Genomic DNA, 127,832 nt, shown 5'->3' with positions numbered 1-127,832 from the left:
CTCTCTGCCCTGTCACTTTCTCCTCCTCATGGGAGGAGAAGGTGACTAGCCTGACTAGTGGGAATGGAGCAAGTCAACACTCGCTCAGCCTCGTTACCTCTTGGCCAGGCTGCCTGGTGCCGCGTATGTTCACGTGTATGAGCCACATGTTGCCCGAATCCGTGGGATGGACCTTTGAGCAGGGCCACTCTCACCACCCAGGGTGCCCTTTGCCAGCTTCTCCACCTGGGAAGGGGCTGGGGTAAATCGGGTCAGCCTGCACTGTGGGTCTGGACATCTTTAATTCAGGAAGAAAGGCCCGTCATGTCTCTAGTCCAAATCTACCCCTTACAAAGCAGATACTTGAACTCTCACTTGGCTCCTGGAGTCTGTGGTTAGATTAATTTTCCACATACTTCAGAATGAGAACATGTTTCACTAACTTTGGGAAGAAAGAGATTTCTCCAACAAGACTCCAGATTTGCACACCATAAAATGGGAAATAGATTCGACTGCATCAAAATTAAAGATTCTGTTCAAGATAATAAATGATACTAGATTGGGAGAACGCACTTGTAACATCTATAGTTTTCAAAGATGTAATATATAAATTATTTAAAGAACCCTTGCCACTCAGGAGGGAGAAGGAAATGGCAACCCACTCCAGTATTCTTGCCTGGAGAATTCCATGGACGGAGGAGCTTGGTGGGCTACAGTCCATGAGGTCGAAAAGAGTTGGACACGACTGAACGACTTCACTTTCACTTTCACTCACTTGCCACTCAGGAAGCAACATCGAAAAACAAAATAGAACGTTGGACGAAGGACATATATATTAGGCACGTGCCAAAAAAGAGTGACGCAGCCAGGCCTAATTGTTAATTAAGATAGGAAGCAAAGCAGAGACGTTTGGATGCTTTCAAATTTTAATTCAGTCTCCTCCTTATTCTCTACCCAACACGTTGTCGTTCAACCCACAGATTTATCATCTGTATGTCAGCCCTTTTCTTGCGATTTACTTCCCGTGCCCAAGCAAACCTGCACCCTTCCCCCAAACAGTTTTAGGGGGCCTTACCTGTACCTGTGTGTCCCCTTCAGAAGAGGAGGATGGTTACTTCAATACCCTCTTAGGGTAGCAAGGACCGGCAGTGATAACAATTAGTCAAAATCTCATTGGTCACCTGAGGCTTTAAACAAGCAGCCTCCTTTCTGTTCTTTGGCAGCTGCGATGAAGAGCAACCTGGTCCAGTTTTGAACCAAAATTTTCTCAAAGGATCTGAGCATGCATGATATATTCTGTTTGTTGCCAAGATGTGAAATTTATCTTTTGGAGGAAGTTGCATATAAATCTTGTTGTAATTTATTTAAGTAAAAAGATAACAGGAACAACTTGCTGAGCCCCCTGGTTTCCTGTGAGAAAGAAAAAAAATAATCAATTTTCAGAATGTTGGGGGCCTTTGAATCACTAAGGAGAATTTGGTTGCATCACTTAGAACACTCAGAGAAGGCAATGACACCCTACTCCAGTACTCTTGCCTGGAAAATCCCATGGGCGGAGGAGCCTGCTAGGCTGCAGTCCATGGGGTCGCTAGGAGTCGGACACGACTGAGTGACTTCACTTTCACTTTTCACTTTCATGCACCGGAGAAGGAAATGGCAACCCACTCCAGTGTTCTTGCCTGGAGAATCCCAGGGATGGGGGAGCCTGGTGGGCTGCTATCTATGGGGTCACACAGAGTCGGACACGATTGAAGCGACTTAGCAGCAGCAGCAGCAGCTTACAGCACTGTAAATAGGAAATTCGTGGTAAAGGAAATCTGAATGGCTAATAAGAACATTGAATGGAGCTCAGCTTTTCCAGTAATAAAAGAAAAGAAATTCAGAGAAAGATCTCACTTGACGTGCAACATATTTGACAAAATCGAGAATTTGACCAAATGAAAGGAAGGATATATAGAAATGGGTCACTCAAGCTCGGGTGCATTTATTGGTGAAATTCGTAGAGAAAGAGGCAGAAGTATGAGTGAAATAAGCAAGTGACTACTCTGCAATTAGGCAAGTCCTACCCCTTGTACATACCCCAGAGAAACTCCCATACAGGTAAACAAGGAGCCTTGAACAAGAGTGCCTGTCATGGGAAAGGATTCTAGACCAATGACGACTCTACCAGAATAACGTGCAGCTATCAGAAGGAACTGGCTAGAGTTACACAGAACATCATTGATGGATCTCAAAGATTAATGCTGAGTAAAACAAAAGAGGATGGATCAAAAGGAGATCGACAGCAAAAAAAATCCTTCATGTACATTTTTAAAACCTACAAACAATACTGCATACTTTCCATAGATGTCATATATAGACAGAACAAAACAGAAAGTGGATTTTCAGGGACCTACTAGAAATACATAAGGAGAAGCTACCTTTGGGAGGATTTCTACTTGAAATAGCAGATGAGGGGGAAAAGAAACAACAGAGGTGCCGTGAGTGGTTTGCTTTTCAATCGACTGAGAAGGATAAACAAAATTCTGTCCGCTGGGGTTAGGAACCAGCTATACCACTCCATCATCTGACAGAACACTAAACCCACAGCAGGGACGGGTGTTCAATTAATTTAACAATCTTTAATGTGTTTGTTTTATACTTTAGATCCTGGACTTTCTAAGATAAAAGATCTTTCAGAATGGTGCTGAGAGATCAGGGTGATCTCCTACTACCTTATGAGGTCATGGAATAGAAGATCAATCAATTTCTAAGAGGTAGAAGGAAACAGAGTTCATTGCATCAAAATCTTTGACTTTGCCAAGAAGGGATCTGAAGTCCTAAGAGGCCCAGTGACCCTCCAAGGTCAGAAAAGGAGCCTGCTGCCTGAGACCAGAAGGGGACCCCAGCCTTCTCCCCTCTTGTCCTTTGCTTTTTACACTAGGTAGCCTGACATTAGCATTGCTGCCTCCAGGTGTGCTGTGACTTCAGCTTGCCCAGAATGCCCATAGCTGACTTGGCACATTTTGGAAGGAGTGATCTAGCACTTTTACACTGCACATTGCAACTGGCTTGTGGCAGAGAAAAAACCAACAGATCCTATAACACAGTCCCACTGAAAACTCACATTCAGTCACCCTCCAAAATCTCCAGTTCTACCTCCGAGAAAGAAGTCTGTCAATGCTGCCTTGGAAACATCCGATGTTGCAGAGTAGTAACCAGCTTTAAATCACCCCTGATGTGGCCTTGTCGTTGGACTTCATATGTAATACTGGTGGCTTAGCAGGTTACAGGTCTGTAACCCCTTTACCAAGAAGATGATTCTTTCCCAGCTTAAATGGACTCCTCTGTTTCTCAGCAATCTCCATGAGATTCTCCAGCCTTTCTCCTTTGAGATCTCTCTTCTGGGCCTAATTCTCCAAAGCGAAACCTCCATTGAGTTAATATCTATTTGACCTTCTGAGTCCATTTGAGGTTCATTTTTCAAGCTATTTGTTTTCTCTTTTAAAAGTCCCGCCCCTCCTGGTTGCCGCTTTCCGCGGAAAGTGCCTGTGATGCCCTGAGCCGGCAGCAGAGGGCGCCCAGGGCTAAACAATCTTGGCACCAACCGTCCAACTGGGGCTGAGCGAGTTGAAAGCGTTCAGCAGCGGCTCTGACCGCGAAGATCCTCCCCTGGCGGCCTGGACCTGGGCCAGCTAAGTGTGGTCGGAGGTGGCCTGTGCACTCCAAAACTGTCACGGGAGAGATTTTCATGGAGTTTTCCATGGAGAGGGCTGAAAGCTTCTCTTCCCTGGCTGGGAATGAGCTCGACCTCTTCCCAAGTTCGCACAGGGTCCTTTCCCAGATTCGGCTTTCCTGTCTGCCTTGGGGATAGGGGGAGGGAAGTGCTTTCTATTCTGCTCGCTACGCAGTCCCTCCTAGGAACGCCCTCAACTAATGCCATATCTGGGGACCCAATCTCTCTACTGGAGGAAGGCATTTATAGATTAATTGTCTGGAGCCCTGAGATCGTTTAGGGGACGGATCCTCCAAGGTCTGACTCCCAGTCTTTTGAATTATATCAGTCGTGGCAAATTAACATTCACAGAGGGTTTACTTGATTTTTTGTTGTTTTTTTTTTGGAAGCAGCCAAAAGACATTCAGACCCAAATCTATTAAATAAGGGATGAAATAAACTTGGAGGTATGAAAGTACAGAGCCTGGTGTATAAGGAGCTCTGGGTAGATGAGGGTGACCTGTGACTCTGGATTCACTGGTAGTTATTGTAGTTGTTGTCATTTAGTGAGTTTTTTAAAGTAATTTTTATTTGAGTATAGTTGCTTTACCCTATTGTGTCAATTTCTGCTGTAGAGCAAAGTAGGAATACATTTCAGTTCAGTTCAGTTCAGTCACTCAGTCGTGTCCGGCTCTTTGCAGCACACCAGGCCTCCCTGTCCATCACCAACTCCTGGAGTTCACTCAAACACATGTCCATCGAGTCGGTGATGCCATCCAGCCATCTCATCCTCTGTCGTCCCCTTCTCCTCCTGCCCTCAATCCCTCCCAGCACCAGGGTCTTTTCCAATGAGTTAACTCTTCGCGTGAGGTGGCCAAAGTATTGGAGTTTCAGCTTTAGCATCATTCCTTCCAATGAACACCCAGGACTGATCTCCTTTAGGACGGACTGGTTGGATCTCCTTGCAGTCCAAGGGACTCTCAAGAGTCTTCTCCAACACCACAGTTCAAAAGCATCAATTCTTTGGTGCTCAGCTTTCTTCACAGTCCAACTCTCACATCCATACATGACCATTGGAAAAACCATAGCCTTGACTAGACGGACCTTTGTTGGCAAAGTAATGTCTCTGCTTTTGAATATGCTATCTAGGTTGGTCATAACTTTCCTTCCAAGGAGTAAGCATCTTTTAATTTCATGGCTGCAGTCACCATCTGCAGTGATTTTGGAGCCCCAAAAATAAAGTCTGACACTGTTTCCCCATCTATTTGCCATGAAGTGATGGGACCAGATGCCATGATCTTAGTTTTCTGAATGTTGAGCTTTAAGCCAACTTTTCACTCTCCTCTTTCACTTTCATCAAGAGGCTTTTTTGTTCCTCTTCACTTTCTGCCATAAGGGTGGAGTCATCTGCATACTGAGGTTATTGCATACTGCATACTGCAACCTCTTCACTTTCTGCCATAAGGGTGGAGTCATCTGCATACTGAGGTTATTGCATACTGCATACTGCAAGCTGAGGTTATTGCTATTTCTCCCAGCAATTTTGACTCCAGCTCGTGCTTCTTCCAGCCCAGCGTTTCTCATGATGTACTCTGCATATAAGTTAAATAAGCAGGGTGACAATATACAGCCTTGACATACTCCTTTTCCTATTTGGAACCAGTCTGTTGTTCCATGTCCAGTTCTAACTCTTGCTTCCTGACCTGCATATAGTTTCTCAAGAGGCAGGTCAGGTGGTCTGGTATTCCCATCTCTTGAAGAATTTTCCACAGTTTATCGTGATCCACACAGTCAAAGGCTTTGGCATTTATCCCCTATCTTTTGACTTTCTGTTGATCTAAGAAAATAGTCACAACCTAAAAGGTTGAGAGTTATGTTTTATTCTGTGGGAATTTTTAGGAGTTCAAGTCAGGGCGATGGTATCTCAAGTAACTCTGAGAAAACTGCTCTGAGGAGATGAGGGGGTTGGGGGAACCAGGATATATAGAAGTTCTACAACAAAAGGCAGGTAGTGGGAACATCAAAAAGTTACTAATTAAAGGAAACCAGATATCTCAAGTTAAGGAATATAGCACTTTTCTATGTATGGGAAGATGTGAGTGTCTGGGCTCACTGAAATAATTCCTTACATGTTCATCTCAGCTATCTGGGGCTAGTATCCTGTGTGTTTTTTTTTTTTTTCACATCTTGAGCTTTTTTGGGGCTCACAATATGGAGTGGCTACAGCCTAATGGCTGTTAAATCACAGCCGTCTGTGATTTCTTCTCCTTCCTGAGTGCCCTTAGGGCTCATAGTGGAGGGCTGCAATCGCTAATGACTGTCACATCCTTGTTTACTGATATGGCAGGAAACACTCCATTTCTTACTTCCCACTTAGGTTACTGCAGAGCAGTAAGACGAGTTCCCTATGCTACCCAGTAGGTTTTATACACACACACACTGCCACGTATAAGACAGATAACTAATGAGCTTCCCTGGGGCTCAGATGGTAAAGAACCTGCTTGCAATGCGGGAAAACTGGGTTCAATCCCTGGATCAGGAAGAATCCCTGGAGAAGGGCATGGCAACTTGCTCCAGTACTCTTGCCCAGAGAATTCCATGGACAGAGGGGCCTGGTGGGCTGCAGTCCATGGGTTCACAAAGAGTTGGACATGACTGAGAGACTAACACTGTAGTATATATATGTCAATCCCAAGCTCCCAATTCATCCCTTCTCCTCTTCCCCTCTTGGAAACCAGTTTGGTTTCTACCTCTGTAACTCTATCTCTACTTTGCAAATACGTTTATGTGCGCCATTTTCCTAGATTCCTCATATAAGCGATATTATACAATATTTGTCTTTCTGTTTCTGACTTACTTTGCTCTGTATGACAATCTTTAGATCCATCCATGTTGCTGCAAATGGCATTATTTCATTCCTTTTTATGACTGAGTAATGTAATATTCCATTGTGTGTATGTACCACGTCTTCTTTCCCCATTCCTCTGTCAGTGGACATTTGGGTTGCTTCTGTGTCCTGGCTGCGTTAAGTTAGAGCTGCAATGAACATCGAGGTGCATTCATGAGTTTTTGATGTAGAACCATGAGACCATTTTTTTTTAGTGGCCTCTAAACCAGCTCTGAAGACAAATGTAAAAGATAGCAATCCAAACAAAATATCATTTCAGCAAAAATTTTTGACAATTTCAATGTGATTTGTTTGCCCAAGTTCCACATTTATTAAAAACACCCTTCCTTATTATTTTGTTTGCTTATTGTGTTTATTAGGGCACAGTTGGTAAAGAATCCACTTGCCAGTGCAGGAGATGCATGAGATGTGGGTTCAATCCCTGGGTCAAGAAGGTCCTCTGGAGAAGGAAATTGTAAACCATTCCAGTATTCTTGCCTGGAGAATTCCATGGACAGAGGAGCCTGGCAGTCTACAGTCCATGGGGTCATAAAGAGTCAGACATGACTGAGCCACTGAGCACGCACATTGTATTTATCAATCTCTTAATCTATGTAGACTTCTTGGCTATCAAATATAAAGGTAGTGCTGAAGATAAAGGATCAGAGGTCTTGGAGTTCAGTGGCATTTGCTTTGTATCATCCTTGAGAGTGGCTGAGGCCCTCATTCTGCCCGCCTGTGGGTCCTGGGGCAAGGCATGGGTCTACAGAGTCTGTTTCTTCATCTTTAAAAGGGAGCTAGCGAGCGCTCTCCTGCCTATTACTCTGAGGCCAGATTACAATCACAGATTTTTATGTGTTTTATGAACTCCAGAGTGCGGTAGGCATTTCATTTCTTAGTATCCTGTGGTTCTTATTCTGTTTTCTCAATTACAAGTTCTTGAAGGCAAAAACCATGCCTCAACTTCTTTGGTCATGTGCCATGAAGAGTAACTCAGAAGACAGTGGGGACATTATACCTTCTGTTAACAGTCTACCTAGGCTGGTTTTCTGGCTTGTGGCTACAATGATGGGGCTCCTGGGCTTGCTACAAGACTTCTATTTGCAGTGGGCTGCCATCTATTGAGAATGAAGTCAAAGATACCAATTCTACTAAACATGAATTGAACAGCAACCAGAAGTCTGCTCAAATCTGGTATGGATACACAGTTGAATCAGTCATGATCTCCACTCTCAAGGAGTTTATAAGTAAAGTTGATAGCACAAACAAATGGCCAATAATGCCAAGTACCATGTTAGATGTACTCAGAAGGAGGCACAAAATAATGAAAAATTGCAAATATGGAGTGACTAGGACAAGCTTCCTAGAGATGTGGCATTTGAGCTGGCCTTACAGGATGAATAACTTGGATAAGTGAATCTGATACAGTGGTCATGCCAGGCAGAGAAGACCATCTGAGCAAAGACATCACCAGCAGACTGTTAGAGAAAGATTATGCTGGCAGGAGGTGAGTGCAGGGGGACATGTAAGAAAGAGAAAGCTAGCAAGTTTTGCTTTGGGGCCTAGCCTTGGGGCACATTTGCTGTCCTGCTAAAAAGAATGGGTTCGTTTCAAATCTGAAATGAAATCACTACAGCTAATGTACTTGGTCAAAGGGCTCAAGATGGCCCATCTGGGTTGATTCCAAGGGGACTCCAAGGGGGAAGTGGCATGTGTTGCGAAGGCAATCACAAAAAGCAGTCAAGGTGGTGCATGTCTGGGTCCTGGTTTTGACGGGTGTTGTGGAGTTGCAAGGGCTTCCCAGGTGATGCTAGTGGTGAAAAACCTGCCTGCCAATCCATGAGATGTAAGATACACGGGTTCGATTCCTGGGTTGGGAAGATATCCTGGAGGAGGGCACAGCAACCCACTCCAGTATTCTTGCCTGGAGAATCTCATGGACGGAGGAGCCTGGCGGGCTACAGTCCTAGGCTCACAAAGAGTAGGACACGACTGAAGCGACTGAGCACACACGCACATCATATTGCAAAACCTCTGAAGATAGACAGGGAAAGGTTTTCTTTTCTTCCAGACAGCCCCCAAACTGCCCTGTGGCATTTTCATTCTTTCCCCATTGATGGTGCCCCAGGCAATGCTCAAAACACCTCATTTCAGACATTGAAACATCCGGTGGAATCTGAACTTCAACTTCACATTGAATTCAAGCCCCTTCCTGTAGCCTGACATGAACACAGAGATACGAGCTGGGAGGAAGATGGAGGAAGACAGGAAGATGGACTCCTGTCTTCAGAGAGCTGTGGTCAACAGCAAGGCATCAGTCTGTATGTTTAGAGGTATTCCTCAGGCCTTCAGGCACTCTCTCACTCCCATCAGTCTGGCTCTGTGTTTCTGCAACCTAGCCAGCATCCAGCTAGGAGCAAGGGACCAGGCTCCCCTTCTTGTAGGTACCCATGTCCAGTCTCACTGAGGGAATTCTTTTCTGTCTGTTTCATTAGGGTTGGATGTGCAGGTCCCTTCTCCCTCCTGGGCCCCCAGAAGTGGTGGGGTAAAGCCAAGGACCACCCCCGGGTACCCTTTATTCTCAAGAAATCTCCTCTTAAATTTAAATCTATGAATTTAAGCTCAAGAAGTATAAAGTAAAAGTCACAGAATCAGCTCATCTTTTTTTTCTTTTATTAAAGTACAGTTGCTGTATATATTACATGTGTAAAATACAGTGATTCCCAATTGTTAAAGGTTTTACTCCATTGATTGTTATTATAAAACATTGGCTATTTCCCCTGTGCTGTACAATAAATACTTGGAGCTTATTCCATACCCAATAGTTTGTACCTCTTAATCCCCTACCCCTATATTGCCCCTCTACCCAACTAGTTTGTCCTCTACATCCGTGTCTGCTTCTTTTTTTTTGCTATATTCACTAGTTTATTTTAGATTCCACATATAAGTGATATCACACAGTACTTTTCCTTCTCTGTTTGACTTAGCATACTTCACTTAGCATTATGCCCTCCAAATCCACTCATGTTGCTGAAAATGGCAAAATTTTGTTCTTTTTATGACAGATATACCACATCTTCTTTATCCATTCATCTGTTATGGACACTTAGGTTGCTTCCAGTCAGTCTGTTCAGTTGCTTAGTCGTGTCTGACTCTTTGTGACCCATGGACTGCAACACACCAGGCTTTCCTGTCCACCACCAACTCTTGGAGGTTGCTCGAGCTCATATCCATTGAATCAGTGATGCCATCCAACCATTTCATACTCTGTCATCTCCTCCTCCTTCCTTCAATTTTCCCAGCATCAGGGTCTTTTTAAGTGAGTTGGTTTTTCCCACCAGGTGGCCAAAGTATTGGAGTTTCAGCTTCAGCATCAGTCTGTCCAATGAACATTCAGGACTGATTTCCTTTAGGATGGACTGGTTGGATCTCCTTGCAGTCCAAGGGACTCTCAAGCGTCTTCTCCAACACCACAATTCAAAAGCATCAATTATTTGATGCTCAGCTTTCTTTATAGTCCAACTCACATCCATACATGACTACTAGAAAAACCATAACTTTGACTTGATGAACCTTTGTTTGCAAAGTAATGTCTCTGCTTTTTAATATGCTGTATAAGTTGGTCAACCCACTCCAGTACTCCTTTTTTAAATTTTATTTTATTTTTTAACTTTACAATATTGTATTGGTTTTGCCATATATCAACATGAATCCGCCACAGGTATACATGTGTTCCCCATCCTGAACCCTCCTCCCTCCTCCCTCCCTGTACCATCCCTCTGGGTCGTCCCAGTGCACCAGCCCCAAGCATCCAGCATTGTGCATCGAACCTGGACTGGCAACTCGTTTCATATATGATGTTATACATGTTTCAATGACATTCTCCCAAATCATCCCACCCTCTCCCTCTCCCACAGAATCCAAAAGACTGTTCTATACATAAGTGTCTCTTTTGCTGTCTCATATACAGGGTTATTGTTACCATCTTTCTAAATTCCATGTATATGCGTTAGTATACTGTATTGGTGTTTTTCTTTCTGGCTTACTTCACTCTGTATAATAGGCACCAGTTTCACCCACCTCATTAGAACTGATTCAAATGAATTCTTTTTAATGGATGAGTAATACTCTATTGTGTATATGTACCACAGCTTTCTTATCCAGTACTCTTGCCTGAAATATCCCAGGGACAGAGGAGCCTGGTGGGCTGCCGTCTATGGGGTCGCATAGAGTCCGACACGACTGAAGTGACTTAGCAGCAGCAGCAGCAAGTTGGTCATAGCTTTTCTTCCAAAGAGCAAGCGTCTTTTAATTTCAAGGCTGCAGTCACCATCTACAGTGATTTTGGAGCCCCCCAAAATAAAGTCTCTCACTATTTTGTTTCCCCATCTATTTGCCATGAAGTGATGGGACCAAATACTGAGTTTTAAGCCAACTTTTTCACTCTTCTCTTTCACTTTTATCAAGAGGCTCTTTAGTTCCTCTTTGCTTTCTGCCATAAGGGTGGTGTCATCTGCATATCTGAGGTTATTGATATTTCTCGCAGCAATCTTGAGTCCAGCTTGTGCTTCATCCAGCCTGGCACCTCACATAATGTATTCTGCATATAAGCTAAATAAGCAGGGTGACAATATACAGCCTTGATGTATTCCTTTCCCGATTTGGAAGCAGTCTGTTGTTTCATGTCCAGTTCTAACTGTTGCTTCTTGACCTGCATGCAGATTTCTCAGGAAGCAGGTAAGGTGGTCTTGTATTCCCATCTCTTTCAGAATTTTCCACAGTTTATTGTGATCTACATGGTCAAAGGCTTTGGCATAGTCAATAAAGCAGAAGTAGATTTTTTCTGGAACTCTCTTGCTTTTTTGATGATCCAATGGATGTTGGCAATTTGATCTCTGGTTCCTCTGTCTTTTCTAAATCCAGCCTGAACATCTAGAAGTTCATGGTTCATGTATTGCTGAAGCCTGGCTTGGAGAATTTTGAGTATTACTTGGCTAGCATGTGAGATGAGTACAATGGTGTGGTAGTTTGAACGTTCTTTGGTATTGCCTTTCTTAGGGATTGGAACAAAAGCTGACCTTTTCCAGTCCTGTGGCTTCTGCTGAGCTTTCCAAATTTGCTGACATACTGAGTGCAGTACTTTCACAGCATCATCTTTTAGGAACTGAAATAGCTCAACTGGAATTCCATCACCTCCACTAGACCTGCTCGTAGTGATGCTTCCTAAGGCCCCCTTGACTTCACATTCCAGGATGTCTGGCTCTAGGTGAGTGATCACATCATCGTGATTATCTGGGTCATGAAGATCTTTTTTGTATAGTTCTTCTGTGTATTCTTGCCACCTCTTCTTAATATCTTCTGCTTCTGTTAGGTCCCTACCATTTCTGTCCTTTATTGAGCCCATCTTTGTGTGAAATGTTCCCTTGGTATCTCTAATTTTCTTGAAGAGATCTGGTTGCTTCCATATCTTGCTAATTATAAATAATGCTGGTATAACACTGAGGTACATGTATCTCGAATTTTTGGGATTTTTGTTGGGGGAGTATATACCCAGGAGTGGAATTGCTGAATCATTTAGTAGCTCTATTTTTAGTTTTCTAAGGAACATCCATACTGTTTTCCACAGTGGCTGTTTACATTCCCACCAACAGTGTACACCAGCTCATCTATCTTAAGTCCTGTGTGAAAGAATTTGTAGTTGATCTTTAGACTATGAGGGAACTTCCTTGCCACACACTGGGACTTTAGCCAAATGTTTAACAGTAGGAAAATTCCATTCAATTTTTAATTCCATTAGTGATGCTTGAGGGCAAGGTCTCAATATCAGTGCTATTGACATTTTGGCCCTGACAGCTGTTTGTCACAGGGGCAGTCCTATGCATCAGAGACGTTTAGCAGCATCCCAGGCATCTACCCAATACATCTCTTCCAGTTGTGACGATCTCTTCAGACATTTAAACCTCCCATCCACTGGGGGTGGGGCTGGGGGAGAAGTGGCAAAATTGCCCCCTGGTGAGAACTACTGCCTCACAGACAAAAGGAAATCATTGATAGTTTTTGAGCAAGGAAGTAAGGTAAGATTATCATCAAAAATCACTTTGTTGGTGATTTATCATCAACAATCACTTGATTGGTGATGATAAGAACGGGAGTGGTCAAGGCCAAGATTGCTTGCTGTGCAGATGGTATCTTTTTAATAATCCCTAACCATGTACAAAGCAGTGTCATAACATGACCTCATTCATTTCCACGGCCACCTTCTGGAAGGTAGGGGACTATGTTTCACTGGTGAAGTGTAAAGACAGAGAAAGGGGCTGCCCTGGGGAGCCTTCAGGTTGAAGAATAATGGTGTGGGAAGTGGGGAGGGTCCTTTTCCACGGAGTCTAGGACTTTCTTTTCAGAGCAGGAATCCTGTAGAAAATATTGGGATCAATGATAATAGATACTGTAACTGAAATTAAGAGCTAACCATGTGCTGTGTGTCTCACAGATCCACTCACTTAAGTCTCTCAACAGGCCCCTGTGAGCAGGTGCTATTATTATTTCCAGTTTACAAAGTCAAAGACTAAAGTCTAAGAGGTCAGGTCATGTGTTCAAGGTCACTCAGTGATCAGAGATGGAATTTTAACCAAGGCTGCTGGGCTGACTCCAGAGCCCTTGTTTATAACCATGCGTTTGCATGCTAAGTTGCTTCAGTCGTGTCTGACTCTTTGTGACCCCATGGGCTGTAGCCAAGATCCTCTGTTCATGGGATTCTCCAGGCAAGAATACTGGACTGGGTTGCCATGCTCTCCTCCAGGGGATCTTCCCAATCCATGGATCAAACCTGCGTCTCTTATGCCTCCTGCATTGGCAGGCACGTTCTTTACCACTAGTGCCACCCAGGAAGCCCGTTTATAACCACGGCACCATCCTAAACTAGTTTCCAGCATGTGAGAGACCAGAGGCACTACAGTTTCCAAAGCTCTTCCACTTCATTGTCAGCACTGATAGGTAAGCGAGGCCTTAGTTCCATTTTACTGATGAAGATACAAACTAGAATACAAGTGTTAAGCCAAAACCAGAAATCAGAATGGTTTGATTCTTTATACAGTACGTTGGGTGATCCTGACCAGGATATGGAATGGAATATTATGGTAACTCTCAAAGCCAGAAAAGGTTTTAACTATTACAATCTCACACTTTAGAAGAAAATTAGTATTTATGCCCATCTTCTATGTTGGGTGCTGTGATAAAAGCTTTGTGCACATTATCTATATAATCTTGACAAGAATCCTAGGGCAAAGAGCTTAATTATCCCAATTTACAGATCAGGTCATTGAGGCTTGGTGAAATTGATGTCCATCACGAATGGCAAAGACTCAAACTCAAATATGACTTGTGCCAAGGCACACGCTCCTACGTTGGACTTTTTGTTTTATTTTATCTTTTACCTTACAAGGTAGGTATTATTATCTGATGTTTGCAAATTAGGGAAAGAAAGAAAAGCCAGAGAGGTGAGGTGACTTCCCCCAAACACAAGATCACCAGTTGGGGGATCTAAGAGCCAGTATCTGGTTGACTGTGTGCAGAACCCACACTCCTCACCCTGGAGACTTGGGTCCCAGCTCTATGAGAACTCTTGAGAACACAAAGCTGACTCCTCCAATATTCCTGTATGTGTGAGTCAGCCTAGGGAGTATGGGGCTGTAACTCTCAGGGAAAGTTACTCAACATTGTTGGGACGAACTGTTCTCCCCAAAAGCTGACTTCTCTTAACCGTGACATAAACTGAATGAGCGAAATTTCTCTCTTCAGAGTTGTGGACTCTAGAAGCTTCCCGGGCTGCTATGGATCAGAACCTTAAGGAAGTTTGAATATCTACTCAGCTGCTCATACTGGGGTGTGAGGGGAACGAGGTCAGAAGGGAAGTGGCCTTAGGGACCCCAAATGTCATGGGGTCAGCCTGAGAAGAGATGCCTGCCCAGCTTTAGCCAAATTCAGTGGGTTCTGTGACAACAATTCCAGGAGACACCATGTGATGGGCATTTAGATGCCCTGCTGAGCCTTCATCAGCCTGGATTGTGCTCCAAGCAAGATACAGGGTTCAATGAGGAAGGGTTCAAAGATTTGAATGGAACTTGGGTTACCACACCTGGGGCCTGGTGGGTTTCCATGGAAGCCCCACGTTACCCGTTAAGCAGCTGAAAGTGTCCAGTGAGTTATTCTGGTGGAGGAAAGAGGTCAGGGACCCCACCATTAAACTCTAGTCTCTTCCCACCCCAATCATTTCCGTCATGGTTTACAAATAAATATAGATTAAAAACAGCATAATTAAGATTTTTAATTCCATTGTTTAATGGAATTAAAGGCAACTAAGCACACACAGATATGGCAACCACTCCAGTACTCTTTCCTGGAAAAGTCCATGGACGGAGGAGCCTGGTAGGCTGCAGTCGTGAAGAGTCCATGGGGTTTCGAAGAGTTGGACACAACTGAGCGACTTCACTTTCGCTTTTCACTTTCATGCATTGGAGAAGGAAATGGCAACCCACTCCAGTGTTCTTGCCTGGAGAATCCCAGGGATGGTGGAACCTGGTGGGCTGCCATCTATGGGGTCACACAGAGTTGGATACAATTGAAGTGACTTAGCAGCAGCAGCAGCAGCAAGCACACACCGTTCAGTTCAGTTCAGTCGCTCAGTCGTGTCTGATTTTTTGCGACCCCATGAATCGCAGCACACCAGGCCTCCCTGTCCATCACCAACTCCGGGAGTTCACTCAGACTCACGTCCATCGAGTCACTGATGTCATCCAGCCATCTCATCCTCTGTCGTCCCCTTCTCCTCCTGCCCCCAATCCCTCCCAGCATCAGAGTCTTTTCCAATGAGTCAATCCTTCGCACGAGGTGGCCAAAGTACTGGAGTTTCAGCTTTAGCATCATTCCTTCCAAAGAAATCCCAGGGCTGATCTCTTTCAGAATAGAGTGATTGGATCTCCTTGTAGTCCAAGGGACTCTCAGGAGTCTTCTCCAACACCACAGTTTAAAAGCATCAATTCTTTGGCGCTCAGCCTTCTTCACAGTCCAACTCTCACATCCATACGTGACCACAGGAAAAACCATAGCCTTGACTAGACGGACCTTTGTTGGCAAAGTAATGTCTCTGCTTTTGAATATGCTATCTAGGTTGGTCATAACCTTCCTTCCAAGGAGTGAGCATCTTTTAATTTCATGGCTGCAGTCACCATCTGCAGTGATTTTGGAGCCCAAAAAAATAGTCTGACACTGTTTCCACTGTTTCCTCATCTATTTGCCATGAAGTGATGGGACCAGATGCCATGATCTTTGTTTTCTGAATGTTGAGCTTTAAGCCAACTCTTTCACTCTCCACTTTCACTTTAATCAAGAGGCTTTTTAGTTCCTCTTCACTTTCTGTCATGGGATCCCTAAGTTTTTTTTCCCAGGAATAAAGCAATTTTTATTTCTTCAAAATTGTATGCTCACTGACGGGATATATCTGGACTGGAGAGTTAGCCCTGGGTGTTTTTCTTTTTTTAAGAGGACAAGTTGCTGATGGGGAAGGAGGTATCTGCCGTCCACACAGCCCTTTCCACTTGTGTGGAACTCAGTTCAAAACACACTTTTGCTATGTGCCTGTGTGCATGTGTGCTAAGTCGCTTCAGTTGACTCTCTGTGACCCTAGAGACTGTAACCAGGCTCCTTTGTCCATGGGATTCTCCAGGCAAGAATGCTGGGGTGGGTTGCCATGCCCTCCTTCGGGGAAGCTTCCTGACCCAGGGATCGAAACTGCGCCTCCTGTGGCTCCTGCATCACAGGCAGATTCTTTGCCACTGAGCTACTGGGGAAGCCCCTATTCGTGCATACTGCATGCCAGAACCTGAGTCAGGTTCTGGTGGTATGAAGAAGGTAAGGAGGCATGCCATGGGCAGCTGTTCAGGTTGTACCATTCTATAACCCTAAGGGACACAGAATTGTGTATCTATTAAGTTCTGTTCCTGCAGATGCTGGAAGGTGACTTGAAGAAGACATGCTGGCTGTGATGTCAGTTAGACACAGTTTCTGCCCTCAATGAGATCACCATCCAGCAGACAGCAGGGCTGTAAGGCACTAGGAGATCACAGGATAGAAGCTGGAAGAGCCTCTCACTTTTTCCCTTTTAAGAACAGGCTACATATGTAGAGTTAGATAATGATGGAAAACAACTTTGGTGCACTCTGGTCTCCTTATGATTATTGCTGTGTGTGTGCGCTTAGCGTGTGTGTGCTCAGTCGTTCAGTCGTGTCTGACTCTACGACCCCATGGACCACAGCCCGTCAGGCTCCTCTGTCCATGGGGATTCTCTAGGCAAGAATACTGGAGTGGGTAGCCATGAGCAGGGATTGAACCCAGGTCCCCTGTATTGCAGGTGGATTCTTTACCATCTGAGCCACCAGGGAAGCCCGTTATTATTGCTAGTTAATGACAAAAATTCCATTCTTTTACCATTACCACCTCCCACGGACTCCCACGACCCAAGTATCTTCCCCCATCAAAAGAACATCTTCTCTGACCTAAATAGGAAAAGAATTTGAAGAATATATGTATGTATAACTGAATCACTTTGCTGTATACCTAAAACTAACATAACATTGTTAAAACAACTATGCTCCAATACAAAATATAAGTTGGAAATAAAAAAAAGAACATCTTCTCTTGTCCTTATGCTCCATTGCCCCCAGTCAGGACAAGGCTATTAGTACTCATTATTCTTAGGAGTGAAAAAGCAAAAATACAAAAAACCCAAGCTGACTCTGAAAGACAATGTTTCTTCCCAATCTCTCCAGAGGCTACCCCAGGGCAAAGCTGGTTGTGCCCAGCTTAGACTTAGGGCATCGAACTGTGAGATTTACGGTCTCAGGACCCCTGCCTCAACCCCTATTCATAACCTCCAATACCTTTCCTCCTGCATCTAAGATAACTTTCCTGCAGCATAATAATTCACCTTATGCTCCAAGCAGTGCCAACATCACATACGTTACTTTATTATGCATTCATTGGCTTTCCAAGGCAAGTGAAAAAATAATTTAAACCAATTATGTACAGAGGCTTGGTTAGTTTTCCCAGTAACTTCCAGAAAGATCCCCATCCCCTTAGATAGCAAAGAAGGGTTATGTTTAACATCTATACAAAACTCCACCTATAAAAGTCACATGTGTAGAAAGGTTTCTTTATTATAAGCATCACGTCTGGGGAATGCGCAGGGATCAGGGTGGGAGGCGGAGGAGCATGTGCAGGGTGGGGTCCGCACACACCTGCCCGGGCTAGTCCTGTGCAGGGGGGCTGCGGGCTGGTGGGGCTCAGGTGGTCTGCAGTGGGGTCTCCAACATCTCCATGAGGAAGGTGTCAATGGGTGTGTCCCCGATGAGCTTGAAGAAGAAAAGGTGCTCCAGGCACTTCAAGCCGATAGAACGCAGGGCTGGGAGGCGCAGCAGCAGCTTGGCAAACCTGCAGGGAAGCGAGGAGACCTTAAGAACTGGGGGTTAGCTGCTGGCATGAGGCCTCTTGTTTGGTCTTCTTGACCAATCTATGGTTAGAAGAAAGAGCCTGAGAGAGGAATCGAACACAGCCAGAGAATCTCTAATCTGGGGGAGCTTCAGAAACAGGCTTGAGGTCTCATTTAGCTTCTTTAGATGGAGGTTGGATCCTGTGACCTCTTGAGGAACTCTTGACTTCTGTGGTCACATCCCAGAATTGCCCTCAGCGCCCCCATTCATGCCGAGTGAGAGCTAGTCTACTTGCCATGACTCACGGCACCAATCCTAACCACGAGATGTTCCTTACGTTCTTTGTGTTCAGAGGTTCCTGGGAAGATCTGCCCAAACACTTAGAACACAGCACACAGATGTGCTGAATCCACAGGGGTTGTCACCATCGGGGAAGGTGCTCCAGGCATTCAAGCCATTGGAGCGTGGGGCTGGGAGGTGCAGCCACAGCTTGGTAAACCACGCATCAGGCACTGCAGTTGGCTCTGGGATCCAGGGTGAGCCCCTGCTCTCAGGACCAACAGTTCTGATCGCCTCACCAGACTATGCATTTCTTCACGACACACTTACCTTAAGCAATGTGACCTCAGTGTGCCTCAGTTACATTTTTGTTACCACTTTATAACCACTTTGTACATCAGCTTCTTAGTCTATTGCTTACCTTTGTTTTATTTTTTGCCTAAGAAATGTGGCTTTCTTTTTTAAATTAAAAAAATTTTTATTAAAATATAGTTGATGTACAATGTTGTGTTAGTTTCAGGTGTGTGCAGCAAAATTACACAGTTATGCATATGTATATATACATGTATATTCTTTAGCTTATTTTCTGTTATAGATTATTACAAGGTATTTAATATAGTTTCCTGTGCTACACAGTAGGTCCTTGTTGGCTATCTATTTTATATGCAGTAGTGCATATCTGTTAGTCCCAAACTCCTAATTTATCCCTCCTCCCCTTTCCCCTTTGACAACCATAAGTTTGTTTTCTACGTCTGTGTGTCTATTTCTCTTCTATAAGTTCATTGGTATCACTTTTTTAGATTCTACATATAAGCAGTATCATACGATATTTGCCATTCTCTGTCTGACTTACTTCACTTAGCATGATAATCTCCAGCCACCGTAGAGAACACCACAGAGGTTCCTTAAAACACTAAGGATAGAGTTACCATATGATCCAGCAATCCCACTCATGGGCATATATCCAGAGAAAACCATAATTCAAAGAGATACATGCACCCCAGTGTTCATAGCAGAACTATATACAATAGCCAAGACAACATAAATGTCCATCAGCGGAGGAATGGATAAAGAAGATGTGGTACCTATTTACAATGGGATATTACTCAGCCATAAAAAGAAGGAAATAATGCCATGTGCATCAGCATGGACGTGCTTACTAATTAGGAAGAGAGGCAGATAGGTAATAGTGGTCTCTGCCCCTTGTAGGCCCACAGTCTGTTAGGGGAGACAATACACACATGTACACCCACACACTTACTCACACATGCCTCCGTCACATGTGCACACACACACCCTCATCATTCTCACAGATGCGTACACACACACTCACTCACACTCTAACCCACCCTTGCACACAGAAGCTTGCACACACACATATTCTCCTCCATTCTCATCTGCATTCACACACTGTACAAACACTCAGGCACACAGACATGTGTAGACACACTCACACTTTTCTATAATTAAAGACCTTTAGTTGCAGGGCTCAACAAAGGGAGAGAGACTAGTGTGTGAAGAATTAGCCTCATTCCGACATGTCCCTCAATCAAGCCACATTTCCAACCTGCTTCTGTGGCTCTTCTTCATCTCTCAAAGTCCTTTTAGCCAATGAAGCTTATTTGTAATGTTATTGTAATGTTTATTTGTAATGTTATTGTAATGTTATTTATGATAATGACCAGAAATTAAATAACTTTACTCACAACTTTCAATAAAAATTACAGGAACCAAAATCATGTTAGCCACTACAGCTTTAAATCAGCAACTTCTGGTTGGGCTGGGTCTTCCCTGGCAGTCACAACATTATTTCATGAGAAATTTTCAAATTGGAATTTTGATACTCCTTGAAAATGCATATAGGTCTATATTTGTGCCAAAAGAAGTTTTAAAGAAATGTGGCAATATAAGAAAAATAAAGTAGCACCATCTTAAGAGGTAAGAATTACCTTTCTATATGGAAAAATTAAAGGTCTATATCAAGGCCAGCACACACCTTCAAAATGTTTGATTAGGAAGCTTCTGAGTGCATCTGAATGGTATCGCCACGCTGTGAAGAGGCCATCAGATAAAGAACAAGGAGGCTGAGCCCCTGGTTGTGGCTCCAAATGGAAGTTTTATGGAATTAAGCAAAGGAAAAGGCTTTACACTTCTTTATAAAGTGTAAAATTAGACTGAGATTATCTCTGAAAATGTATTTTTTGTTTACTCTAAAAAGGCCAAAGTTTCACAATATGTAAAATACTAAGCATTTTAGATGCAAACTATTATACCAGAATGGATAAGCAACCTACTGATTAGCACAGGTAACTATATTCAATATCTTCTGATAAACCATAATGAAAAAGAATATATATATATACAAACGTGTATAACTAAAATCACTGTGCTGTACGCAGAATTAACACAGCATTATCAATAAAACACATTTTTAAAAATGCTAACCATGCTGGAACACGGCTGTCTCTGCCTTCTGCCCCAGGTTTAGAGGCTGAAATCAAGCCTGGAGAAATAAGCACGCTCACTAATAGAGCCACCGGGTGGCAGTCGCATTTCTCTCTGACAAGTTTGGCAGCAAGGCCTTTGAGGGTCCCTGCTGTGTGAGAGAGAGAATGTTCCTGCAAGCTCTGCCCTTTCCTGAGTTTTGGTCTCTGCTTTCTGGCTAGAGCAAGCAGAACTCGGCCCTGCAAGGTGTACTTCTGAAAAGTCTCCACGGAGGGGCAGCCCTCCACCACCGAGAAAATGGCCGTGACAGGCCCTGCGTGCCAGGAACACCGTCTGCCATTTCACAAACCAGAGGTAAGCAGCCTTTGACACACTTCCTACCTGACTGAGCCAAGTAACATCCTGATGGACCTACTCGGTCTCTGGGTGGTCACTGTCTGTCCAGGCTGTACTGGACATACCAGAGGTACCCTCTGCACCCACTTCCTGAGCCCCCAGGCCCTGCTTCAGGCCAGGCAACAAGTGTTCTCACTCGTGCCTGGAGGCAACTCAAGCCCCTGGCAGTCCCTTTCCTGGGAAAACAGGCAAGTTCCAAAGTTTTCAAAGTGACATTCATCAGAAACAACAATATGTCAACCACAGGGCAATGACTAGACACATTAGGGTCCATCTATCCTCTGAAATATTACAAAATCATTGAAAGCCAGAATTTTGTGCTAAGGGAAGAAAGTAGTACACTGAAGCAAATGATTTCAGATCTGTAACTATACATTTCTAAGTATACATATATGCATAAACAAAGCTACTAGAACTATACCTCTCAAATTTACAATCAATATTATCCGCTTAATTTTTTAAATACATTCACTGTTAATAGAGTTAATGTATTTTTTAGATACATTCATTTTTAATAATAAAAATAAATACATTTAAAAATACATTTTAGATACATTCCTTATTCAAAAAAGCATGCTTGGCTTTTATAATAAGACAAAAAAAAAAGAGTTTTGTTTTTTAAAGAGGAAAAGGATGCGTATGAGCTGTCCTAGTTCTAATGCCTGGCTCACAACATGTGCACACACAGAAAACCATGTGTGATGCTGCCTCACAGCTGGGAGACCCCGTGAGTGGCACCAGCATTCTGGTGAGTTTTCAGTCAGCTCCTAAGGGCCGGAGGCTGAGCTGATGTTGGCAGCCAGGCCCTCCTTGCTGGGTAGAGTTTTTTCAATCTTACCCACTTCAGGTATAGAAGAGACTGCCAGGCACCCACCAAAATCCACTCTCCCCTTCTTCCTTGGCATCCAGCTGCGTACATTCTCCAGATGAGCCATGTGACCGAGTGTTAGCCAATGGAAGTGAGTGAAGGGAGATGGGCCCTTTCCAGGTCAAGGCGTTGCTCATAGAGTCTCATCCCTGTGCCCCTCCTCCTCTGCCCCTCAACCATCAGCATACAAACACAACGTGACCAGGGGACCATGGAGCCCCAAAAAGGAGGAAACCTGGGTTCCCGAGTGATGGCGTGGAAAACAGTCAGTGCTCTAGACTGATTATCCAGCCAGGACTGATTTGTGAGGAGGAAACACATTTGTGTTCAACTACAGACATTGGGAAACCTGTTGTCACAATGTACTCTCCCTAACACACGAGGCCTGCACATTTATTGTGCCAACAGGCTGGATCCCACTCACTCAGATGCATTCATTTCCTTTGACAAAAAAGCAGAGCTCAGCCTCTTCTAGAAAACTGATAGGGGCTTATGATCCAGGACAAATGGGCTAATGGAAATTAGATTTCATAGGGGAATAAAAGTCATCAGTGGGAACTGGGAACACATATAATTATTCCTAAAAACAAACTAATGCCTTTAAAGGAGTTTATTTAGGTTTTGTTTTCAGTTTTCTGTGAGATTTGTGGATCTTTTTCTCTCTTTTTAACTAGAGTTAGCAGAGTAAGGAAACTTTTATTCAGTTGTACTTGGGGGGAAATGTTTGGGAAAGGTATTCAACGACTCAGGAATACTGGCAGATGGTCTGAGATCTTCTGACCCATGTTCTCCTTTTCAGACAAGAAGTTCAGGCCCAGCACCTTGCCAGAGCCTACAGATGGCGCCCTCAGGGCCAGCGGTCACCCCTCTTGGCTGCCAAAGCCTGTACCTTCTACTGCAGTAGGGCTCCCATTGGGGCAAAGTGGAAAGCCGTGCAGTCACTTTGGAAAACACAGGCTCTTTGAAATCAAACATGCTTGTGTTCACATCTCACTACACCAGGCCCCAGCTCTGTGATCCCGGGCAAGTTCCTCATGCTTTCTGAGCCTTGAGACCTCTTTAGAAATTAGAGATAAGGACTTCCACAATTATTCACTCATTTGCACGTTCACTCAACATTTAAAGATGAGTATTACTTGCCAAGAATGGTGATAGGCTCCAGAGTGCTTAGAGTGATGCCAGAGTGGTGAATGGTGGATACACAAGAGAGACAAGACCTCCAGTTTCATGAAGCTAATGTTTGAGTAGCTTTGCGCTGGTTGTGAAAAAATCTAGACAGAGCCTGCTGACCATCACCATCCATCAACAGCTATGTTGTTAACAATCTTTCAGGACTCCCTCACCTGCCTGGTTGTTCTGGATACTTTTGCTTGGTGTAGGCCTCAAGGGTGGCATAGACCTTCTCTCGTAGAGTCTCTACCTCAGACGGGTTGGAGAGACCCTTGGCATCTGAAAAAGACAGCTGGTTAAACCTCTGGTTACACACCTCTGTGGAACACCCTGCTACAGAGGCTGTCCCCATTCATATAGGCCACCTCCAGTAGAGTTACTAGAGACACAGTGGATGAGGGGCACTGTGAAATACACAGAGCTGGTGCTTTGTGTCTACCAATCTACCCAATAAACTCTTGAAGCAAAGGTACCCACCGCTGACTCCAAGGAGGAGAGTTTCCTTCTATCTGGGCCATTGTACATATACAACCTTTACACATTTATTGACTAAGTGTGGGCTGAATGAAAAGACAGGGAACAAAAACCAGACATACCTATGTCCTGCTTCAACTAACTGATCACCTAATTCAAGAGATGAAGTGCATGCATCAGTTACTATGTAATTCTGAATACTCATCTTTCCTGACCCGTGGCAGCCTCTGGTGAAAGCTGAGTCTTGCTCCTCCTTGCAATGCTTTTCCTCCTTGAGCCCCCAGGACATCATTCTCCGGTTCTTCCCTGTCTCAACCACTGCTCCCTCGCAGGCACCTTTGCTGTTTCTTCCTTTCCTCCACAAATTCTAAATGCGGCCATGCCCCAGGACTCAGTCCTCAGCCCTCTGCTCTGCCTCTGCTTACTCCCTGGATGAATTCACGCCAGCCTCAGAGCTTTCCGTGCTAGGTATAGGCTGACAGCTCTCAAATGTACATCTCTGGTCCTGCCTCTCCTCTGAACTCCAGAATCACATGAATAATTGCTTCCTGGTCAGCCACTCTTGGACATCTACATCCATCTCAGAGTTTCACGTCCAAAGACCTGCTTCCTAGCCACCCACCCTTAGAACTTCCATTTCAGTCAATGAAAATTATTTTCCAGTTGTTCAGGAAACAAAAATATTTAATGCCTCTTTTCCATATCCTATGTACAATCCATCAGCAAAATCCCATAAGTTCTGCCAAAAAATATATGCAGAAACTAACTACTATTTTTTTTTTCATGGAAGTAGTTAACTTGAGGCAGTGACCCAGGGAAGAGGAGGGAGGAACTAAAAACAGAAAAAGCAGGGAAAGAAGAAAAGCCAACACAAGAGTACATGATCGGACTGATCATGGCCATGGGCAGCTGGGACTCATTCTCACAGGGACCCTCTAAGGAGGTATGTGGAATGTACTGCAGAATTGTCCACCTAGGGAAGGAAGATGGAAGCACTTATTTACTCACTAGTTTCTGTCACCCCTGGAGAACCTGACCACATTTTACCACTTCCTTTACTATCCTAGGCCTCTGTGATCTCCCACCTTCCCCGCTGACCCCCAACATGTACACTTCATGCCCGTTTGAAACACTTTTCAAGATGGCTCAAGGAGCAGAGGCCATGCAGAGGTGACTCTGTCCTCCCCACTGACAGGTCCCCTGGCCCTGCCTTCTCCCCTCTCTGTCTCAGCTGAGCTAGAGGGCCAAAGAACATCAGCGCACTGGGGGCTGACCAGGGAGGAGGGCTAAGCAAGACGCTGTCACCTGGGTTAAACAGCACGATGGCTCGCAGGCACCCCAGCTCTGACTTATCCATCTGCATGTCCTTCATTTTGGAGACCAGCTCAGTCAGAACTCTGTTCACAGGAAACAATGACAGGTAATGAGAAAATCATGAGCACCAGACCAAAGGCTGATAAAATGAATGCAATCAATATTTATTATGTACCCACCCCCCCCCCACATTTTCCAGTCAATGTGCCAGGTACTAGGGGCACAGAGATGAATCAGACACAGTCCCTGATCTCAAGGAGCTCACAGTTTAATCAAAGCAACAGACACAGAAACAGCACAGAGCAGCAACACCAAGCCAGTGACTGACATAATCAAAGTCCCAGGAGGAGGCAGGGAACTCAGAGAGGGGGCTGGAAAAGCAGCCTAGAGGTTTTGGAAATTGGTAGAAATGCAACAGGCAAAGCAGGGCGAGGGCACTGCTTTTCTGGTGTTCACTGACACAGTAGAAATCTCCAGGCACCATCAAGAGGACTAAGTCCACTGAAGACCACGTGTGGAACTATTGTGGGAAAAGGCAGGGAAGGAGTAGAGACGTCTTAGATCGACATGCATATGGCTCAGGAAGACCATTTAGGGGTTGGAAAGGGACCACAGGTCCCCAGCACTGGGTAGAGACTATCTTCAAGCTCACCCTTCCCTTTCCTAGTGCATCTCCATCCTGTCACCCCAAGTCATTCATCTCTACCCATTTCTCATTTCCTTAAGTCACCTGGCTTAATTTCCCTGAGGGCACAGAATCCCAGACTGAGGCCATTGCTCCCTAAGCAGGCTTGCCCCAGAGAGATGCAGAGTTCAGCAAAAACCCTAGCTCATCTTTCCTGGACTCCTAAAGTCAGATTCTAAGCCTTCATTCCTGTCCCAGCCCTCTAAGATAAGCAGTTCAAACTCCCCACCCCTAATCATTCAGTCATGTCCAACTCCAGAGACGGTAGCCCGCCAGGCTCCTGTGTCCATGGGATTCTCCAGGCAAGACTACTGGAGTGGGTTGCCATTTCCTTCTCCAGGGGATCTTCCTGAGCCAGGAATAGAACTCAGATCTCCTGCATTGCAGGCAGATTCTTTACCGACTGAGCCATGAAGGAAGCCCAGTCTTACTAGGTAATGTTAGTAACACCGTCTCTTCCTTGGAAACCCACGGGTTTTCATCTGCCAGTAACTCTGTTGGCCTCTGACCAGCTCTGTCTCCTCGAATCAACATTTCTTTTAATCACTTTCTCATTCCCCAGGTTTATGCTTTCATGTGCTTAATGGTCTCTGCTTCCAACCATATATGTACAGCTGCTTGAGCTATCCATTCTAAACACACAGATGCACACATACACACACACACACACACACACACATGCTGGAAGCAGAAGAGAAACACCTGTCAAAGATGGAGCCAACCCCAGCGCTGTGGGCACTGCTTCGGTGGACGTGTAATCCCGTGGCCAGAAGGATGCCATCCTGCACAGAAACCGAGCGATGGGAAAAGGAGGCGATCAGCAGCTCATTCCACCCTGCAAGGATAAAGAGGTGGCCTTGAGGGAAACCTGACCGCACTCTCGCTTCATGGACAGTCACCCAAGGCATGTATTATTATCCTTTGGAATAAAAGTAGAATCAGAAATCCAGTTCCAGACAATACTGCTAATTAGTGAAGAAACAAACGGTAAGACTGGGGTGTCCTGACTTGGGGCTATGCCCATCCCCCAGTTTCCCCCATGCTGCCTAGAATGGTAGCTTGAGAACAAGGACTCTTTATCCCCCAGTCCATCAACAGATATGGATCGAACACTTAATGGGTAATAGTCACTATGTTAGCTGCCGTGGTGGATAAAGCAAGCATACCTTGCAGTCTCTGCCCCCAGGACCTGACAACCCAGTTTTATTTCTTTGGCGTTGTCTAGTATCACCCAGCATGGCATGAAGCTTTCCATCGACACTCAGGGAACACTCATTATTTGATAGGAATGAAATGAGTGCGCTGGCTTCCAAGGCTCAGCCAATCTTCATGAAATTTCTCTGGTGGCTCCGTGACAAAGAGGAGCTTTGGCATATGTCAACTGCAGTGTCCCAGAAATGGGAGGTGAGAGAGATTACAGCACATAGAATATTAAAATAGGAAGGGACCCTGGAATCCATCTAGTACCAGTCTGAGCAAAAATCTTTGGCTTCCCTCAGTTCATCTGTGAAATGGGAATATCTCTATTTTCCAATTTCATAATAATAATGAGGCAGAGCTTCAGACTGTCTTCAGTAAAAACTATTTAACTCTCTTCGAAAATTAAATGCAAATTATAAAGGCTACGTACAATTTGCATGGAAAAATAGTTCTTTCCTGGTTACTATAAGGATTCTAGGAAGCAGTTTAAGAAACCCAATAGACAGAAAAGTCTCTGCTTCTTACTAACTTTCCTCTTTTTGAATTTTTATGTGTGTGTTTAAAAGTTATTTTTCTCTGATAATAAAATGCATGTAGAAACTAATACGAATTTCACTGTGTAAAAATTTTTTTAATATCAAAAAAGAAAAAGTCTTATTCCTCCATTAACAAACTGTTTTGTTTGGGAATGAAAAGTTTGGGAGAGGGCCATCTAAATTTAAGAGATTGTAAGTAATATAAAAAAGAACAATCTCACATAGTATTATCCTGTCTCAACAAGATGCACCAGCTTGGATGGGTTCAACTCCACCAGGTCACTTGTTTTAGGACCCCAGGGGCAAAATGGCAACCCAAGTGCTTGTCCCAAGAAGAAAGGATCTTTGGTATCACTTACCTGCCCGGAGCAGAATGACTTGGTCCTCCAAGGTGAGGTCAGAAAAGTGGGGAATACGCTTGGCCCATTCAACGAGAGTAAAAAGCTGCTTATCAGCAGCGTGGCATATATTGGTGACAGGGTCATTAGTCTAAAAAAGGAACAAAGTAATCTGAAGGAACAGATTCAAAGACTCAAACACGTCCCTTGCACATGTCTAGCCCCATCTAAGATATGGCAGCTGGATGGAGATCTAAGACCACCTACCGAATTCTCCGTGTTCATGTCACCATAGGATTCTGTCTTTGGTTCAACAGCAAGTTCAGCTTCCAGAATCCTCTCCACGGGCATATCTTCATGGCCACTGTTGGCACACTCTGCCTCACTTTCAGCCCGCTCCCGGCTTCTCTGCCTTTCTTCCTGCACAGCTGGCAGGGACAAGGAAGTGCAGGTGTTACCATGTGCCCAGGACAACAGTGGGAAATTTAGTTACCTCCCTAAGCCTCCATTTCCTCATCTATAAAATGGGCACCATCATGGCAGTGAATCAGGACATTGTCCTTTTAACAGATGAAACCAAGAAAGCAGAGTGTTTGCTTATGCCTGTGCAGAAGTGTGGATTTTTCAGTCCATATGTTTTCCAGTTCATAATGGTGACCTCTCTAAGAAGTATGCACTTTAAGCTTTAATTACCTCCAATTCTGCCCTTTCTTTAAATGAACCACCATCTCCTTGCATGCTGTATGCCATGTCCTTTCTCCACCGGCTACCTCTAATAAACTATGAGCACGCAATAGTTAAGTAACAAGCACATTACTCTAAAAACTCCCTCTGTCAGATCCTGTGCATCATCCTTGGCATTCACGTCCCATTAGGTCTGCCCCTAGTGCACCAGCCTGAACACAACATCACCTGATCTGACTTGTCAGGGAAGATCTTTAGGGAGCCACGCGGGCATTTAGTAAGCAGGAGGCTGGAGGAATGTCACCTAGATGACATTTCAGAATCAGTAGATGATTTAGGGGGTGAGGAAGGGTACACAGGCAGAGGGGGAGGCTGGAATTTTCTCAGATTGCCAAAACTTAGGGTTTTCATCTAGAACCTTCTGGGTCTGTGCATGAGAATGTCAGCCAGACCCCTTCCCCAATTCTGTCCTCTTCATTGGGAGGACAGTCTCTGTGAGGTTAGTTTCAATTCTCCCAAAAGCTTTAGTTTTCATCTTATTCCTAGTAGCAATAAACAGAATTCAATATTAGCACACATCTTTTTAAATCCCAAGAATCAAGAAAAGTATACTCTAAACAGTGGCTAAGCGGGACCTCAGTGATAACTACTGCATCAGAGACTTCTATGTCTCATCCCCCCTCCTTCCCTCCCCATCATGCACTTTCCCAGGCACCTCCTACTCTCTGAGGGCAGAGGGAGCTGCAGAGACTGCAGAATGAACTGGGACTGGATGCTGGACATTTAGTTTGTCACGCAAGGGATATTATCGATCTGTCAAAGTAGGTCAGAAAAGGGTCTGCCTCACAGACACAGCTGATACATGACAGTCTCAAATAGAGACGCACCAAGAAGCCTCAAGATGAGAATAATACTCAGGGGTTGAGAGGGAATGAGGGTAGGAAGGAAGGAGTAAAGGAAGAAAAGAGATTAAAGCAAGGGATTAAGAAAAAGAAGAAACAGGAGAGAAAGAGAACAAAGATGAGAAAATAGCAGAAGAGCAAAAAATCATGTACTTGGAGTCAAATCTTTTTCAGAATGGGCCTGACCATTTCCTAGCTAGTAGCATCAGACATGCTACTCAGCCTACAAAGCCTCAGCCTCGCTATATGTAAGGTGGGGCTTGTAGTACTTAACCTAGATTGTTTTCTGTAGATTAAATGAAGTAATAATTTAAAAGTTAAAAAAGTAGCGTTTTTCCTCCCCTTGGTTTCTTTTTACACTCTTGGACTCTGCTCTGGTCCTCTCTCCATCCCCTCTTTAGACCTCATCCTCTCTCTCCTTGTTTCTCTTTTCCCCTCATCCTTTCTTTCTGTCCCTTCTGTGAGCCCTCATTCACTGACAACATACAGAAACTCTCATATGTGTTTTTATATTCAGTTGGATTTGCTGGTTAAAGTTGAATGCTTCTTGTATTAATTTTTTAAGATAGGTTAATGGGCTTCTATTTGTCTTAATTTGAAAAGATGGGAAAGGAATATAAGTTCCTTTTGTGATCCTCAATTGATTTCTTCTATAGATTTGTAACACTCAAGGAAAATAACTTTCAAGCTTCACAGAAAATAACCTTGGCTTCAGGGAATTAGATCCTAATTCCAATTCTGTCATTAATTGAGTGATCCTTTTCTAGTCACTTCTTTTTGTGTGTGTGCCATGAATCTTCCTGTCGTCAGTAGGAGTCCAGTATGTCTGGTTGGAGGAAATTCTCTGTGGACAGACATTTTGAGCTACTGCTACTCCATACATCAGGCTACATTTAGAGGACAGAGGGATCTAAAACAGGATTATTCTTTAGTCCAACATATATCTATCGGGATGTACTAAAATAGCCAAAATTTATCAAGCTCTTTCTCTGTGTTAGAATTGTGCTCAACATTTTTCATAGATTATATGTCATTTAACCCTCTGAAGAGCTATCAACCACAGAGAAGTTAGGTGACCTGCTTAAGGTCACAGAGCTAGAAAATGATGAAGTCAGCACTGTAGGTAGACTGAGGCTGGCTGGCTGAGCCTACCTCTAACCCCTCTTTACTACCTCCAAGGCTGTAGGCTGGTTGGATTAATAAATCCACAGGGATATCAAATGCTGCCTAAATTGCCTCAAAATAATCCATTATCTTACTACCCAAACCACATTATATGACCCAAAATTGTGGAAACAGACTACCCCAGAACTCTGAGGATTGTTTGGTGGCCTGGATGCAGAGGGTCTTAATCCTATAGCAGCTCTACCATTAGCTTGCTATGTAAGCTTAGGCAAGACTCTAGACTCTCAGAACTTCTTCTTCTTTCAGAAAAGAAATGTGTTACAGCAGACAACAGCAAATGTCCATTTCAGCTTCACCCCAATATGTACCCTGATCCCAGACAGGTGAGTTCTGAGCCCACCCCAGTTTTATCTCTTTCTATCTGTCCAACTCTCTAGTAATATAAATTCCATAGTATCACTCAGTTATCTGCTCCAGAATTTCATTATTCTTGTCCACAAGAAGGCGTATGAACTGAGCCCTAAATTTTGCAAATAAAGACCAGAAATTATAGTGGCAAAGGGAAAGCTGTCCAGTCACTTTTTTAAAGTGACATTTCATATAGTGAGATAAGGAATTGATTCATTTCCTCACCTTCTCTTTGTCAGGGTAAATAGTATGAATTTCCCGAACAGCCCTTTTCCACTCCTAATTGTTAATGATTCAGCTTTTCATCACTCTTGTTTCACCACATTATTTTTTTTTAATTTTATTTTATTTTTAAACTTTACATAATTGTATTAGTTTTGCCAAATATCAAAATGAATCCACCACAGGTATACATGTGTTCCCCATCCTGAACCCTCCTCCCTCCTCCCTCCCCATACCATCCCTCTGGGTCGTCCCAGTGCACCAGCCCCAAGCATCCAGCATCATGCATCGAACCTGGACTGGCATCTCGTTTCATACATGATATTTTACATGTTTCAATGCCATTCTCCCAAATCTTCCTACCCTCTCCCTCTCCCACAGAGTCCATAAGACTGTTCTATACATCAGTGTCTCTTTTGCTGTCTATTACATAGGGTTATTGTTACCATCTTTCTAAATTCCATATATATGCGTTAGTATACTGTATTGGTGTTTTTCCTTCTGGCTTACTTCACTCTGTATAATAGGCTCCAGTTTCATCCACCTCATTAGAACTGATTCAAATGTATTCTTTTTAATGGCTGAGTAATACTCCATTGTGTATATGTACCATAGCTTTCTTATCCATTCATCTGCTGATGGACATCTAGGTTGCTTCCATGTCCTGGCTATTATAAACAGTGCTGCGATGAACATTGGGGTACACGTGTCTCTTTCCCTTCTGGTTGCCTCCCTTACATAGAAAACCCTAAAGACTCCACCAGAAAATTACTAGAACTAATCAATGACTATAGTAAAGTTGCAGGATATAAAATCAACACACAGAAATCCCTTGCATTCCTATACACTAACTATGAGAAAACAGAAAGAGAAATTAAGGAAACAATTCCACTCACCATTGCAACGGAAAGAATAAAATACTTAGGAATATATCTACCTAAAGAAACTAAAGACCCACATTATTTTTTTTTTAATTCAGGAACCAAAACTGGACCCAGCTTTCTAATAATGAATCAGAATACTAGGTTTAAAAGAATCTAGAGCCTATTATACGGAGTAAGTCAGAAAGAAAAGGACAAATACCATATATTAACACACATATATGGAATCTAGAAAGATGGTACCAACGATCCTATATGCAGGGCAGCAAAGGAGACACAGACACAAAGAACAGACTTTTGGACTCAGTGGGGGAAGAGCGTGGAATGTGTTGAGAGAATAGCATTGAAACCATGCGAAAAACAGATGATCAGTGCAAGTTTGATGCATGAAACAGGGCATCCAAAGTCAGTGCTCTGGGATAACATAGAGGGGTAGGGTGGAGGCGGTGGGGGGGAGGTGGGAGGAGGGTTCAGGATCGGGAGGACACGTGTATACATATGGCCAATTCATGCTGATGTATGGCAAAAACCATCAAAATATTGGAAAGTAATTATCCTCCAATTAAAATAAATAATTTTTGTAGAAAAATGACAGCCCAGGCTGTTATAATCTACACGTCCTTGTTTGACTTACTTTTTTTAAAAAAATGAATCACATTTCCCATCGTTTTCTCCGTGAACCACTCTGACCCTAATTGAGCCGGAAATATTTAGGTTGAGTTTTGAGAGACAGAATTAGACTGTGAAGCAATAGAATCGAATATAGGTGATTCTCAGTCAGTAGCAATCACACTCTACGCTTATGCGAGACACACCTTGGGGTCATTAATTTAACGTTTTGACTATCACAGTGGTGGGAGCTACAAAAAGTGAGTATCAATTCTATGCTGGTGAAGAGAAGACCGTCTCTACCATCTGATTTTTCACATCACATGTTCCAGTCTAGAAAACTGTTGACCCCTCTACAGCAAATATGACACAAACATAAAGTAGACACCCAGTTAATACATGATGAATGAATGAATGAGCAAATGAATCATATAGAAGCATCTGAATTACTAAAACATCTGACTCCAATATTTAGTTTAAACCACTCATTGATTCTCTCAACAAATATTACCTAAATATCTACTATGTGCTAGTCACTGGTGATACAGCAGTGGGGGGTAGGGAGGCAGGAAAAATACCCCTGCCTTTTTGGAGACAGGTAGTAGACAAAATTTAAATATGTGTTCGGTTCAGTTCAGTTCAATCGTGTCCAACTCTTTGCGACCCCATGAATCGCAGCACACCAGGCCCCCCTGTCCATCAAAAACTCCCGGAGTTCACTCAGACTCACGTCCATCAAGTCAGTGATGCCATCCAGCCATCTCATCGTCTGTCGTCCCCTTCTCCTTCTGCCCCCAATCCCTCCCAGCATCAGAGTCTTTTCCAATGAATCAACTCTTTGCATGAGGTGGCCAAAGTACTGGAGTTTCAGCTTTAGCATCATTCCTTCCAAAGAAATCCCAGGGCTGATCTCCTTTAGAATGGACTGGTTGGATCTCCTTGCAGTCCAAGGGACTCCCAGGAGTCTTCTCCAACACCACAGTGCAAAAGCATCAATTCTTTGGTGCTCGGCTTTCTTCACAGTCCAACTCTCACATCCATACATGACCACAGGAAAAACCATAGCCTTGACTAGACGGACCTTTGTTGGCAAAGTAATGTCTCTGCTTTTGAATATGCTATCTAGGTTGGTCATAACTTTTCTTCCAAGGAGTAAGCATCTTTTAATTTCATGGCTGCAGTCACCATCTGCAGTGATTTTTGAGCCCCAAAAAATAAAGTCTGACACTGTTTTCACTGTTTCCGCATCTATTTCCCATAAAGTGATGGGACCAGATGCCATGATCTTCGTTTTCTAAATGTTGAGCTTTAAGCCAACTTTTTCACTCTCCACTTTCACTTTCATCAAGAGGCTTTTTAGTTCCTTTTCATTTTCTGCCATAAGGGTGGTGTCATCTGCATATCTGAGGTTATTGATATTTCTCCCAGCAATCTTGATTCTAGCTTGTGCTTCTTCCAGTCCAGCGTTTCTCATGATGTACTCTGCATATAAGTTAAATAAGCAGGGTGACAATATACAGCCTTGACATAATCCTTTTCCTATTTGGAAACAGTCTGTTGTTCCATGTCCATTTCTAACTGTTGCTTCCTGACCTGCATATAGGTTTCTCAAGAGGCAGGTCAGGTGGTCTGGTATTCCCATCCCTTTCAGAATTTTCCACAGTTTATTGTGATCCACACAGTCAAAGGCTTTGGCATAGTCAATAAAGCAGAAATAGATGTTTTTTCTGGAACTCTCTTGCTTTTTCCATGATCCAGCGGATGTTGGCAATTTGATCTCTGGTTCCTCTGCCTTTTCTAAAACTAGCTTGAACATCTGGAAGTTCACAGTTCACGTATTGCTGAAGCCTGGCTTGGAGAATTTTGAGCATTATTTTACTAGTGTGTGAGATGAGTGCAATTGTGCTGTAGTTTGAGCATTCTTTGGCATTACCTTTCTTTGGGATTGGAATGAAAACGGACATTTTCCAGTCCTGTGGCCACTGCTGAATTTTCCAAATTTGCTGGCATATTGAGTGCAGCACTTTCACAGCATCATCTTTCAGGATTTGAACTAGCTCAACTGGAATTCCATCACCTCCACTAGCTTTGTTCATAGTGATGCTTTCTAAGGCCCACTTGACTTCATATTCCAGGATGTCTGGCTCTAGGTGAGTGATCACACCATTGTGATTATCTTGGTTGTGAAGATCTTTTTTGTACAGTTCTTCTGTGTATTCCTGTCAGATAGTAATAAATGCTGTAGGAAATAAACTGGGAAGTATTAGGGGTGGTTGATGTGATTTGAGTCATTGTAGTCAGGCAAAACTTTAAGAAGTTGACAAGTAAAGATATGAAGGAGAAGTGAGCCAAAAAGACACCTGGGAGAGGGCAGTCTGAGCAGACAGAATAGTAAGTGTAAAGCCCTGAGGCTGGAGCGGAAAGACAGGGGGTAGCCAGACCATGTACAGACTTGACGTCATAACCGGGATTCTGCCTTTTTTCTAAGTAAGAAGTGAAGGCACTAGAGCGTTTTGGCGAAAGAAAGGCTTCACCTGGTCCACTTGTTCAAAGACTCGCTCTGGTTGCTTTGATAAGGAGAGACTGAAGGAAGATGAAGATGGAAGCAGGCAAACTTCTTAGGAGGCTATTTGTATTATTACAAAACAAACAAACAAACAAAAAAAAACAGTGGCTTGGCAATAACAGTAAAAATGGTGAGACACGGAAAGGTTCTTAACATATTTTGAGAAAGAGACAAGATTTCCTCACCCATTGAATGTGGTGCATGAAAAAAAAAAAAGAGGTGTTCAATGGCTTTTGATCTGAGTAGCTGAAAAATGGCTATTTCCTAAAATGGGGAGAACCATATGATGAACAGGCTGAGAGGGCAGGTGTGGATCTGTCAATTTGAGATTCTTGACAGATATCAGAGTGAGATTCCCTCCTTCGTTCCATAGTGCCTTCTTGCCCTGGTAGGAGAAGAGATGTGAGATGAGCTCTGACCTGGAAGTAAGAAGTTCCAGTCTCTGTTTATCACCTGTCCTTGGGACCTTGGGAAACTCACTCCATCAATCCAAGTCTATTTCCTCAGCTACAGAATGGTTAGGTAAAGAAGCTGCCTTCAGTGCAGCAGACCCAGGTCCAATCCCTGTGTTGGGAAGATCCCCTGGAGAAGGGAATGGCTACCCACACCAGTATTCTTGCCTGGAGAATTTCATGGACAGAAGAGCCTGGTGGGCTACAGTCCATAGGGTCACCAAGAGTTGGATACAAGTCAGTGACTAACACTTTCACTTTCAGAATGGTTAGGGTTATTAAGTTATTCTTAAGGGCCACCTCCATCCCAAACATTGTAAGAGTGCCATTTTTTCCTTGCTGGTAGGATTCTTTCCTATAAGGGATCCAAACCCTTTTTTCACTGGATCTTTTAGCCAGCCTCCCCCCTCCCCATAGAAGAGAAGCTTTTTAAGAATAGAGAGTCACTTGGGAGAGACAAAAACATGCCTTGTTTCCATTTCTGAGAGGCTCTTGACTCTTGAATCTATTAAGATTTACCATTTACACCCTGTACCTCTTGAGTTCACTAGCTAATTAACTTGTTGATTTGATTTATTTGTGTTACTTAATGGAAAGACTTTTTGATCTTGTAAATAAACAGAAAGCATGTTCAGATTTTTTTCCCTACGACAACCCAGCTAACCTACCCTGTAAATTTGAAACATTTTAAAAGTACACAATGACGATCTCTCTGAATGAGAAGGCTGTCTGATTATTGGTAATGCCAATAATCCCCAAAGACTTTGGAATACACCAATCTCAGAGGATTTATAGCAGACCAAGGTTATAAAAGCCCAGAGAGATTAATCAAACCAGCAGGCTTCCCCAGGGTGAGGATTAGAGGGGACAGTCAGCTCTGCCCAGAAGGTCAGTCTGATGCTCCATGGTGGGCCAGCACCCTGAGACCTCAGCTCTAACACTGCCTGGATATTGGAAGAGGAAGAGAGTGGGTCCCATTTGGACCATCTTCTGAGGTCCAGGACAGGTGAGAATGGTGAAGGAAGATGTTCCTGCTCGCTTTGCTTAAGGATACACACTTACCAGGGCAGGAGGCATTCAATTGCAGCACTTGCGAAATCATGGCACCCAAAGTCATTCCCTCCTCTGCCTCAAACTTGTTCACATAGTCCAGCCTAGCAGGACTCTTTCCTATGTCCTGCACTTGCTTCCATTATGTATGTGCAAACTGCTCTCTCCCCTGAGTGGAGAGCAGGGTAGCAGGAAGCCTTACCTTCCCTCTTCATGCCCATGACCAGGCACTTCTGATAGCGGCAGTACTGACAGCGGTTGCGCTGGCGCTTGTCAATGAGGCAGTCTTTGTTATCCCGACAAGTGTAGATGAGGTCTTTCCTTATGGTTCTCTTGAAGAACCCTTTGCAGCCTTCACAACTGTACACACCGTAGTGCTTTCCTGGCCAAAGAGAAGGACATTCCATAAGTAGTTCTTGTGTTTATCTGGATCTTTCATTCAAAAGAATCTCTTGGCTCTCCCCAGAAAAACTAGCACATCACCTTGGCGATGGGAACAAAAACAAAGAAGAACTAGTGGAGAATGCAAGCTTGATGACAGGAACCAAACCAAGCCCAGAGTAAATGTGCCCTTTCTTGTGTCTACCCTCTAGAAGCAATTCTCTGGAATCACTAATTCCAGAGAATGTTATTTTAAAAGTCCGAACCTAAGACTTCGCTTCCATTTATTTAACAGGGAAATTCTTATTTTTAGTTAAGCAAAATGTTCTGCGTTCATTCAAGACATTAGTGTACATAAAAAAAATTAAAATATCTAGGATTGTTGTTTATTATCTAGCAGGGAAACAACCTCAGTTTCACTCGTATTTCTCCATAACTGAAGTCCAAGGACTTAAGAATCTCACTTTGAACTATTATCCTTTATCATAAACTACGTACAAGAAACTAACTTATAAATTTTTCAAATATTATTGCCTATCAGAGGAATAAACTGTTACACGATCTTTACGGCATAACATGACGTGTAGTCTTGAGATGTGATGTAAAGATCTGATGGAAGGTGGTTTTACTTGATCCAGGATAATCTGTTACCTCTTTCATTGCCCTTATTACCTGTTCCACACATCCAGTTTTCCGTGACCCCAGCCAAGGATGGCTAATTTGTGTCAGGAGAGCCACCTCACACAGGACCACACAGGCATCAAGAATCAGTCACCACTGACTTCCTGGATGGTCCGGTGGCCTACGACTCTACTCCGAAAGCAAGGGGCTCGGGTTCAATATCTGGTCAGGAAGCTAGATCGCACACGCTGCAACTAAAAAAGATACTGCATACCACAACTAAAAGGATCCCACGTGCCCAATTAAGGCCCCGCACAACCAAAGAAATAAATATTTTTAAAAAGGAGTCTTTCTAGGTAGACGTCTTCCCAATACTACACACCAGGCAGCTGTGCTCAATTGGTTGAAATTGTGAGACTTGAACAATATAATGAGACAATTATGCAAAACAAATTTATGTCTGATTCTTGAGTGTGACATGAGATGCAGTTTAGCTATGGAGCTGATATGACTTTCTAATCTGGTGAGCTGAAGTCCCTGAGAGCTAACCAATGTTAATATCTGGATCCCAGGAGCTTATATTTCAGAGGAAGCCACTTTAAGGTGCAATGGTGGCTGGAGATAGCCTGCTTGATGAAGCATACTGAACTCACAGAATAGCAAATAGTGCTCTCAGCTCTGAAGTATTTGTCATTAAGAAACATGGGACCAACTTATCATCTCCATGGTTCTCCCATATATGAATGAACTGCCCAACTTCAATTAAACCATAGCAGAAAAAAACTCTCTATCAGGGTGTGGCTGGAATTCTGTTGCTATGGCAATGGCCAAATCTGCACAATTTGGGAACAACTGTTTGAGAACAAGCAAACACTCGCCATGTAGCTAAGTTCCAGCCACTGGGAACTTTCAGTGGAGTGACATTTTGCAGTGACTTTAGTGGCAATAAAAAGCAGAGAAAATATTGTCAGCCATCATAGAAATCTTCCTCATCTTCTCTTTCATCAAATCAGAGATTCAATTATCATCAAAATTGTTGAGATGGGGAATAGAGGGGCAAGAATTTTGGAGAGGTAGGGAAAGAAGTCATGAAAGAAATAATTTGGGCAAAAGTGGAAGAAAATAAAGAGAATGAAATCAGGGAAAACAATAATTCCCACCCAGGGAAACATGTTAAAAGCCTAGAAGGTTGTAGAAGGAAATTTGCTAAAATATCAAAGGATTTCTCTTTGTTGGGAACATTATAGATAACTTTTTTAGTTTTCACTGATAACTTTCTAGTTCTCCCATATTTCGTACATTAAGATATTATTTTTAGAATTATAAAAATAATTTTTTTAAATTAGAGAGACTCTAGATTGAAATACTTGCTCATCACAACCATTTCTTTATCCCAGATACACATGCAACACAGTAACTCCAAAGAAGCTTCCTGAAAGGTTTCCTATAAATCTAACAGCCTAAAGTGAAATCATGCTTTAAATTCATCAGGACTGTGGTGACAGAAGTTTACAGTCTGGGACCCAGCTTGGATCATCCTAAAGGACTCCTTTTTTTCTTATTGGGTACAAAGGAGCCAAGTGGGAAGTAGAACAGGTGTCTTCTCTGGGATCCCCATTGCATGGGGCACTGGGGAGGGGTGTCTGCCTCTGTACATACCTGAGGATCTGTCCCCACAGATGGCACAGATGTGCTTAACCAGAGATCCCGGGCTGGTGGATGGGTAGTTCATGTTTCCAATGCCAGGAAGCCCTGGTAAGGGCTTGATGTCCTCTGAAATGCTGACACTGTTGACCACATTTAGCTTCATAAAAAAAAAATAATAAAGATACAATAAAACACAGAACCAGAGTAAACCCAAACCTCAAGGCAGAAACTAACAAGGCCTTCCTTGAAGAAAAAAAGTAGGTTCTATTTCAAGAAGTAGTTTCCAAGTACAGTGTCTAAAATTGCCTATGAAGGATGTGAATTTAAGGGAGAAAAAGAATAACATAGAGGAACTAAGTCATTTCTAAATGCCAAAACCTAAACTGAAAATCACAACACATCTACATCAGAGCTCTCAACTTTAACTCATTTTACTCATGTATTATTTGAGCTAGAAATCCGCACTGAACAGCACACTTAGGACAAGTCTGTGTATTTCTAAATTTTTTATTAACTACCTCTTGCCTATTCAGCAGTGCTCCAAGAGGAGATATGGCCCTCAGGCAAAAGACTGAGACTCTGAGAGAACCAAGCAAAATATGCAAATCCATTTGTTTAGTGAATCAACAGACATTCACAAGCACTCATTATGTCAGGCACCAAGCCAGGCTCTGTAGTCCAAAGGTAAACAAAACGCACACTTAAGATGTTTGCAGTAAAATGGAAGAGGAGATAATGTGTGGTGGTCATCTCAGTGAACCTACTTAAGACACTAAGCCAAATGCCCAAATCATTGAAGTAGCACTAAAAATTAGCTTGAAAGCCCCTGATCATACTTTTGAACTTATCTATAAGGAAAAAAATAACCTCCATGGAAATATAAAATCTTTAGCACCAAAGACCAGCACTTCCCAGTACCTGTCATTAACCCAGCGGTAGTGCGGTAGGAGAAAGATGGGCCTCCAGGCTGGAGAGCTGGTGTTTGTCAAGGGGGGTAGAAATCAAGCATTGTTCTCACCCAGGCTCCAAGGACAAAGTTCTGGCAACAGCTGAACTCTGCTAAAGTAGAGAGGTAAGGTGCTCACTCTCGAGATCAAGGAAGACTTCCTTGTCTGCACATGTGCAGGAAGGCTCCTTGGGGTCAAAAAGGGAGGGGCTCCATGGGCCCCATGCCATAAAAAATGTGAACATGCACCCAACAGCCCTCTGCAATGGGATCCATCGTAGCAAAAACTTGCGAACAAGGAGCGCGGGGGGGGGCGGAGCGGGGGGGTGAGCGCGGGGAGGGGGGCGGGGAGGGGGGCGGGGAGAGGGGCGGGGAGGGGGGCGGGGCGGGGGGGGTGAGCGCGGGGAGGGGGGCGGGGGGGGTGTCCTAGGAGCAGTCAGATATGAAGAAAGTAAGATAATTGGCCAGTGTAAACAAAGACAAGCTTCCCAGGCGGCGCTAGTGGTAAACAATCATCCTGCCAATGCAGGAGACAGGAGAGACATCGGTTCAATCCCTGGGACGGGAAGATCCCCTGGAGGAGGAAATGGCACCTCACTCCAGTATTCTTGCTAGAAGAATCACTTGAACAGAGGAGCCTAGCTAGCTACAGTCCAGGGGGTCGCAAAGAGTCAGACATGACCGAGCATCTGAGCACACGCACAAAGACCCAGAAGGACAGTCCTGCATAAGTGATTTAAATCACCTCTTTCCTGCTCTCCTCCTCATTCAGGACGCCCACACTCCTCTCCGGGTGTGTGTTTCTGCCTAGCTTCAGACTTCCTGTGCCTCCTCCTAGAGAGGACGCTCATACTCTTTCTTTCTGGGTGTGTATTTCTTCCTTACTTTTGTCTTAAATAAACTGTTTTTCTGTGTGCTCTCCCATACATGTTAGGCTGTGTCTCTAATAAACTTTGTAACTATTTTTACAGCTTTTGCCTCCATGAAACATTCTTGTTTTTCAACAGGGGAAAGAGCCAGGGCCACTTTGCTTCTAGCCTCTAGTCCCTGGTTGGCTAGGATTCCCGGTTTTCATCCAGGTGACCGGGTTCAATTCCTGGGCAGGGAGCTAAGATCTCTTTGCAGGATCGCTCCCTGCTGTCTCTCTGGGATCAGTAGGGAATTGGTAGAGCTGAATGGCTCAAAAAAGGAACATTGTGAGATGCCTTTCCTCACTGCTTAGCACAAGTTAACATTAGCTCCTCACCACCACCAGCTCCACTGGTGGTCTAATGGAGATGACCAAGAAGCCACTGCTACCTGTTTTCTATTCATCAAAGAAAAGTTAAATAAACATAAGTCCGTCATCCAGTCAGCCGCATTTCTGTACCATGGGTACAGGTCAACATTCCAGACACTGTGAAGGGAGATATAAAATCTAGATCTGTCTCTCACTCCTCAAAAATGGTCACAATCTCAGTGAGGAGTCAGAACACACACAAACACTAAGAAGACTTGTGAGTAAATGCAAACAAAGCTGATGCTGAGTGCGCATGTGCTCAGGGGCCCAGCGGCAGCACCCGGGGAATGCCTGGGGGCTTTAGGGAGGGCCCACTGACTTCTGCATGGTCTATATGAATTCTGAGTCACATTGCCCAACCGAAATGACTGCAACTCCCAAACTGAAACAAAGGTAGGATTGTCTTCTCTATTGAAGGCCTTTGAAACACAAGAAATGATCAATAAAACATAAAATATAACAGAGCCTGAGTTAGATTCCTTCAAAATTTACTATCTTTTCAATTCACTAAACAAATATTTATTGAGCAGGAGATGGGCAAAGGTTCTGGATTAAATGCTGTAAGGGATGTGAAAAAGAAAAGATAGCATTCAGGGCCTTGCTTTGAAATCAAAGTCACCAGGAATTTTTAAAAATTAATTTGTGTGAGAAATGAAAACACATATGCGATGAGAGAATTCTCCCTCCTCTTCCTTCTCCTCCCTCCTTTTTGTACAAGGCTACCAGTCCATTCTAAAGGAGATCAGCCCTGGGTGTTCTTTGGAAGGAATGATGCTAAGGCTGAAACTCCAGTACTTTGGCCACCTCATGCGAAGAGTTGACTCATTGGAAAAGACTCTGATGCTGGAAGGGATTGGGGGCAGGAGGAGAAGGGGACGACAGAGGATGAGATGGCTGGATGGCATCACCGACTCGATGGACGTGAGTTTGAGTGAACTCTGGGAGATGGTGATGGACAGGGAGGCCTGGCGTGCTGTGATTCATGGGGTTGCAAAGAGTCAGACACGACTGAGCGACTGAACTGAACTGAACTGAATTTATTTAGAATTTATGTTTAGCATTTTTTTCTCTTTTGGTATAATACCGTGGTTCTCATTGCTGAATGTACTCCTGGGAGCTTTGGAAAAAAATTTAATTCCAAAGTCCCACACCAAGAAATGGTCTGAGGGTCATTGGTGCTGGCATTTCTTTAAGTTGATCAGATAATGCTAATGGCAGTCCAGGGGTCTGAAACACTGATGTAGAGGAGAAAACTTGCTTTGAAATCACACGGCCCTGGGATTGACTCCCCGTCTACCCTTATTAGCTGCATGACTTCAAAGCAGTCCTGGATCCCAGGTCAACATTACTCCTTATTTATCTTCCTTAACCTTCTGTCTCCTTGTCTGTAAAATGAACATAGTAATACCTAATTTACAGAGTCACTGGGAGGATTAGATGAGATGATAATGTAAAATGCCTGTCACAATGCCTGGTACACAGTAGATGTTCCATAATTTGCAGCTCTTATCATCCCAATAAAATCCAGTTAATTCAGATTTTGAATGTTTATTATGAACCAACATTCTGCTATGTGCTAGGAATTCTGAGCATCTCACGGAAAGTTAGATCCATCCCACGAAAAAGAAATATTTTAGAGAACTCCCTAACTGACCTTTGTCTGCAAATCCTGAAATGAATAAGAAATATCATGGGAATAAGGAGGAAGACAGTATCACCTGGGGCTCAGCAGACCCTCACCCATCTTCCCTTCCCACTCCCATCTCCAGTAGGACCAGCTCCACCTTCTCCAGTCTGCAGTGATCACAGAACAGTAATTATTGTTCTTGCTACTCAGTGCTACCATCCAAGGAAAGTTTGCTCAGAGCCAATTAACTATTTTAATCCTCACAACAACCCTATGAGGTTTTCCTACTTTTCAGCTGAGGAAACTGAGCCATAAAGTGGTTCATTTATTCATTCATTCACAGGTCCTACTGGGATACAAAAGAGAAGATGCAGGCACTGCCTCAGGAAACTGGACATTGAGATAAAAAGCTGGTTGGGATAATTTAGGAAAGAAAGATCACAAGCGAGATTAGGGAAGATGTCTTGAAGGAAGGAGCATTTGATCTGGGACTTGACAATTTAAAAAAAAGAATGGTATTTGAATGAGCCAGTGGGTGAAAGGTTTTGACAACAAAGACCTGGAGAGAAACCCAACTATTTGTGTGGATGGGTGGGAAATAAGATTGAGAGGTGGGCTGTAACCAAGCTGAGGCTTGATTACTCAGGGAAAGTGAGTGGATTTAATCTGAGAGGCCATGAGGAGCCATGAGGTTTCCAGCAAAGGAAAAAAGCCCTTAAAGGATGAGGCAGCAGCACAAGGAAGAGAAGAGAGACAGCTGAGGCTATGGCAGCTGCCCACGCAGCAGGTTAGGCACCTTCCCTGATCTAACATGTTGGGGCTGGAACCCGGGCTTCTGGATCCCAGCTTATCATTCTTCCTTCCCCACCTTGTCTGTCTTGTGTGGCAGGAGCCCCCAGACCGCCCCTGCCCTGGATGTTTTCAGCCCCCACCTTATAGGCAATGAGCCCCCGGAGGAGTAGACTGGGTCACTGTCTCCTGGCAGCCCCTCTCCAAAACCCTTCCTCTTCCTGGGTTGGATGGTGGTGGGAGGTGGTGGTGGGGACAGATGGGTTGATACCCTCTCCTCTGTCTGTCTTTTTGCTGGCTTGGGGTTTGTGGGGGCTAACAGCATTGGTAGATGAGATTGAAGGCAGCCACCAGAGCTCAAACCCATTAGCTGCCTGGTCCCAGTCCCACAGCTCCAGCTGTCTTGTTCCATTAGAAGCAGCTCTGCTGAAGTGAGCACTTCAGAGCTGGAATTTACCAGGCGGCTGGCTGCTCCTGAGAAAAAGGAGAGAAACACACTTGGCTGACCTGTCTTCCATTTGCAGACTCTCAGCCAAGGACTGAATGCATCCTAGATGCCCTGGAGCCATCACCAAACATCAGGTCCCACATTTCTGAGCTGCTTTCAGCCCAAATTATTCCATTCAAGGCAGATATGTTGCCAGCCAGGCAGGATTCAGGCAGGCACTCCTCTTCCAGTGGGTGGAGTCCTTAGAGTGGCATATCTTTAGTGGAGTGAGGGTCTTCACTGTGAAAAGTACAGAGCCTGGACTTGCCACTTCATTGCTGTGTGATCTTGACAGGATGACTTCACTCAGAGACTCCACTAACTTATGCACAGACTAAAACAGTGGTTTTCAAGCTGAGAATATGTGTGGCAGGGGGTGGGGAGGTTGAGTAAGAAGTTTTCATATCTCCTACCTCGAGTTCACCAGACCTGTTTTTACTTAATGTGCAATGACTTCCAAACATGCTTTCACTTGAAGACTTTATGGCTTTTTAAAGATCATTAAACAAGATGGTATTCAAGATCTGTTCTAGCTCCAACATTTTTAAATCTTTATTTATATTTTTATTATTTTTTAATTTTTGGTCACGCCACACAGCTGTGAGATCTTATTTTCCCAATCAGGGATCAAACATGTGTTCCCTGCAGTGGGAGTGCAGAGTCTTAACCACTAGACCACTGGGGAAGTCTCACATTTGCAACTTTTATGATCAAAGTAATCTCTGTAAAAATGCAAACATCTGAAAGGGCAACAATTCAATTATCAGTCACTACCTGGGCAGGAATTGTCAGTGACAGAACCCAGATCAGGCAGCAGGGTTGGGACAGGCAAATCATGTGGGAGCCTTCCAAAGGCTTGCAGGTCCTGCTTCAGAGTCCAGTCAACAGACATCAAACTTACAAAAATACAGCATTATACACACACACACACACTGGAAAATGTAATCTAGATCATCTGTCAGAAAGCTGCATAAATATCTCCTCAATTATATACATGTTGTTTTGGGAAACAGTTCACTCCACTTAGATCCTCCCCAGGCCAGGGACTGAGTCTTATACATTTTTAAAATCTCCAGTTCTTAGTGTAATGAATGCTTGTTGAAATGAACTTCTCTGGAACCTTTCAACAACAAAGAACACACACTTGGACTAATGATCACGTAGGTATATAATATTCATCACCTTGGTGCCTGATATGCCACCTGGGTATAATAATAATAATAGTAAAAATAATAACACTTTATGGCCATAGAGCATCATAAGTACTTAAGAAGGGATTTCTTAAGTCCACATCTTGTTTGATACATACAAAAAATCTCTGTCGGATAATCAGGGCAAAGTGTGTTATCCCACAATAGAGAAAAAGAAACTGAGATAAATATAAGTTCAAAGTGATGTTTTTGCAAAAGGTTACATGGTCCTTGCCTCCGGAGTAATTAGTTCACTTCTCTTTACTTCTCAAGACTGAAAATCCAACAAAAGCAAAAAGAGAAGCTCAAACACCAGAAAGGCAGAGCGCAGAACAGGACACCCCGCCTGCTCTCACCCCGAGCACCTCATTTCTCCCCTCACCCCTAAATCACACTCACCCGAGACTCAGGTCACAGAACACACATGTTCCCACATGAACTCCACTCAGCCTCAGTCCTGGGCAAGAAAGGCAGGCTGCATAGGAACCGTCTGTCTGGGGCGTTCAGAGCCCGGCCCACGGTGGCTAATTCTGAAGGCACTGGGTGTCCCGTGTCACCTAGTTAATTGGGCAAAATGTCACTGCCCCGTGGCTCCAGAAACCAAGCCCCAAATGCCGCCCTGTGTCTGGGGCTGCTGAGCTCCCAGTGCTTGGCAAGCTTAATGCAGCTCTCTTAGCCAAACTTGGCTTTGGCCTCTGCACACAACCCAGTTGGCCAGGACCAGAGCTTCCAGCTGACCTTTCAACCCCAATCCCTCTGTACAGACATATGGTCCGGGAATAGCAGCCCTGCCACTCACACGGCTGTGGAGCTGAATTTATTGGCCAGATTTGGCTCACTGAGACTGGAGTGTGTCCAAAAGCAGGCTTGGAGGGCGGGTGGCTTGCCCCCTCCCCACCCACAAATCCTGTCACCGGTCATAACCTTACCCTGTTTTATATCTTCATGAATATAGTCATGGTCATTTGAAACTATCTGGTTCATTCATTTGGTTTTTGTCTGTCTTGCCTGCTGCAGTATAGTTGCCATGAAAGTAAAGACTTATTCAGTGCTTATCCCTAGAACCTAGGACAGTGTCAAATAGTGACACAGATTAGGTCCTGCTAAATAGTTATTTGAATAAATGTGAGAGTCCTTTGCAAAATTTTACTTCCAGAACTTCAATCTCCCTCTCTGTCTCTAATCTATTGACTTTGACCTGCCCTCCTGAAATCCATTCACATGAATGAAAATGAATAAATAAATCTCTTCAAGATCCCACGTTCTAAAGGGTAGAGGATCACCAGCTCTGCTGATGACAGTGGGAGAGAGTGGCATAAATCCACGTCCCTTCCCACTGCCGTCTAGTCTCCACTCCTCTGAGTGGTTGACACTCTCATGGAAAGTAAGACTGGAAGTTCTCAGGTCCCTTTTTTATGCTCCCTTCGATTCTGTCCCTACACCTACACAATGTTGCAATTTATCTGCGTGATGTGCCACATGCCCCACAGGACTCCTTGGGATCACTGATTATTCATCTTTTAATCCTTGGCAGCCAACAGGAAGATCCTGGGGTCACTGTTTAAGATAGAAGACACCATAGGTGTGAGTAAATGCAGCATCGTGGAGATTGAGTGGGGTGTGGAGACTTGGGGTCTAACCCTGGCTCCGCTGTGACTAGCTGTGTGAAGCTGGACACATCACCTGAGCCCACTGAGCCTATATCGGATGAGAAGCCTGGACAGAATTAGTGGTTCTCAGCTGGGCAGGGATGGGGCAGTTAGAATCCTCTGTGGGGCTTTTACAACTCACACAAAGGCCAAAATATGGGATGAGGGAGAAATGTGTATACTGAGAAAGATCCTACAGGTGAGGGCCATTAGTTTACAAATTAGGGTTAAAGGGACTGGCCAAATGGGACCCACAGAAGTACTCTCCTTGGCCATGAAATACTTCAAGTCTCTGAATTTGAATGGCTTCAAGTGGGGAGGGCAGCTCTCTACAACCCCCACCCATCTGATTCACCCCGCTGTGTTACCTGTCTGGCCCCTGGCTCCTATAATCCCTACACTACAGAACTGATAAGGTCTTCTCCAGTTTCTTTAATCCACACGTGAAAAACTTTCTGATGTCCTTACTGGCTATAAAATTCTATGACTCCACATGGCTTTGCTTTTAGACTCTGAGCACACACTCTCTGTCTAGGGAGAGTCTCTGCTCTTTGTAGCAGTAAGAAATGCTAAACCAATGGGGGCTTTGTCTCTTCTTCAAACTATAAATTCAAAAGAGACTATAAGACCTACTAATTCTACTGCTAGACGTGCTGGTAGTTGGGATGAGAAGGACCCTGACCCTAGTCGTGAGGTACCAGCACAGTGAGAGTGTGGTAGACAGGGTTATTATTCCTAATGCTTCACTCTTCCTAATTCTTCACAACCTTTGCAGCATGTCTTTGTAGTTCCTTACACTAAAACAGGCACAAATTATTCCCCTTTCCCACCAGTGTTGGAGTCAGTCATACAGTTTCCTTAGACCAATGGGATATCAATGGACATGATGTGAGCAGAGATGTCACTGTATTTTCCTGATTTGGTTTAGACTTTCGCACTCCTGAGGGATACCTCTAGAAAAGAAGGTAGCTGCTCCTGTAGTTGGGACATGAAGAGCTGACTTGCACCCAGGCTGCAGCCTAGACCAACTCCCCCACCATCTGAAACAGAACCTTCCTCAGTTCAGTTCAGTCACTCAGTCGTGTCCAACTCTTTATGACCCCATGGACTGCAACACGCCAGTCTTCCCTGTCCATCACCAACTCCCGGAGCTTATTCAAACTCATGTTCATTGAGTTGATGATGCCATCCAACCATCTCATCCTCTGTCATCCTCTTCTCCTCCTGCCTTCAATCTTTCCCAACATCAGGGTCTTTTCCAATGAGTCAGTTCTTCACAACAGGTGACCAAAGCATTGGAGCTTCAGCTTCAGCATCAGTCCTTCCAATGAATATTCAGGACTCATTTCCTTTAAGATTGACTGATTTGAACTCCTTTCAGTCCAAAGGACTCTCAAGAGTCTTCTCCAACACCACAGTTCAAAAGCATCAATTCTTTGGTGCTCAGTTTTCTTTATGGTCCAACTCTCACATCCATACATGACTACTGGAGAAACTATAGCTTTGACTAGTCAGACCTTTGTTGGCAAAGTAATGTCTCTGCTTTTTAATATGCTGTCTAGGTTGGTCATAGCTTTTTTTCCAAGGAGCAAGTGCCTTTTAATTTCATGGCTGCAGTCACCATCTGCAGTGATTTTGGAGCCCCAAAAATAAAGTCTGTCACTGTTTCCATTGTTTCCCCATCTATTTGCCATGAAGTGATGGGACCAGATGCCATGATCTTAGTTTTCTGATTGTTGAGTTTTAAGCAAACCTTTTCACTCTCCTCTTTCACTTTCTTTTTTTTTAATTTAAATTTATTTATTTTAATTGGAGGCTAATTACTTTACAATATTGTATTGGTTTTGCCACACATCAACATGAATCTGCCATGGGTGTACACGTGTTCCCCATCCTGAAGCCCCCTCCCACCTCCCTCCCTGTACCATCCCTCTGGGTCATCCCAGTGCACCAGCCCCAAGCATCCTGTATCCTGCATCAAACCTGGACTGGCGATTCGTTTCTTATATGATATTATATATATTTCAATGCCATTCTCCCAAATCATCCCACCCTTGCCCTCTCCCACAGAGTCCAAAAGACTGTTCTATACATCTGTGTCTCTTTTGCTGTCTCACATACAGGGTTATCATTACCATCTTTCTAAATTCCATATACATGCATTAGTATACTGTATTGGTGTTTTTCTTTCTGGCTTACTTCACTCTGTATAGTAGGCTCCAGTTTCATCCACCTCATTAGAACTGATTCAAATGTATTCTTTTTAATGGCTGAGTAATACTCCATTGTGTATATGTAGCACAGCTTTCTTATCCATTCATCTGCTGATGGACATCTAGGTTGCTTCCATGTTCTGGATATTATAAACAGTGCTGCGATGAACATTGGGGTACATGTGTCTCTTTCAATTCTGGTTTCCTCGGTGTGTATGCCCAGCAGTGGGATTGCTGGGTCATAAGGCAGTACTATTTCCAGTTTTTTAAGGAATCTCCACACTGTTCTCCATAGTGGCTGTACTAGTTTGCATTCCCACCAACAGTGTAGGAGGGTTCCCTTTTCTCCACACCCTCTCCAGCATTTATTGCTTGTAGACTTTTGGATCACAGCCATTCTGACTGGCGTGAAATGGTACCTCACAGTGGTTTTGATTTGCATTTCTCTGATAATGAGTGATGTTGAGCATCTTTTCATGTGTTTGTTAGCCCTCTGTATGTCTTCTTTGGAGAAATGTATATTTAGTTCTTTGGCCCATTTTTTGATTGGGTCGTTTATTTTTCTGGAATTGAGCTGTAGGAGTTGCTTGTATATTTTTGAGATTAGTTGTTTGTCAGTTGCTTCATTTGCTATTATTTTCTCCCATTATGAAGGCTGTCTTTTCACCTTGCTTATCATTTCCTTTGTTGTGCAGAATCTTCTAAGTTTAATTAGGTCCCATTTGTTTCTTTTTGTTTTTATTTCCAACATTCTGGGAGGTGGGTCATAGAGGATCCTGCTGTGACGTATGTCGGAGAGTGTTTTGCCTATGTTCTCCTCTAGGAGTTTTATAGTTTCTGGTCTTACATTTAGATCTTTAATCCATTTTGAACTTATTTTTGTGTATGGTGTTAGAAAGTGTTCTAGTTTCATTGTTTTACAAGTGGTTGACCAGTTTTCCCAGCACAACTTGTTAAAGAGATTGTTTTTAATCCATTGTATATTCTTGCCTACTTTGTCAAATATAAGTTGTCCATAGATGTGTGGATTTATCTCTAGGTTTTCTATTTTGTTCCATTGATCTGTATTTCTGTCTTTGTGCCAGTACCATACTGTCTTGATGACTGTGGCTTTGTAGTAGAGCCTAAAGTCAGGCAGGTTGATTCCTTCAGTTCCATTCTTCTTTTTCAAGATTGCTTTGGCTATTTGAGATTTTTTGTATTTCCATACAAATTGTGAAATTATTTGTTCTAGCTCTGTGAAAAATACCATTGGTAGCTTGATAGGGATTACATTGAATCTATAGATTGCTTTGGGTAATATACTCATTTTCACTATATTGATTCTTCCGATCCATGAACATGGCATATTTCTCCATCTATTAGTGTCCTCTTTGATTTCTTTCACCAGTGTTTTATAGTTTTCTATATATAGGTCTTTAGTTGCTTTAGGTAGATATATTCCTAAGTATTTTATTCTTTTCATTGCAATGGTGAAAGGAATTGTTTCCTTAATTTCTCTTTCAGTTTTCTCATTACTAGTGTATAGGAATGCAAGGGATTTCTGTGTGTTGATTTTATATCCTGCAACTTTACTATAATCATTGATTAGTTCTAGTAATTTTCTGGTGGAGTCTTTAGGGTTTTCTATGTAGAGGATCATGTCATCTGTAAACAGTGAGAGTTTTGCTTCTTCTTTTCCAATTTGGATTCCTTTTATTTCTTTTTCTGCTCTGATTGCTGTGGCCAAAACTTCCAAAACTATGTTGAATAGTAGTGGTGAAAGTGGGCACCCTTGTCTTGTTCCTGACTTTAGGGGAAATGCTTTCAATTTTTCACCATTGAGGATAATGTTTGCTGTGGATTTGTCATATATAGCTTTTATTATGTTGCGGTATGTTCCTTCTATTCCTGCTTTCTGGAGAGTGTTTATCATAAACGGATGTTGAATTTTGTCAAAGGTTTTCTCTGCATCTATTGAGATAATCATATGGCTTTTATTTTTCAATTTGTTAATGTGGTGTATTACATTGATTGATTTGTGGATATGGAAGAATCCTTGCATTCCTGGGATAAAACCCACTTGATCATGGTGTATGATCTTTTTAATGTGTTGTTGGATTCTGATTGCCAGAATTTTGTTAAGGACTTTTGCATTTATGTTCATCAGTGATATTGGCCTGTAGTTTTCTTTTTTTGTGGGATCTTTGTCAGGTTTTGGTATTAGGGTGATGGTGGCCTCATAGAATGAGTTTGGAAGTTTACCTTCCTCTGCAGTTTTCTGGAAGAGTTTAAGTAAGATCAGTGTTAGCTCTTCTCTAAATTTTTGGTAGAATTCAGCTGTGAAGCCGTCTGGACCTGGGCTTTTGTTTGCTGGAAGATTTCTGATTACAGTTTCAATTTCCGTGCTTGTGATGGGTCTGTTAAGATTTTCTATTTCTTCCTGGTTCAGTTTTGGAAAGTTTTACTTTTCTAAGAATTTGTCCATTTCTTCCACATTGTCCATTTTATTGGCATATAATTGCTGATAGTAGTCTCTTATGATCCTTTGTATTTCTGTGTTGTCTGTTGTGATCTCTCCATTTTCATTTCTAATTTTATTGATTTGATTTTTCTCCCTTTGTTTCTTGATGAGTCTGGCTAATGGTTTGTCAATTTTATTTATCCTTTCAAAGAATCAGCTTTTGGCTTTGTTGATTTTTGCTATGGTCTCTTTAGTTTCTTTTGCATTTATTTCTGCCCTAATTTTTAGTATTTCTTTCCTTCTACTAACCCTGGGATTCTTCATTTCTTCCTTTTCTAGTTGCTTTAGGTGTAGAGTTAGGTAACTTATTTGACTTTTTTCTTGTTTCTTTAGGTATGCCTGTATTGCTATGAACTTTCCCCTTAGCACTGCTTTTACAGTGTCCCACAGGTTTTTGGTTGTTGTGTTTTCATTTTCATTAGTTTTTATGCATATTTTGATTTCTTTTTTTATTTCTTCAGTGATTTGTTGGTTATTCAGCAGCGTGTTGTTCAGCCTCCATATGTTGGAATTTTTAATAGTTTTTCTCCTGTAACTGAGATCTTACTGAATTGTGGTCAGGAAAGATGCTTGGAATGATTTCAATTTTTTTGAATTTACCAAGGCTAGATTTATGGCCCAGGATGTGATCTATCCTGGAGAAGGTTCCGTGTGCGCTTGAGAAAAAGGTGAAATTCATTGTTTTGAGGTGAAATGTCCTATAGATATCAATTAGGTCTAACTGGTCTATTGTATCATTTAAAGTTTGTGTTTCCTTGTTAATTTTCTGTTTAGTTGATCTATCCATAGGTGTGAGTGGGGTATTAAAGTCTCCCACTATTATTGTGTTATTGTTAATTTCCCCTTTCATACTACTCCTACTAAGTCGCTTCAGTCGTGTCTGACTCTGTGCAACCCCACAGACGGCAGCCCACCAGGATCCACCGTCCCTGGGATTCTCCAGGCAAGAACACTGGAGTGGGTTGCCATTTCCTTCTCCAATGCATGAAAGTGAAAAGTGAAAGTGAAGTTGCTCAGTCATGTCTGACTCTTCACGACCCCAGGGACTGCAGCCTACCAGGCTCCTCTGTCCATGGAATTTTCCAGGCAAGAGTACTGGAGTGGGTTGCCATTGCCTTCTCCGTCCCCTTTCATACTTGCTAGCATTTGTCTTACATAATGTGGTGCTCCTATGTTGGGTGCATATATATTTATAATTATTATATCTTCTTCTTGGATTGATCCTTTGATCATTATGTAGTGTCCTTCTTTGTCTCTTTTCTCAATCTTTGTTTTAAAGTCTATTTTATCTGATATGAGTATTGCTACCCCTGCTTTCTTTTGGTCTCTATTTGCATGGAATATCTTTTTCCAGCCCTTCACTTTCAGTCTGTATGTGTCCTTTGTTTTGAGGTGGGTCTCTTATAGACAACATATATAGGGGTCTTGTTTTTGTATCCATTCAACCAGTCTTTGTCTTTTGGTTGGGGCATTCAACCCATTTACATTTAACGTAAGTATGATCCCGTTGCCATTTACTTTATTGTTTTGGGTTCGAGTTTATACACCCTTTTTGTGTCTCCTGTCTAGAGAATATCCTTTAGCATTAGTTGGAGAGCTGGTTTGGTGGTGCTGAATTCTCTCAGTTTTTGCTTGTCTGTAAAGCTTTTGATTTCTCCTTCATATTTGAATGAGATCCTTGCTGGGTACAGTGATCTGGGCTGTAGGTTATTTACTTTCATCACTTTAAGTATGTCTTGCCATTCCCTCCTGGCCTGAAGAGTTTCTATTGAAAGATCAGCTGTTATCCTTATGGGAATCCCCTTATGTGTTATTTGTTGTTTTTCCCTTGCTGCTTTTAATATTTGTGCTTTGTGTTTGATTTTTGTTAATTTGATTAATATGTGTCTTGGGGTGTTTTGCCTTGGGTTTATCCTGTTTGGGACTCTCTGTGTTTCTTGGACTTGAGTGATTATTTCCTTCCCCAATTTAGGGAACTTTTCCGCTATTATTTCCTCAAGTATTTTCTCATGGTCTTTCTTTTTGTCTTCTTCTTCTAGGACTCCTATGATTCGAATGTTGGGGTGTTTAATATTGTCCTGGAGGTCTCTGAGATTGTCCTCATTTCTTTTAATTCATTTTTTCCCTCTCTGATTCATTTATTTCTACCATTCTATCTTCTACTTCACTAATCCTACCTTCTGCCTCCGTTATTCTACTATTTGTTGCCTCCAGAGTGTTTTTGATCTCATTTATTGCATTATTCACTGTATATTGACTTTTTTTATTTCTTCTAGGTCCTTGTTAAACATTTCTTGCATCTTCTCAATCCTTGTCTCCAGGCTATTTATCTGTGATTCCATTTTGATTTCAAGATTTTGGATCAATTGAAACCATCATTTCACTATCATTATTCAGAATTCTTTATCAGGTAGATTCCCTGTCTCTTTCTTTTGTTTGATTTGGAGGGCATTTATCCTGTTCCTTTACCTGCTGGGTATTCCTCTGTCTCTTTATCTTGTTTATACTGCTGAGTTTGGAGTGGCCTTTCTGTATTCTGGCAATTTGTGGAGTTCTCTTTATTGTGGCGTTTCCTCACTGTGGGTGGGGTTGTATGAGTGGCTTGTCAAGGTTTCTTGGTTAGGGAAGCTTGTGTCGGTGTTCTGGTGGGTGGAGCTGGATTTCTTCTCTCTGGAGTGCAATGAAGTGTCCAGTAATGAGTTATGAGATGTCAGTGGTTTTGGAGTGACTTTGGACAGCCTGTATATTGAAGCTCAGGGCTGTGTTCCTGTGTTGCTGGAGAATTTTTGTGGCATGTCTTGCTCTGGCACTTGTTGGCCCTTGGGTGGTGCTTGGTTTCAGTGTAGGTATGGAGATGTTTGATGAGCTCCTGTCGATTAATGTTCCCTGGAGTCAGGAGTTCTCTGGTGTTCTCAGGATTTGGACTTAAGCCTCCTGCTTCTGTTTTCAGTCTTATTTTTACAGTAGTCTCAAGACTTCTCCTTCTATACAGCACCATTGATAAAACATCTAGGTTAAAGATGAAAAGTTTCTCCACAGAGAGGGACACTCAGAGAGGTTGACAGAGTTACATGGAGAAGAGAAGAGGGAGGAGGGAGTTAGAGGTGACCTGAATTAGATGAGGTGGAATCAAAAGAGGAGAGAGCAAGCTAGCCAGTAATCACTTCCTTATGTGCACTCCACAGCCTGGACCGCTCAGAGATGCTCACAGAGTTATACAGAGAAGAGAAGAGGGAGGAAGGAGACAGGTGGCCAGGGGGATAAAAGGGGGGAATCAAAAGGAGAGAGACAGATCCAGCCAGTAATCAGTTCCCTAAGTGTACTCCACAGCCCAGAACACACAAAGAGATTCAGAGAGTTGGGTAGAGAAGAGAAGGGGCAGGGAGGAGACAGAGGAGACCTGGTGGAGAAAAAGGAGAGTCCAAAGGGGGAGAGAGCAATCAAGCCAGTAATCTTACTCCCAAGTAAAAATGGATACTGAAGATTGGGTTCTTAAAGGTACAACATTGATAACAAATACCAAAAAGCAAAGATTAAAAATCTAGAGTAGAGGTTGGATTTTCAAAAATACAATATTAAAGAAAAGAAGAAAAAAAGTCACAAAAATTATAAAATATATATATATATGAAGTTTGCTTTTTTAAAAAAAGGGTCTTTTTTTTGCAAAGTAATAGTAGGTTATAAAAATGAAAATTAAAGGAGTAATAGAGGACTTAAAAATTAAAAAAAAATTTTTTAAAAGAATATCGTAAAAATATTTCTAGGACTTTCTCTGGTGTTGTCGTGGGTGGTTATGGGGTCAGTTCATTTTTGGATAGTTCCTTGGTCCGGCTTATATTCTCAAGATCTATAGGCCCTTTCTATGTAGTTGGTACTAACTACAGGGTTTTAATCTATTGCACCTGTCACTTCCAAGGCGGTTCCCTCTGTTTTAGCTTCTTCTGTTTGCTGGTCTCTTCAGTGTCTGATTTCTGCCCTGACACAAGGGGGCAGTGGTGGACACTTTTTTTAGGCTCACTTGTTCAGTTGCCCTGTGGGGAGGGAGGAACGCTGCAAACAAATAACACTGGTGTGTGCTCGCAGTATCTCAGCCACACTGGGCCTGCCCCCGCTCACGGCACATGTGCCCTCCCTGCTCAGGATCTAGGTTGCTCCTCCAGGAACCATCCGAGGCTGGCCCTGGGCTGCATGCACCTCCCAGGTCTAAGCCGCTCAGGTTCAGGCACTTGGGTAGTCCTCAGTGGTGCAGACAAGGTTGGGCCTGCATTTTGTGCCCTTCCCAGGTCTGAGCAGCTCAGGTGACCAGGTGTTTGGCGAGCGCAGTCACTGTGACTTATTGCCTCCCTCGTCCCTGCTGCTCGGTTTTCTGGGTGTACAACCAGCACACCTTCTCAGGTGGATGTTGACGGTCCAGAACCCCAAGAAGTCTTAGTTAGCAAAGAAGCCTGCTTGCAGTTTGGTAGATAACGTCTCTCTGGGGCTGCGATTGCCCCCTTCTGGCTCTGGCTGCCTGTCACCAGAGGGGGGATCATCTGCAGCCAACTAGTTCTGTTCAGTCCTTTGTTCTGTGCATGGGCCTGGTGGTGTCTTAGGTTAGGGCTTTTCATGTGGTAGCTATCCCACAGTCTGGTTTGCTAGCCCAAGTTAGTTCGTTCAGATTGCCCTTGGGGCATTCAGGCCTGGTCCTTACACTAAGCAATGCAGCCTGTGCTTCCCTGCCCAGCACCTGCTTGCTAGTGGCAGGTGCAGGCGTCTGCGCTGCTTCTCTGCTGGGGGAGTTACCGCTGGGCTTGTAATCTGTGGGTTTTAATTATGTACTTAGTTTTCCTCCATTATGTTGCCCTCTGTGCTTCCAAGGCTCGCCACAGACTCGGAAATGAGAGAGTTTCCTGGTGTTCAGAAACTTCTCTCTTTTTAAGACTCCCTTCCCGGGACAGAGCTCCCTCCCTACTCTGTCCCTACCTCTTTTGTCTCTTTTTTTGTCTTTTACATTTTTTCCTACCTCCTTTCGAAGACAATGGGCTGCTTTTTTGGGTGCCTGATGTCCTCTGCCAGCATTCAGAAGTTGTTTTGTGGAATTTACTCAGCGTCTAAATGTTCTTTTGATGAATTTGTGGGGGAGAAAGTGGTCTCCCCATCCTATTCCTCCGCCATCTTAGAACCGCCCCCTCCTCTTTCACTTTCATCAAGAGGCTCTTTAGTTCTTGCTTTCTCCCATAAGGGTGGTATCATCTGCATATCTGAGGTTATTAATATTTCTCCCAGCAGTCTTGATTCCAGCTTGTGTGTCATCCAGCTGGGCATTTCGAATGATGTATTCTGCATATAAGCTAAATAAGCAGGGTGCCAATACACAGCCTTGATGTACTCCTTTCCCAATTAAGAACCAGTCTGCTGTTCCATGTCCAGTTCTAACTGTGGCTTCTTGACCTGTATACAGATTTCTCAGGAGGCATGTCTGGTGGTCTGGTATTCCCATCTCTTGAAGAATTTTCCACAGTTTAGTGTGATCCACACAGTCAAAGGATTTGGTGTAGTCAATAAAACAGAAGTAGATGTTTTTCTGGAGCTCTCTTGCTTTTTCAATGATCCAACAGATGCTGGAAATTTGATCTCTGGTTCCTCTAACTTTTCTAAATCCAGCTTAAACATCTGGAAGTTCACAGTTCATGTATTGTTGAAGCCTGGCTTGGAGAATTTTGAGCATTATTTTGCTAGTGTGTGAGATGACTGAAATTGTGCTGTAGTTTGAACATTCTTTGGCATTGCCTTTCTTTGGGATTGCAATGAAAACTGACCTTTTCCAGTCCTGTGGCCACTGTTGACTTTTCCAAATTTGCTTGCATATTGAGTGCAGCACTTTCACAGCATCATCTTTCAGGATTTGAAATAGCTCAACTGGAATTCTGATACCTCTACTAGCTCTGTTCATAGTCATGCTTCCTAAGACCCACTTAGCTTCATATTCCAGGATGTTTGGCTCTAGGTAACTGATCACACCATTGTAGTGTTACCTTGGTCATGAAGATCTTTTTTGTATAGTTTTCCTGTGTATTCTTGCCACCTCTTCTTAATATCTTCTGCTTCTGTTAGGTCCATACCATTTCTGTCCTTTATTGAACCCATTTTTGCATGAAATGGTCCCTTGGTATCTCTAATTTTATTGAGGAGATCTCTAGTCTTTCCCATTTATTGTTTTCCTCTATTTCTTTGCATTAATCACTGAGGAAGGCTCTCTTATCTCTCCTTGCTATTCTTTGGAACTCTGCATTCAAAGGGTATACCTTTCCTTTCTCCTTTGCCTTTAGCTTCTCTTTTCTCAGCTTTGTAAGGTCTCCTCAGACAACCATTTTGCCTTTTTGCATTTCTTTTTCTTGGGGATGGTCTTGATCATGGCCTCCTGTACAATATCTCCTGTACAAAACCTCTGTCCATAGTTCTTCAGGCACTCTGTCTATCAGATCTAATCCCTTGAATTTATTTGTCACTTCCACTGTATAATCCTAAGGCATTTGATTTAGGTCATACCTGAATGGTCTAGTGGTTTTCCCTACTATCTTAAATTTAAGTCTGAATTTGGTAATAAGGAGTTCATGATCTGAGCCATAGTCAGCTTCCAGTCTGGTTTTTGCTGACTATATAGAGCTTCTCCATCTTTGGCTGCAAAGCAAATAATCAATCTGATTTCGGTATTGATCATCTATTGATATCCATGTATAGAGTTTTCTCTTGTTTTGTTGGAAGAGAATGTTTGCTATGACCAGTGCATTCTCTTGGCCGTTCTCAAAGGCCAATTCTGTTAGCCTTTGCCCTGCTTCATTTTGTACTCCAAGGCCAAATTTGCTTGTTATTCCAAATATCTCTTGACTTCCTACTTTTGCATTCCAGTCCCCTATAATGAAAAGGACATCTTTTTGGGGTGTTAGTTCTAGAAGATCTTGTAGGTCTTCACACAACCATTCAACTTTAGCTTCTTCAGCATTTCTGGTTGGGGCAAAGACTTGGATTACTGTGATATTGAGTGGTTTGCCTTAGAAATGAACAGAGATCATTTTGTCATTTTTGAGATTGCACCCAAGTACTGCATTTTGGACTCTTTTGTTGACCATGATAGCTACTCCATTTCTTCTAAGGGATTCTTGCCCACAGTAGTAGATATAAGGGTCATCTGAGTTAAATTCACCCATTCCAGTCCATTTTAGTTCACTGATTCCTAAAATGTCGATGTTCATTCTTTCCATCTCCTGTTTGACCACTTCTAATTTACCTTGATTCATGTACCTAACATTCTAGGTTCCTATGTAATATCGCTCTTTACAGCATTGGACTTTACTTCCATGACCAGTCACATCCACAACTGGGTGTTGTTTTCACTTTGGCTCTGTCTCTTCATTCTTTCTGGAGTTATTTCTCCACTGTTCTTCAGTAGCATATTGGGCACCTATCAACCTGGGGAATTCATCTTTCAGTGTCCTATCTTTTTGCCTTTTCATACTGTTCATGGGGTTCTCAAGGCAAGAATACTGAAGTGGTTTGCCATTCCCTTCTCCAGTGGACCATGTTTGGTCAGAACTCTCTACCATGACCTGTCTATCTGGGTGGCCCTACACAGCATGGCTCATGGTTTCATTGAATTAGACAAGGCTGTGGTCCATGTGATCAGTTTGATTAGTTTTCTGTGATTGTGGTTTTAACTCCCATAGACTATACAATCCATGGAGTTCTACAGACCAGAATCCTGGAGAGGGTAGCTGTTCCCTTCTCCAGGGGAATCTTCCCAACCCAGGGATCAAATCCAGGTCTCCTGTTTTGCAGGCAGATTCCTTACCAGTTGATCCAAATGGGAAGCCCAAAAAGAAAATGAAGTGGCTCAGTCATGCCCAACTCTTTGTGACCCTATGGACTGTAGCCTGCCAGGCTCCTCCATCCATAGGATTTTCCAGGCAAGAATACTGGAATGGATTGCCATTTCCTTCTCCAGGGTGTCTTCCTGACCCAGGGACTGAACCCAGGCCTCTTGCATTGCAGGCAGACTATTTACCTGAGCCACCAGGGGATCTAGAACTTTCCTAGACAACACATAAACTTGTAAGAAAATAATTGTGTGTTTTTGTAAACCATGGCAATTTGGGGATTGTCTGTTATGCAGCATCATTGAAGCAATAGCTGAGCACTACAAGAAGTGAAGGTTGACGATCTCAGTGTAACATTGCTAGAAGGAAATAAACAGCATCTGGCCAACCTGTAGTTTTCTTAGAGCAGCAAAGCAATGTCTACCACGCATACACATCCTTGCCTCTGTTGCAGCAAAAGGCACTAGGAACTAAAGTGAGGGTTTTATTCCCCTGAGTTTTTGCAATCTTTGCCTCTATCTCAGAGATAACATGTATGCAACACAGTCTGCCTTGTTTTAGATTTATCCATGTGCAACACCTGCTTCTCAATGGGGAGCAAAGACCACATCCTGATCATTTCAGTATCACCTACAGGATATAGAAAAGGACCAGGTAGTTCACTGACTTGAAAAATACCTAGTATTGAGCTGAGAAGGATCAAGGGGGTCCATCCCATGGAAGACAAACAGGCCTAAGAGCTGTTGAAATTACAGCCAGGATTGAACCATCAAAACTCCTGGACCATGAGGCATTGTCAGTTCTCTGCAGCTGCCTGAGGATACACTCAATGAAGGTCTTGCAGGAGGGAAGCCTACACAGAGAACCCAATTCTTTCACCAGCATGCATTAAGCACCTACTGAGTGCTGGCTCAGCACCAGGATGAAACTATTAAAGATGTCTGGAAAGACATTGAAGAAAATGGACGCACACCTACCTGAGAGCTAGGCGGGGCAACCAGATTGATTCCTGGAGGGGCTGCCAGTGCTCCCGAGGGTGGGCCCATGGCAGAAGTGATGACTCGATATGGAGAGCCCAGGGCATTGAGGGGGGTCCCCACTGCACTCAGAGTTCGTGGGGCACTCACTGGGGTGTCGGTGTAGCTGGGGTGGCTGTCCATGGGCTTCCCTGTGGACAAGGCTGCCGATGGACTCATGGACGTGGAGCCAGTATGGCCGGGAGAACCTGTAAGGAGAAAAAAAATCAAAGGTGATGGGAGGCCAGGGGAGCACAGGGATGGTGTATGAGGACAGAGTCCCTCCTTTTGTCTCCTGTATCATTCCCCTTCTTCCAGCCATACCTGCACACCTGTGAACTCTCACAGCTGGTAGAATAAAGGCCAGCAAAGACCAGGAAGGAGAAAGGACTTGTTATAGGGCAGGTTCTCTGGTGCGCCACATGGAATGTGCCTTGAATTGTATCAGAACAACAATCGGGGCCATGGGGACATAATCCACAAGTCCCCAGGTCGGGGGGACTGTGACCTGAGCCAGTCAGACAGGGACGGTAAGTCCATACCAAACTCCCAGGTTGGGGATGGAGTGGGCAGGTGTCTGGGCTGCTCCCAGAATCCCCTGTTCAAACTCATTTTGCTATGAGAACAAGGGTAGGGCTGAACCTCTATAGTCAGGAGAAATTCATTCATTCATATGTAATCATGAATTCATATGCACCATCTATTATGGTGCAGGTACCACATCAGATGCTAGCGACTACATCAGATGCTAGCAATTCAGAATTGAACAGAGAAGGCAATGGCACCCCACTCCAGTACTCTTGCCTGGCAAATCCCATGGACAGAGGAGCCTGGTAGGCTGCAATCCATGGGGTCGCAAAGAGTCGGATATGACTGAGCGACTTCACTTTCACTTTTGACTTTCATGCATTGGAGAAGGAAATGGCAATCCACTCCAGTGTTCTTGCCTGGAGAATCCCAGGGATGGGGGAGCCTGGTGGGCTGCCGTCCCTTGGGTCGCACAGAGTCAGACACGACTGAAACGACTTAGCAGCAGCAGCAGCAGCAGAATTGAAGGGAACACTGTGCCTGCTGTCAGGAACACATTCCATTATGATCATGGGGAAGGCAGAGGCTATTATCATGCCTTTCACTGTCTGTAGCTTTTGCAGTTTTAGTCCCATAAGGTTCTTATCCAATCTCTAGAGCGTAGGGTTAATCACTGCTTAGGGAAGAAGACTCAGGATGACTGGGCATGGCTCAGCAGCCACAGAGGCCCAGGAAGGCAAGTGCGACCAGGCCTGCCGAGACTGTTTCTTCTCTAGGGATAGGAAGCTTTGGCCACAAGTGTCTGTGAAATGGGCTCTGGTCAGATGACATCTGGTACCTTTTTCCTAGAAAAGTTGATCCCAAGTTCCCTCCTAGATGCAACTCAAGATAAAAGAAAAGAAGCATACCCAACTTCCATCTCAGAAGCCCAGCATGGAGCACTCTCTCCAGAAGAGAGGAGCTGTGAACTTTAGAGTCCACAGCAGCAGGGCAGAGACTCGGAGAACAGCAGAGCAGCCCACCAGGACTCACAGTGCCAGCTCCCTGTGTGGCTGGCATGCAAGAACAGATGCGGAATGAGCAGGTGCTAGGCTTCAGCACGGCACCCATGCTGTCCTCATGGATGGGACATGAGAGGGTTATGGGGAGAGGTGGTCAGTAAGCCTGGCCTGCCGGAGAAGTCATCCAACTCTCCACTTTCTCCTGGAGCCAAACTACAGGGGAGTCTTAAGCCTTTCAGAGACTTTTGTGGTACTTACATAGTACTAGGACTAGGATGCAGAGAGGGGGTACTCTCTTCACATTCTGGAGGGGAACATGGATCATCGGAGGTGTAACTGTGCAGCAATTCTTAAACATAAATATCTCACTAGAAAAATGTCAACCTGGAGTTTCCCTTGGAGCTTCTCCTAGCTTTATTGCTGTTTCATTTCCAAGTGGTGTCCAACTCTCAAGACCCCATGGACTGTAGCCCGCCAGGCTCCTCTGTCCATGGGATTTACCAGGCAAGAATACTGGAGTGGGTTGCCATTTCCTTCTCCAGGGGATCTTCCTGACCCAGGGATCAAACCCGTGCATCCTGCCTTGGAAGGCAGATGCTTTACCTGCTGAGCCATCAGGGAAGCCCACTCTCCTAGCTTAGTTAAGGTCTACTTGTAGAGAGAACAGTCACTCCTGTGTCTGAGGAGGCCGGAACCGTCCAGGAGTTTCAGTCTATCAGGGACACTTGTCTCATAGACAGATGAATTCCAATTGCCATGTTCTAATTACCACAACTGAGGTGAACCACATGCTGTGGGTCCACAGAGAAGTGGCCAAAGGGTTCGAAGGGACAGGTGAGATACTTCTTGTGTGTCCTAAATAGCATCAGGCATTTTCCATACATTAACTTATTCTACCAATTTCCATACTTTAACTCATTATATCTTGACAATAAGGCTGTGAAGATCATCTCAGCCTTTTACAGATGAATGACAATTTAGGCTTAGCCTCACCCCCAGGCTGCTCCAAGTTCTGGGATGACTTGCTCCCACCTCCTTTGTCTAGAAGAAGTTTTTATTTCTCCTTCAAGGTCTAACTCAAGTATCACCTCCTCCAGGAAGTCTTCCCTGGTATTCTTAATCTGGTTTGATGCCCTTTTCTGTTGTTTATTTCCTTGTATTTGCCATTAAACTGAGAGGGAGAATGGTGTCTGTTTTTGTATCCTCACCACTAGCACGTTTCCCGGCACTAGCCAGGTAGCGAGTGCCAGATCCTAGATTCAAACTGTCAATCTGAAGCCCATGCTGTCTCCTGTGTGCTCTGTCAAGGACAGCAGAGAAGATTTGGAGAGCCACCACATCACAAAGTACAAGTTGACTCAATGATGAAGTGATCTTGAGCTGAAAGGTCATCTGAAGGAGAGAGAAGGGGGCAACTTCCAAGAGCTCAAGCCAGAAAAACCAAAAATCTCCCCAGACGGTCACTGATCAGAAAGAAGAATTTTAGACTCTTCAGCAGCCCTGGAAGACTGTGACATTTAAAGAAGCCAATGTGTACCTTGAGCCTGCCACTAAGATAACATGTGACAGGTGAGTTAGGAGCCAGCCCAACTTGATGGGTGAGGAGCCGTGAACTTGGCTGGGATGACAGCTGTCTTTCCCAAGCCATCTGAGGGAAACCGACTTTTCCTTCCCTGTGTGGGCTTTCCAAAACTGACCCAAGGACCCTGCATATTCTACTTGAAATGGACCTCAGGGACTGTGCTTTTCATTTCTACGTCCCCAGGCTGATGTCCAGTGCTTCACACCAGCCCAGAGCTATGGGACAGAAGGGAACAAGATTTTCCTTCACACAGTCATCAATCTGAGAGTTACCAAGGTATGCAGCCTGTAACACTGGTGATATGGAACATCTAAAGTGGTGTTTTAAGTGATATGTAGGCAAACGTTTAAAATATATTAATTGTTTTATATTCATTTTTACTGTCTCCTTCTGTTTATAGCAAGTGACTCTGCTTCCATCTTTTATATAAAACTATCTTCCTAAAAATCACTATTTAAGTTTTCAAAAAAAAGTAAACTGACCTCAGAAAATTTCTATGTACAAGAACATGTGATATGTTGAATATCATGAAAACAGTATGCAAAGGAATGATGTTTAAGAAACATGAACTGTAATTTGCTGTAGATAAGGAGGGAGAAATGGAGGATAACACAAAATTTCCAGTTCTGTTTTGTTTTGTGTTCATGAATTAAGTTTACTCTTTTTAAATTTTATTTTATATTGAAGTATAGTTGATTTATAATGTTGTGTTTGTTTCAGATGTACAGCAAAGTGACTCAGTTATGTATAGACACTGATTTAATGTTTTGCAGCTATTATTATATGTAGTTATTTGTAACATCTAATACATATAGACAGGTATGGAATTTAGCTTTTATTCCACATATAAAAATAAAGTATTGACTAGCTTGATCATTTACTTTAAAAAAAAAAAAACATGAGCTGTACAAAAAATATGAAAATATGGACTTGGGGAAACTCACAAATTGTTTACAGAATAAAATGAGAGGATGTGAGAGAGATTTGAAATTTAAACTACATTATTTTTATTGTACTTAATAATAATACAAATTAAGACAATCAGAATATTCCTTGATTACTCAGTGATGGCAATGGTACATTGAGACAGAATGCAACAACCAGTTAAAGTCAGGTTTACCATGGCCTTTAAAATGTCTGCTGAGTCAATGGCCTAGAAGAGATGGGCTATGTTATAACCATATTTTTATAAGAAAAATTCAAAAAGAAAAACACATCTTCACAAATGTTTATTCTTTGCCTCTCACAACGAATGACCACTGTTGCTTAGAAATAAATAGCTTTGCTTTTAGAAAAGGTGGAAAATAAAGATGAAAGTGTTGTTCAATGGAAAATGAATCCATTCTCCCAAATAGACACTAAAACATTCCTATCTAGGACATTTTTTATCAGTTTCTTCAGCTCTCACTTCTTTTTTTTCCCCCCATGGCCATGTGGGAACTACAGCTAGTACACGTTTTCCAGAAGTTTGGTTTCTAGTCCAAATCCAAAGTCAAGGTTTTCTCTAATGCTTCTATTTGGCTCCTGTGCAGAGGCTGGGAGCCCAATTTTCCCAGCCTCCACAGCCTATCAGCTTTGTTTGCTCCCTGACCACATGCCCTCTAGATCCTCATCAGTCCCTCATATTGTGCCCACTCTCAGATGTTCATTCTCTTTGCACAGCAATAATTTTTATAGAAATTAATTCATCTGATGGGAGAGGGATAGTTGACTTTCTCTGGACCTTCTCTTCTCTCCTGGCAACATACCAAAAAATGCCTTTCATCTTCCAGGGCTCACTCTCCCCAATAAGAAGGCAGCACCTAGTGGGTTCTAAGATCCCTCCCAATGCTGTTCCATGAACACTGAAGTGGGTAGGACATAGCTCACTGGCATCTAAAAGAAGGACGTGCAGGTGGTGGTGGTCTGGAATGGTCGAGCATAGGCCACTTGCCAAGGGGCCCCTGTCATCATCAGCTGGACCGTGTTAACCCTTCAGGCTGTTCGGGATTCCAGATTGCAGTTTGAGATGCTGACAGTGTCACCAGGAACCGAAGAGGTGATGGAATCTGCAAAGTGTTTGATTTTTGAAGTCCATGTGTACCTTGTATGGGCATCTGGAGTGACATCTGTGTGGAATACAAGACTCTGAAGCTGCCCAAATGTCCTAGGTTGGACGGAGGTTGCATCACTTTCCAGTCATGTAAACCTGGGCCAGGAACTTGACCTCTCTGATCTAGCTTCCTCAGCCATAAATGGAGGTATCCATATCTAGCTCAGAGGTGCTAAAACCATTTGAGACCACTAACCCAGGGGTAGCAGTTACAATTACTTACCGCACTATAAAGGTGGTGAGAGAGACCTATGTCTGGCTTGAATACCGTTGTAGAAGATTATGTAAATAGAGTTTAACCCAAGCCACACCAAGAGTAAATGTTCTATTAAGAACAGCTGCCATCAGCCACTAGTCCGAACATACCAGTTGTTTATAATATTAACCACTCCTCTGAGCCCAGAGTGCCCCTCCATCATCCCAGCAACCTCAATCCTCCCCCTTGGATCCTCCAGATCTCCCCATTATCCATCACAACATGGAGATTTCCTCCATGCTAACTTCCATTCTGAATGCCTGGTGCCCTACTGGCTATCACATATTTTAAATTTCACCACAATTATCATTGTGGTGTCTAGCACGGTGCCTGGAACACAGTAGATACTCAAAAAATATTTGTTGACTGATCAATGAATGTGCTTCCCTAGTGGCTCAGATAGTAAAGAATCTGCCTACAGTGTGGCAGACGTAGATTTGATCCCTAGGTTGGGAATATCCCCTGGAGAAGGGAATGGCAACCCACTCCAGTATTCTTGCCTGGAGAATTCCATGGACAGAGGAGCCTAGCGAGCTATAGTTCATGGGGTCAAAGAGTGGGACACTACTGAGAGATTAAACACTTTCAATGAATGGAATAGTTCTTTTGTTAACTGATACAACCATATAGGGAGTTCATCAGTAGACATAATTTGCATGAGAAATCTATGTTCCTTATGTTTACCAAAATGAAAATCTCTGAAATCTCTAGATAACAAATTGCATCTGTGTGTTGAGGGGACACTTATTGAGAAAGAAAAGCCCAGGTACTTAGAACTACACAATTCAACCAAGGCAAGGAAGTTGCTTAGCAACCTCATCCTCAGCCAGTAAACATAAAATGTCAAGTATGAGTCTTTCTGATTGGCCAGACAAGGGAACAAATGGCTTGGCATTTCCACCCCTTAAACTCCTGTGCCTGGGTAGAGAGTTCACTGTCCCATCCTCAGGATGGAATGGAAATTTAGGATGAATCATCAATAATGGTAACACCCAGCCACAGGGAAGGGGACGGAGGTTAAAAAAAAAAATAACTTGCTATTTCTAAGAGTCTGGACTCTCCATTAGAAACCAAGGGAACGTCACGGGGCCGTATCCCAATCTACTTTCTGTCATGGTGGACACAATCTCACAACCAACTTGCCTCCTTTTCGCTAATGGAGGGATGTGTTACATAAGCCTAACAATCGTAGAATATTCAGAAACCTGGCTTGTTCTTCCTAGTCAAAGGGAAACTTGTTCACACGTCTTTTCCCCACTTGGCTCATAATATACAGACAGGCTGCACGGGAGGTAGGGAGGCCTGCAATATGAAGACACTCGAGTGACACTTAAATGTCATCTCCCCCGCTAAGTAAAAACAACAGATAATATTTATTAATCAATTGCCATGAGCCAGACATAGATCCAAACACTTTACATATACTGACTTAATTCATCCCTACAAACCCCGTTAAGGTTACCAACTTTCATCCCTATTGTACAAATGAAAAACTGGGGGACAGGGAAATTAAATAACTTGCCCGAGAGAACATGGCTAGTACATTATACAAGTAGCATCTGATTCTAGGGCAAAGGCGACAGACCTGGATTTTAACCCCAGCCGCACCATATGCTATACTGGCTGCGTGGCTCCTTGCAGCAGTTACTCAGGAGTGCTCCTTCCTCTAGCTTTCCCGGGCCCAATTTTTGTCCCCAGCTCTGCCCTTCCTAACCCAACTGTGGCCTCTCTCAGGATTCTGGCTTGGTATTCTCTGTTTTAGATTTTTATTAGAGTATAGTAGATTTACAATGCTTAGTTTCAATTGTATAGCAAAGTGATTCAACTATACATATATTCACTCTTTTTTAGATTCTTTCCCCATGTAGGCCATTACAGAGTACTGAGTAGAGTACCCTATACTATACAGTAGGTCCTTATTAGTTACCTATTTTATATATAGTAGTGTGTACATGACCTGGTACTTTCTGACTAAGATCTATCCCTTTTGATTCTAGCCCCTCATATCAAACCCAAGCCCTGGTTTCCTTCATCAGGTAGGAAACCCAGACCTCAGTTCAACTCAGCTTTTTCCTCTCTCTTTCTTCCACAGAAGGGTCACTCAGATGCCCAGGACTGGCTGATATACATTTCTTATATTTACACTGCTGTGGCATTTTCAAAAGCACTTTCACATACTCGTCTGAGCTGTACCACCACTCTGAGACTGGACGGGAAAGTATTTTACAGGCACTGAACTCCACTTTTTAACAGATGTGGACATCACATTATTAGCTGAATTCTTACTGAGCGAGAAGCACAAGTAGAAACTGCATTTTTTAATGGGAAGCCTTTTCTGCTACCAATGTCCTTTCTGACTTTCTCAATGGGGAAAATAAAGACACATGATGGAGGTGGGAGCATGTGGGAGAAGAGACACTCCCTCGGCCCGTGTGGCTCAGCCTCCTTGGCCTCTCAGCAGGAATATGAGGACACAGGATGCAGCAGCTGATGAGCTGCGTGCAGCTCCAACCAGCCCGCCAGCCTGAGCCCACACAGCCCAACTCCTGCAGGCCCCACAGGAGGGCTGGCGGGCTGTTCGGGCTGGGGGCGGGGGCTTGCTTCTTCCAGTGCTTGGATGAGGGGGAGGGAGAAATTGGCAGCCCCTCCTTCCTCTCTGCCTCCACTCTCCCCTCCATCCCTCCTTCTCCCTCCATCCCCACCCCTTTCCCTAAAACCTGCAATGATGGAAGTAGTGAAAAGCAGCAGATTGATAATCAGCCTCATTATTACCAGCATTATATATAATTATAGCAAAACCTCACTCATTTGGATCAATTGAGAGAAAAATCAGTCTAAATTCGTGACAAGTTGTCAGATTACTTTTAAATTACAATTTTATTACTTCTAAGTAACACACGTGAAGAGTTTGTGTTTCAAGTACCACAAGCTAATGGTTATTAAGTGGGGATTTTATAAAATCTGCTTTAAAAGATTCTTTTGTAATTAACACCCCATTAATATGCTAATGAGATTTCTACTATGCTTTCTTTTTAAATTGCTTAGAAACCAATGAAACTTAAAGAGGCTCAAGACTTCCACAGTCTTACTTGCTTAACAAATCTTTTTTTGTTGTTATTTTTCATGAGTGTGCAAATACAGACTAGTTCCTGCCATGATCAATTTAATCACCATTCCAAATTAATAATATCACAAATTAGTACGGCCATGTTGTTTTAGGGTAGAAATCAGACTTTCAGGACTTGAGGAACCACTTCATTTTCTAGAGAAGTTGCATGACTTGGTCGTGCAGTCAGGGCAAAAACCCTGGGCCTTCTGCTCCCACGTCCAAGCTTATTCCATCCAGTACATACTGCCTTGCATTCGTAAAACTCTTTATAATTGTCTGTTGTGTATTCCCATATCAATTATTGGTTCTGTCAGTCAAAAAATGCTTGTTGAGGGCTCCTAACTGCGTACCAGGCTCCCTGCTGCTGTTGTTCAGTCACTCAGTCGTGTCCAGCTCTTTGCGACCCCATGGACTGCAGCACGCCAGGCTTCCCTGTCCTTCACCATGTCCCAGAGTTTGCTCAAACTCATGTCCATTGAGTCAATGATGCCATCCCACCATCTCGTCCTCCCTGCTAGGTGCTACAGATATAGCAGGTCCTTGGAGGCCACTGTCTGTTCCATCCAAGCTTCAGACTGACTCAGAGTACTTGGAAGGGAAGAAATTATCCTCATTAGACAGATTAGAAAACTGAGGTTTAGAATGATAATGGGACCCTTTCAAGTAGTTGTTGTGAATTATTAAAGACCTAGAATCTGAGTTTAGTCTGGCACAATTTCTGTCAGCCTCTCTGCACATAATTAATGGCATTTTGCTTACATACCACCCTTCCCACCCAGGACCAAATTTGAACCTTGCTGGTACAGATGGATATTGTGCCATCCCCAACATATTGGAGGCACAAGGGGTTACTGGAGAGTAGGGGCTCCACCAAACAGGACCAGCTGTCTGTCCCTTTAAACCAAATCCATGCACTGGTACTCCATGTACCAGCCCATGAAGACAAAGGTCAGGAAGTGCTCCAGGCATTGACTTACAGTGCCCCCTCTAACCCCTTGTTCCTGAAGTCCTTGAACACCAATTCTGCCCACACCCACCTCTTGAATCCATGACTTCAATCTTTCTCTGTCTCTGTAGGCTTCTTGTTCACATTCTGAGGGGATCTTCCTTACCCAGGGATCAAACCCTGGTCTCCTGCATTGCAGGCAGATTCTTTACTGTCTGAGCCAAGAGGGAAGTCTCAAACAAATCATCAGTTCAGTGTGTCATTAGAGCATGCTTAGTTGCTCATTCATGTCCAACTTTTTGTGACCCTTTGGACTGTATCCTGCCAGGCTCCTCTGTCCATGGGATTTTTCAGGCAGGAATATTAGAGTAGGTTGCGATTTCCTCCTCCAGGGTATCCTCCTGACCCAGGGATCTAACCCACATCTCCTGTGTCTCCTGCATTGCAGGCAGATTCCTTAACCACTTGGCCATTGTAAAGCCCATGCTCTCCCTAGCCTCTCGATATAAACTGTCTTCTAAAGATTGTAGTTATTTTAAAATGTGGCGAACCATAGAGCAGAAATAGAGACATAGACACAGAAAACAAATGTATGGGTATCAAGGGGAAATGGGTGGGGTGGGAAGAATTGGGGGATTGGGATTGATTTACATAAACTATTGATACTGTGTATAAAACAGAAAACCAATGAGAACATACTGCCTGGCACAGGGAACTCGACTCAATGCACTGTGGGGACCTAAATGGGAAGGAAATCCAAAAAGAAGGGATATATGTTTATGGATAGCTGTTTCACTTTGTTGTACAGCAGAAACTAACACAGCATTATAAAGCAACTGTACTCCAATAAAAATTAATTTAAAAATACAGAGAACCATATCCTTGGTGCAACATTACCACTGGGTAATGGACATGGTATTATTTGTTCTCAGGTCCTAAATATCTAAATTCCTTGGACCATTCTCAACCTCAGCCCCAAAAAACATCTCCAGGAATAAATCATCTCCAACTGTCCTACAGACTTCAGAACTTGTAACTGGTTTATATACTCCTTCAGAACAGAGGATGAGTCTTAATTCTTGGTGTCCTACACAACCCTTGCATAAACCAGACGCTGAGCCAAGGTGTGCTACCTGAAAGATTGACAGGCCCTCCTGGAGCAGTCTGAAATATTCTTTCCCTCCTGGTGATCTCTAACTTTTGCTCTGTTCCCTATGTCACTGGGACTGAGAAAACACAGGTATCATGAGCCCCAAGCTTTCCAAGATTGCTTCCCCATGACATTAGGGACCAGCCAAAGGAGAGACAAAAGAGATGCTGAGTCACAGAAATGCAACCCAGGCAACCAGCCTAGAAGGAACATCCCAACATATTTTTTTTTTTTTTTTTTAGGGATGGCCATGTACACACTGCTATATTTAAAATGGATCACCAAGAAGGATCTACTGTATAGCACAGGGAACTCTGCTCAATGTTATGTGGCAGCCTGGATGGGAGGGGAGTTTGGTGGAGAATGGATCCAGGTGTATGTATGGAGAAGTCCCTTCACTGTCCACCTGAAACTATCACAACATTGTTTGTTAATTGGCTATACATCAGTACAAAATAAAATGTTTAAAAATGTTTACTTTTAATATTATTATTATTATTAAATATTATTGCTTCTCATTAAGGAAAGAATAATGCTTTCCTGGCCAAATCCTAACTTCTTAGCAGCTAGTTCTTTGTGAAGCACTTGAGTGATAATTGCCAGTGTTTTGTTATAGCTTTTGCCAGTGGCAAATGCTTTTCCATGGACAATCTCATTTTTATCATCATGATGTTACAGATGAGAGAAGAGAAACTCAGAAATGATTTGGTTGAAGTAATACAGATAATATGTGTTAAAGTTGAGACCTCAAGTCCGGTCTTTTCCATCATACAGGGCATAAAATTATGGGCCAAATCTTGGATTATGAGATCAGAATTTTCTTTTTTTTTTTTTTTTATTTTTTATTTAATAAATTTAATGCCTTTTATTGCCATACCTCATTTTACTGTGCTTTGCTTTAGTGAACTTTATAGATACATGTTTTTTTTTTTTTTTCCTTGTTAATTTTCTGTTTAGTTGATCTATCCATAAGTGTGAGTGGGGTATTAAAGTCTCCCACTATTATTGTATTATTGTTAATTTCTCCTTTCATACTTGTTAGGATTTGTCTTACATACTGTGGTGCTCCCATGTTGCATCCCAACATATTTATCAAGCACTTTCTTTACTGCTCCTCTGACTTCTTGTAAATGTATTTTGAGTAAAAGATCACAAGCTTTTCCATTTTTTTAAGCTCAGATGCTGAATTCTAAAATCCCAATAGAAATTTGAGCTTGGTCTTGAACCTGCAGACTCTTGCCCTCTCCCTCGCTCCTTTCTCAGTTGCAGTATCTGATAAAAGGAGCCAGCAGGCCCAGGCTGTGCAATTTGAAGTTGAGGAAACTCAGGGGAATATGACTCACTAAGGACACTGGCCTGGGGTGAGGGTATCCTAAAGATTATAGGGATGGGAGGTCCCAGGTCACTGCCCCCTTTCTGCCAGATCTCATAAGTGTCTGTCCTGGAATGATTTGCTAAAATATAATTTTCTGTAACTGGCCCAGAATTGATGCCTTATTAACTTCACTTCAGCCTCTCATAGTGCACAGTCTGACACTTTAAGAACAGGCATGCCTCCTCTAAGAAAAACATACATACAAAATTTAAGCTGAATATACTACCATAGTCTCCAAGTTTTCTGAAGTAGGAAAGAGAAACAAACTTTTATTGTGTGTTTACAATTTTCCAGCCTTTGTTTTATTGAATCCCTACACCGTGGAATGTTAACCGTTGACCCTGTATAGTTGGTAGTATTGTTATTTCACCAAGACACGAGAGGAGGGCTTTCTATGGCTTAGCCTCCCTCCACATTTCTTTCTGCCACCCCAGGTGGCCCCCAAGGGCACTCAGGAGAACCCAGTTTGTAGAGCATAAGTAGCCACAGGTCCCAGGCAAGCCCCACCTGCATTCCCTGGTGTCCTCATCTGTAACTGATGGGTCCGTTCAGATGAGCTACAAGTCTTTTTCTGGCTTTAAAGATTCAGCTTTTGCAGGGAAGCTGGGGTGGGAGTAGGGGGTAGAGGAGGGTTGAAGAGAGCTGTTCAGAGCTTCAGAGCTAGTGTTGTTCTTCACTGCTAACTGGGACACAATCAAAATAGTACCAAAACTTCTCTGGAATGATTCCCTAGGAGTAGGCCAACATATTCAACACAGCACATCCCCATGCATTAGCTTATACATTTGACCACAGCCACTTCCCCATCACAACAGAAGAGCTGAGCAGTTGTGACAGAGGCCATAACCAGCCACTGAACCAAGACCTGGGTCAGTCTCAAGAAAGCCACCCAAACCCAGGCCTTCTAGAACAGTCACATCTTAGATTCCCTGGGCCTCTGTGTTTTCTACTTTCCAATAAGAGAAAAAAATAGCAGCTTCCTCCGGGAGCCCCTGGCACCCCAGCCACCCAACTCTGGTGGCTAAGTTCTCTGCAGATACAGAAGCTACATAATGAGGGGAAGGAAGAGGTGGAGAATTTTGATTACTCTTTGCATAATTTCTTCCCCCAGTTGCTATTCAGCTCTCTATCTCTTGGTAAGATTGTAAATGTTTCAGAAAATAGTTTATACTAAATATACTCCTTCCTAAATCTCATAAACATTTATTCCTTCCTACATAAACCCTAACCACTTACCTCCATGGTAAGTCCCTATTAGCCACCCACACATTTGTGGAGGGGAAAAATATGTTCTGTCATACACATAAACACACACACACACCCTCCTCCCACATCCTCATATTGCCCTCCACACACAGACACACACATACACACACACACACACACCTCCAACTCAACCCCTCCTCTATGGCTATTCTTACATAAGAAGGGGACTATTCTACACAAGTGGTCAGACTCAGTAGAGTACGGATCTTACAAATCATTAGACCCCCAGGGAAAAAGTGAAAGTGTTAGTTGCTCAGTTGAGTCCAACTCTTTGCAACCCCTTGGACTGTAGCCCACCAGGCTCCTCTGTCCATGGGATTCTCCAGGCAAAAATACTGTAGTGGATAACCATGCCCTTCTCCAGGGGGTCTTCCTGACCCAGGGAAGATCTCTTGCATTTCAGCCATATTCTTTACCATCTGAGCCACCAGGGAAGACCCAGATCCCCAGAATAAGCCAGCAACTAATTCTCCAGAGGCCACCATTGCACCTGAGTGACTGTTAAGTTACCGTGTACTCAAGGCCAGGCTCCTGTGTCTACAGCTGCTAGGCAGTGGCGTGACTGGCTTGGGGTTCCTCATCCCTTCAAGGGATGTCCTGCTGCTTAGCTTCCTGTGGCAACTCTGTGGCCCACAGAAGTTGTGAGAGGCAGCTCAGCACCGCTTGGACTCAGGACCAGACTGCCTGGGTTCAAAGCCTTGGCTGTGCCATTTTCCAACTCTGGGACCTTAAAATGAGTTATTGCAGCTTACCATGCCTCAGTTTCCTCGTCTATAAAAGGAGTGTAATAATGATGGTAATAATACCCCCTCAAGGAGTTGTCATGAGGATTAAATAAGATGATAATGGTGAAGTGCTTACAATGGTAGTGGGCACTTAGTAAGTGCTACTGTGGGCTTGTTAAATGAAATGAGACAAGTCCCCTCTCCCCTGATCTCCTTTTCACCCTGAGGATTACTGCACAATTGGAAGGGGGATTACAGGATTTGTTCTGCCATCTTCTTAGAGGCTGCAACTGTCTCATCCAGGCAAACAAATCTCTTACTGGGCAGCTGGCAGAAAAAAAGAAGAGAAAGGTTCTTACCTCATCACATGGGAGAGACTAGAGCTAGGCAAGTGGGCACCTTGGTGGGGCCACTGCAACCCAGCTAGTCCCCACCCTGCAGCCAGTTTGCCCAGTGTCTTGTTCACTGATGGGAGGATGGTCTGATATCTGGTAAGCACAGCCCAGACACAAATCCCAGGTGTTATTTCCCAAGGGTGACATTGCTGCCCTAGAGATTCTCAGAAATCAAGGGAGCCCTCTGCGGTTCCGCTTGCTAATACATAAAAGGGCAGAGGTTATACACTAAATAATTTAATATGTGTGGTGCAACTTGCCTCATTGAGGCAGAAGGAGTGAGAGACTGTAGGCTACGTCCGCTTCAGACTTCAGGTCTCCCCAGCACCTGCAGGGATGTCCTTCTCCCTCCCACCTCCCCCCTCACCTCTGCAAGTTCTCAGGCAGACCTTCCTACAGATGGGGCCCTTACCTCTGCTCAATGTTTCTGCCTCTTAGCTGGCAAATACAAACACAATGGAAAACCTCAGTACAACTAAACCAAATAATTGTTCTCCTCCCTCAGGAATGGGGAGGAAAAGGAGCATCAGGGCAGACGTTTCAACAGCCTAATCCTTCCCCTTCCCCCCATGGTTATATCAGCCTACTCTTGCATGGCCCAGCCATTGTGTTTCCTTTTATCTGAAACCTAATTACACTAAATACCAGAGCCCCCACAATTATGAAAATTTAAACCAGCAACGTATGTGGGTCTTTACGAATTTAATTTTATTTCCCCAGATTCCTAATTCATTATTCTACAGTAATTTTTGATTTTTAAATTAATTTGCATGTTAGTACTTGGGCAGAATAGAGGGGACAAAAATATTAACTTTTATTAAACACAAAACATATAGACAACACTCTATATCTGCTTTTTCAAGCATTTGCACGTTTAATACTCACAACATGGTCTGAGATGGGATTTTAAACTACAATTTAGAGATGAGGCTCAGAGAGGTTCAATATCTTGCCTAAGGTCGCACAGCTAGTAAGTAAAAACCTGGGAACCAAACTCAGTTCTCTCTCTATATATAGATAGAGAGAGAGATAGATAAAGATAGATATCTTTCATGCTCTTTCCACTGCATCAGATAGAGGGAATGCTATTAGAAGTTTGACTCAGGGGCTTTTCTAGAAGGGCTGTCCTCCTCAACCCCATATAACCTTAGCCTGCTACTGCCTTCCTTGAGGCCTCAGTTTACACATCTATATTAGGAGAGGACTAAGGCACTCTTTGAGGTCTCAGGATATTACTATCCCAAGATTCCAGACAGCAGCTCCCAGAGAATTTTGGACTAGACCTTCTTTCCTCAGACTGTCTCTTCCTACACCTGTCCACCTTCAATCCTTTTATTCACCCCAACCATCTCAGAGGGTCTCCTTGGCAGTTAAGAAGCCATAACCTCACAGACCTTGAGGGTCCCAAGAATCTCATGGATAGGCATGTTCTTCAGACAACTGAACTCAGAAGGAAAAGGAAAAAGCGCTTCTCAGCTGAGAATGGGACCAAGATGGGAGTCAGGAAGGCTTATCACAGTACCCAACTGTATACTGAAGATCAGAGGTCCACTTCACAGCCTTGGCCACCACACTCGCTGGGTCACATCACAAGACTGGCCCCAGGAACTTCAACATTGTCTCCCCCAGAACGTGTGGCCAGGGTCCCTCACCCATCGGATCCAAGCAGCAACCTCCTTCTGCGTGCAATGGTGCACACACCATGCCGTATTACAATGTGTCTGCGCAATGACAAGCTTGCCCAGTACAAATAGTACAGACTCTATCTCATGAACGTCTGTGTTACGAGCACCTAACTTCATGCTTGGTCCATAAAAACTGCCCAACGCATCCCGAATAAATAAGCAAACCCCCTGGCTTAATGTCTCCAGGACAGGGACCCCATCCGCTTCCAGTGTCCCACCACACTTTATGGAGGGGCATGCCCAGTGGAATAGGCAAGCTTTGCTCCCAACCCTTCAGATGAATTGCCTATCTGTCCTCACAGGAGGTGGGGAGGGCAGGGACTTTTCAGTCCTCAAGACCTAACAAGAATTTCTGCTTTGTCGTGCCTGCCAGTGTCTGCTCTCCCCTTTGGCTCCTAAGAACCCAAACCTCCTGCCACCAGCTGACAAGTCAGAGGCAGTTGGTCAGCTGTTGGGCCCATTTACCCAAAGCTGGGCTACTGTGCTGCTTCTGTCACTGAGTCAAAGGAGCCTTGGGACCAAAGTGCCTGGGTGTGAGGGCGGCCCCTGGGAAGTGCCACCTGGCTGCCCTGCCTGGCTTGGCAACCTGGAGCTCCAGCTGCCTGTTCTCTGCTATGAGAGCCCAGATCCCCCTCCCACCACGCCCAGATCTCGACCCTCAGAGTGGAGGTGGTGGCAGTGACCCTGGAAGTGGAATTGGGGACAGCAGCAGGGGAGGGGACAAGAGGCTATTAGCAAATCAAAAGGGGAGAAAACAGAGGAAGGAAAACACGGTAGCAAATTAAAGCACTACGTTTTCTTTTTAAAAAATGCAATTCTAGGGAAATCTGCTTTTAAATGAAACAATCAGTCTGTTGTTATGAAGTATCTCAGGTACCCTTAATATTGACAAAACCTTTTCCGTCATTTTTTTTTTTTTTCTCACGGCAAGCTGGGTATTAGGTTCATCCCAGTAATTTCCTCTTACCTCTTCCATTCTTCACACCCCCACAAACCCACTGAGTTAGAACAATGCTCTCTGTCTACCTTTGTCTCAGACATACTCCCAAGCATGTTGGTTCAGGCTCTCCTTAGAATATCCCCATATCCTCCCATCTGTTCACTCATTCGAATGTGCAAACAGATTCTCACCTACGGACCGTTCTCTCCCACTCTCCCTCCCTCCCTCTTCCCATCCGTGCCCCTCACTCCTGCCCGCGCGCTCACACACACACTCACACGGAAACACACTATAGACGCCGATAAACACACATGCCCTCCTTCCCAATTCAATCCTAATCCAGTTATCCGGATCTCCCCATCTCCGCTCGATCTCTCCAGACGGTCCCGGCGTTGAAGCCGTGTGAAACACTCACCTCCAAAGCCTGTGGGAAACTTCATGAAGTGAGAATAATTTCCATACATGTTGACTCTTCAGTTCATAGTCCTCCCGGGCGCGTCTGCTCAGTGGCTCGGCCTCTCCCTGCTCCCAGGCGCAGCCGGGCTCCCTTCAACTTGGGCTAACAAGAGTGGTCATCGCTTCCTAGCAGCCCGGGCAGCTCGGGCTGGGCCAGCCCTCTGGGATTAGTCAGGAATCTGCCTCTCGATCTGAGCGTCCACATCGTGCGTCGAGCCGGCGGTGGCGGCAGCAGCTGGTGCCTGTCAGTAATCACGCATAATGCCGCCGCCGCCGCTGCCACACTGCCACCGCCGCGCTGCCGCGGGAGGCAGATCCTGTTGCTAGTTTGATTAAGTCGGGGCAGGGCTGCTGCGTGCGACTCTTACAGCTCCCGGCTGGTCCCCAGAGGTCCCCACCGGTGGCACGATCTGTTATCTAGGAAGCCAATCGATGTGTGACTGACCCAGAGTAGGTCAGGACAGAGGAGGGGGAAGTGGGGAGGGACTCTTTAGATGTCTTTTCTTTGACTTGCACCCCCCCCCCAAATCAATGGGGTTTTATTAAAATGGGTTTCTTCCCTATGGCTTCTAGCTATCCAATGCACTTGGTGTTTGATCTAGGAAAGGAGGTGGGGATGGGGCGAAGAGGGAACAGACCCCTTCATAAACCCAAGATTGGCCAAGAGTGAGAGGTCTTCCCCAACTTGGGAAAAACTAATCCAGAGTGGCCCTTAGACTTGGGGTAAGCACCCCCTGCTCTGGTAGCTGGAAGCATTAGTCTGTGCTCAAATGGTCGAAGCTTGAGAAGGGCAGTTAGGAGCCAGAGCTCACTCACACAGAACACAGTACAGGTAGGGAAGACAGGCAGGTGGTGCTCTGATATGTCACTGAAGGGAAGCATTCACCTTATATACCACTGTCATCAGGCTGCCTGTTCAAAAAGTGCCATTGAGTCCTCGCTGACACAGAGCTTCTTTGGTGGAACCGACCCACAGATCATAGAGTCTATGCATCCCTTTGATGTTTGGATCTGCTATATGGTTTTCCTGACAAGCCACTGCTCCACCTATATTTGAACACCTCCAGTAATGGGAAGCTCACTATCATTTCATTCCATTCCATTTCTGAACAGCTCACGAGAAAGTTTTCACTGAGCTAAAATCTGTCTCCTTCAGGATGGGGAACACAGGTATACCTGTGGCAGATTCATTTCGATATTTGGCAAAACTAATACAATATTGTAAAGTTTAAAAATAAAATAAAATTAAAAAAAAAAAAAAAAAGAAAACGAAGATCATGGCATCTTGTCCCATCACTTCATGGCAAATAGATGGGAAAACAGTGGTAGACTTTATTTTTGGGGGCTCCAAAATCACTGCAGATGGTGATTGCAGCCATGAAATTAAAAGATACTTACTCCTTGGAAGAAAAGTTATGACCAACCTAGATAGCATATTCAAAAGCAGAGACATTACTTTGCCAACAAAGGTCCGTCTAGTCAAGGCTATGGTTTTTCCATTGGTCATGTATAGATGTGAGAGTTGAACTGTGAAGAAAGCTGAGGGCTGAAGAATTGATGCTTTTGAACTGTGGTGTTGGAGAAGACTCTTGAGAGTCCCTTGGACTGCAAGGAGATCCAACCAGTCCATTCTAAAGGAGATCAGCCCTAGGTATTCTTTGGAAGGAATGATGCTAAAGCTGAAACTCCAGGACTTTGGCCACCTCATGCGAAGAGTTGACTCATTGGAAAAGACTCTGATGCTGGGAGGGATTGGGGGCAGGAGGAGAAGGGGACAACAGAGGATGAGATGGCTGGATGGCATCACCAACTCGATGGACGTGAGTTTGAGTGAACTCCAGGAGATGGTGATGGACAGGGAGGCCTAGCATGCTGCGATTCATGGGGTCGCAAAGAGTCGGACATGACTGAGCGACTGAACTGAACTGAACTGAAACCATTTATAAATGTCCCTCCGACATATCCCTGAAATTTTGCATTTTTTTCAATCACTTTTTTCACTCAGATGGATAATTTTTATGGTCTATTTTCTGTAATTTTTCTTATGGTATCCAGGATGGCTGAGTCAAATAAAATCTTACTTTATCATGCAGAAGCAGAAAAAAATAAAAAATAAAAAAAAATAATAAAATCTGTCTCCTCCCCACTGCTTCTGCCCACAGGTTCTAGGCTACTCCCTGGGGCCACACAGGAGAAGCCTGTGGGGTCTTTCACAATAGGATCATCTGCAAATTCGGAGATAAATCTCCCAAGGCCATAATCTACATTCTCTACGCATTCTTGTCTTTTATTCATTTCACATATCACCAACTGTTCAAGTCTATTCACAATCTATCCTTCTTCTATGAATGTACTTCAATTTACATAGATACCCTTATGGTAGGGAAAGGGGTCAGCCAGACTTGGATGCAATACTCCATATATGGTCCAAATCTTCTCCTCGTGGTGCATGTATTGGGAGGGCAATGGGGGTGCTCTCAGCACACCCACCAGAGGTCAGGGTCATAATCTGAGCTCTAAGGGTTTTCTTCAGATGCAGCACTGCACATAGACAGCCACAGAGGCAGTCAAATCAGAGTCCCATGGTGGGGAAATAAAAAGCAAGGTTCACATGGTAGGAGAGCCCAGAACAAAAGCTAAGAATAAAAGGCTAGAGGCAGGAACAGAATCGTGATGGCAAGAGGGGAGGAGGCCAAGAGGGAGGGTCAGAGCAAAAGCAGGTCAGAAAGGAGGAAGAAAGATCAGGCCAGCACTGTGAAGAGTCTTGTTGCCCAGAGCTCCCCTAGCAGGCCTCTGGTCTCAGAACATCAGCTGAGACCCACATGGACGTGACCAGTGAGAAACATACATGGAATATCATTTGCTAAATTGCATTAGCTCTGGGCAGCCTCACATGCTTATTCATGTAGGAATTGATAAATCCCTCCCCCCAAGTTGTATTTTATGCACATCCCCCATTCCATTCTTGGGCAATTGGTTTGAGAATCAATAAGCAGTATCTTCCTATATTCCTCTGAAATGAAAATGTTTAAATTCATCATCCCAGAATTTTTGAGATCCTGCTTCCTTTGTCCAGTGTATTTTTTAATCCTCTCCCCATATAATGACTTCTGAAGATCTGATGAACTGCTTTCCATATTTTATACAACTCATGGATAACAATATTGAAAAGGATATAACAAGGACATCTTACAGCCTACCACTAGAAAGTCCAATCATTAGTATCATTGACACTTTGTTCTGTCACTTGCTAGTTTTATGGCCTGGAGAAGCCGTGCCTAAAAAGAAAGTACCAATTCAGGAGCCAGTCTTGCTGGGTACAAATCCCAGGTCCATTGCTTATAACCTCAAGATATTGGCAAGTTACTAAATCTCCCTGAGCCTCCATTACCACATAGGTTTGTTGTGAGGGTTAAACCAGCCATGCATGCGTGCTCAGTCACCCAGTCATGTCTGACTCTTTGCAACCCTATGGACTGTAGCCCTCCAGGCTCCTCTGTCCATGGGATTCTCCAGTCAAGAATACTGGAGTGAGTTGCCATTTCCTCCTCCAGGGGATCTTCCAGACCCAGGAATCGAACCCACGTCTCCTGCTTTGCAGGTGGATTCTTTACCACTGAGCCATCTGTCAAGCCAATACGTATTAAACACTTAGAATATGCCAGAAACATAGTAAATGTGCAAGCTATGTGTGTAAACTATTTTGATGATGATAATGATAATGATGATTATGATGATGCTATAGCTCAAAGCAAGTCGATTAACCCCTTGTTTCCCTTTTCTCATCTGTAAAATAATGGAGCAGGGTTAGATATGTTTTAAAATTCCCTTCAACTTTAAAATTCAATACAAACTATAATATATACACACCACTATATTTAAAATAGATAACCAACAAGGATCTATTGTATAACACAGGGAACTACACTCAATACCTTTTAATAAACCATAGTAGAGAATAATCTGAAAAGAATATATGTGTGTGTGTGTGTGTGTGTATATATATATAACTGACTTACTTTATGGTACATCTGAACCTAATACAACATTGTATGGAGAAGGCAATGGCACCCCACTCCAGTACTCTTGCCTGGAAAATCCCATGGATGGAGGAGCCTGTTGGGCTGCAGTCCATGGGGTCGCTAAGAGTCGGACACGACTGATCGACTTCACTTTCAATTTTCACTTTTCACTTTCATGCATTGGAGAAGGAAATGGCAACCCACTCCAGGGTTCTTGCCTGGAGAATCCCAGGGATGGGGGAGCCTGGTGGGCTGCCATCTATGGGGTCCCACAAGAGTCGGACACAACTGAAGTGACTTAGCGGCAGCAGCAACAATATTGTAATTCAACTATACTTCAATAAAAAAAATAATAAATCTAATAAAATTTGTAAAATAAAGTAGAAAAATCCAATGCAAATTAATTCACTACCCATCCATTATTGTCCATTTTCTCCCGAGAGGTATCTGAAGGAAGCATCTCGCTGAAGTACCAACAACATTTTCTATGGTACTCCTGTCAGAGAAGAAAATGAGTTGCTCCAACATAATCGGCTTTTTGGTGAACAGGTGCTGGCAAGGGTTCTTCCAAGTCCTATAAAGCCATCCTTTAGCAAGCTCGCTGTAGAGCCTTGTCCAAGGTCAGTGTCAAGATGATCTGTTGGCAGTTTGTGGTGGACTCCGCTTTCTTCCCCTTGTGCTAAATTAGGTGTACTGTCTATTTCCTTTCCTCCCAGAATGAAGACCAGATTCCTTAGTCTGGCATGGAAAGGCCTACCATGCCATCTCATCCTACCTTTTGAGCTTTACAGAGGGAAAGAGTGCTGGTTCAGTTATGTGAGGCCCCCACTGTCCAGCTGTGTGGTCTTGGGCAAGCTCATTTATTCTCTGGGAAAACACCCACACTGCCAACCTCACTGAGGTTTCTGGGTTTGGTTTTGTTTTATGGATCAAATGTGATGAGAGCTGTGCATGCATTTTGGTTTAGTTTGGGGTTTTGTCTGTTTGTTTTATACTAAGAAGTTCTATGCAAACAAGGGTGTCATATTTTCTTGCTTTTCTTTCTTCCCTTTCTCTGATGGTCCCTTCTGCTCTGGCTAACTTGCTTACTCACTGTGGGAGCCCAATATGCTCATTCCAACTTCTAGTTCATTGTTCATACCCAGTTACCCTCTCCCAACAAAATTTTTCCACATAAACACTAAAACACACAATAGGTGCTCCATAACTATTTTTGCATTAAAGAATGCTTGACATGATCAGATCAGATCAGATCAGTCGCTCAGTCGTGTCCAACTCTTTGCGACCCCATGAATCGCAGCACACCAGGCCTCCCTGTCCATCACCAACTCCTGGAGTTCACTGAGACGTCCATCGAGTCAGTGATGCCGTCCAGCCATCTCATCCTCTGTCGTCCCCTTCCCCTCCTGCCCCCAATCCCTCCCAGCATCAGAGTCTTTTCCAATGAGTCAACTCTTCACATGAGGTGGCCAAAGTCCTGGAGTTTCAGCTTTAGCATCATTCCTTCCAAAGAAATCCCAGGGCTAATCTCCTTCACAATGGACTGGTTGGATCTCCTTGCAGTCCAAGGGACTCTCAAGAGTCTTTTCCAACACCACAGTTCAAAATCATCAATTCTTCAGCGCTCAGCCTTCTTCACAGTCCAACTCTCACATTCATACATGACCACAGGAAAAACCATAGCCTTGACTAGACGAACCTTTGTTGGCAAAGTAATGTCTCTGCTTTTGAATATGCTATCTAGGTTGGTCATAACTTTCCTTCCAAGGAGTAAGCGTCTTTTAATTTCATGGCTGCAGTCACATGATTAGACCCCAAATATCCCAGCCTGCTGTCCTTATGGGTTACCTTCCATCTGGTTTAACATTCCATAACAAGCCATAACGTACTAAGCCTAAAGCACAAAAAATATGAATGTAGCTTTTCTTTCTAATCCACATTTTTTGCTTGGCACCACTGTGCCTTGTTTAAGATCGTTATTGATATAACAACTTTATCCTGAGCTAAGCCCTTCTCAGATAACCCTGTGTCTCACTCACTCCAGTGTCTCCAGCTGGTCCTGAATTTTCACTAGGATGTCAAACTAAAAACCAAACACTCAGTGTCCATACTGGGAATCACCAAATCCATTCATGAGAATTCTGAGCTTACTTCTTGTTAAGGCTAATAATTTTTTCTCCTTAAACAATATGTTCTGCTTTTATGAAAGCCTTTTGTGCCTTTGGATAAATGAAAAGGGCATGTGTTTTCACTAGTATGTTCAACACAGACTCAATTTAACATCTTATATTCACTCTGGTAATGAAAGGATATAGATTTAACATTGGTCTTTCTTTTTTTTTTTTTTTTTGCTTTTGAGTAAATGGTGATAGAAATAATAATTTGCAGTGAACACAAATGAAAAGCCAAAGTTACTTATTTGCCAATTGCCGGCATTAAATATAAGATTTAGACACAAATATCTCCACACTGAGGTTATGGATTAATATTTTTATATTTGTGTAGTACTTTACCTACATGACTGTATATTGTTTCAGTTATTTTCCTCAATACTGAAGATAAATAGGGCAGGTGGTATTATCCCAGTTTTATAAATGAGGAATTTGAGACTAAGGCTGTGACAGCAGAGAAGGAAAAATAGCTACTCTAACAAATTGGATTTTGGATGTGGTCTCACAGTTAGGTAGTGACAGAAATGAGTGTAAACACTGGGCCCCAACTCTCACTCGTAGCCAATGTATCTTGCAGCAGACCATAATCTTTCTCTTATTAATGATATGTTTCTATTTTATGTGTCTTTCTGTGTGTGTAAGGGGATTTCCATATATATTGTTTTTTTCTCTTTGCTGTCCCTCATTCATTTGCTTATCATTTAGCCAACACTTATCGAGACCTTTTTGCCTGTCACTCACTGGGGATATACTAAGGGACAAGATAGATAAAGTCCCTGACCTCATGGAGCTTATGCCAGCTGATGGGAGAGGTGGATGCCAAACAAATGGTCACAGACATAAATATATCATTATAATCTGTGATAAGTACAAGGAAGGAAAATAATTGGATGAGATGAGAGACTATAGCAGAGGAATCTAATTTCAGTTGAAAGGTCAGGGCAGACTTCTTTGAGAAAATGACAGTTATACTCAGACCTGAAGGATGAGTAGGATTCAGCCAAGGTGAAAAAAAAAAGCAGTGGGTGGGGAGGGTGTACCAGACAGACTCTAAGAGCCTAAGAGACTCTAAGAGCCCTGACAAGGGAGCTGAGCTTGGTGCATTCGAGAAGCTAAGAAATGAGAACGTTCAGGTCTCACCTTTAGATGACCTAGCCGTCAAGATTTCCATCATCCCATTGTCCTACCACAATCCGATGTTGGACACGCCATGTCAGCTGTGTACTACTGACAGCCTCCCTTCTTTTCTCTCCTCCACATGCTGGTCAAATTCAGATGACTTGCCGTTTTCCCAAGGCACCACCCCAGTAATCCATCTTTGTTCTGCTTCTCTGCGCAGAACAGCCTTCCCCTCTTTCTGTTCTCCATCCAAATACCACCCATTCCCCCAGGCCATTTTCATGGCGCCTTTTGGGTGCTCTTTGGTTGAACCTTTCTCTGTCCTAGACTCCTGTAGTCTATGGTTGGGTTGGGACCACTCTTGTGTCACCAGACATTGTTATTAACTCCTCATGTTACTTTAATCATGAATGCAGCTGAAAACCTGTCCTACTAGAAGCAAAGCTTAAATAACTGTCAACTTGGTCCGAGTCATTCTTGAAGCCCCATAAGCCTTTACAACAGAGTCTAACACATAATAGAAATCTAGTACATGTGAGACTAGTGAATAATTAAGTTCACTGATTACGCTGAGATCTCCAGGGCATTGGACAAAAGGGGGCCAGTGTTCCTACCCCAACAGTCTTTACAGCCCACATTTCATTTTCATGAGTTCCCTTTTCTGGAATCACAGGCTCTTGTGTGGACAGGCTCCATAATGGCATAGTACAGGACATCAGTCCTGATGACTGAGATTCTTTGAGGAGAGAAATGAGGTATCTAATTCAGAAAGAGTGATGATTAGCTTTAAATTAGAACTATATCAGTTATCATAAAAAACTGGGCCATAAGGCCTGAAATGTGTCCAATAGTACACATTCTGTTTACAAGATGTCACCCATGGCTCTGCAACCAGCCACGTTATATTGTAGCTAACTGCTCGAATCATTGATAAAACCAGCTGACTGAATTAAGTGTGCCTTAAGGGAGGTATTCCCAAACTTGTCTGTACATTGGACTCACCCAGGAAGTTTGAAAAATTCGAAAATTAGATACTTAGAGAATCTACCTCCAGAGATTATTTAGTTGGTCTGGGGTTATGGTCTGTGCTTTAGAACTATTAAAAGGATGCCAGGAGATTCTAACACGCAGACGAGCTTGGGAACTACTGACTTAAGGAAAGAGAACCGTTCCACGATGAGAGGAAGGACCCATCAGCAGAAAATGAGAAACCACTTCCCAAGATAGTTCCCAGGAACCGATAAGATCCACTTTGCCCATCTGCTAGTACATACAATTGGGGCTTATGAACCCAAGGAGCGCTTGCTTAGCAGGAGATGTGGTGGCTGAGGCCATCTGCTGTGTAGACTTGCATATACTGACTTGAGGTTTGCTGGCACTGTGTTCTCAGCATGACATGCTCACACCCCACCCTGTCTGCTGTCAAAATCTTACTTGTTAAAGGCACTATCTAAAGGCCGTTTTCTCTGTCAATCTTCCTTTGCAAATAGTACTTCCACTGCTTTCAAAAAAAACTTGCTTAAATATTTATTACAGCACTAGTTGAATTTCCTTTCATATCATAACTCGTTAAACTGGAATCTTCTTCCTGAGTGTAGGGAGAACCTCTTATTCATCTTTATATTATCAAAGAATCTAGCATTTTACTTTGTACACAGTAAGGGTTTGATAAATGCTTATTGAATGGATGCTGAGATTATAACCGTGAACATAACAGGCTCTCTCCCTGCTTGCATGGAGCTATGAGCTGAGAGTTTAAGGGTAACTTATAATGGCCCTTAACTCCAAACTAAATAACATTGTCATAAAAATTTCAAGGTAGAAGGCACATTTATGGATATGCCTCCATCTCTTGGTTCCCAGTCAAATGATGATCATAAAACCCTCCCTGTCATAAACAACTCAACCACAGCTGCAAAGCACATGGGAGCTCTCAGAATACAGAACAACTGTGATCCTGCTGAGAGAAGAATAGGGCTGAGACCAGAGGGAAACATCTGGTCCCTAGCAGAGTGAGGCCAGCCATGCAAATATGGGACACTCTAATCCAGACTGGGTCCAGATCCAAGGAGTCCCAGCCAAAGAGGTGGACGTCAGCCTCAGACCTCAGAAAGGCCTGTTTAAGTCCCTTTCAGGGAGGAAAAATACTCACCCAGAGCCCAACCCCCAAGACCAGGCCACTGTCTCTTGGATTCTATTGAACCCATGTGGTTTGAGCTGGCTACCACCTACGCTTATTCAGGTATAGAGCTGGAGGCTGCAACCCTATCACACACAAGCCAAGCAATCTATTTTCAGATCACACTTACTCTAGGGGAAGAGGCTCTAAATATACCGTCCAGTGACTGCTGGAGGCAGACGATCACTGCTAGCAGCTGAGCAGGGCGGGGCAGACAGGGACGTTAGGAAGCTCACCATTAACCTTGGCACAGCCCAAAGGCCCCACCACTTGTAGAGCTATATTTACAGAAGGGCAAGTGCCTGTTATATTTGACTGGGTTTTCATTTAGGAGTGCCTAGGCATAGATTTGGAGAAGGCAATGGCACCCCACTCCAGTACTCCTGCCTGGAAAATCCCATGAGCGGAGGAGCCTGGTAGGCTGCAGTCCATGGGGTCGCTAAGAGTCGGACATGACTGTGTGACTTCACTTTCCCTTTTTGCCTTCATGCATTGGAGAAGGAAATGGCAACTCACTCCAGTATTCTTGCCTGGAGAATCCCAAGGACGGGGGAGCCTGGTGGGCTGCCGTCTATGGGGTCACACAGAGTCGGACACGACTGAAGCGACTTAGCAGCAGAAGTAGGCATAGGTTTGGTATGGCAGTAAAAATCTCTATTTTGCCCTCTCCAAGATCCACTGAGCAAAACGTATAAGATGCAGCAAAGGAGGGTTTAGGTGAAACTGACCCTGTTCTGTTCAGGCATTCATATCATAGGAGGGTCTTACAATTATATAGGCAGTAGTAATGAAATTTCCCATGGGTATAACACCTCATACTCTATAATGTGTTTTTATAGCTTATTTAAAAACAAGCACAAAATATTATTAAAAGCAAAATCCAAGGGAACTGCAGTCAGAAAGAATGTTGGATATTAAAACATGAGAATGCATCTTGCTGTAATGATTTTCTCCAGAGTGGGGAAGGTCTTCTGAGTTAGTGGTCAGCTGAGAAGTAGTCCTCTTCCTGCCAAAAGCCAAACACACTGTAACCACCTTTATTTCCAGGCAGCTGTTCCCAAAAAGCCAGAAAGAATTTAGTTTCAGAAGGAATTGTATGAGAACTGCATTAACCCCCAGCATTCAGGTAACTCTGTTCAGTAGCAAAAATGAATAGAAACAGCTAAAGACAGAAAGATGTTTGACTGGGGTTGGGAGCAGGGAGGGTCCTGGATTGTGGCACAAGGAAGGTCTTAAAGTCAGAGTGTTTAGCAATATCAGACGGAATTTGAGTAATTGCTGTATTTAGTGTATCATGTTAGCCTTACGGGCTTCCCTGGTGGCTCAGATGGTAAAAAATCTGCCTGCAGTGTGAAAGACCTGGGTTCGATCCCTGAGTTGGGAAGATCCCCTGGAGGACAGCATGGCAACCTACTCCAGTATTCTTGTCTGGAGAATCCCCATGAACAGAAGAGCCTGGCAAGCTACAGTTCATGGGGTCGCAAAGAGTCAGACATGACTGAGCAACTCAGTACACACACACATTAGCCTTATAAGAGACTGTTGTGCCAGTTTCGCTAGTATCAACCATGGAACTCCCAGGAGAGAAGAAGCTGTTGCAGGGTTGCTCAGAGGGTCCAGGCACATCTGCATTGGATTCATATGGGGTGGCAGGGAGGCAGTCTGTTGAATACAGAGACTTCTGAGCCCTGCTTAGCCTCTCTGAATTAGAATCTTTGGGACCTGGACATGTTTCTCTCTTTTAAAAAAAAATACTATGTATTTTTTAATTCTCTTTTTGTATTTATTTATTTATAGGAAAAGGAGTACATCAAGTCTGTATATTGTCACCCTGCTTATTTAACTTATATGCAGAGTACATCATGAGAAACACTGGGCTGGAAGAAGCACAAGCTGGAATCAAGATTGCCAGGAGAAATATCAGTAACCTCAGATATGCAGATGACACCACCCTTATGGCAGAAAGTGAAGAAGAACTAAAGAGCCTCTTGATGAAAGTGAAAGAAGAGAGTGAAAAAGTTGGCTTAAAACTAAACATTCAGAAAACTAAGATCATGGCATCTGGTCCCATCACTTCATGGGAAATAGATGGGAAAACAGTGGAAACAGTGTCAGACTTTATTTTTCTGGGGTCGAAAATCACTGCAGATGGTGATTACAGCCATGAAATTAAAAGATGCTTACTCCTTGGAAGGAAAGTTATGACCAACCTAGACAGCATATTAGAAAGCAGAGACATTACTTTGCCAACAAAGGTCCATCTAGTCAAGGCTATGGTTTCTCCAGTGGTCATGTATGAATGTGAGAGTTGGACTATAAAGAAAGCTGAGTGCCAAAGAATTGATGCTTTGGAACTGTGGTGTTGGAGAAGACTCTTGAGAGTCCCTTGGACTGCAAGGAGATCCAACCAGTCCATCCTAAAGGAGATCAGTCCTGGGTGTTCATTGGAAGGACTGATGTTGAAGCTGAAACTCCAATACTTTAACCACCTGATGCAAAGAGCCGACTCATTTGAAAAGACCCTGATGCTGGGAAAGATTGAGGGCAGGAGGAAAAGGGGACGACAGAGGATGAGATGGTTGGATGGCATCACCAACTCAATGGACATGGGTTTGGGTGGACTCCAGGAGTTGGTGATGGACAGGGAGGCCTGGCGTGCTGCGGTTCATGGGGTCGCAAAGAGTCAGACATGACTGAGCAACTGAACTGAACTGATTTGTTTATTTATCTATGTATTTATTTATTCTCTTTTTGGCCATGCAGCATGCAGGATCCTAGTTTCCTGACCAGGGATCAAACCCATGCCTCCTGCAGTGGAAGCACAGAGTCTTATCTGTTGGACTGCTAGGGAAGACCTGGACACGTGTCTCTTTAACAAGATTCACAAGTGAGTCTTATGAGCAGTAAAATTTGAGAATCACAGCCTTACAGAATGGTGTTGAAGAAGGGTGAATCTGGACTGGGTGTGTGTGCCACCTTTTAGCATTAGAGATTATTCATGCACCCCTCCTGGTTACTTCATAGGCCAGCATGATTGCCTTTTCACAACCTAACTGATTTCCTAAAGACACAGTCTTTAAATACTGGAATCAAACTTGAGAACCAATTCTTTTGATTCTATATTCTGTGCATGTTCCCCCTATGCTTCACTTCACCTTTGGATGCAACTCTTGAACTGTCCCAACTTCTGTCCCTGGCAAGCAGGAAGTCCAGCCTCTGGTCAGAGAAAGGTTCTGAAAAATAGGTTGCGTGTGGGAGTGAGGTGGTGCTGGCCTGCAGCTACAGGTCTTAGAAAAACTTGGTTGGGAGAAATAAGCCCAAGAGACAAGAAATATTTTGAAGCATTTATTATACAGAGAGCAGTCCCCAAAGATCTCCAGTTAAAGAGACTTAGAGAACTGAAGGGTTGGCAGGGACTGGGGACAGATAGAGAAGCAGTTTGCTGATGCAATGGCATGCAAAGTGGAAGGCTATGCTGGCTGCCTATGACTTTGTCCATGAGCAGCTGTTAAGGATGCAACGCTATTTCTGAAATCACCCAAACATCAGTGACTCCCAAGGTGGAATTTCAGCACCATCAGCAGCCTGGGGCACAGATATTTAGGGACTGGAGCCTTTCTGATGCCAAGTCAAGACCTATGTGTGAGCTGCTATCGTCCCTTCCCCCTTTGGCCTGGGGTGATGCACTAGGTCTATCTAGCCCTTTGCTGGCCTCCGCCAGCCAAGACTGGACGGACTGTGAAATCAGAGACAGAGAAGGCAGCTGCAGCAGAGAGGACTTCCCCTTGACATCCTGGCAGGTAAAAATAACTCCCAAGGACTTCAAGCCAGAAAAAGCAAAATCAAAAAAGGAGGAAACTCAATAAATCCAACAAGTAGTTCTTGAACATCCATTATTTCCCCAGCTGTTTGAAGGCCAGTGATATACCCTCTCAGTACTTCAGGGAGGGATCTGTCATGCCTGGCAATTAAGAAAAGCAATCATGATGAGTGCTAAAAATGAATCACCCTTTTCCCATTGGAGGGTAGGCAGAGGACTGCTTTAAAACTTCCATTTATTGATCAGTTTGCCAGGGTAGACCAGGAAGACACTGTGAGTGAGGTGGAGAGGAAGCTCCCACCCCACCCCCCAACCCCCGTCTATCCATCCTGTGCTCTCCTGGCAGATTAATCATCCTAATGCACAGTGCCAAGGTGACTCCTCAGACCAAACACTCTAAACAGCTCCACGTTGCCCACAAAGGTATCTACACTGAGTCCGATCCCACCTCCCCAGCACCTCCAGCCTCCTCTTGCCTGAGCACATGCCAGACTCTGGAAATACACACAGCGAACTCTTTCCTCAAACACACCTTGCATGCTCCTTTGCCCCCAGACTTTTGCTGAGGCTGCTTCACTCTCTGGGATAACATCGTCTCTACTGCCTATCCCCTTTAGCTGAATCCTAGCTTATCCTAAATGCTGCCTCTTGCTGATCCTCCCCAGCTCGTGGTCTCTCCCCCTCTTCTCTGTGGCTCTCTGTAGCTCTTTCTCTCTCTCCCTGCCCTTGAAACGTCCACCTCCCACCCCCACCTCCCAGCCTTTTGGATTTCTCGGTTCTGATCCATAACCAGCTCAGTCATGTGACCTCTGAATCTTCTCGGTGTGAGGCATTCCTACCAACTGATATCATGGAACTTGCTGCTACTAAAAACCCATCCCTCCTGCCCTTTGCTTTCACCTTTTTAATTCACGCTGTCTCCTGAGCCTCCACCACGGACTCAGCCTAATTTTGATGAGACCAGGATCTCACTTTTCTTTCAGGGCAGAGATGGGGCAGGGGCAAGACATAACATCCCACCTCTTTGGGTCGAATTCTTTTCCTGAGGAAGTTTCCCATGTGGCAACCCCCAGTTCTTCCACCCAGCCAAGTCAGAGCCTCATTTCTATGCTCTTATTGTGCACCCAGTCTTCCTCTCCAGCACATATCATGATTATCATTAAATAATTGCATAAATGTTTGTTTAACACCTGCTCTCTTCACAGACAGAAGCTCCAAGAAGGCAAGGCCCACATCTGTTTTTTTTTATATTTTATTTTATTTTTAAACTTTACAATATTGTATTGGTTTTGCCAAATATCAAAATGAATCGCCACAGGTATACATGTGTTCCCCATCCTGAACCCTCCTCCCTCCTCCCTCCCCATACCATCTGGGTCATCCCAGTGCACAAGCCCCAAGCATCCAGTATCGTGCATCGAACCTGGACTGGCAACTCGTTTCATACATGATATTATACATGTTTCAATGCCATTCGCCCAAATCTTCCCACCCTCTCCCTCTCCAACAGAGTCCATAAGACTGTTTTTGTTTTCTCACCAGTGAACTCTAGGACAAAGTTGGTAGTCAAAAAATAGCTGGTGAATGGATGAATGGCATTTATTACAAGCTATGCTGGATGACAACACTTCGCATCTCCTCTTCACTGTCTAAGAATAAGGAGATGAAGGACACTGTTTGTCCTTCCCCAACACTTTCACCAGTGCCTTGTTAATAGAATGTGCCAAAAAAAGGAAGGGAAAGGGATAAAGATGGGAGGGGAAAGGAAGGAATGAAGGGAAGGGAGAGGAGGAGAGGAAAGGAAAGGAGAGGAAGCTAAAGGGGATGTTACTGATGGTGGGTCAGTAACATCACATTTGAATCAAAAGCAAACACATTAGTCAAAAAATCAACAAATAATTGCTAAGCATCCTTTCTGCAAAAAGGCTTAGAATATTTGTCTATCTGCTGATCCCCTAGAAGAGAAGTCGTTGTAGAGACAGCAAAGAATCAGGTTTTGAGTCCTCGCTTTCCCCTGAGAGTCTGTACAAACTGCATCAGTCAGACTGCCCTGAAATGTCAGTTTCCAGTACCCTCAGCCTTCAAAAGACTTCCCAGGTGGCTCAGTGGTAAAGAATCTGCCTGCCAATGCAGGAGATGTGGGTTCAGTCCCTGGGTTGGGAAGATCCCCTGGAGAAGGAAATGGCAACCCACTCCTGTATTCTTGCCTGGGAAATCCCATGGACAGAGGAGCCTGGCAGGCTACAGTCCACCGGGTGGCAAAGAGTCAGACATGATTTAGCAACTGAGCATCCACGCACAGCCTTTAAAAATGAACACAAAATTCTTAGCTCACAGAGATATTGTGAAGATTGAAAGAAGGGATGTGTTTGAAAGCCTTTTGTAAAATGTGACATGTGATAACATGTATAATTATTATAAGTGCATGATGAAAAGGAAAAGGCAATGAAATGAGACTTGGCTGGGAGCATCTCTAGACAGCAGAGTACAAGCCAAGAGAAGGGCGTGAGGTCTGAGCTCTCTGGGCCCCTCTGTCCTGCCCCCTGACAAACCCTTAAGCCTCCTGAGACACAGGTCCATCATCTTGTCAAATGGGCTCCAAGGTGCCCGGCTTCCAGGGAGGAGCAGGCTTACTAATAAAGAGATTGTTTTAATAATGTGAGGTACTGGGTGCTATGGTAACGGGCATTACATGATCTGGAGAAGTGGAATAGCTTTTGATAAGAATAGGGAGCCTGCAGTTGCGAACCAGGGTGCGGGGGGATGCACACAGTATGGGGGTGGAGGTAAATGCAAATGTAGACAGACACAGAGTAGGCACCAAAGGGAAGGAACAAACTGTGTTGGGGTTCCTGCCTCTCAGGCAGCTTTTCCTGTCTGGGCCCTGCTAGCTGAAGAGTATCTTGAGCATCTCCAGATTTTCTGCTCATATTGCAGTTTAGGATCTCCCCATGTACTTAAGCTGGTAGCCCCAACATTTTTTAAAAAGATATAAATACATGCATAAGTGCAAATAAAATCAGACTTTTGGTGATTTTTACCAAAAAATAGAAACATGAGTTTTTTGTTTTGGGTTGTTTTTAATTCACCAACAGATGGCTTTAAGAAGTTTTCTTATAACTCTGTTTGGCATGACCTCTTGGTTGTTGATGTTCTCCATGAGTCTCCATGAGTCCTAGCAACTTGGGGGGCTAGAAAGCTTGTACACTGTTAATAGGTCAATTGCAATGCTGAAGTCCAAATCATCAAACTTAATTACCCTGTCCATCAGGACTCTGCACAGCATGGAAGGCTGCCAGCGCGATGGAGAGCATATTAGATGGGCAAGGAAGGAGATTCATGCCTAATGAGTCGTCTATGCTGCAGGCACTGGACAGGATACTTTATCCGCACTAGCTTCCGCCAGGGAGTCTGATATCTCGGGTTCTGGGCCCAGCTTGGCACTAGCCAGCTGTGAGATCGTTGGGTTTTCTCAAAGAGAAGAACATCTGCTCACGGACACTTTTATGATCTCGTTATTAAATGAGCTTCCTCTTCCGGTGGTCCCTAAATGTCTGCGATTTAACCTTTGCTTTCTCCTTACCTCTTGCTAGTTCCTCACTTATAACTGAGATCCTGAGACAGTCACGATGGTGAAGAGAGCTTAGTCCCTTCTTGATTTTATCTCATCTTATGGCTGAAATATTAGCCGCCTCAATGGTAAACTGAGTGTTGCTATTTTTGTGTTTACATAGATGTTTGTATTGTCGCCAGGACTAAAGGAGATGGGTAGGAGAAAGAGGAGAGATTTAGATTGGGAACCTGAAAGAGCTCCCTGGCTACTGGGATGTAGAATGTGGGGTCCACAGGAATGGTACCAGGGCCCCAGTAGCATGGCTGGCTAAGAACATTCTTTTCTATGAATTTTTAAGAAAAACTAGGCTTCCTGTCCTGCAGTAGTATAAGATCAAATGTGCCTGCAGGAAAAAGAAGGAACTGCCTACTGGTTTCTTTAAAGATTTTATATGAATTTAAAAGAGCTTTGGATTTTTACAAAAATATTCTTTAGCCTGAAATAGAGCAGAATTTGAACAATGATTAGCTTTGGATCATGGAATTTTGAGATGACTTCTATTTTCTTCCACAAACCTATTAACCTTGCCTATTACCTATTATATCTACAATGAGAAAAATAATTAAAATATTTAACATTTTGAACAAAAATATTCTCCAGTCTTCAGAATTGCTTGCTTTTGCCATTGGTATGTAACAAATCACAGCCTCTTTCCTCCTTACATTTGATTTCATAAGGCAAATAGCTAAGAAACAACAGAACAAATAAACAAAAGGAGCCTGAAAGCCTTACCTTCCTAAAAAAGCCACAAGGTTGGAGACAAAAAGCAACATTTTATGAGCATCCCCTTGGCACAGCCTCTCAGGGTCCCCTCACCTGAATTACATTAGACTATCTCATCCCATTAATGAATCAATCTCTTCAGTTGCCCCTCCCCCTTCTCTCTTCCACTCTCCCCCCATCCATGATTATTTAATTACCATCTGTTTTTCATGTCTCTCGAAAGTCAACTAAAAGATACACCAGCAAGATTCATGGACGATTAAAACCCATCTCATTCCTTTTCTATCCTGCTGATTTTCCATATGCCTTTATAAGGTGTGTGTCTTACGAAATCAGAAGACCTAGGTTCAAATCCTAAATCTGCTGTATGATCTTAGAAAATACACTTACTCTGTCTGAGTCTTCCTGTTCTTATCCATGAAAGGTAAAGGATAGTTGTTAGAATGAGAGAGTCATGAAATGATGAGAGGACTTATGAGAACACAGGGCACAGTAACCGTCATGTAGCAGGCACTCAGTACCAATGACGGGGCCCTGTTCTTATCCTGAGAGGACCATTCAACTCCAAATCCAGTGCCTGGGGTTACCCAGCAGGCCCGCCAGATTTTTTTCATCTTTTCCAAGTATTAATAGAAGCTTCAGCAGCTTAATCCCCAAGAGACCAGGCTGACAAAGACAATTTACACAAGTCATAGCTATCAACGGTCTGCTTTACGTGGACCTGGGGTCAGTCTCAGCAACAGTACTGGGGGCTAAGCACTGAGCCAGTTCTGCCTTCCATGAAACAGTAGAATGGCTCTCTTTTTTACTTTTTAAATTTTTATTCAATTTTAAAAGGTTACTTTCCATTTACAATTACTATAAAATAGTGGCTATATTCCCCGTGTTGTACAATACATCCTTAAGCCTATCTTATACCCAACTTGTGCCTCTCACTCCCCTACCCATGTATTCTTCCTCCCCTGCCCACTGGTAACCACTCATTTGTTCTCTTTATCTGTGAGTCTGCTTCTGTTATATTCACTAGTTCATTGTATTTTTTAGGTTGCCCATATAAGCAATATCATAAAGTATTTACCTTTCTCTGTCTGACATTTCATCAACATAGTGCCCTCCGAGTCCATCCGTGTTGCTGCAAATGGCAAAATGTTGTTTCTTTTTTATGGCTGAGTAGTATTCCATTGTATGTATGTACCACATCTTCTTCATTCATCTGTTGATGGACACAGGTTGTTTCAGAGTGGTTCTTCTTATAAAGTCTTTGTATATTCTAGTAGATTTGATAGACTTGGTTTGATAACTACCATGTTCCACTATTGGGAGAGAGGAGAGAAAGAAGTATAAGAAGAAACTGCCCCTGCCCTTCTAGAGTTCACAGTCTACTGATGCGGAAACACGTATTACACTGCATCCCTTTAGCTGTTGTCCTCTCTTACCCATCACAGCCAGTCTCCTCCAAGGGGTTGTCTAAGCATCCCTCCTTCACTCCTACCCTTGTCTGTCTGCTCTCCTTCACTTGCTTCTCAATCCACATGAGTCTGGCCACCCCTCTAACAAGATCACTCTTTCTAAGGTCATCAAAAATCTCTGTTTCAAGCTTGAACTAGCATGTCTCAGCTGTTTCTTGGTGAGCACGAAAGCACTCTATGTGCGGACCTTTCTCTTCCCTTCTTGAAGCATGCTCTTTGGGCCTCCATGGTACCGTTTTCTCCAGATTCAAGTATTCAGAAGCCTACTGGACATCTACACTTGGATATCTCACAACCATCTCACACCTGACATAACCCAACTAAACTCATGATCTTCTCTCCAAATGTGCCTCTCTCCCAGGGTCTTCCTTCCCACACAGCATCTCTATGTACCACTTTGCTAATGCCAGAAGTCCACCAGTCATCCACGACTGCTTCCCTCCTTGCTCCTGATTGCTCTTTCACCATCTAACCCTGTCAGTTTTTCCTCCTCATCTCTAAAGTACCCATGGTGGTCTCCATCTCCTTCTGCCTGGACCACTACAAAAATGTCCTTATTCTTCCCCTGTTTCCACTGATAGCCCCTCTATTCCATTAGCCACACAACAGCCAGGATGTTTTTAACACGAGTCTGATCATATTACTACCATGCCTAAACTCATTCAGTGATTTATCATTGCACTGAAAAATAACCTCCCACTATAACTTGATCTTCAAGGTCCCATGACCAAGCCTCTGGCTACTTCTTTACCCTTAAATAATGGATTCCTGCCATTGATCGCTGTGTGTGTCATAGATATACAGCTCTCCTTTCAATGCTTAAAATATGCCATATCTGTTCCTGTTCCCAGGGCCTTTAAACATGCTGTTTCCTCTGCTTGGAAGGCTCTTATATCCACTCTGCCTGGCTAAAACTCCAATTCACATTTCAGAGCCCAGTATGGATGTTACCTCCTCAAAAAAGCCTTCCCTAAAACTTTTCCAACCTAAATTAGATCTGCCAGCTATGCTCCTTCACCCTGTTATTCTCATCAAATATTATAAAAAACTTATATTGACTTATCTCATTATGTATATGATGATATATAATCCCTTCCCTGGTGGCTCAGACGGTAAAGCGTCTGCTTGCAATGCAGGAGACCTGGGTTCGATTCCTGAGTCAGGAAGATCCCCTGGAGAAGGAAACGGCAATCCACTCCAGCACTCTTGCCTGGAGAATCCCATGGACAGAGGAGCCTGGTAGGCTACAGTCCATGGGGTCTCAAAGAGTCCGACACGACTGAGCGACTTCACTAATCCCTAAGGTGACAACTAACATGAGGGCAGCACTTGGTCTCTGGCCTTAATTGTTCTCTGTTTAAGAAAGAGCCCTGATAAGAAAACAGGATCCTACATTCACCAAGGAAATTCATACTGGCTTCAGAAATTAAATGTATTCTTTCATTCAAAAAATATGAGTAGACTTCCAAGGATCACTAGATATTTGAAAAAACCAGTATCACAAAAGAATCTTGATAAATTAAAAACCCCAGAGGAAACAAAATAGAAACTTGTAAAACAATTCTAGCTAGTGTGTTTAGAGAGACTCAGGAAGATATTATTCATAAAGCAAAAACAGTTCCTATAAAAATAAAACCTTCACAGAGCAAGAGATAGTTATTGGAAATTAAAGACAATTGCTAAAGAGAAAAGGTCAATAGAGTAGGTGGAAGACAAATTCAAAGAAATCCTGTAGGCCATAGATTTAAAAAGACAGAGATGGAAGATATCAGAGAAAAATCAAGGGACTTTGTCACTCAGTCCAGTAAGAAAACCATCCATTTGGTGAGCACTCCAGAAAATGAATACAGAGGAAATAGAACGGAAAAAATAGTAAAAGAAAGAAAAGAGGACCAATGCCTGAAACTTTCAAAAACCACAAACTAGATCCACCGCCCAGATATGTCCCAGTCAAAATTTAGAAATTCCAAGGACAAAAAAGATCCTAATAGGTTAGGAAAAAATAAAATCGGTTATCTATAGAACAACACGTAACAGCTTGTCATCACTAAAATTGTGTACTAGAGGTTAAAGCAGAGAGAAAAATCATCTTAAACCTAGAACTCTAGCCAAACAAATTAGGGACTGGGGTGGCGGTGGTGGGACAAACAGAAACTCAGAAAGCTGGCATCCCATGCAGCTTTCTGTAACAATCATTTGAAAGCATACTTCAGCCAAGCAGAACGGACATCTAAGAGTGGTGAACGTGGGACCCAGAGAGAGTGGACATAAAATCGGAAATGAAATGAAACCCTAGACTGACAGTTCTTCAGAGGATCTAGAAAGTAATGAAGCACATTAGAAAAGAAGGACAGAGCTTTGGAAATACCTTAAAGAATCAAAGAAATGTCCTGTAACAAGTCATTGGCATTAGAAGCTGGATGATCTTATTGAGAAGGTAAGAGAATATCACTGAACAATAAGAAATGTAATTAGAAATGCTAGAAAAAATAAAATTAGCAAAAAGAGCTGTCTGAGAAAGTCACAATCCAAATATACAAAAATGAAGATGTTATGATTCTGAGCACGGATAGAACGTATGAAAACAGGAACTTCTCTGGTGGCCCAGTGACGGGGACTCTGGGCTCCCAGTGCAGGGAGGCTGGGTTTGATCCCTGATTGGGGAACTAGACCTCACAAGCAGCAACGCAGTGCTTACATACCACCACTAAAAAAGATCCCACATGCTGCAACTAAGGCCTGGCACACCCACATATGTATGTGTGCTTAATTGCTCAGTTGGTGCCCGACTCTCTGTGATTCCATGGACTGGAGCACACCAGGCTCCTCTGTCTACGAGATTCTCCAGGAAAGAATACTGGAGTGGGTAGCCACTCCCTTCTCTAGGGATCTTCCCGACCCAGGGATCGAACCCCGATCTCATGCATCACAGGTGGGTCCTTAAATAAAAAATTAACTTTTTAAAAAAGAATGTATGAAAACAGAACGCATCTGACTGATTCTGGGATCAGTCACTTTTGAATGGAGGAGTTTCAATAACACAGTGTTAAAAAGATGAACTGAGGCACGGTAAATTTTTGAAGAGTTTATTTGAGCAAATATAAATTTGAATCAGGCAGAGATAAACTGAGAATGGTCCGGGGTGCAGGGCCGACAGGAACTATGGGAAAGGCTTTTATAGGGCAGACACAGAAGCAAGGAAATGATTTAACTGGCTAAGGCTTGAATGGTTGACTTATTTGGGAAAGCCTAGTTAACTGTGATTATTGTCCTTGACTTTCACTTTCTCAGATACAAGCACACTTACAGGGGTTGACTCTAGCTTAATCTTGGTTTGTTTAGTAGGCTGCCAAAGCATTAGGGTCACCTCAGTCAAATGCCTCTTTGTTCAATTACTTCAACAATAGATAGAACTGTATCTTTTCTAGGGATCCAATCACAAATACCTGATTCTGAAGAAAATAATAATTACATAATCATCATGGAATGAGCTTCCCAGGTGGCTTAGTGGTAAAGAATCTGCCTGCCAATGCAGGAGATGTAAGAGATGAGGTTCTGTCTGTGGGTTGGGAAGATCCCCTGGAGAAGGAAATGGCAACTCGATCCAGTATTCCTGCCTGAAAAATTCCATGGAATGTGGAGCCTGGTGGGCTACACAGTCCATGGAGTCACAAAGAGTCAGACACAACTGAGCACCCATGCAAATTACCATGGAAATATTAGTTGATTTTAATTTATGAAATCAACATATAAACATAACACAGAGGCCCTAATGGTAGTTACAGAACAATGTAAATATTTCATGTCAGCAATGTAAAAGTGATAAAACACAGAAGTTAGAATGTGGCGGGCACTGAAGTTGGTCTGAAATTGAGATATACTGAATCATAATCTTTTAAAAACATAAACTTAAATTATTTCAAATTACATAAGAACAACAAAAAAGCAAAATTTGGAAGAGAGATACAGTTACTACAAATGAGTTGTGTTTTTCCTCTATCATAGTGAAAAATAAGTAAATATCATTTCAAGTTGAAAAAGAAAACAAGAAAAAGACATTAAAAACATTTAAAGTTTGGAAATAGTCACGAGAAGAACTAGACACAAATAATTAAGTGTAGGCATAAGTGAGGGAGGGGGAGGAACACGTTCACTCTTCATTTTCAGGTGTTCTATATTGCCCGAGTGTTTATTTCTCTGCATGTATATTAGTGGGTGAAGAATGTGCAAAACTAAACAAATAGGACTTCTGGGGGAAGGCATATTGAATAGAGCAGTCTTATGAGTAATGAGCCACCTAGGGAGCACCTTTAGGCTCCTCCCAGTATGAGCACCCCTCCAGCTGTGCCCTTCTTACATCTGAAATACAAACGTCTTGCAAATTTGGCATTGCGGGAGAATAAGGCCTAATGATTTTAGCCAGCCACAGATAAAGAGGGACCAATTGTGAAAAGTGGCTCTAAGCTGAAGACTCTAAAGCAGTGGCAGGCTGGGTGTAGCCCATGTGATTTAGTGGTCACAATGTTGGGAAGCGATTATCCTCCAATTAAAAACATATCCTATGATAAACCATAATGGGAAAAATATTAAATATATATATATAACTGAATCACTTTACTGTGTAACAGGAATTAACAACATTATAAATCAACTATGTGTGTGTATGTGTTAGTTGCTCAGTCATGTCTGACTCTTTTCGACCTCATGAGCTATAAGCCACCAGGCTCCTCTGTCCACGGAATTCTCTAGGCAAGAATACTGGAGTGGGTTGGCATTTTCTTCTTCAGGGGATCTTCCCGAACCAAGGATCAAACCTGGGTCTCTCGCACTGCAGGCAAATTCTTTACCATCTGAACTATCTGGGAAGCCTGCCAAATGAACTATACTCCAAAAAAAATTTTAAATAAGAAAAAAAAAATGCCAAATGAACCATACTCCAAAAAAATTTTTTAAATAAGAAAAAAAAATTAGAGACACCCTTATCTGGACTGTCGTTTACTAGCTGTGTGACTTCACACAAGTGATGAAAATAATTATATCCATTCCCTAGAGTTTTGTGTGGCTAAAATGGGCTCATTCAGCTTAAAATGAGTGTTAGCTGCTACTATTATAAAGAGATGCAGATTCTAGCTTAAGGGAAACCCTTATGTTGATAATGAATATTTTGGTGATTCTCTTAGGTAATGATTCCCTATAGCTTTTTCCTTCCCAAACTACTACAGGGACAACTTGATTTTAGCCTAGGAAAAGAGAATGCCAATCTTGGGAATGACAAACTGTTAGTACTAATAAAAGCTAACATTTATCGAGCTGAGTGTATACTCTGTGCCAGGAAAGCACTTTATACACATCATCTTGGTCCATCTTCACCACCATCAGGTGAGGCAGACTTTATTATCTGTTTTTTTTTTATTTATTTTTAATTGAAAGATAATTGCTTTACAATGTTGAGTTGGTTTCTGCCATACAACATAAATCAGTCATAAGTATACATATGTCCCCTCCCTCTTGAACCTCCCTCCCACTCCCCACCCCCACCCCCACCCCACCCATCCCTCTAGGTTGTTACAGAGCACAGGTCATCGTATGTAAAATAGATAGATAGTGGGAAGTTTCTGGATTTTTTTTTTTTTTTTTGGCAGTAAAATACACATTAACAAAATACACCACTTCAAGTGTACAGCCTGGCCGTGTTGTGCAGTGTTAAAAACAAGACAACAGGCCTTAAATGAAGTTGCTAATGCTAAGCCTCGTGTCCACCAAACCCAGACTTTATTCGGTTACAGTTCCCACTCTCCCAGAAATGGAATCTTAACCCATCCAACCTGATTAGCATTAAGTAGGTAATCTGCCTTATGAAATCCTGCCACCCCCTGTAGGGAAAGTAACCTCACCATAATCAGTCTGCTTTCTGCCTAATATAACTTTCTCACTCCTGTCCCTTTCCACCTATAAAGTCTTTCACTTTTTGTACAGCAGCTCAGAGCTCCTTTCTGTCTGCTAAACTGGATGCTGCCTGATTCATGAATCACTGAATAAAGCCAATAAGATCTTTAAAACTTACTCTGTTGAAGTTTGTCTAACAGGAATTTAGAAAGATGGTAACAATAACCCTGTATATGAGACAGCAAAAGAGACACTGATGTATAGAACAGTCTTTTGGACTCTGTGGGAGAGGGAGAGGGTGGGATGATTTGGGAGAATGGCATTGAAACATGTATAATATCATATATGAAACGAGTCGCCAGTCCAGGTTTGATGTACAATACTGGATGCTTGGGGCTGGTGCACTGGGACGACCCAGAGGGATGGTATGAGGAGGGAGGAGGGTTCAGGATGGGGAACACATGTATACCTGTGGCAGATTCATTTTGATATATGGCAAAACCAATACAATATTGCAAAGTTAAATAAAATTAAAAAAAAAAAAACAGTACATTCACATTGTCAGGCAACTAATCTCTGGAACTCTTCTCATTTTGTAAAATTGAAACCCTACACTCACTAAACAACAATTCCTTCATCATCTCCATTGTGGAGAAGAAACTCAGAGGACTTGTTATGTCAAATTGTGTGAAAATGCTGGTATCCCATCACTTTTTACCTATGAGTCAAGGGCAATTTAGGATAATTCCATTTAAGAGGTCAGTAGCCCAAGCCAGCTATGAGAAGAGCCAGCTTTCTAGGCTGACTTTGAAGTCCTGATGTCTTCCAAGCTGATAAGAATACTTCTTGAGGGATGACGGAGGAGAGCACTCAGGGCAATGAACCAAGTTATACAGGAGAAAATACAGGAAATACATGGACTCGGACTGTTCATGTCATTGACATTGACATTGACATTGAAGTCGCTCAGTTGTGTCCGACTCTTTGCGACCCCATGGACTGTAGCCCACCAGGCTCCTCCGTCCATGGAATTTTCCAGGCAAAAGTACTGGAGTGGGGTGCCATTTCCTTGAGGCATTAACAGCATTCTAAATTATTCTAAGGCAGAGATCCATGTTTGCAGGACCTGATGCTGATTCAGTTGAGGGAACCATCTTTTTATTTTTTAATATAAACAAAAAGATTCATTTATTAAGTGATTCAGATATTCAAGGACATTATAGAAACCACACTATACTTTTTTTCTGTTTTCCAACTCCCATCAACATTCTTACTGTTCTGTACTTAGAAGTTCCTCAGCAGGAACAGAACTGGGCTTGAGTGATCCCCTTATGGGCCGTGAACTGGCATGTTGATCTCATTCGCTGTTGTTTCATTTGCTCCAGCTGGGAAAAAAATGACAAAAATAAATAATTAAATGTACAAATATAGTATTTTCCATTTCTTTCCTTCGAAGTCATCTCTGCATATGACTTTATAGATGCCTGATCACCATGGGTGCCCTCCTCAGAATTTTTATGAGCATGACATGTGTCAGGAGGCAGAAGAATAAAGGGGGTCGAAACTGCATGCCTGTCAGGGCAGGGGGACACTTATGCCTCACCCTGAAGCAGAGACGAGCTCAGAGCCCTGACTCCCTCGGCCTCTGTCCTCCTGCAGCAAGGCGGTGGCCTCAGTAGAAACCCTAATGTTTTATTTCCCTGTGTGCACCTCCCCTGAACACTGATACACAACGGAAGCTCCCTTCAGCCATCAGTGTGTTCACTCAGGGATGTCTTTTAGCTTCACCCCCTCCTTACCTGCCTGGCCTCACCTTCTCCCCGCCATCCCTCTTCTCTCATCACCTCTCAATACATCTCTGCTCCCTGAACCCTTCAGCACAGACTCAGGCTTCCTCTTCTTATTACTTTCAGAAAATTCTGTAGGTGGAAAGAAATTTAATCAGTAATAATAAGGCTTTCTAATTTTAGAGCTTCTGCCTTCTGAGCAACCCGAAGAATGCCTGCAGCATAACCGAATCGGTTAAAGGGTTGAAAGGGTCTTCTAAAGGTCTTTTAGGGAAATCCCCTGCTGGGAGGCAAAACTTTCCTTAATCATACCTTGCTGCTGCTGCTGCTGCTAAGTCGCTTCAGTCGTGTCCAACTCTGTGCGACCCCATAGATGGCAGCCCACCAGGCTCCCCCGCCCCTGGGATTCTCCAGGCAAGAACACTGGAGTGGGTTGCCATTTCCTTCTCCAATGCATGAAAGTGAAAATTGAAAGTGAAGTCTACTCTTAGCGACTCTGTGGACTGCAGCCTAACAGGCTCCTCCGTCCATGGGATTTTCCAAGCAAGAGTACTGGAATGGGTTGCCATTGCCTTCTCCGACCTTGCTGCTGACCTCCCCTAATTAGACCCTGGCATCAAACTCAGCTGCACATCTGGCGGTCTTGACCCCCAGACCCTGTCCCCAAGACCAGCCAGAATCCTTCTTTGCATCACCACCTTAGTTTCTCTCTAGAATGGTTAAAGCGACTCCTAATCTTCTCTGAGGCTTTCGTCTCTCATCCAACCCATCTCTATGCCACCAATTCAGTGACTGTTCTAAAATGCAGCTCTGGTCATGCTTAGAATGCAAAAGTTAGATGTGCAAAGTGTTCTGGGAACACAGGGTGATGGAGTTTAGGGAAAATGTCGCAAATTGGGACACAGGCTATCATAGGAGGTCACCCCAGTGTCCCAGCCTCTTCAGCACTAAAATACAACAGAGGTACCTCCTTCCTGGCATGGCTAAGAAGGTCATAGAAAATGATGTATGTGAGATACTTAGGACACACAGAGCCCAGTAAATGCAATTTCAATATACGTTTTGCTGTTTTCTTTGGGGGTCCTCTCTAAAATTCCCCCAGAGCACTCGAAAGTCCTGTGTTCCCAGACTTTCAGGGAGATGTGCACAACTCCAGTTAACCTGAAGCTGTGTGGAGCGCCCCCAGAAGTGCACTCTCTGGACTGGGTTAGAAGAGGCTGACACAGAGTGGGCTTACAGGGTGATCAGAGTGTGTGTGTGTGTGTGTGTGTGTGTGTGCAGGTGAATCTGTGTATGTCCGTCCTGCTGGTGATACAAGGGAAAGAGAATAAAAAAGGCAACAAACACAAAGCAGTGGTGCCCAAGCCAGCTGTGCAAGAAGAGAGCTAACAACGCAGCTAAGAGGCTGAAGGTCCCAGGAGAGGGCACTGGGGTCCAGCTTGCTCGGTCCTCCATTCCACAGACCTGAGCGGGCATACGCGGGGAGTGGAGAAGATGGCAGAGCAGCAGGCCCCTCAGTGGACTATCTCACTCCAGCCACTCCGGGAGTGTGTCCCTGGGGCACTGCCTCCAAGCTGCAGAAGTTCTCCAGGGCCCGGGGCTGGGGGTTGGGCAGATAGGGATCGCCCAACAGTTTCCAGCACTCCTTCCGAAGACAGACTCTCTTGGCCACATGCTTTTCCGTGACATCACTGTCAGTGACCTTTGGAGGCCAGCAGGGTGGAGTCCAAGGGGACGGGTACAGGCCACGATTCTCTGGTGGTCACAAAGGTTGGGATTGTGAGCCGCCCAGAGCTGGAGAGGCGCCTCAATGGGGACAATGTCTGTGGCTGCACTGGGAATGGTTCCCCTGCCCTGGGATATTGCAGGACTATAGTGGACCTGTTGTCTCTGCTACTTTTCTAGACTAAAAAGCACATTGTTGAGTACAGAGGCTGTGTGTGCATGTGTATGTGTGTGTGCACAGAAGTGTAAAGACTCTCAGAAAATTGCATTTTGCTTTTAGAACAAATGATGATGATGTGGAGTGGAAAACTTGCAGCCCAGCCAGCAGAGAGAAGCGTGCTTTTGCTTTTAAGAAGCCTTGGGAGGGAGAGAAGGGTGGAGGAGAGGTGGAGGGGGAGAGTTTCGCCGATGTTTTAAGAACACCAGATAGTGCTGGATGATCAATATGCCCAATGAGTCCACAGCTGATTACAGCAAACACAACCAACGGCCCTGTGTCCACTCAAAGTAATAGCCTTAAACACTTGACGGAAATAACTCAGTTACCTTATTGATTGGGGATTTCAGTCACCTCCTCCAACATACGACACACATGAACACTACCACAGACCCATGCGTCTTATTTGTTTTCTCTTTGCTTCCTTTTAAAACCTCATGCATTTGGCATGACCTGTACCACCAGCTTGGAAAATAAAGTTACATCTGGTTCCTATCTGCACATACATCGCTGAGGTCCCCACCTGCCCAAATTGAAGGAAGGCCAATAGCATCTCTCTTGGGACCCCCTCCCCCACCCAAACTAAAGAGCCCAGGTGCTCACTAAGCCCGAACTGGTTAGTGTAAAGGAGTAATTGAGAAACCTGATCAGTTCCCCAGCCCCCTCCCCACCTCATTTCCTGCTGCTGTCACTTCAAGCCCCTGCCACATGGTGCTGTGATGAAATCACGCAGCACAGATGGACGCTGCTGTGCCAGCGCTGGGCTAGCCCAGACCGCACGGAGGCGGCAGGGTTTCCTGAGGAAGACAAGCCTGTACGTGCCCACTCGCTGGTCCATTTACACTCACGTGTGGATCGCTGTCCCAAAGCCCTGTCCTCCACAGCAGGACAGGAAGAGGCTTCCACTGACAGCCAGAGCAGCTCTGCCTGAAGATTTTCCCCTGGAGTCCCTGATGCTTTCTCTTGCCAGCAGACCTCAGCCAGGCCACTCAACCCAGCAGAAGCAACTATACCATTGTCTCACAGTGCTCAGTGGGCTACAGAGCCCCTCACACATCATCCAACCCACCAACCAACTCATATGAGGAAAATGAGCATGGTCAGGTCACTTCCAACCGCACACCTCCAGTGTGGAGAATGCGCGTTTGTTGGGGTGGAGCTGACACGGGGTGTGGTCTGGGTTCACATCCTGTTGGGCTCTTAGTAACCTGTTCTTAGCCTGCAACAAAGCCACTCTTGGCCACTGCCTGGCCAGCCCTGCTGGACATCCTGGAAGAAGTCCCTGTTTGCTTCTTCCCACAGCCCAGGACACCCCTTCATCCTGGACAAATTGGGGTTGGGATCAGCCTGGACTCTGCTCTAGTTAGTAGTCTTTTTTTTTGCCTGTGTTTCTGTCTTTTCAAACTCTCCCTCTCTACCAGTTCAAACCCTCCTCAGATCTAATAAAAACAAAAAGTCCTCTGTGCCCACATTTCTCTCTTCCTTCCTTGCCTTCCACCTTTGTCCTCCCTGTGGCTTTGCCTTTCCCTCACCTTTCTGTTCTGTCTTCTCCCACTTTCTTTGTCTCAAAAAAAATTTTTAATGAACACTCTCTCCCACACTCATTCTCACACCCATATCCATACTTCTTGTGCCTACACTGGGCAAGAACGGTCACAGCTTTCATGGTTTCCTCTGGGCCCACTGTGCTGACCGTGACCAAGACAGACCCAGGAAGGGTGAAGTCTGGCGCTCACTAGGCAGTGGGAAGACAGAGGTGGGCACGGGGCGGGGTGGGGGGGGGGGAGGGCAAGACCAGGCTCCTGTCCCTAGAAATGCCACTCTCCTGTTGCCAGGTGGGTACAGTCCAGACTTGGCCTATGACCTGGAGATCCCAAGTGACCAGCTGCTGAGGCAGAGGATAACCCCAAACCAATTCGTTAGATGCAAGTGGGGCATTTGTTCTGCTGCTTCAGATGAACAGGTCACCAGCACCTGCCCCTCCCCAGCATCCACTGATCCTCCTCTTTCTGCAGGAAGGGTTTTATAGTGTAGGAGCCTCTTCTTGATATGTGCCTGTTTGGACCTTCCTGTCATCGCAGGAGCTTTCTTAGAGGTTAAAAAGAGCCTTTATCTTCCTGACTCGGAGACCGACAACATGCTATTTACTGAGAAAGGGAAAGAAAAGAAACCAGAATTGACTAAACATCTACTGAGTGCCAGGCGTTTACCTATGAGTTAGGGACACAATGGTGAATGAGACTGACACTGCCCTCATGGGGCTTACGTTCTACCAGGGAAGCAGACACTATCTGTGCATGTACACAAATAAAATCGCTGTAGATGGAAGACGGTCTAGGAAGGTAATTAACAGGGTTCCATGGTTTATGACAAGACCAGAGCTTTCTTTGGGGTATAGGGAAACTCTCTCTAAGAAGGGGTCATTGAAGCAGAGCCCCGAACAATGGCATTGAAGAGAGAACTCAAGATGGAATTTAAAGCCATGCTTACTACAACCTAGGAATGTCTGGGTTATTGTCATCCACAATATACACAATATTTCTTGATTAAGAAATCAAGGCTCTAAGAGCATACCCAGTGGCGTGTTTGACACCAGAGCCATACTTTCTCTGTTGCCGCCCCTCTTTTGGGATACTTGTGCCTTCATTCTGAATAATAAAAGGCACCTGGGAAACTCTGGAATCTAGGTGTGAAGATTTCAACTAACTCTTCTTCTTTGAGATCAATATTCAGTCCTGGTAAAGTATAATAAGCAGCTACTACATGCCCATGGATGATCACGGCTGCTCTACTCAAGGTTTTTGGAAGATAAGCCAAAACATAACCCAGTGCTCAGATATGGCCTGGAAAGGAGTGCAGAGTAGGGCAGATGACTTGGACAGAGTCCTTGGGTAAGGAGCTCTGCTGGGGGTTGGCCCTGCAAGAACAGAGTGGTCTGGCCAGACAGAAGTGGGGTGGTGACAGCTCCAGGCAAGCATGGTGTGAGCGCTCCCGGAAAACAGCTGGGAGCTGCAGGAGGATGACTGGAAGAGCTGCCAGACCTTCCCATGACCTGTCACAACAAGAGAAAATAGAGGCATGGGTCCAGTGCCCTGGATCAGTCCATCAGTCAACATTTTCTGAGTGTAGCACTCGTGGGTCCTGAGTCCTGCATAAGGCACTGTGAGGACAAAGAACACAGAACCATGATCTCTGCCTGCAAGACTCCAAAACCTCCTTGAAGAGAAGTGCTTGAGCTTATGAAATGACTGAAGAGCACTTACACCCAGCAGCCAGCAGCATGTTGGAATCCACATGGCATGGCCAGGTGAGGCTGCAAAGGAGAGTTTCCTGGAGGAGGCAAACACATTTTAAAGGTGGGGAAAGAGCCAGATTGGCAGAGAGGTGGCAGGGAGGACATTTCAGATAATGAATGTGCCATTTACAAGATCAAAAACAAGGCTAGCTGGAGAGGACAGTAATAACAGATAACACAAAAGATGGATCTTGGGAGGCCAGAGTCTTCATTTGGGTCAGGGATGAGTAACTCACTGAAAGTTCTTGACCAAGGGAGTCACAGGAGGAAGAGAATACCTTCTAAACTGTAACAGTAATTCCTCGCTTGCATGGAACAACCGGCAATACTCAGATCACTCCACATATATTATTTCACTTGAATCTCACAACTTCCAATGAGGGATAGAGTCATCATTGCCTTCTGTGGCTGAGAAAACAGACAGGAGAGGTTTAAAAGACTTGCCTAAGAGCATACATCTAAGGCAAGGAGCTAAAGCTAGAGCCCCATCCACTGCTCTGTCATGTCATGGAAAGGGCATGGCTTTTTAAACTGGGTAGATCTGAGTTCCAGTGCTGGTTCCACCAGTTACTAGTAAGCTGTGTGGCCTGGAACAGGTTATTAACTTCTCTGAACCTCAGTTTTCCCCTTTCTAAAATAAGAATAACATACCTTAGAGAGATACAAGTAAGTCATGGGGCCTAAAGTAATGATGGTCCAAAGTAATGAAGACCTAAAGAGAAGTCTTACCAATATGAGTTTCCTTCCTCTTTTCTACTGCTGCCCACTCAGATCCTGAACAAATCAAGTTATTGACCCAACGTCCCTCTGTCTCCTAGTGGGGCCAGTGAAGCTCTGGAGGCAAGTGATTTCAACCTCATGACCAAGGGGTGTGGATCCCCATCACAGCCATGCAAGGGGTCATGCCAGCTGGAGGGTGCTCTGCCAAACAGCATGTCCCACCTGCGAGCAAGCTGCTTCAGAAGAGAAGGGCCGAGTTGCAGAGAGACTAGTGATGGCCTGAAGCTGTGCAGCACACTTCCACCCTTCATGGACAGGGCGATGTGGAGTGTTTTTTATTAAAAAAAATAAATAAATAAACAGAACTTAAAATAACAGCCCACACAAATGACTTATTAGAAATCTCACTCTTGACTTATCATTTGGAATAAAACAATTTTGTATCCTGGCAAAGCTCTTTATTCTTTTTGGAACATTTTCATATACATTATTTCACTTGATCCTCAGATGCTGAAAGGGAGACAGGCAGGCTTTACTGTTCCCTTTGAACAGATGGAAAATCCATGGCTTAGAAGTGGGGTTGAGGGGCCCCAGAGCTCTCCCGCCTTTCCTCTTTGCTCCATTCAGAGCCCAGACCCACCCTCGGACAAGCTCAGCTCTGATGTTTTAAATCCTCCCCCACACTGCTCAGCCACTGAATCATCAGGGATGCCCCCCAGAGACTCATGCAACTAATGGGCATGGATGGGGGCTGGGCTTTGAAAAGAGAGAGCTACCCTGGGCACATCCTACAGATGTGATGAACTCAGGGCAAGCAGGGGTCCCTAAACCACCGACCCACCCAGGAGCCCTTCCGCTGTTCCAACCACTTTTCCCACCAGCTCTCTTTCAACCTGGGGGCCTCAGAAAAGAGAAAGGTTCATTTGGCATCAGCTCACCTGAGGTCCATACTGAGCTGAGCCTTCAACTTCAGCTTGAGAATTTGGGGAAGTCAGTTCACTCCTGGAACCTACCTCAAAGGAAGCAGGGGGCTGCAACCCAGACCACCAATGGGCTCCTCCGTCAGCAGATCTTCTCTGCTGTGCCATCCAGCAACAGAGAGGGGCAGAGGGTGAGAAGAGCAAACGAATACTTATCTGCAACCAAGAAGTGTTCTGGGCACCTGGATTCCTCGTGAACACAACTGAGAGAGTCACTTGCTTTCTTCTGGCTTATATTTCTAGTCAAGGAAGACAGAAAAGCAAAAGTGGACATAATCAAGGAGTAGGGACTTCCCTGGTGGTCCAGTGGTTAAGACACTGTGCTTTCACCGCAGGGGACACAGGTCCAATCCCCGGTCCAGGAACTAAGATCTCACAGGCTATATGGCACAGCCAAAAGAATAAATAAAGATAATATTTTTTTTTTTTCAAAAAAAAAATTTCTCTTTTGCAGCGCCGGGGAAGTTCATGCAAACTCAAGTGCGCAGCGATTAGCCGCCGCGGGTTCGGGTCCTGGCTGGAGCCCGGAGACGCGCTCGCGAGCCCGCACAATATTTGCAAACACCGGACTGACTGCAAACGTAACCCCTGCAAAACTTCCCTCGATAATATTTTTTAAAATAAGAAATAAATGAAGAGATAGGGTGGGTGATGAGTGTGAAAAGAGTATTGCAGGGTATCGGGGACAGAGCACGGTGGGTGAAGACAGGGAGGTGTGCGGTTCCTATTTTAAATATAGGATTGTCACAAGCTTTGTTGAGAAGTTGACATTTGAGCAAAGATTTGAAGGAATGAGGGAGTTAACATAGTGCTATCTGGAGGAAACGCTTTCCAGCCAGAGGAAAGGCCCTAGGGAACAGGGGGAGGCCCAAGTGGCTGGAGCAGAGGGCAAGAAGGGTAAGAGGAGACGAAGTCAGAGAGGAAACAGAAGCCCGGTCCTGGGCTCACAAACAGTCTTGTAGGACATTTGAGGGACCCTGAACTTTACTCTGAGAGAAATGGGGGCATTTGAAGAATTGTAAGTGAAGACTGAAATGATCTAACTTTTAGCATTATGCCCTACTGGGGACAGACTGTATGGGGTGGGAGGGACTGGCAGGAGCAGAAGCTGAGAGACCAGAGAGGCTATGGCAGTAATTCAGGTGAAAAGCGGAATTCCCCAACTAGGGTCAGTAGTGGAGGTGGTAACAAGTGGTTGATACTGGCTGCATTCTAAAGGTAGAGGCAATAGGATCTTCTGAGAAGTTGGATGGCAGAATAGGAGCTGAGAGAAGAAGAGAGGAGTCAAGGCAACTTGCAAGATTTGGGCTTGAGCAACTGGAAGAATGGAGATGCCATAGCCTGAAGGTGGAGCTGGTGGGTGTGGAGTTCAAGAGCTCAGGTTTGAATGTACCGAGTTTAGAGGTTTGTTACATGTCCAGGTGGAGATGTTGAGGTAGCAAGCCACCCAAGCCAGCTGGGGTATCCTTGTCAAAGCCTGCCAGGCCACAGAAACAGTGCCACTCTCATTACCCAGCCCCCGGAGTAGATGACCCAGGAGGAGGGGCTACCCAGCAGCCTCCTGCTACAGTCACTGGGTACCCAGCTGCCTAGGCCCTGCCCCATGTCCCACTCTGTCTACAATATGACTGAAGGCTGCAAGGCTCACACACAAAAAGCAGCCTCAGGGAAGCATTTTCAAACTGAGGCCATTGGTGCCTTGTAAATCACCAAGGGCTGGTCAAGTTCCTATGCACTCCTTGATCCAACTGCTGCCCAGCAAAACCAGGTCCCAGCCTTAAGACAATTACTGCTTCAGACTCCGCCAACACTGATTGAGTAGCCACTACATGACGGGCACACTGTGGAGCACTTTCCCTTATATTCTCCATTTGATTCTATCACAGCTGTAGATATTATCCCCGTTTTGAAGACAAGGCAACTAAGGCTGAGAATGCTTTAAATGTGCCCACAGTCATAGAACTATGAAGTGTAGGCACTAAATACTAGTGTTCCAAACCCGTCGCCATCACTGCATGTAATATTTTCTGACGACTTGTGTTTCAAGGCCAAGGGCAAATCATACCTCTTCCATGGAATCTCTCCAACTCTCCAGTCGAATTGTCCCCGCTCTAGCATTTTGTTTACATCTCCTCCATGGAAACTATGAGCATGGGAACCGCTGTTACCACTGCATGTACTGCAACTTCCTGCTGGGTCACAACTTTCTTGAGAGCAGAAGCCATATCTTACCATCCTTATTCCTATAAAATGTATATGATTTCACACTTTTTATACACTCTTACATAGAATATTACATTTGACTCTCATACAGTTTGTTTAGTCACTAAGTCGTATCCAACTCTTTCAACCCCATGGACTGCAGTATGCCAGGCTCCTCTGTCCATGGGATTTCCCAGGCAAGAATACTGGAGTGGGTTGCCGTTTCCTTTTCCAGGGGACCTTCTTAACATAGGGATCAAACCCAAGTCTCCTGCATTGGCAGAGGGATTCCTTACCACTAAGCCACCAGGTATTAGACACTCAAGTACTACTAGTCTCATTTATGGTTAAGAATATCTAGAGTCAGAGAAGTTGGAGAACTTGTCCAAGGCCATACAGCTGGATGGTGGGATGGGAAGCAGGTTCCAAACTTGTGACACTCAACTCAATGCCCATTGCAAGTCCAGGTGGTCACTTTTGTCCTAAAGTTCCTGGGGCATACCCCAGCCTTGGGTGGAATCTTAGAAGTATGTTGTCTCTTTCTTTGACTTTCCCTGGCTTCTCTTCTTTTGTCTCCTCATCACTGTATCCTTCCTCCTCATCTCTGATTATCATCCCATTGTCCTTTCCCTGCCCAGGTCCCCAAATCCTGAGCAAGAGGAGGAGATAAACCCCAATCCAGAGGGCAGCTCTGAGGAGACAGAACCCTGCAGCACACCTGGATACAGGGTGAGAGGTTAGACATCTTGTTATAATCTCCTCTTATTTGCCCCGTTGGTAAGGCAGGGAGTCCACCCTGGGTTACAGGGATGACTGAACATATGACAACTGATACTGGGCAGACAGCTTATTAATCACATACACGCACAGTTCTGGAAGGAAGGACACCACATACCACAAAGGACCACACGGGAGTTGCACTTGGGAACTCAGGAGGAAGCAGGAAGTGTACCTTGTTTAATGGATAAGGAGGGTGGTTTGGTTATGAGACCTTATCTGTGGGAGCAGAGTGGGGAGGGGAACTTGCAGTTAGGCCATTTAAGACTCAACCAGTTTCACCTGATGTCAAGGTAACACATAATACTGGGCCTTAATTTGGGGGACGTAACTTCCCTGGTGGCTCAGATGGTAAAGCGTCTGTCTACAATGCAGGAGACCTGGGTTCGATCCCTCGGTCGGGAAGATCTTCTGGAGAAGGAAATGGCAATCCACTCTAGTACTATTGCCTGGAAAATCCCATGGACAGAGGAGCTTGGTAGGCTACACTCCATGGGGTCGCAAAGAGTCAGACACGACTGAGCGACTTCACTCACTTAACACCACACACTTTCACCAAGCTATCTTTATTTTTCCATACATTTTTAATCTGAATAATTTTAGACTTTCTTATTATTATTAGACTTATTATTATTATTTAGACTATTATCACAATAGTAGAACAGAGAGTTCCTGTATACCCTTCACTTGGCCTCTCCCAATATTAACATCTTATATAACCTAGTGCATTTATCAAAACCAAGAAATTAGTATTGATACAACACTATTATCACACTTCAATTTTATTGGGATTTTACCAGCTTTTCCATTTATGATTCCTTTCTAGCCCAGGATCCAACCCAGGATATCACACTGTATTTAGTCATCATGCCCCCTTAGTCCCACCCGTCTCTGACAGTTTCTCAGTCTTTCATTATTCTTTGTGACCTTGACACTTTCAAGGAGTACTGGTCAGATACTTCATAGAATATCCTCTATTGTGGGTCTGTCTGATGGGTTTTCATGCCTAGACTGGGATTTGGGGAATTGGAAATAATACTACAGAGGAGTGGTGCCTTCTCATTATCATACCAAAGGCATGCGATACCCATCACTAATGATGTTAACTCTCCTCACTTGGTGTCTGCAAGATTTCTCCACAAAGTTACTATTGTTTTATTTTATCTTTTTTTTTTTTTTTTTTGCTTAAGTTTTTCTAGATCTAGCCATTGGAGCTCTTTCAGGTTGGCTCCTGTGTCATTTTGACATGCACTTTTTCCCCTCTTTCTGCAGTGATGGAAATATCCTGTATCTGCAGTGTTCAGGGTGGTAGCCTCTAGCCATAGCTGGTTTCTGAGGACTTGAAATGTGGCACAACTAATAAACTAAGTTTTTCATTTTATTTTAATTAATGTAAATAGCCACATGAGGCTGGTGGCTACCATTTTGGATCCCATAGTTCAAGATGATGTTCGCCACTCCTCCCTTAACCCTTAAAGGACTAGTGCCCATGTCTCTAACCTTCCTTCTCTTCATGATAAGAAATAGACCTCTCCTCAGTTCTCTCACAGTCCTTTATACTTATTTCTAATATCTCGGTATACAGGAACAATGTGGTTGTATTTCTAGTCCCTAATAGATTGTGAGCTTCTTGTAGAATGGGATTGTGACTTTCTCATCTCTGTAATTCAGACGACCATTATATCTACTACTGTGGGCAATAATACCTTAGAAGAAATGGAGTAGCCCTCATAGTCAACAAAAGAGTCCAAAATACAGTACTTGGGAGCAATCTCAAAAATGACAGAATGATCTTGGTTTGTTTCCAAGGCAAACCAGTCATGCTGAAGAAGCTGAAGTTGAATGGTTCTATGAAGACCTATAAGACCTTCTAGAACTAACACCAAAAAAGATGTCCTTTTCATCATAGGGGACTGGAATGCAAAAGTAGGAAATCAAGAGATACCCGAAATAAGAGGCAAGTTTGGGCTTGGAGTACAGAATGAAGCAGGGCAGATTCTAACAGAGTTTTGCCGAGAGGGTCATAGCAAACACCATCTTCCAACAACACAAGAGATGACTCTACACATGGCCATCACCAAATGGTCAATACTGAAATCAGATTGATTATATTTTTTGCAGCCAAAGATGGAGAAGCTCTATATAGTCAGCAAAAACAAGACTGAGAGTTGACTGTGGCTCACATCATGAACTTCTTATTGCAAAATTCAGACTTATACTGAGGAAAGTAGGCAAAACCACTAGGCAACTCAGGTATGACCTAAATCAAATCCCTTACAATTATACAGTAGAAGTGAGAAATAGATTCAGGGATTAGATCTGATAGACAGAGTGCCTGAACAACTATGGACAGAGGTTCATAACAGTGTACAGGAGGCAGTGATCAAAACCATCCCCAAGAAAAAGAAAGGCAAAATGGTTGTCTAAGGAGCCCTTACAAATAAATCAGAAAAGAAGAGAAAGAAGAGGCAAAGGAGAAAAGGAAAGATATACCCATCTGAATGCAGAGTTCCAAAGAATAGCAAGGGGAGATAAGAAAGCCTTCTTCAGCAATCAATTCAAAGAAATAGAGGAAAACAATAGAATGGGAAAGATGAGCAATCTTTTTGGGAAAATTAAAGATACCAAGGGAATATTTCATACAAAGATGGGCACAATAAAGGACAGATATGGTATGGACCTAACAGAAGCAGAAGATATTAAGAAGAGGTGGCAAGAATACACAGATTTTGTTGTTGTTGTTGTGAGTCACTCAGTTGTGTCTGACTCTTTGTGACCCCATGGACTGTAGCCTTCCATGCTCCTCTGTCCATGGGATTCTTCAGGCAAGAAGAGTGGAGTGGATTGCCATTTCCTTCTCTAGAATACACTGAGGATCTATATAAAAAAGATATTAATGACCTGGATAACCACCATGGTGTGATCACACACCTAGAGCCAGACATCTTGGAATGCAAAGTCAAGTGGGCCTTAGGAAGCGTCACTACAAACAAAGCTAGTGGAGGTGATGGAATTCCGGCTGAGCTATTTCAAATCCTCAAAGATGATGCTGTTAAAGTGCTGCACTCAATATGCCAGCAAATTTGGAAAACTCAGCAGTGGCCACAGGACCAGAAAAGGTCAGTTTTCATTCCAATCACAAAGAATGGCAATGCCAAACAATGTTCAAACTACCACACAATGCACTCATTTCACATGCTAGCAAGGTCATGCTCAAAATCCTCCAAGCTAGAATTCAACAATACATGAGCCAAGAACTTCCAGATGTACAAACTGGATTTAGAAAAGTCAGAAGAACCAGAGATCAAACTGCCAACATCTGTTGAAGCACAGAAAAAGCAAGAGAATTCCAGAAAAACATCTAGTTCTGCTTCACTGACTACACTAAAGCCTTTGACTGTGTGGATCACAACAAACTGTGGAAACTTCTTAAAGAGATAGGAATACCAGACCACCTTACCTGTCTTCTGAGAAACCTGTATGCAGGTCAAGAAGCAACAGTTAGAACCAGACATGGAAAACAGACTGGGTCAAAACTGGGAACGGAATGCATCAAGGCTGTTTATTGCTATCCTGTTTATTTAACTTCTATGCAGAGTACATCATGCAAAATTTGGGCTGGATGAATCACAAGCTGGAATCAAGATGGCGGGGAGAAATATCAATAACCTCAGAAATGCAGATGACACCACCCTTATGGCAGAACAAGAAGAGGAGCTAAGAGCCTCTTGATGAAGGTGAAAGAGGAGAGCCAAAAAGCTGGTTTAAAACTCAACATTCAAAAGACTAAGATCATGGGACCCGATCCCATCACTTCATGGCAAATAGATGGGGGAAACAGTGGAAACAGTGAGAGACTTTATTTTGGGGGGCTCCAAAATCACTGCTGAGGGTGACTACAGCCATGAAATTAAAAGACGCTTGCTCCTTGGAAGAAAAGCTATGACAAACTTAGACAGCTATTAAAAAGCAGAGACATTACTCTACTGACAAAGGTCCGTATAGTCAAAGCTATGGTTTTTCCAGTAATCATGTGTGGATATGAAAGTTGGACCATAAAAATGGCTGAGCACTGAAGAATTGATGCTTTCTAACTGTGGTGTTGGAGAAGACTCTTGAGAGTCCCTTGGACTGCAAGGAGATCAAACCAGTCAATCCTAAAGGAAATCAACCCTGAATATTCATTTTAAAGACTGAAGCTCCAATACTTGGGCCACCTGATGTGAAGACCCAAATCACTGGAAAAGACTCTGATTCTGGGAAAGACAGAAGGCAGGAGGAGAAGGGGGTGACAGAGGACAAGATGGTTGGATGGCATCACTGACTCAATGGACATGAGTCTGAGCAAGCTCCGAGAGATGGTGAAGGACAAGGAAGCCTCGTGTGCTGCAGTCCATTGGGTCACAAGAGTCAGACACAACTGAGCAACTGAACAACAACATCTCTGTAGTTCCTGCACCTGGGAAAATGTCTGGCACATAGTAGGTGTTTAGTATTTGTTGAATGAATGGATGAATGAATGAGTACATATTTAGGACTTATGCCCAATTTTTCTTATTTCTACTAGTAGGGAGAAGCATAGAAAAGGTCAGATATGGGAGACTGTTATCCATCTGTTCTTGTCATTACTCTCTTCTTCCTCTGATGGCAAAGAGAGGGAGGAAAAAGAACAAGTAAGATTAGGACAAGGATCAGAGACCACTGCACCATTTGTTTAGGAAGGCTTGGAGGTATTAACTTCAACAAAACTTCACAGACTTTAAAATCAGAGCAAGCACATAAGAAAGAATTTCTAACTTTGAAGCCACAAGAGGGGGGAAATTTTTTTTATGCAAAAACACAGCAAAATTATATCTTGTCAATAAGCTATTGCATTTTTACCTAGGCATTCACATCTATGAAAACTAGTCTTTATGATGGTCTGTTTTATATGTTTGTATCAAAAGAAGTTATAATTACTGTTTGGTTGTCTGTTTTTTTAAATAAACAACACCTTTGGCTAAGTTCAGTCATTTAAATTGCATCACTGAAGTAGCTAACACCCCACTCATGGTTTAGAAAGCCCACTGAGGAGCTTAACAATTTTCTTTAAAGATGCTGTAGGCCTAAACCTCTTAGAGGATAATATTATGCTTAAAAGGTTTATTGCTTTCTTCCAAAGTGTTTGGAGTATTCCTATGTGTAAAGAATTGTACTAAGGGTCATGGACAGTACAATATGGTCCCCATTCATGAGAAGTTAATAATCTAGGCAAGAATTACAAGAAAACAGGAATGTGATTGGGCTTAAGCACTTTGATATAACTGTTAATTTGGTAAATACTCATTTTTTGATAGGTCAGACATTCACTGATAAAGACTCATTGTCTTCAGACCAGATTCCCAAACTAAGCCTTGGAAGGGATAAGATTGAGAATATGGAGTGTTGGGGGAGATTACTTGGGGAATAAGCAATAAAATGGAGAAAGAGAGAGAGAGGAGAGGAGAGTTTTGGACCAAGATGCCTCTGGCTGTAGTTATTTTTTGCGCTCCAAACAACTGGCCAGGTGTACTGAGTATGGAATGACTCATAATGTAGAAGGAGCACCAAGGGAAGAAGAGAGAATGCACAGAGGAGGGGAGCCCCCTGCACTCCCAGGGGTGTGGCTCTAGCATTGTCTCATGGACTCACACAGGCCAGCTGACAGCATGGCCTTTTGTGCTAAAGAGGCCACTTCATGGGGTAGTTTTAAGACTTCCCCTATCCCCAACCAAATCCCCAGGGACTCACCCAAGAACCAGGGACTTTGGTGTCCTTGCTTATGAACCTGAGCAACCACAGATGAAGAATCTCTGCAAAGGAGAAGTATTCACTTTTCAGAACAGAGGTGCTAGCTTGAGTTTTCCTTCCAAGAAGAAGGGAGGGAGGGAGAAGAGGAGGGAAGATTGATCTTAAGCATAAAACCTCATCACAGAGCTAGACTGCAAAGCCCCGCATGGCCCTGTGATGTGCACTCCTCCTGCAGGCTCAGTGAGTTTCTGGGAGTCGTGGACTGAACTCTGTCTAGGTTGAAGTCCTAACCCCAATACCCCAGAGAGTGACTGTGGAGATGGGGTCTTTAAGGAAATGACTTAATCCAATCTGACCATGTCCTTCTAAGAGGAAGAGATTACGACACACCAGGGTACATGTGTATAGGGAGATGGCCAGGAGAAGCAGCAGCAAGAGGGGAGCTGTGTGCAAGTCAAGTGGAGAGGCCTCAGACCTACCCTGCCAGCACTGTGATCTTGGACTTTGAGCCTCCAGAACCATAAGAAAATAGGTTTCTGCTGTTTGGGCCACTCAGTCAGTGATGTTTTGTCATGGCAGCCCCAACAAACTAATACAGAGAGGAAAGACACTCATCACAGGGTCCAAATGAAATGATTTAGTAGCTCAGTTGGTAAAGAATCCACCTGCAATGCAGGAGATCCCAGTTTGATTCCTGGGTTGGGGAAATCCCCTGGAGAAGGGATAGGCTACCCACTTCAGTATTCTTGGGCTTTCCTATTGGCTCAGATGGTAAAGAATCCACCTGCAATGCGGGAGACCTGGGTTCGATCCCTGGATTGGGAAGATTCCCTGGAGGAGGGCATGGCAACCCACTCCAGTATTCTTGCCTGGAAAACCCCCATCGACAAGAAGTCTGGTGGGCTACAGTCTACTGAGTCGCAAAGAGTCAGATGTGACTGAGCGACTAAGCACAGCACAGGAGGTTCTCAGCTGTAGCTGCCCTGAGTCCCTACTGCTTTGTTGCTGTCAGCTCTGACCACAGATGCCATTACAAGAAACAGACCTTGGAGTTTTTCCCACATATAAGACGCTTTCTCATCTATTACCTCACTTAATTATTTCTTTAATAATTTTATTTGTTTATTGTTGACCATGCTAGGTCTTTGTTGCTTTTCTCTAGTGGTGGAGACAGGGGCTACTCTAGTTATGGTAGACAAACTTCTCATTGCAGCGACTTCTCTTGCAGAGTGTGGGCTGGACGGCGTGCAGAGTTCAGTAGTTGTGGCACGTGGGCTCAACGGTGGCAGTATATGGATTTAGTTGCTCCACAGCATGTGGGATCTTCCCAGATCAGGGATCAAACCCATGTCTTCTGCATTGGCAAGTGGATTCTTTACCACTGAGCCACCTGGAAAGCCCTGCCTCACTTAACTGTTAATGCAAACCTGAGCCTCAGAAGTTCATTGGTTTCCCCAAGGTCACCTAGTTGGGACATGGTGGGCCCAGGTGAGAAGCCGAGGTCCAAGGTTTCTGATGTCAGGTCCAGAGTTCCCTCTGTCCCACACACAAAGGGCTCCCTTAGAGCTTTTAAAGATCAACAATGTTAGGGATTGCACCCCATTCTCTCTTTCAAAAGGCAGCCTGGTCCTCCCAGAAACAGTCACTCCTAACCCTTCACTGGGGTTTCTGTATAAGTCCTATGACTTAGAGAAGAAAAATATTTATTAAGTCTTAATTCTATTTTTACTGAACTTTTCAACCTGAATACTTCCCTGACCACTGTACATTATGTAGTAGCTAATTAAGAGTTTTGCTCCTGCTGCTGCTGCTAAGTTGCTTCAGTCGTGTCTGACTCTGTGCAACCCCAGAGACAGCAGCCCACCAGGCTCCCCCATCCCTGAGATTCTCCAGGCAAGAACACTGGAGTGGGTTGACATTTCCTTCTCCAATGCATGAAAGTGAAAAGTGAAAGTGAAGTCGATCAGTCGTGTCCAACTCTTAGCGACCCCATGGACTGCAGCCTACCAGGCTCCTCTGTCCATGGGATTTTCTAGGCAAGAGTACTGGAGTGGGGTGCCATCGCCTTTTCCGAATTAAGAGCCTTATGCAACCCCAAAGATATTACTAAGGAATCATCTAAGAAAGAATGGTTGCTTTCTGGATAATACACTACTTTCCACCCTCCATCCCAGCTCAGCTTACTGAGCACAACTCTGGCTGAGGCTTCTTGTTGATATCTATTTTTAATGGGATATATTTATAATTGGATACATGTATCACCTCTTCCTCATGGGCACTTGCTTTTTTTCTGGAATCACAGAGGCATCTTAATAGATTGGCTGTGACAGCAAAGAAGTGACTAGAAACAGGTTGGGCCTGGTTGTCTATGGAGCCTGAGAATCCTGACTGTTCCTATGCCAGGCCCTTGAAATACTTTATGAAGACATCTGCTCCGGTTCTTACTTTTACAAGAGAGACAGACCCTTCCACAGAGAGACAGGACATCCAGGTGATTAAAAGGTTTACTGACTGCTAAGAGAAACCTTCAGTGGAAATCCCTATGATTTAATACTGTTTGACAAATATTTATTGTGTATCTATTACACGCTAAGCACAGATTCATTGCTTGAGACATGGTGTTTTTCAGCAAAATTATTGAACACAATTGTCCAGAGCTGGAAGAAATTTTAGAGATTGTGTGGTCTGATCCCCTCACTTTAGAAATGAGGAACAGTTTGTCTAGTCAGGGAAAATGACTCGTCCAAGGTCAAACCATGGGTTCTTGGCAGGCAGGGGACTAGGGTTTCCCTGATTCCTAGTTCAGTGGCTCCAACACCCCGGGGAGAGTCAGACCCTTAGGAGAGTCTTGTGTCCAAGTTGGTTTTTACCACATTGTGAAAACCGTGTGCACATCTGGAAAGGATCCATTAAAAATAACTGAAATGGACAGGGAATGGAAAATAGGCTTTTAAATTAAGTAGCAAAGATTCCAGCTGGACATGAGGAAGGACTTTTTTTGCTGCCAGTGTGATAAAATATAAAAATGAGCAAATCAAAGGAAAGGAAAGCACACTCAGAAATTCTCAAGAGGACAGGAGACAAGCATCTGGCTTTGATCACTGGAGGGTTATCTGCCCCAAAACAGGGAGCTGCAGCAAATAATCTCTCTGTTTCACCCTCCTCAACTAGAATTTGGTTGTGATTCCAGTGTCTTCTGTAAGACTCTGGCCAAACAAACTGCTATTACTGAGTCCTGCATCAATGATCCTATAATTTGTTTGAAATTTCCTCTCAAATGCACTTCTTTGCCTTCTGGTTGTGTGTGTGTGTTTTTAAGGCCTTCTTTTTAAACACCTTTGTAAGTGGCCAGAGAAAAATCTGGGACATCGAATCTCAGAATTTAGGGATTTTTTTTTCTTTTGGCCAGAGGTGACATGCTTGAGGAATCAGAATCTTGGCAGTAACCACAGGTCCGGGCAAGCAAAAGGTCAAGTGCAGGACAAAGTTAGTTGACAGACACCATAGATCTTGACAGGCAGGGTCCCAGAGATCAAAGCAGTGTTATCAAGCAGGACCAAACTCTGACCTCAGTGCAAAAAGGCCTTTGCTTTTTAACTTTTTTACATAATCTAAATATAGGTCACCTGAAGTTCAGGATATATATCAGAAGCAGAACAAAGTCATAAGCTTGACACCAGGAGGGTCAGAGATGCTAGGAGGACCTTGAAAGGGGTGGTCACTGTTCATCTCCCATTGCCTGTGGGGCCACTGTAACACCCCAGAGTCACCCTGGGTACACTCAGAAAGAAAGCTTGCGATATTTAGGGGGTATCCACCCACAGTTATGAGATACCCATGTGTATATAGGAAATGACCTAATAGCAAACCCCCAGGTTGTAAAGGGGTCTGTCCCTACTCCTTCCCAATGTCTTTCAAATATCTCCTCAAAAAGCAACTCTGCAATGGCCCTAAACAAAAGTCAGCAACCACCTCAGTCCCTCTCCCCTGTTTCTCCCTCTGGGACCCAGCTCAGTCAGTCTCTGGTTCCCAATGAGATTGAATAAGAAGACAGTTACTGCTGGGGCATCTACTCCCCATGATACTGTTCTTACCTTATAAAAACTAGCTTTAGCCAACTAACCTGCCCCTTGCACCTGTAACTGTTGCTCTGTTCAGAATGAATTTCCATGGCTGCCAAATATAAGAACGACAGACCCTGACATCTCAGCTAAAGGTCACTTAGCAAAAGTCAGGACTAAAAGCATGTAAGTTATGACAGAGAAAGAGAGGAGCATATTAACCTCTTAGGCTTCCGAATGTGGAAAACACTTGCCTCCTCCTGGGCTTTCCATTAGCTTTTGGCCTTCAAAGATTTCAGCAAAAGTCCTGGATGTTAGTAAAGCGAGGTCAATCTAACAAGAAACCCCAGATGCTAAACCCATTTGTTGCCAGGTTCCCTCAAACGGTGCAGGGGGACTCGCATGAAAACAGGCCCATGTTCCAAGAAGTCATGAAGTTTAATTCATCTCAGTGGACTCTAGGACTCGTCCTGAAACCTTACATCTTGTTGGCATCACTTAGCTTTAAGCCAGAAGAGAGTAGATAGTTTAGACCTGATGAATTTTCCTTCCCTTACAGACTGTGAGCTGTCTTTGATTTTTGCTTATGTTTCACTAGGAAACATTAGGGAAAGCTATCAGCTCTCCTCCTTCCTCCCCCTTTAATCTCGGGAGAGAATTCTTTCTATATGAAGAATGTGTGTGCAGGCATGCACGGATGTGCACAAGTGCACAAAGAGCACACAGTCACAAACACTCGGGCTAGAACTTGGCAGGTGGTCAATGCCTTTTCTTTAAAATAACTGAACCACATTCAAGGGATTCCAAAAGAATAACTCCACAACCTCCAGGTAGATGGTATCACTGTTTAGTTACCTGTCTGAGCTCACTTGAATCTCCATGACACCCCGGTCTCTGTGAAGGCAAGGATTCAGTCACTATTTGGGGACCCCTGCCACCTGTGTCTGCACAAGATGGGCATACAATAAAAGGATATGTGAATGAATGAAGATCTCCTTATTCTGGAGACCATCCCTGGCTGCTAGGAAAGGCCTCTTTCCTTCTCCTGAATTTCTTCAGTGGCATCTTTCTTCCAACAGTGCCCAAGTCACATCTCTACACCTAGGGCAATAAAAACTGAAATTTCTACAGAGGCACAGATGTGGAGAACAAACAGATGGATACCAAGGGAGGAGGAGGGAGTGAGATGAATTGAAAGATTGGGATTAACACGTATACATTGGGATTGATACATATATGTATAAAGTAGATAATTAATGAGAACCTACTGTAAAGCACAGGGAACTCTACTCAGGGCTCTATGGTGACCTAAATGGGAAGGAAATCCAAGGAAGAGGGGATGTGTGCTGAGTCACTAAATCTGCTGATTTAGTACTGCAGAAACTAATGCAACATTATAAAGCAATTATACTCCAATAAAAATTAATTTAAAATAACAGAAATTTCTAAAATAACATTAGGGGCTCTGCGGCTGTGCATGCTAAGTCACTTCAGTTGTATCTAACTCTTTTCAACCATTGCCCACCAGGCTCCTCTGTCCATAGGATCCTCCAGGCAAAAATACTAGTGTGGGTTGCCATGCCCTCTTCCAGGGGATCTTCCCGACCCAGGGATCGAACCCACATCTCTTATGTCTCCTGCATTGGTAGACGGGTTCTTTACCACTAGTGCCACCTGGGAAGCTCTGTGCCTAGTTCATGTCAAAGCCAAATTCTTATTCAGTGTTGTTTTCCCACACGAAGTTGCTTCTCTTTATTGTGGCTTTACCATAAATGAAAAGCAGTATTCAAAATGTAAGTTTACAAAATATCTTTATGAAATGGACTCAAAGCGCTTATCTAATCACAGATGCACTGATGCTCCTCTCTTTGACCCCCCGGCAGGTGTGAATGGCTACTGTGTTTGGGGCCAGCTGACTCAAACGTGGATCCTTTGCTGCTTCTTCGTGGCTGATCTAGACCCCGTTGCAAGCAGTCAGTCTCTAATACCCTGGAACAGTAGCTGGCACTTGATAGCCACTTAGTATTTGTTGATTTAACAAAATGAATAAATGTATATATGGATGAACGGATGATGTTTTGACATCTTCTATGTTGTTTCTAGAAGCTCCAGCCCTGGTGAGCCTTGTAGGCTGAGTCCCAAGAGACTGAGGCAGTCGCTGTTACGCTGCCAGCTTTCCCAGGCAGAAGTAGGGGCACCTCATCACTCTCCACTCCATGGATCCAGTCTCAAAACGTCGTGTGTCTCCTTACTCCCAGTAACAGTTTCTGTATTACTTAGAACTCTTGGCCCCATGAGACAGGAATTCAGCTAGAATTATCTCATATGGAAAGGGTCTCTACGAGACTTGCAGTTTCCTTCTTGAAAAGTTTCCTCCTTTGCCAGGCAGCCCTCTAGGTACAGCTAGTCTGACCAGCCCCTGCAGCCCTGGGAGGATGACGGCTTCCACTGCTAGCAGCCAGCCCGAGGAGTCTATGCCTTTCCTGGCTGCTTTCCCTAAACCGTGCCCATGGGCTTCCCAGGTGGCACGAGTGTAAAGAACCTGCCCGCTAATGCAGGAGACACGTAAGAGACGCAGGTTTGATCCCTGGGTCGGGAAGATCCCCTCAAGGAGGGTATGGCAACCCACTCCAGTATTCCTGCCTGGAGAATCCCATGGACAGAGGAGCCTGGTGGGCTACAGCCCATTGGGTTGCAGAGAGTCGGACATAACTGAAGCGACTTAAAAGGCACACATGCACAAACCCTGCCCATAACATGATAAACATTTCCTTTATTAAATCCTACTCAGTTATCCAGTTGAATGTATCATCTCTCTCCTTCTGGGACCCAGACACATAGTCCACCCTCAACTCCTTTCTGATTCAAAGTAACAAAAAGTTCCTGGGGGGTTCAGTTCAGTTCAGTTGCTCAGTCGTGTCCGACTCTTTTCAACCCCATGAA

General features: G+C 43.8%; 1 protein-coding gene and 1 long non-coding RNA gene across 4 annotated transcripts; one reads left to right on the top strand and one right to left on the bottom strand.

The window, feature by feature from the left end:
* Positions 1 to 16,068: 16,068 nt before the first annotated feature.
* On the top strand, positions 16,069 to 23,379 carry LOC133237612 (uncharacterized). The gene is made up of 3 exons (XR_009733270.1): positions 16,069 to 16,466; positions 20,989 to 21,121; positions 22,831 to 23,379. It is a non-coding gene; the product is annotated as an uncharacterized LOC133237612 (long non-coding RNA).
* Positions 17,753 to 78,788, bottom strand: RXRG (retinoid X receptor gamma). 3 transcript variants are annotated; one of them, XM_061399811.1, is made up of 10 exons: positions 78,314 to 78,788; positions 60,810 to 61,057; positions 39,309 to 39,453; positions 36,850 to 37,029; positions 28,016 to 28,176; positions 27,770 to 27,899; positions 26,377 to 26,509; positions 24,981 to 25,072; positions 23,375 to 23,480; positions 17,753 to 18,044 (listed from the first exon to the last, which is right to left on the bottom strand). In XM_061399811.1, the coding sequence occupies exons 1-10, from the start codon at positions 78,360 to 78,362 to the stop codon at positions 17,897 to 17,899; spliced, it is 1,392 nt and encodes a 463-aa protein (XP_061255795.1). In that variant the 5' UTR covers positions 78,363 to 78,788; the 3' UTR covers positions 17,753 to 17,896. The 3 variants fall into 3 exon arrangements, with proteins under 3 accessions (XP_061255795.1, XP_061255803.1, XP_061255810.1); XM_061399819.1 differs by having other exon boundaries at positions 60,960 to 61,057; positions 78,314 to 78,750; XM_061399826.1 differs by lacking the exons at positions 60,810 to 61,057; positions 78,314 to 78,788 and adding an exon at positions 46,014 to 46,169.
* Between the last annotated feature and the right edge of the window lie 49,044 nt (positions 78,789 to 127,832).

Source organism: Bos javanicus, chromosome 3 (genome assembly GCF_032452875.1).
Source record: "Bos javanicus breed banteng chromosome 3, ARS-OSU_banteng_1.0, whole genome shotgun sequence".
In the NCBI taxonomy this organism is placed as follows: domain Eukaryota; kingdom Metazoa; phylum Chordata; class Mammalia; order Artiodactyla; family Bovidae; genus Bos; species Bos javanicus.
This window is presented reverse-complemented; position numbering and strand designations above follow the sequence as displayed.

Bases quoted from the DNA above. Each gene is read 5' to 3' on its own strand.
- RXRG (XM_061399811.1), bottom strand. From the start codon at position 78,362: ATGTATGGAAATTATTCTCACTTCATGAAGTTTCCCACAGGCTTTGGA. The intron at 27,900-28,015 runs GTAGGTGGTCTT...TTCCTTTTTTAG, and splicing joins ACATGAACACGGAGAATTCG to ACTAATGACCCTGTCACCAA. The intron at 25,073-26,376 runs GTGTTTCTCTTC...TCCTGTGAACAG, and splicing joins GTTGGCTCCATCTTTGACAG to AGTTCTGACTGAGCTGGTCT.